The 115,776-nt window shown below is 38.9% G+C and overlaps 6 protein-coding genes across 7 annotated transcripts; 3 read left to right on the top strand and 3 right to left on the bottom strand.

Annotated features, from left to right (window-relative positions):
- Positions 1-868: 868 nt before the first annotated feature.
- On the bottom strand, positions 869-1,442 carry LOC311088110 (ubiquitin carboxyl-terminal hydrolase 37-like). The gene is made up of 2 exons (XM_084121768.1): positions 1,330-1,442; positions 869-1,240 (listed from the first exon to the last, which is right to left on the bottom strand). The coding sequence occupies exons 1-2, from the start codon at positions 1,418-1,420 to the stop codon at positions 969-971; spliced, it is 363 nt and encodes a 120-aa protein (XP_083977894.1). The 5' UTR covers positions 1,421-1,442; the 3' UTR covers positions 869-968.
- A 31,267-nt stretch (positions 1,443-32,709) lies between these two features.
- On the bottom strand, positions 32,710-36,833 carry LOC311088741 (uncharacterized protein). Its single transcript, XM_084123023.1, has 6 exons — positions 36,708-36,833; positions 36,008-36,298; positions 35,621-35,869; positions 35,455-35,535; positions 34,917-35,066; positions 32,710-33,980 (listed from the first exon to the last, which is right to left on the bottom strand). Exons 1-6 carry the CDS (start codon positions 36,763-36,765, stop codon positions 33,808-33,810), a joined length of 1,002 nt encoding a protein of 333 aa, XP_083979149.1. The 5' UTR covers positions 36,766-36,833; the 3' UTR covers positions 32,710-33,807.
- Positions 36,834-49,472: 12,639 nt separating this feature from the next.
- LOC311088296 (uncharacterized protein) lies at positions 49,473-61,498 on the top strand. 2 transcript variants are annotated; one of them, XM_084122195.1, is made up of 14 exons: positions 49,473-49,770; positions 50,966-51,256; positions 52,864-53,112; positions 53,205-53,315; positions 53,441-53,479; positions 54,261-54,302; positions 54,473-54,742; positions 55,513-55,671; positions 55,777-55,842; positions 55,997-56,605; positions 57,398-57,643; positions 57,749-57,814; positions 57,969-58,053; positions 59,624-61,498. In XM_084122195.1, exons 1-14 carry the CDS (start codon positions 49,719-49,721, stop codon positions 59,991-59,993), a joined length of 2,655 nt encoding a protein of 884 aa, XP_083978321.1. In that variant the 5' UTR covers positions 49,473-49,718; the 3' UTR covers positions 59,994-61,498. The 2 variants fall into 2 exon arrangements, with proteins under 2 accessions (XP_083978321.1, XP_083978322.1); XM_084122196.1 differs by lacking the exon at positions 59,624-61,498 and having other exon boundaries at positions 57,752-57,814; positions 57,969-58,201.
- A 1,069-nt stretch (positions 61,499-62,567) lies between these two features.
- igsf3l (immunoglobulin superfamily, member 3-like) lies at positions 62,568-80,678 on the top strand. Its single transcript, XM_084122100.1, has 9 exons — positions 62,568-62,865; positions 70,906-71,271; positions 71,559-71,975; positions 72,226-72,624; positions 72,868-73,251; positions 73,396-73,770; positions 76,875-77,258; positions 77,649-78,032; positions 78,458-80,678. The coding sequence occupies exons 1-9, from the start codon at positions 62,796-62,798 to the stop codon at positions 78,655-78,657; spliced, it is 2,979 nt and encodes a 992-aa protein (XP_083978226.1). The 5' UTR covers positions 62,568-62,795; the 3' UTR covers positions 78,658-80,678.
- Positions 80,679-85,031: 4,353 nt separating this feature from the next.
- cd58 (CD58 molecule) lies at positions 85,032-107,694 on the top strand. The gene is made up of 7 exons (XM_084122102.1): positions 85,032-85,099; positions 85,215-85,390; positions 85,763-86,053; positions 104,904-105,143; positions 105,226-105,327; positions 105,497-105,613; positions 105,996-107,694. Exons 2-7 carry the CDS (start codon positions 85,327-85,329, stop codon positions 106,037-106,039), a joined length of 858 nt encoding a protein of 285 aa, XP_083978228.1. The 5' UTR covers positions 85,032-85,099; positions 85,215-85,326; the 3' UTR covers positions 106,040-107,694.
- Positions 107,695-108,151: 457 nt separating this feature from the next.
- On the bottom strand, positions 108,152-114,426 carry bzw1b (basic leucine zipper and W2 domains 1b). The gene is made up of 12 exons (XM_084122101.1): positions 114,290-114,426; positions 112,888-112,960; positions 111,989-112,165; positions 111,806-111,900; positions 111,175-111,240; positions 110,951-111,086; positions 110,768-110,877; positions 110,118-110,288; positions 109,883-110,029; positions 108,742-108,880; positions 108,540-108,662; positions 108,152-108,438 (listed from the first exon to the last, which is right to left on the bottom strand). Exons 2-12 carry the CDS (start codon positions 112,949-112,951, stop codon positions 108,404-108,406), a joined length of 1,263 nt encoding a protein of 420 aa, XP_083978227.1. The 5' UTR covers positions 112,952-112,960; positions 114,290-114,426; the 3' UTR covers positions 108,152-108,403.
- Positions 114,427-115,776: the final 1,350 nt, after the last annotated feature.

Raw genomic sequence — 115,776 nt, 5'->3', positions numbered from 1 at the left:
GCAGTGGAACAAGATGTTTTTGTTAAAGGACAACTCCGGTGAAAAATGAACCTAGGGGTAATTAACACATGGTTACTGAGTCGATTGTTCCCTGGAATGTGTTTTCATGATTATAGAATGTAAAGAGTTTTATCTTTAAAAACAGATGATCTTATAACGCTAGTATATGGGGCACAGAGTAAGTAAAAGTAAATCGCTAGTTAATACCACTAACAAGGCTCAAAATAGCCTCACACTAACACGGTAGCATAATGAGGGTCCCTACATGCAAACCGAAGCATTGAGAACTTTGTAAGTGTACAGACAGTTTAATAAGAAGATACTTTATAAAGACAGAACATTACGCGTTTACAGACAGGATCCATCTTGGAAAACAGTCTCGACTAATCGAGCCACGAACGCCGTGCTACGTTATATTTCACAAACGTAATTCCTATCGACCAGCTCACTTAGCACGGCGTTCGTGACTCGATTAGTCGAGACTGTTTTCCAAGATGGATCCTGTCTGTAAACGCGTAATGTACTGTCTTTATAAAGGATCTTCTTATTAAACTGTCTGTACACTTACAAAGTTCTCAATGCTTCGGTTTGTATGTAAGGACCCTCATTATGCTACCGTGTTAGTGTGAGGCTATTTTGAGCCTTGTTAGTGGTATTAACTAGCGATTTACTTTTACTTACTCTGTGCCCCATATACTAGCGTTATGAGCTAATCTGTTTTTAGAGATAAAACTCTTTGCATCCGATTTTCATGAAAACGCATCCCAAGGAACAATCGACTCGGTAACCATGTGTTAATTACCCCTAGGTTCATTTTTCACCGGAGTTGTCCTTTAAAGCTGTACTTAAATATAAAGTGTGCAGAAAAGACATCTGGCTCGACCAAAGAGGAAGCAAAAGCAGTTTCTCCATGTTCTGTATTTGTTTTAACATGAACAATTTCAAATTCTTTGACGAATCAATGCTGATCAAAACTTGATGACCCAATCACGTTCACTACGGAGCCTCTGAATGTCCAACGGAGACAACCGACACCACTGAAAAGCGGGAATCTCCTCTTTACAAGACTTTTTAAAGCATGCCGACTGTATTACGGGTTCAGAAGCGATTAAGCACAGACGCACCTCAGCGTTCTTCTTGAGCTCTTCCGCTTCAGCCTCACTGTACTCCATATCCAGGCCGTCTTCATTGCCCGAGTCGTCATCGGAGCACAGCAGCTCGGGCAGGGAGTTATTGAACTCTACAACAGCACAAACACACATGTTCACACACACAAACACTCACAGTAAAACAGAAGTCATGTGAGGAAGAACATCACGTCATACTGACCTTGCAAGCTGAGCTCAGTGGCTCTCTTCAGATCATCATCTTCTCGCATCTCTCTCGCCTCCTGCGCAATTAACAGATAATATCCCCTCATTATACAGCAACTGTCCTCATGATCAGTTACAGCTGTGCTGACGTCAAACACCAGCAACATGGACAGTTACAGCTGGTAAGAAGATTGTGCTGAAAAACAAACTAAATATGTCTGTGCTATTTAACCTGAAATGGAAAAAAAAACAAAAAAAAAACATCTCAGCCATGTTTTATTGAAGTGCCCCTTACGCTTTTTCAGATATTCCCTTTCCTGTGTAATAAAGCTGTGTGTGTATGTAAAAGGTCCGCATAGTTTCAAACATCAAAATGGAGGAAAATATACAGTTTTACATTTATATAAAATGTAATATATAACATTTATATAAAAATAAATAAATGTCTCCTAAAAGGAAGTGATTCTGAACTGAAAACAAGTCGTCGGTAATTCCAGTCTCACTTCCAGCTAAATATGTTTGTAAAAAAATAAGTCTAAAAGTCCCTCTAGAGTCTAGACAGACCACAGTGGAACAAGATGTTTTTGTTAAAGCTATACTTAAATATAAAGTCTGCAGAAAAGACATCTGGCTCGACCAAAGAGGAAGCAAATCAGTTTCTCCATGTTTTGTATTTGTATTAATGAATAAAATGAATAAAACTTGTGCATTCTGTGGCCTCAACCTCAACCCTCAAGCCTCAAAGAGATGCACCGAAGAGATAATGGAACTTTCTACGTGACATTACACACACATACCTACACACACACACACACACACACACACACACACACACACACACACACACACACACACACACACACACACACACACACACACGCAAACATCCCTTTGTATTTAGTTCAAAATACAAGTGATTCAGAATCTGTATTGTTTTATTCTATAGGTGTAATTTGAGACTGGTGTGTAACTTCGAATTTTAAGTATATTCCTAAAGAATGATTCCCCTAACAGGATCACATTCTGTAACCCTACCTCTTGCTAGGTCATAAAAGTTACGACCCCCAACAGGAATTTCAAGGGAACCACAACTCTCACTTGAATTCTTGTAAAGAAAGAGAACTAGACCCTACAATCTTATATTTTCTATATGTATAACCACTTAAGAAATGTATAAACATGGATTTGATTTTCCCGTATCATAGTAGCCGATATCATGGCTTGATAGTCGTGTGAGTGAACTTTAAATGTGTGTAATTCTGCATATGAATGTAACTTTATATCCCTGCTACCTTTACCTGTGTTGTGTATTGAGTTACGGCTTAACCTGTAGAGGGCACTGTATTGCATATTCACTGTGGATGCTGAAAAAAGAACGAAGAAGAGAGAATAAAGTAAACAAGTGAAGTTGATGCTAGCGTGTGGCTCCCGTCTGTTCTGCTGTCATTATTATAAGATAAAAATACAACAAATTGGCAACGAGGATGGCGACTGCCGGTGTGCCTCTTCCTGCATTGTTCCTGCCATGCAGTGGACAACCCACTATCCCGTTCGATATGTGGATGAAAATGTTCGGGAATTACCTGCTCGCTATTCATGAGGAGGGGGATGACTGGCCCGACACGAGGAAGCGTGCAATTCTCCTACACTGCCTGGGTACCGAAGGCCAACTTGTATTTTATACACTCACGAACGTAGGTACAACCTATGATTCAGCAGTAGATGCACTGCGTGCACATTTCAGTCCAGCAATAAATGTCGTGGTGGAACGACACAAGTTTAGACAAAGAGTACAGAGACCGCATGAGACTGTAGCTGAGTATGTTGGCGCGCTACGTGAGTTAGCTACAACGTGCGGGTTTGCTGGTAATACAGATGAAATGATACGGGACCAACTTATTGAGCACGCTAGCTCTGTAAGAATACGTGAAAGACTTTTAGTACAAACGGAGGCAGATCTCACTCTGGATAAAGCAGTAAAGTTGGTGTGTCAAGTGGAAGCAGCTATCGGACATGCTCAGACTCCAGCTTCGGAGCCGCATGCTCCAGTGCACGTGTTGAAGGCAAGACCGAAACGTAGATTCAGAACCAGAGCAAAAAGCAGTTACTTCGCAGAGCCTTCAGCAGCACTGAAACAGGATCAAAGCTGTTTTAGATGTGGATCAGCAGCTCACATGGCAAATGCTCAGGACTGCCCTGCATGGAAAGTGACATGTCGAAACTGCAATAAGGTCGGACACTTTGCTCGTGTATGTAAGTCCAAACAAAACACGGCCAAAGTAGGAGAAGTGGTTATTCTGGAAATGAATACGGTGCGAATGATAGAAAATGGACAACGAGATGTAAAAAATTACATGCACAGTAGCCATAAATGCAAAGTCAACTTCCCGTACTGTGGAGTTAGTGGTGGATACGGGATCGGCGGTGTCAATCATCCCTGAGCATCTCTACACAGCGCATTTCAGTGGTGTGCCGCTTGCTGAGCCAGGAAAAAGGTTAGTGACTTACACCAAAGCTGATGTTCCAGTGCTGGGTTGCCTGCCAGCTACAGTGCAGTATGCCACCATTACAGTACCAGCTACACTGTACGTCATGAAGACAGGCACAGCTCTGCTGGGAATGGACTTATTCAGGGCACTGAGACTTTCTATTGATAACAACATCGTGTTCTCACCTGCGGGCTCAGTGACCGAGATCAGAGAGATCAAAGCCGGATCAGTGACTGCGGAGAAGCTAGGTCTTGCTAAAGGTTTCCTTCACCGTGTAAAAGTCAGGGAAGACGTCCAGCCTGTCCAACAAAAGCTGCAGAGACTTCCTCTCTCTGTTAAACAAGCTGTCTCTGCTGAAGTGGAGAGATTGTTAGAAATGGAGGTGATAGAGAGGATTGATGCATCTCCATGGGTTTCACCCATCGTGGTCACACGACGAAAAAATGGTGCCATGAGAATGTGCGTGGACTTACGTGAACCAAACAAGGCGGTAGTGATGGACAGTCACCACTTCCCCATATGGATGGATTCTTCTCTGAAATGCGTGGAGCTACTGTGTTCTCCACCATTGATTTAGAAAATGCTTATCATCAGGTGTTACTGGCAGAGGAAAGCAGAGATTTGACGGCATTTATAACGCACGAAGGGCTGTTCAGGTTTCGTCGGGTTCCATATGGACTGTGTTCAGCTCCAAGTGCGTTCTCTAAGATGATGTCTCTGGTGCTGAAAGATCTCAAGGGGGTCCAGAACTATCTGGATGATATAATAGTCTATGGCACAGGAAAGGAGGAGCATGATCGTAACCTGCAGATGGTGCTTGCTGCACTAAAGGAAGCTGGCCTCCAGCTCAATAATGAAAAATGCCACTTCAACCAGACCAGCTTACGGTTCCTTGGACACACCATCTCAGCCCAGGGTTTGCTGCCAGACAAAGATCACCTCAAGGCTATAACAGCTGCTCCAGCGCCTAGCGACGCCACTACACTGCGCTCATTTCTGGGGCTCACAGCATGGTATGCAAAATTTGTGCAAAACTATGCCTCTCTGGTGGAGCCCATGCAAGACTGCCTGTGTGATGACACATTTCAGTGGACAGCAGCAGCACAGTCAAGCTTTGACACGGTCAAGACTCGCATTGTAACCAGTTCAGCGCTAGCCGTCTTTGACCCCAGCTTGTCTACAATAGTGTCTACAGACGCTTCGGATTACCGTTTGGGGGCTATACTGACACAAATGCACCCTGATAACACGGAGCGTACAGTTGCTTTTGCCTCACGTTCACTTACCCCTGCCGAACATAAATATTCAATTGTAGAAAAGGAGGCATTAGCCTGTGTGTGGGCTGCGGAAAAGTGGAGGACGTTCTTATGGGGGACAAGATTTACACTGCGTACAGATCATCAGGCTCTGACCACACTGCTACATACAAAAGGACTTGGGCGCGCAGGAATGCGTATTGCCCGGTGGTCAGCCAGACTTCTTTGCTTCACCTATGATGTGGTGTATCGTGCAGGAGCACAAAACTATGCTGCTGACTGTCTCTCCCGTTTACCTCTACCCTCAGAAGAGAACGCAGAGCCAGTGACTGAGCCTGAACTTGTAGCCTTGCTGGACACAGAACTGAAAGCTCTCTCAGTGAAGGATTTTGCGGTGGCATGTGAGGCATGCCCAGAGCTTACTGCCATCAGGGCACAGATGAAAAAGGGGTGGCCTAAAACAGCAAAGTCGCTACCTGCAGTGCTCAAACCCTACTTTAATACCAGAGATGAACTCTCAGTTCAAGATGTGACAAAATACAGGGGCCCTCACTGACGGCTAGTGCCTGTAGCCCTGAGAAAACAGCTGGTGGACCTGGCACATGAAACTCACCAGGGTATTGTGCGCACCAAGCAGAGGCTGCGCGACTTATACTGGTGGCCTGGCATGGACATGTGGGTGCAGGACAGTATTAGTGCATGTGTGACCTGCCAGATGAATGATAAAAGCGCTAAGACGCACGCTGCTCCACTTCAGCCAGTCTCACTGCCAGACGGTCCATGGCAGAAAGTAGGAATTGACATCGTCGGACCGTTTGAGTCAGCGAACTGGGACTGCCGCTATGCAGTGACTCTGATTGATTATTATACAAAGTGGCCGGAAGTAGCTTTCACACACTCAATTACAACCACGGCTGTCACCACCTTCTTGTCGACTGTGTTTGCCCGCTTCGGTAATCCCACAGAACTCATTAGTGATAATGGGACACAGTTTACCTCGAGCGAGTTCGCAGAATTTCTGACAGTGAGGGACATTACACACAGTAAAGTGTCTTTGTATTATCCGCAAGCTAACGATGTTTCAGTACCTGAGTCAGGACCTGCACAACCCTCCGGTGATGTGCGGAGGTCTGCCAGGGTCAGAAAAAAGCCGGCATGGCTTAGTGATTACGTACAGTAATCCTTCTCATGGCCTTTGGGGGGGAAACTAAGAGGGAATGACAATGAAAAAAAAAAAAAAAAAAAAAAAAAGAGATTGAAAATGTGACTGAAAGAAATCTATAATTGAAATGCTGTTTTGCTGGTGAAATTTGTTTACTTAATTTCGCTTAAGGTTAACGCTTCTGTTAGAAGGGTGATCAACATAAGGTTGCATGTTATAACTTATAGTGTTAGTATTTCTGGAAGGAAAATGATGCTAATGTTAAGTATGTGTAAGGAAACTTTTAAGTTTGCATTATATCAGTTAAGTTTGCATTATATTACAGCCTAAGTGATTTAAGAGATGGCATATTCATTTTTATTTTACCTGGTAAGCTTCCTAAACAAGAGGGGAAATATGTTGTGTATTGAGTTACGGCTTAACCTGTAGAGGGCGCTGTATTGCATATTCACTGTGGATGCTGAAAAAAGAACGAAGAAGAGAGAATAAAGTAAACAAGTGAAGTTGATGCTAGCGTGTGGCTCCCGTCTGTTCTGCTGTCATTATTATAAGATAAAAATACAACAACCTGCCATTCTTGGTATCTGCCGAACCCAAGGCAGTATGCGTCATGCCCGCTGCCCCTGAGACTGAGAGCGTCATGCCCGCCGCGCCTGAGACAGCAAGCGACATGCCCGCCAAGCTAGAGCCTCCACCGCTGGTCTCGTCCAGCACAGAGCCCTCTTCACCGCTGGTCCCGTCCAGCACAGAGCCCTCTTCACCGCTGGTCCCGTCCAGCACAGAGCCCTCTTCACCGCTGGTCTCGTCCAGCACAGAGCCTTCTTCACCGCTGGTCCCGTCCAGCACAGAGCCTTCACTGCTGGTCCCGTCCAGCACAGAGCCCTCTTCACCGTTGGTCCCGTCCAGCACAGAGCCCTCTTCACCGCTGGTCTCGTCCAGCACAGAGCCTTCTTCACCGCTGGTCCCGTCCAGCACAGAGCCTTCACTGCTGGTCCCGTCCAGCACAGAGCCCTCTTCATCGCTGGTCCTGTCCAGCTCAAAGCCCTCTTCATCGCTGGTCCTACCCAGCTCAAAGCCCTCGCCGCCGCTGGTCCCGTCAAGCTCAGAGACGCTTCACTTCCTGCATGCCGATCCAGAGACTGTTCACGTCAGTCCTGCCGAGCCAGAGCCAGAGCTTCACGTCAGTCCTGCCGAGCCAGAGCCAGAGCCAGAGCTTCACGTCAGTCCTGCCGAGCCAGAGCCAGAGCTTCACGTCACTTCTGCCGATCCAGAGACTGAGCTTCACGTCACTTCTGCCGATCCAGAGACTGAGCTTCACGTCACGTCAGCCGATCCAGAGACTGAGCTTCACGTCACTTCTGCCCGTCAAGAGTCTCGTCCCGCCGAGCCTGAATCCGATCCTGATACTGAGCCTGAATCTGTTCCTCTTCCTCTTCCCGCGCCTGTGTCTTCGGACAAGATGGCCGACTCCACGCCTGTGTCTTCGGACAAGATGGCCGACTCCACGCCTGTGTCTTCGGACAAGATGGTCGACTCCACGCCTGTGTCTTCGGACAAGATGGCCGACTCCACGCCTGTGTCTCTTGACAAGATGGCCACCGCCGAGCCAGTGTCTCCGGACAAGATGGCCGCCTCCGAGCCAGTGTCTCCGTACAAGATGGCCGCCTCCGAGCCAGTGTCTCCGTACAAGATGGCCGCCGCCGAGCCAGTGTCTCCGTACAAGATGGCCGCCGCCGAGCCAGTGTCTCCGTACAAGATGGCCGCCGCCAAGCCAATGTCTCCGTACAAGATGGCCGCCGCCGAACCAGTGTCTCAGGACAAGATGGTCTCCACCGAACCAGTGTCCCAGGACAAGATGGTCTCCACCGAACCAGTGTCTCCAGACGAGATGACCACCGCCACGTCGCTTGAGCCCTCAGCAGAGATGGCCGCCGACACGGTGTCTGTTCCTGAGCCGGTGTCTGTTCCTGTTCCTGAGCCGGTGTCTGTTCCTGTTCCTGAGCCGGTGTCTGTTCCTGTGCCATGGTCGCCTCCTCCCTGGCCGCCTGAAGGGTCGTCTCCTCCCTGGCCGCCTGAAGGGTCGTCACCGCCCTGGTCGCCTGCACTGCCTGCTCCGCCCTGGTCGCCTGCACAGCCTGCTCCGCCCTGGTCGCCTGCACAGCCTGCTCCGCCCTGGCCTCCCGTCTTGCCGCAGTCTCCAGGTCGTCTTCCGCTCCTACCTGGACTGCCTACCTGTGTTTTGACCCACTGCCTGTTTATTGGATTATGTGTCTGGATTGCCTCTTAATAAAAGCTGCATTTGGATCTACCTTCGAGTCTCGGAGCAGTTCATGACAGATATATTAATGACGAACCATAACCCGTTGTGGTAATCATTCATATATACAATTGATCTATTTTCAGCTTCGATAGTTTAATGTAACTGTAATATGCGATATATATTAATCATATTCCTGATTGGTTATTAAAATTCCCTATATATAATTTGAGCTAATGTTAATGTAATACCCAGAATGCGGTTACAACTCAATGGAACTAAGACGATTGAGATGATTTTTGATCCTAGACGTGTAGTAGGGGATCATAATCCAGTAATGATACATGGTAATATCATTGCACAGGTTCCTTCATATAAGTACTTGGGAGTCTATATAGATAATTCACTATGCTGGTCTTTTCATGTCAACAGTCTTTGTTCCAGGCTATAGCAGAGACTATACTTTCTACGCAGGTTAAAAGCGTTCCCAGACAGCAAGGTAACATTGATTCAATGTTGAGTTTTGATCCAAACCATCATTTTGGTTGACATCAAAATTTCAATGTTTAAAGTGTGTTGGATCAGCATTGAAATTTTGATGAAAGGGAACAGCACACATGGGTGAAGAGAGTGACATTGAACTAACAGTGAGGCTGCGTTCGAAACCACATACTCAATGAGTAGGTACTTAATTTCACTAAGTTCTTCCTTAACGAGCACTAAAAGAGTAGGTACTTTATAGCCAGATCTCGTTGAGTATGAATGCGAACCGGACATCTGCCATGTTGACGTTATCATGTGACCTTACGACGAGTTATCACAAGCGCAACAACTTAAAATATTTGAACGACACATTTAATTCATCTATTTGTAAATATCTTGAAACTTGCTCATTTTGTGGTCTTGTTGAAGAAACTGGTGTCCATTTATTTTGTGATTACATTTAGGGTTGATTTAAGTTCTTATAAATATTTAACCCTACTAATGTGACCCACCGTTTTATCCTTAACGATATTTATTTTATTACGAGATCCCAAAATTGTCATCTCTTGAATATGTTTCTAATTTCTTTATTTTATATCCAATCATTTTTATATCCAAACATTTTCATCCACAAGCAAAAGTGGCTAACTGCTTTATGTTTTCCTCTTTTTCTTGTTGAATTTAACTCTCGTTTTATCCCTCAGGCCTATAAATAACAATAAATGCATTGTATTATAATGAATTATTTAAGAAAATATATATTAAGATATTCAACCTTGTAGGTTCTTTTTTCCTGTGTATAAAATCTCATATTATATGCAAACCCATGATTGATATATATATATATATATATATATATATATATATATATATATATATATATATATATATATATATATATACATACATACACTTCATAACATCAGTAACTTGACAGCCCTACCTGGAACGGGTTTCCTCAGCGTTTGTAATGTCTCCACAAAGGGCTGCTGTGCGAAGATTCGCCTTTGGAGAAAACTGTTGATTTTATACTCGAAAAATGTAAGTATCATTAATATTAAAAATTAATATTACCCCAGAATGAATTGCATTGCTATCCCACCCCAAAACATACAATAACAACGATAAATGCTGACCAATACTTAATTATATTACTTTTTACTGAAAATGATATAATTCAATAAAACAAACAAAATGTAATACATGTGACATAGCTATGCATGAATACACTCTAGATGTGTATATAGTGAACATATCTACATTTCCATTCAGACAATTAAATAAAGAATAAGGGTTAGGGTTAGAGTTAGGGTTAGGGTTAGGGTTAGGGTTAGGGTTAGGGTAGGGTTAGGGTTAGCTCTAACCCTAATTAAATAATTATATTTTATTTACTGACAACAATGAGAAATATTGATAAATTAGTAAAATAATGAATCAAAGTCACCATCACACAATAAACAAATGCATACAAGTCAACACATGAAACATAGCTTTATTCAAACTACAATCATGTATGTAGGCTACAGAAGCTGAACCCCACATCCTTCTGCCATCTCAACACAGCGGTTCACATTCTGTAGCTTTATTCTGATGAATCAGCTGACCGCCAGAGGTGAGCCGTTCTCTCGTGCCTGAGGTTGTTGCGTGATGTGTTGTGCTTCACAATCTGAGGCAATAAGGGCAGGTGGAGTGATGGAGGGTCTCGTAAGGGCAGGTGGAGTGATGGAGGGTCTCGTGAGGGCAGGTGGAGTGATGGAGGAGTGATGGAGGGTCTCGTAAGGGCGGGTGGAGTGATGGAGGGTCTCGTAAGGGCAGGTGGAGTGATGGAGGGTCTCGTAAGGGCAGGTGGAGTGATGGAGGGTCTCGTGAGGGCAGGTGGAGTGATGGAGGAGTGATGGAGGGTCTCGTAAGGGCAGGTGGAGTGATGGAGGGTCTCGTAAGGGCAGGTGGAGTGATGGAGGGTCTCGTAAGGGCAGGATCTCGTAAGGGCAGGTGGAGTGATGGAGGAGTGATGGAGGGTCTCGTAAGGGCAGGTGGAGTGATGGAGGAGTGATGGAGGGTCTCGTAAGGGCAGGTGGAGTGATGGAGGGTCTCGTAAGGGCAGGAGGAGTGATGGAGGGTCTCGTAAGGGCAGGAGGAGTGATGGAGGGTCTCGTAAGGGCAGGTGGAGTGATGGAGGGTCTCGTAAGGGCAGGTGGAGTGATGGAGGGTCTCGTAAGGGCAGGATCTCGTAAGGGCAGGTGGAGTGATGGAGGGTCTCGTAAGGGCAGGAGGAGTGATGGAGGGTCTCGTAAGGGCAGGAGGAGTGATGGTGGAGTGATGGTGGGAGTGATGGTGGGTGGAGTGACAGACAAGATTCACATTACCTCTGTGATTTATGAGCTCAACACTACATTTACATGTTGAGGTTGTTTTAACTTTTTATGCAACATAAATGTTCCTCAATTTATCAACTACTAATGGACAAATACAATAGATAACTTATGTTTAGTTACTTTATAGATTTGTTCTACATAATAGCACACATACATCACTCAGATGTCTATTTCATGTTGTGATGTGTTCTTCTGCAATACTTAATGAAGATTTTCCTGTCAGATGTAAATAGACATTTAAAATAAGCGTCTTTAAGATGTATATGGTTTATGTAAATCCACGTTAGAGACGTAACTTACGTGTCCTTACTGGAGCTCCCCGTTAGCTAACGTTATACATAATAAAACGTGTTTTTACAGCAAAATCACAACTATACTTTACTGTATAACATCTTTACACCTTCAACAATTCAACAGTTTACTCTACAGTAGTTCAACACATTTTAACACAAGGAACCGTGTTTATGTAACAGGTATTAATTATAACTTGTATTTTATTTTAAATTCACACAAAATCCTAATTTGTCTGCTACATATGTATGTTAGAAAAGAAAATACTTTATTTTTTTTATGTTTTTCTGAGTTTTGTGTTCGTCGCAGTTGTGACGTCATTTGCGCGTTGCGCGCGCTCTCGCTTCAGTCCGCGGGAGGTCTGAGCAGAGCGAGGTATGTATTGTGTGCACTCCCGTTCAAAAGAGTGTTCATAAGTGAAAATAATCACTAATTAAGTGATTGGTTTTGTTAAAATGTAAATGAGTGTGTGATCTTCCCTCTTGAAGATGTTTTTCCTGCATAAGTGAAAGTTTAACCGAGTGAATGCAGTCTCACGTTGTGTTGTATGTTAAAGGAGAACTCCGGTCAATTTGAACATTGAGCTCATTTTTTGGTAAATTTGGAGTGCTGTCAATACAGAGAACAACAACAAAAATCGGTGTTGCCTACACCGTGTTATCCTCTTTTTAAAATTTGCACCCTGTTGGCGCTGTGTTGCTCTAGGCGCTGTGTTGGCTCTAGGCGCTGTGTTGCTCTCTCTCCCTAGCACATATTAATCAAAATAAATCGACACGGTGGTAAAAGGTTGGAAGACCAAAGTTTCATGTGGAGCATTCTGAGTTTTTTTTTTTTTTTTTCTGAATTACTGCTGGATGTGAATTGTGCTAAATAAGTTGCCTTATCTTCTCTGAAAAGCGTTCCGGACATTCAGCTGACATAAAACAACACTTTAATTAAACGAAAAATGTTTTCTATGTTGACACAAATCTTGGATGTCCATGTCCTAACTGCTGGGATAATCACAACGCGCACGACACGTCCAATTCGCGAACTAATGACTCATTTGAACCGATTCATTTTAATGAATGATTAAAACAACTGATCTTTCCAGCAGTGGACTCAGGAGACGTCTGAATCGGTGTATAACTAATCAGTAACACTTTACAATAAGGTTCTATTTATTACATAAATTATTAAAAAGTACAGTTTGCTAACTCAAGCTTAAACTTTAAAATAAATAAAACCACTTGTTTTTTTTGAAAAGCATAGACTACATTTTTCCACACAGTGCTATCAAGAATCGATAAGAGAATCGTTAAAGAATCGGATCGATAATCAGACTCGTCAGTGGCATTATTATTATTGATAAAATCTTATCAATTCCCATCCCTATGTGAAGACAGTAAAATTATAATCAAACATTAAAGAACATACAAGTTATTTTAATAGTTTTTTTTTTTTTTTTTTGAGTTAAAAGATTAAAACATTTTGCTAACATGAGGTCTTATTGTGTCACTGTCAGTCTTTTTACATTAGTGCAAAACTAGGGTATGCAGATTAAGACCACTATTCATCAGCATGCATTGATTAATCCCATGGCATGTAGCAAAAAAAAAAAAGAAGCATTTTATTTATTGTTACTAAATCTACTAGCATACATTAATTTTCAAAGTAAGTAAAGTGTTGAAATAAATCGCAGATGGGGACATTGATACAATGTTGAGTTTTGATCCAAACCATAATTTTGGTTGAAATTGACATTTCAGTGTTTAAAGTGTGTTGAATCAGCATTGAAATGTTGATGAAAGCCAACAGCACACATGGGTGGAGACAGTGACATTGAACTAACAGTGATTTGTAGTTTATGAGCACAAGATCATTCAGGCATGTATCTCTGCAGAACACTAGTGGTGTTTCTCTATCAGTGGGGCGTTTTCAAACCACAATGGGCATTTTCAACCGCTTTACCTGATTTGCTCTAATCCACTGAGGGCTTGGTTTAGGGGTGGGGTGGTTTAGCAAGTCTGTTGAAAATGGGTTGAAAAACATTAGGCTTGTTTGAGATGCGCCTTGCCTCGCCTGAAATGTATGCGAGAGTAGGCGGCTGCAGTGAGAGGAGGAGTGAAAAAAGTGCAGGCAAGCCGGACAAATCTCTGGATCTGACACCTGTGAGATCAAAGATGGATATTGCGGGATTCACGCTCGTGCACAGTGTTGCTAATAAACTGGATGTAATTCAAGTTCTGTTGCTTTTATATGAAAATAAATAAAATGAACAAGACACCCAAAGTACTTGTTATTTAATTCCATTCCAAATACATGTTTATCAATATTTTTTTCTTTAATACAGGCATATGTGTTTTTATTTTTTATTTTATTTTTTGTAAAAATTAAATTGCATAACCCAAAGAGATCGCACTGTCTGATAGTTTGGGAATATTCACACATAACATATACACATAAAAAATGATATTAGAGTTTTAAAATCAAACATTTTAAAAGAGAACAATCACAGTTGTTTAAACCAATGAGCATTAAGCTGTGCTGTCAGCAAGTCGTTTCCCATCGTGCTTTTGATCAGCGCAGTCGGTGGAGAGCAACTGCGCTCGACTGCAGAATCCGACACGTGCGCCTTGCGCTCGCGAGAGATTTTTGACATACGTCAGCATGACATCAGAGCAAGGCGGACCGCACTCGGACACATTTCTAACCGGCATGCATCTCGCGCTGATCACCGGTGATCGGTTCTGGCAGATTTTGCTCATCTCAAACAAGCCTATTTATTGTAGTTTGAAATTGGCCACTGATTGGTAAACGCCCATTTTGGTTTTGCATGCGCACTTCTCAGTAGTCTAATGCTTCCTCATTAGAGAGAAAACATAGGTGCATCCTATACAGAAGTTTTGTTTGTTGAAGCACCTGACATACTTACATCACTTCTCTAGCACAGTTTCAAACAATGGTGCATCTACATTCTTAAAAAATGCACATTGCTTTAGTAAAGTTTATTACGAATTTCCTGAATAAAGTTCTAACGTCATTTAACACATTTCTTGAAGTGCAGCAGACATGAACATAAGCAAGAAAGTTACACTGCAAACATAGCCCATGTCTTGCATCCGTCAGTGCTTGCATGCAGAGCACATTGCTCCTTTAGTAGGAATGAAGGCAGACGAAGATGGACAATAAAAAATAAAATAAAAAGAAGCACCCTCCTGATAATGCTGACATGATTATACACCGAGTTGTAATCAACTGACCTGGGACTTAATGATATCCTGTGCCTTATCACTACTTAATCAGGTAATCATTCATATTCCTGAATCTGTATTAAATTAATGTAACTGATTTCCATTCAGTTTAGCTTGTTTCCACTGAAACACAATAACAAAAAACATCTTGTTTATTAAGAAAGTGACTGACATTATACATTATATATGACATGATATTTAAAGAGATTAAGGTCTACATAAGGTGAATCTGCAGCTTCAAAGGGATGGTTCAGCCCGAAATGAAAATACTGTCATCATTTACTCACTCTCAAGTTGTTCCAAACCTGTATGAATTTCTTTCTTCTGCTGCACACAAAAGAAGATAGAGTGAAGAATGTTGGCATCCAGACAGTTGATGGTAGCCATTGACTTCCAATGGCTACCGTCAACTTTCTGGTTACCAACATTCTTTAAAATATCTTCTTTTGTGTTCAACAGAATACAATGCACGTTGCATGTTGTCCAAGACAAATTTCCCAGTGATGGGACTAATAAAGTATAAAGTAAAGTAAAGTAATGTAGACGGGTGGTATTTGAACGTATGAGAAGAAAGAGAGTACTTCCCCTTTTAGCAAAGCGAGCCCTAACAATAGAAGCAAGACTTCAAGTTACGCCCCTTCAAGTTACACCCACTTCCTGTTACGCCCCTCTCTTGCAGTCCGCAGACAGACCCATCTTATGGGATTATTTTTGTGCCTTAAATTTTGAATGTAACTTTTCAAGAAACGAACAAAAATAATAATGGACACTGGATAAAATGTCTGAAACCGGGAAAAAAAGAAACGCAGAAACTGTGTTTTTAATACATTGCATGTTTTGCTAACTGTTCTCCTCTTTCTTTTGATCTGTACTTACAATTGCACTTCCAGAGTTTTCTTTTACACTCCCTAAGCTTTCGTTCACCATATCATGGGGGCGGGGCTAACCACGGTGTGTTCTTATTGGCTACTGAGTTTTTGATTGACAGATTCTTTACCTGGAAGTGAATACATCAGTGTTGTGTTTACATGTGTGGATGTGAGTCTGTAAGCAGCTTCTTATTTAATTTTAGTGAAATAAAGTTATGAGTTCAGTATCTGCTGCTACATTACATTGTTGAGAGGAGTTCCTAGAAATAGCACAGACGAATAAATAATAAATCATCATTATCATCACCCGTCATTATCAGGATAATGGAGATGCTGGAGACTCACGGTAAGTCAGTATTTTTTTAGTAAAAAAGGTGGAGAGATATTTTAGAGCTCATTGAGAGCCCACAACATTATACAGCACTGTTGTCTTTATTTAGCCCAATCATTACACAACCTTATCTACTTACAATTACAGTCTTCTTTTTTCTTTTTTCGATTACATCATGTTTGCTTTTTCATAGGTGCAAAACCTAAGAACATACGGAGGTTCAATAATAAATAATAGAATTCTTATCATGTGTGACATTTTTAACAACTTGTATTTAGTTTTATTTAGTAGCCTGAAAATCTCTTTCAAACAGTCTGATTGATAAATTCATTAATTTGTTTGAAATTAATAGTGTAAGTCTTCAATTTGTTATGTGCAGTTTGTATTGTTAGACTAGTATAATACTTCTCCTTTCTCATTTTGCAGGGAGTTGAGCAGCTTCTCCATGAATTATGATGCTGACCCAGAGGATAGAGTGGTGTATTGCCAGAGATCCAATGTCCCCATTAGACAGGAATCTTACTTTCTTCAGACACATGACACATCACTTTTGAAAGTCTGGGATCTTGATCTTCAGACACCTGATATTATGCAAATATTTAAAAAATTTTGGAGTGTTAGATTAAGACAAACACAGGTCACAAGTATACAAGAGGTTACACTTTATTCTTATAAATCTACACTGATCTCGGACAAGATTACCCACCCTCATGCCATCCCAGATGCATATGACTTTCTTTCTTCAGATAAACACGAAGAGAATCCAGCTGTGAGTCCATACATTAATGCAAATGAATGGGTCTTTAAAAGTTGATACTTTAAAAACCACACACAGTGAATGTAATGGGTTATTCATACAACCCCAGTGGATGAATCAATGTCTTCTGAAATAAAACAACAGATAATAAAAGGGGGCGCCAGTGCCCTCGTGTCAACAAGCCTGGCCCCCCCTCTGGCCCCCCTAATTTTGGAATCGTATAATCACACCAAACAACTTTGGGTGCAATGCGCAATTTGTCCTGTGGAAGGCAGTAAAGGGAAAATAATTGTTGTGCCGTAACTTCTATGTCAAGAGGAAATTACTCAAAGCGAGACCGCGCACTTTAGTTGAGAAGGAGCTTCACATGTTCATCAGAGGCGAGCTACACCAAAAAAAAAAAGATACAGGTAACGAAAATTTTCGTTAAATTGCGTAATTCATTAATATTCGTAATGGTGCTCAAAGAGGACACAATGAGTCGGCAGAGTCAGACAACAGGGGTAACTTCATAGCAATCTTGGAAACAACTGCCAAACATGACAAAACTGTGAAAAAAAGTTTGCATTCTATCCATAATGCCAAGTACACCAGCAAAACAATTCAGAATGAGGTTCTCAGTTGTTTGACAGACATGGTTAGAACAAAAATAACAGAAGTCTTCAGTATTATGGCTGATGAAACAAGACATTTAAATAAAGAAGCAGATATCCTTGGTACTCAGGTACTATTATAGTGGAGCCATCCATGAGAGTTTTCTCCATTTTGAATCGGCTGATCGGGTAGACGCAGCTGGGCTTACTGAAAAGATTATCCACGTTAGAAAGCCATGGTTTCTCTAGAATACAGAGAAAATTTAGTAGGCCAAGCCTATGATGGTGAATATGTTATGAGTGGCAAGCATGCAGGTGTACAGGCACAAATTAAAGATGTGGCAAAGCATGCTTTTTACATTCACTGTAGTGCACACTGTCTACATTTGGTCCTAGTCAACACAAAGCAATCCCTGAGGCTAACAGATGTGTTCATGTCTGGGTCACATGTGCATAAAAAATGACTTGCTGTACAAAGAGAAATGTTTGAAGGTGCTCCTAGAGAACTTCAGAGACTAAGCGATACTCGGTGGGCATGTCGTTACATTTCATTGCGTAATACCTTAGATAGATTGCCTGCCATTAAGAGATTTCTGCAGGAGTTGAGGAACACAATGGTGACAGGCCTGTTGAAGCGCAAGGTCTGCTTGCACAGTTAGACTTAATTCATTGTGCATCTTGTTACACTATGTAAAATCTTTGGAGAAGCAAGACTGCTTTCAGATATGTTGCAGTCAGCATCACTTGATCTTTCAAAGGCTGTTGATTTAGTTCAAGCCTTGACTCAGACCTTGCTTGAGTACAGAAATTAGTCATTTTTTGATGGCCTTTGGACTGAGATGATAGATATAGCTGGAAAGTGCAATATTTCAGTACAACCAAATGAAAAAAGGCAGACACAGCTAAGTTCACAATTTAGTGGACATTGTATTCTCTCTACAACTGGTGGGAGAAGGACAGATGCAAGTAAAGGTGATTTCTGTTCTTCTTTTTTTTTTTACCAATAGACCAAATGTATTCTGAGATGGTTCTCTACCCAGAACTATAACATTATGAACGGCATTCAAGCTCTACATCCCAAAAGTGATCTCTTTCTCAAAGAGGATGTCCTCTTTTCTTTGGGTAGAATGTAAAGCTCAAATATTGAGGATTTGCGGAGTGAAATACATCAGTTCAGAAGGATTCAGGAAAATAAAACAAGGTATGCAGAGACCCTCAAGTACAGTGGAGCTGGCATCATTTATGGAACTTTATAGGAATTTTTTGTTTGTTTGTTTTTGAGCTCTTTAAACTTTGCAAAATCTGTGTTGCAATTCCAATTAGTAGCTTCTTGTGAAAGGAGCTCCTCCACTCTAAAACTGGTCAAGACGCATCTGAGATCTACTACGGCAACTCTCACTAACCAAGTAAACTATTTAATCCAAGCGTGCAAATAATTTGAATCTTGAAGAATTTGTTGATGTGTTTTTAAGGAACCACAATAACCGCAGAATACAGCTTTTATGAATACATGATGATGTTACAGATGATCATAAACACATTTTCAGATGACTGCCTAAGTTGATTTGTGGGTATGTTTGGTTTGTGTTATATAAGGATATGTGTCATAGTTTACAGATGTAAAAAAAAAGTGCCTAGATGTGCTTAGATGCTAAAAATGTGTTATCATTATTGATCATTATATCACACTACAATATAAAATTACTTGTCAAATAAATGAAACATTATGAAACATTCATTTGAGTTGAAATTGTTTTATTAGCTTTTTTATTAGATTGCAGGAATGCATGAAATGGTGAAAAATGACTTGAAATAATACTGAAAATAGGTTAAGATGAATGTTAAAGGTGTGCCCCCTAAAAGCACAAGTGGCCCCTGCCTGGCCCCCCCAGCTACTTTGGTCTAGAACCGCCACTGATATGACACTAGTATTCTCTTTAAATTGTTACATCACAATCTAATCAAAGCCTACAAAGCAGAAACATAACATTTAACATTATCAGGAACAAACAAATATTCTCCGAAAGCATTGGACATTATTCATTATAATACAGTGTTTTAATGTACTACAACTATACCTCTAGACATTAATTTTCTCTTGTGCAGACAAATACTACTCCTAAAAGCTTATGCTGACAAAGTAGTAGTAGAAGATAAATACAGATAAAATAAAAAAACAAATCTTCTAACTTTATATCACTAAAATGAAATAGGAAGCCGCTTACAGATGCTCACATCCACACATGTAAACACAACACTGACCTCTTCACTTCTAGGTCAAGAATCTGTCAATCAAAAACTCAGTAGCCAATGAGAACACACCGCGGTTCGTCCCACCCCCATGAGAGAAATGTGTCAGAATGGTGAACGAAAACTCAGGGAGCGTAAACAAAAACTTCAGAAGCGTAAATGAAAACTCTGGAAGCGCATTTGTAAGTACAGATCAGCGAAAGAAAGAGGAGAAAACATTTAGCAAAACATGCAGTGTATTAAAAACAGTCCAAAAATTTGCCTGCTATTTATTTTTTTCCGGTTTCAAAGACATTTTATTCAGTGTCCATTTATATTTTCATTCGTTTCTTGACAAGTTACGTTCAATATTAAAGGCACAAAAATAATCCCATACCCATCTCAGCCCTGACGATGACGTGTTAACAGTGTGATACAGGGAAAGATGGCTAAAGCAGTGCATGAGAGAGAATCCAGTCATGTGTCAAAGTTCAAGATGATCGAAGATGTTTGATTGATGCACGTGACAGGCATCACAAAGTCTCTAAAAGAGTTTGGGTGCCACTGCCGTGGTTGTGTTTGCTTGTAAAGTGTATTGTTTCCCCCCGAAAGTGTGCCCTAACATTCGTAATAATTGGAAATCTGAGAAATTGACACTTTTAAGTTTTTACTGAATTTTCTGTGAAGATTTTTTTGTGAACTTCATTTTGAGTTTATACATTTAGTTATAAATATAGTTATTTAATTTAACTAAATTATAGTTTAGTAAAATATAATTATAGTGACCTCGTGTGGGGAATTTGAGTAGTGTTACCTGTGATGGAGGTTGAGTGATACAAAATTATCACCTGTTAATTGTTGAACTATTCAGTTCAAAGCATTGAAGATCTTAACAAAGAAAAAAAAAACAGTTGATTTAATTAATTTAGAAAAAAATAAAGCAAATCTAAACCGTGGTTCAGTGTCAATTGATTTATTTGGTTAATTGCCAACATTAAGATGAACAAATTCACACCTAGGTCTGGAACGATATGAGTCTGTACTTTCATTCAAAGGAGTGAAACCATCAGAATGTGGCAGATATGTATGTTTTTTTTTTTTTTTTTTCTGCCTCTGGCGAGGCTGCTTTCCTCCGCAAACAATGAAAAGAGGAACTTGGCCTTGTTCCTTTAAGTTAACTTCACAAAAGGAAGATAGATTTACATTTACTTTTAGCAGACGCTTTTGTCCAAAGCGACTTACAAATTAGGACTAAATTTGTCACGGGGCGAGTGAGCGAGAGACGAGGATTCAAGTGCAGAGGAGATTTAATTAACAAACACGAACAAAAATACAGAAAACTCAGAACTCAGATAATCAATAGACAGGAACATCAAAGACAGGTAACTCGGACAACGAACCAGCACAAGACTACAAACACAAGGAGGCTAAATAGGGGAACAACAAGGAGGGTAACGAGACAAACAGGTGGGACAAATTAACCAATAATCAGATAACAAGATGGGAGGGGCTAGACAATAGACAGGAGAGCACATGGCACAAAACAACAAACACCCATGTGCAGCACAAGACAGAACAGACACGTGACAAAATTAAGCGAGTCATCGTGAAGAGGCAAAAAAAAAACGCAAGAAGTGCTCAAAATACGAAGTTCAATCATTGTTCAGAGTAGCATAAGCGAGGACATAAAGGAAAAGAAAAGGTAGGATATGTTTTTTTATTTATTATTTTTTTATGAGGTGCTCACGGAAGAGATGGGTTTTCAGTTGTCTTTTGAATGTTGTCAGGGATTCTGCATTCCGGATGAGGGTGGGGAGAGCGTTCCACCAGCATGGAACTGTGAATGAGAATGTTCTGGAAAGTGATTTTGTGGCTCTCTGTGATGGAACCACAAGACGTCGCTCGTTGACCGATCGTAGGCTTCTGGTAGGGATGTAGACTCGTAGGAGTGAGTGAAAGTAGGAGGGAGCTGAGCCTGTGATAGATCTGTAAGCAAGCGTCAATGCCTTGAACTTGATGCGAGCAGCGAGAGGTAGCCAGTGCAGTGAGATGAACAGAGGAGTGACGTGGGCCCTTTTGGGCTCGTTGAAGATGAGACGAGCTGCAGCATTCTGGATCATCTGTAGGGGTTTAGCACATGATGGAAGTCCGGCCAGAAGAGCATTGCAGTAATCAAGCCTAGAGATGACCAGGGCCTGGATGAGAAGTTGTGTTGCATGCTCAGTTAGGAAAGGCCTGATCTTCCTGATGTTGTGCAGTGCAAACCTGCATGATCGAGCTGTCTTTGAAATGTGGTCTGTGAAGGTCAGCTGGTCATCCAATATCACTCCAAGATTTCTGACCGACCTTGATGGGGTGATTGATGATGAATCTAGCTGGATAGTGAAGTCGTGCTGTAGAGATGGATTGGCAGGGAGGACGAGAAGCTCAGTCTTTTGAGCTGCAGGTGATGTTCCTTCATCCATGCCGAGATGTCCGCCAGACAGCTTGAGATCCGTGCAGCTACTGTGGGATCATCTGGATGAAATGAGAGGAAGAGCTGTGTGTCATCAGCTGTGTGTCATCACCTGTGAGATAGATTTCGCCACAAGTCAGTCTATACCTTGGACTCAGACCTTTTGGCTCCTTGCACTCTATCTTACAGAAAGAGCGTGCTCTTGACAACTTTACTTTTCCTATAGGCAAGAATATTGTACTCAGAGTATTTAGACTGACATTACTGACATTTTTATTTAGAAATACTCAAAGTGATTTTACTAGAAGTGATTTTTAACTGTTCATGTTATATTTATTATATATTTATATTCTTTATTGATTATTAATTAAATATTAATATTTCTAATTTATTATTTGATCATCTGCTTCTAAGAAAAAAATAATTGATTTTGTCATCTGACTGGATCAACACTGCAAGACATTCCAGTACCTGCATTTTAACCCAAAATGAAGTGGTGTTAGTTATTTAAAAAAATATATATAATTACCAACACTGCGAGACATTCCAGCACCAGAGAAAAAAATGTACGGGTGAAATAGTATTGTTGTTAAGGGAAGAAAGAGGCGGGAACCGGCAAACGTTAAAACACTTAAATCCAAAAATAAACACAAAACAAACGTAAAAACGGCAGCCCCTCATGGACGACTGTCACACACACATAAACAAAACACAATGTAAAGTTCAGGCCTGGTCCTCTCTTATCCTTCACTGTCGTCGCTCCTCCTTTTATACTCCCGTATCTCCTCCATTCTCTCACAGCTCTTGGCCCTGCCCTGCTGGCCACATACCCCCATCGCCCCTAGCAGGCTGGGGGGGCTCCCACGAGACTGCACTCTACCCCCCTCCCCCACACCCTCGAGGGGGCCAGTCACAGCGGACCGACAAGGCGAGAGGAAAGGAGACGAAAGCATGAGGAGCGATAGAGACGAGAGAGGAAAAGAAGAAAAAAAATTCTTGGTCCGGTTCCAAAAACGCACTGCCATCCAGTCCTCCACCAACTGGATGAACTCCTCCCCATCATGAACTCAGGCAACTTCTGTCAACAGTGTAATCTCCAGCATTTAGAAAGCTTGTCAGCAAAATTCCTGTCAACACCAGCAATGACTAGGTAAGCTAATGTTGCTATGGTTCATATACAGTATAGAGTACTAGGCCATCCCTTTGCTATCTACCGTCTTATTACAAACAGCAACCTAAACTACAAAAATATTTAAGACCCATCGAATCTGAATTTAAAGTCCGCGTGAACCGGAAGTTGCAAACGACTTTTCTCCAGTGTTGTGACGTATTTCCCAGTGAAACGGAATATTGAACAGAGGGCAGGGTTTTACTCTAGCGCTCCTCCTCTCCATCTCTCGCTCATTACAGACTAACGGTTTGAGGGGAGTGGTTAAGCGTTTCCCAACCCAAGTCCTCAAACCTACATCATCAGAGAAGGGACGCCACTCCAGACCGAAAGTAACTTTTCAGACTTTGATTAAAGATTACGACGGCAAACAATTTTTTTCTGTGTTTTAACTTGCACGGATTAATTGTTCACCATAAGACTAGTAATATGCGCTAACAAAGTAAATAGGGTCAATTTTGATTTCAGTTGGACTTTAAGACAATTTAATACTTTTTAAGGCCTTTTATTAGGAAAACATTATTTAAGACATTTCAAGACTACTTAAGGACCCACCTGTCATCATAACATCGTAATATACATCATATTCATAACTCACCTGCTGTATTGCTAAAAGTACCCAATTTTTCATATCAACATAAAAATAGTTTTGACTGCAAATGCCACGTCCATAACGCTGGAATTGTCCACCAACACCATTTGTGTCTGTTTGACATTAGTGTATGTTGGAAGTTTTACTTACTAGTCATTAGGGTTCATAGCGCCTTTGAGATGGCAGACCTGATCCGCTCTAACTCTGCTGCGGTGCAGGGCATCAGCATGGAAGGATCTAGGAACATAAACAATTTGTCACAGAGCCAACAATATTATTAGACAATGCCAGGTTTATTAAAAGGAAAGAAGCTACAGCAGAGGTGAAATGCAGAAAAGAGAAAGAAGAATATACAGAAAATTATTTCTTAATTAGGACAGAAAGAAATTATTTATTACTGGGCCAGAGCTGGTTCACTTCTGGTGAGCCGCTGCCACAGCCGAGTGAGCCAACACTCAGCCGCAATTGGCCCGATTCTGCTGGCAACCTGGGTAGCAGGTAAACATGTTATTTTTCATGGGCAGACTTATCCTCAGATGCAAACAAGGCTAAGTAAGAAAAATAGACCATAGGATTAAAATGTGCCATTATGTTTGTTATAATTTGTACTGAGTAATTCCTAAAATAATAATAATAATGCAAAAATATTAAATGCAACATTCTCAATGCAAAAAAAAAAAAAAAAAAAAAAGTTTTAAAATGCAACCGAACAATGTAAAACTCATATTGAAAAATGTAGCAGAATAATGTAATACATAAATAAAGCAGTATAGCCTAAAGAACTTTGTAGTTGGGTAAAGAATCTTAGGGTTATATATATAGAACCCCAATTAAACTTTTTTTCTAAGATTGTAGATAAACTGTCATCACTGTAAACAAACTGAGGTCCCCGGTCACAATATATAACTTTTTTTTTTGTTTTTTGTTTTTGAAAGTCTCTTCTGCTTACCCATGCTGCATTTATTTGATAAGAAATACAGTAAAAAAGTAATGCAGTGAAATATCGCAACATTTTAAAATAACTTTTTTTTTTCTATAATTTACAATGCAATTTATTCCTGTGATCAAAGCTGAGTTTTATGTTATTTGTTGTAATAACTGACTTTTTTTTTTTTCATTTTCCAAATGTGATTCGATTATTGTTTAATTGACAGAAATCATGAGATTAATTATGATTATTCTATTGACAGCCCATAGTTTTTAAGAGTAAGAAATAACTGAATCCATAGTTAATCTATAGATACTGTAGTAAAACCATGGTTCATTTTATAGTTACTATGGTTCTACTGAAAATTATGGTAAAGCCATGGTTCATTTTGCAGTTTTCTACAAAAACTATGAGTAGCGGAGTGGCAAACGGGAGATTCTGGACTTTTCCCGGTGGGCCGGTGGTGTTTCGAGGCCGCAAGGGCCAGTCTGATAATAGTTATACATTGCAAGTTCTTAGCAACACCATCCGGCGGCCGGGTGTGCGGCCGCTGCCCGCTGGTCAAACTGTGCAGCCTCTGCTCAACCCGTACGGCGGGCCGCAGCAGCCTCTTATTTCAATAGAGACACAGGCTAATCAGAAAGCACTAAAGAAGTGCAGGTCCAACCATGTCTAGGATTTTCAAAAATACAGGGGGATCAGTGAGCGGCCCCTCCCCAAATGGCATAGCCTTTCGGCCTATGACGTCGTAAAGCCATCGAACACCTCTTTTTTTCCTCGTCACATTTTGGAAGTCTAACGTTAACAGTGAGTGAGTCTAAATGATGGAAAGACAAAAAAGAAAAGGGAAAGGTGGCGCTGAGAAGGTCAGACTTAAAAGGAAAAAAATTATGGAGGAGGAGGCAGCAAAATGCTCCAAAATAACAGACATGTTCCGGGCATCAACGAGCAAAGATACTATGGTGAAATAAGCTAAAGCACCTAATGTCACAGCTAGGCACAGATGGGTTAGCACCAGCTACCAGACAGCCAAAAGCTTGTGAAATTTGAAAGTAGCTCGGTGGTAATTGTAAATATGAGACAAATGAATGGTTTACTATTGAGTGGCTCTTGAATTTGTCCTTCAGTGGTTGGCAGATGTTCCTAGTTTTAAAATGAGTAACTTCCCTTGGCTGCTGCAAGGGTTAAGTGTATAAGGATTATGATTTTTTTTTACCAAAAAAATATGTTTAAATATTAAAAGTCCAACATCCAACATAGATTGATCAAAAGCTCCCTCTAGTGGTGATAATCTGTACGTTCAGAGCATGAAGGATGTGGGAGATTCTGTCCAGCTGCTCATAATTTAAATAGTCAAACTACAGTAAATCGACCCTATAGCAAAAATAGTAAGCTGTATTACAAGTTACTAATAAAAAGTAGCTAACTAAAACTAAGCTATTTGCAATATATGTGTCATGATTCTGATGTGTGTTCTAGTCACAGCACACAAGGAAGTGCTGATACAAAGTCTTTAATAAAAATGCAGGAGAGAACAGGAGAATCAAAATGAGCATGAACACACTCTACCACATAAAGACTATACCAGACAAAGAACTAACTCAAACTGAGCTATATACACGAACTAAGAAGCTAATTAACAAGGAACTAAGGAAGCTGAGGAGCCTAACCTAATCAAATCAGTGGCTATGGAGACAAACAGGAGGGAAACGAGGATTACTGAGCTAATAAACAGATTAGAACAACAAAGAAACTCAAACATGAACAGAACCGAGAAACAGATCGAAAGACAAACTAAAAACGTGACTATATGATTATCAGGTGTGTGTGTGTGTGTGTGTGTATATATATATATATATATATATATATATATATATATATATATATATATATATATATATATATATATTTTATTTTATTTTATTTTTTTTTTTATTTTTTTTTATGGCATGCCGTTCAATTACTGTTTTTATAATATGAAGTAGTGCTTAATGAATAATGTGTAGCTATTTATATATGTTTTTGGAGCAATAGCCTTCTGAAATCCATGACTTTAAAAATGGTTGAGGATCATATTTTGCAGTATCATCTTGATGATCATATTTATTGCATTATTGCAACATTCTTAATGCTTATGTGTAAACATGTGTTTTCAGAGCAATTTCAGAGCAATAGCTTTCTGAATATATTTGTAACCCTTTATAATAAAAATTGTCCCTTAAAAATGGGTAAAGTGAATAAGTTCGATAAATAAACATGGATAACCAGCGGGTTACAGAAGGCCTGTAAAAAGAAAAACAAACTATATCGAGATTTTATTAAATACAAGTCTAGTAATCATGAAATTAAATACAAAAGATATAAGAATAAGTTAATAACTATAATGCGACAGGCCAAAAAAGACTATTATAAAAAACAAATGATATGAATACAAGACTAATATTAAAGAAACTTGGAAAATTTTAAATAAGGTTATGAAGCCAAATTCTCAGAGTAAAAATGTACCTGAGTATTTTGAGCACAAAGGAAAGGTTATTAATAATGGAACAGATATTGCAAATGAGTTTAATTCCTTTCCTAATATTGCAAAAAGACTTGAAAATCCAATCATGTAGCATGGTGTAAGAGTGCGACAGGAGGTAGTAGAATCTTACAGTCAATGTTTCTCAATGATTGCACCGGAACTGAAATCTTAGACATTGTGAGAAAGTGCAAAACTAAAACTTCTTGTGATGGTGATGGAATAGATATGAGCATTGTAAAAAAAACTGTAGATTGCATACTTCAACCTCTAACTTACATTTTCAATCTTTCTTTTAGTTCATGTGTTTTCCCTCAAAAGATGAAGACTGCGAAGATAATACCTATTTTTTTTTTTAATTATCGACCTGTTTCAATACTTTCACAGTTTTCTAAAATAATAGAAAAATGGTTTACTCATAAATTAGATCTATTTTCAATACGGATTCCGATCCAATAGATCAACCGCCGTTGCACTAATTCATTTAACTGAAGAAATTCTTGCTGCAATGGACAAAAAACAGTATCTTGTAAGTATATTCCTGAACTTACAGAAAGTATTTGATACTGTCAACCATAACCTATTGTTGACAAAATTACAACACTACGGATTAAGGGGTCAGACATATAAATGGCTTGAAAGCTACTTAAGTAATAAAAGCCAATATGTTCGATTTAAAAACCATAACTCAGACTAAAACTGTTGTATGCATGCGGAATTCCCCAGGGTTCTGTAATTGGCACTAAACTTTTTATATTATTTATTAATTATATATTTGAGGCTTCCAAAGACATGAATTTTTTGTTGTTTGCTGATGACACAACTGTGTTCAAGACTGGGACAGATTTAAATGAATTAATGGCCATTATTGAAAGGGAAATGACAGAATTAAAGAAATGGTTTGATTGTAACAAATTGTTTTTAAATTGGGATAAGACAAATTATATGGTTTTTGGAAATAAGGGAAAACATGAATGTACAAAATTAGTTATTGAGGATGTGAATATTGAATGTGTTTCAGAAATCAAATTTTTGGGGGTTATCCAGACAGCAACTTAGCTGGAAGCCTCATATTGAGCATATCAAAGGTAAAGTTAGTAAAAATATTGGTATTCTTTATAACGTTAAACACACATTGGATGAAGCTTCATTACAGCTTCTATACGTAACCTTAATTGTTCCATATTTAACATACTGTACCGAAGTGTGGGGTAATGCATGCACCAGTTATACAGAAAGGCTGTTTTTACTTCAGAAGAAAGCGACAAGAATTGTGACTTGCAAAGGTTTACGAGACCACGCAAACAAACTGTTTATAAAATTGTAGACCTTGAAATTTAAAGAGTTGGTCAAATTCAAAATACTACAAATTATGTGGAGAGTGAAAAATAATTTGGTGCCAATACATATCCAAAACAAATTCATGCTAATCACAGACAGTGACAACAGAAGAAAAGGCCATTTTTGTGTACCATATTCACGCACCTCACAAAAACAAAAGGGGTTTCTTGTAATTGGGATCAGTTTATGGAACTCTTTGGACATTGTTCAAAAATCATGTAACACGATTGTTCAATTCAATTCAATTCGAAGGCAGTAAAGCATAAGAACCAATGTTTGACAAATTTGAAACTGTCAATTATTTAGATGTGAAGTAATATTGTACCTCGACATAGGGAAAAACGAAAAGAAAAAAAAACAGCGAGCCATCTGTTCTGTGCCAGCTCAGATTATTGAAAAAAGGGGCACGAAATTATAAGACTATGTCTTCCTCATGCTCCTATTCAACATTGAATGTTATTATTTTGTTGTTGATGTGATTATTATTGTGTCTGTAATAACATCATGACTGAATAAAGAACTTGAACTTGAACATGTTCATCAAAATGTTGCTGAAAACATTATGCATCATCAAAGTAATTTATTAATCTCTTAGGGAGATGTTGGATGAAATAGCACTCGAGGTAGAAGCGGATATACAAGTGCATGGTATGCACATTTGGAGTGCACATACTGCATCACTAGTATATAGGGGCTTCTGTGCGTGCTCCCTGTGAGGTGGAAGGCATGTTTCTTTCTGTATTTATGTATGCCTGATAAACAGGAACTTCCAGGCCTGTGAGGTTCACGGCATTCAGTCTTCCACGATAAAATAGTCAATGAATTTTTTTTCATTAATAGAACTGTACTGAATATGGTTATCTGTATTTTGCCCCGTACATGCATTGCTGTAGCTCATCATTACTTAAGATTGCTGCTAGTTTCATTCCATATATTCAGAGTCTCATTCCATAAATTCAGACTTTCATTTCATATATTCAGACTTTCATTCGAACTATTCAGACTTTCATTCCATATATTCAAGTTTCAATCCATATATTCAGAGTTTCTCTCATTCTATAGGCCCTAACATATCATACACCCGGCGCAATGCAGAGCCAGGCGACGCAAGTGATTTTTGCTAGTTTCATCCCGACGCAGTTTTCATTTTTACGTCCTGCGCCACGTTGTGAAATGCATTTGTGCGCCCATGGGCTGCTGGTCTGAAAACCAGGTGTGTTCAGGCGCATTGTGGCGCGTTGCTATTTTGAAGCATCTGAAATATACTGCGCCATTGACCAACTGAAACCTGGTCTGAAGTCAATGCCGCAGTATTTTTTTGTTATTTAAAGAGCGCATTAGTAATATGTGCCTATAGGCAGGTCCACAATGCGCATACACTCTGGGCTTGGGCTATATGGCGACTTGAGGAGAGTTCTAGGGTGAAGGAGGGACCAACCCCGCTCTCCTATTCGCCTTGGGGAACCAGGGGCCTAGGCAAGGAGACTTCCAATGGGTCTTCGCCCTTGGGTTTAGGATACACTCTTTCCAATTACAGGGAATTACAAATCTGCTCCTGGAGGGCCACTGTCCAGCTAAATTTAGCTCCAACCCTAATTAAACACATCTGAACCAGCTAATCGAGGCGAAAAGACAATAGAAGTATGCCCGAATTCACAGTATTCATAAAAGAGTAGGCAAATAGTACCCAGATGACCTACTACTTCCGGCGAGATTCTGAAGTGTTTGAACCAATGGTGATGAAGGAGATTTGGAGCTTGGCAGAACCAATGGTGACGAAGGAGAATTGGAGCCGGGCAAAACCAATGGTGACGAAGGAGAATTGGAGCCGGGCAGAACCAATGGTGACGAAGGAGAATTGGAGCCGGGCAAAACCAATAGTGACGAAGGAGAATTGGAGCCGGGCAGAACCAATGGTGACGAAGGAGAATTGGAGCCGGGAAGACCAATAGTGACGAAGGAGAATTGGAGCCGGGCAGAACCAATGGTGACGAAGGAGAATTGGAGCCGGGAAGACCAATGGTGACGAAGGAGAATTGGAGCCAGGCAGAACCAATGGCGATAATGAGATTTGGAGCCGGGCAGAACCAATGGTGACGAAGGAGACGAAAATGGGGCCCCTGATACCATGTGTAAATTGAACCTCTGTAGCATGATTTCTTTCTTTCTTTCTTTCTTTCTTTCTTTCTTTCTTTCTTTCTTTCTTTCTTTCTTTCTTTCTTTCCTCTAGATCAGGGGTTGGCAACAGGCGGCCCACGGGCCAAAACTGGCCCGCCAGCAATAATATCTGGCCCGCACACGCAGCCAGATTAATTTGATAGCGGCTGGTTCTGACTGAAATAGATCTGTCATGATAACAACAGTTACTCACAAAAACTTTGTCTTTAGTGATTTTGCCTTCAAAATAAAAGTACGAGAAAGTTTTTGCAGCAATGTTTAAATTTTGAGATCAATTGAGAGCTTTTAATTTTAAAAGTACGGTGGCCGAGAGAGCTCATCGCGCTGCAACTGAAGAAAACATATGTAAATAGAAAAACACCCGTAAATTACTAAACATCTTCATCAGTTTCACAACACATGTGTGCTCCAAATACTCACAACCAAATACAGAAACGCACTGCAAATAGCACAGACCACAACGGAAATGTTTCCAGGTGACCCCAATAAGTGACAAACCCGGCTGGGACATCAGGATTTAGAAAAGTTCTGAAAGACATTCAAAAGAGTCTGTGGATCGCTTCGTTGCAGATAAGACTTTGCATTCACAAAACTAGGTAGGATGAATGCATAGTTGTCTTTCCATTCTTCTTTGTCTGCCCTTTTCACTGTCAACTTTCCTCTTTAGACTCTTTGATAGTGCCATTTTCTCTCACCAGCTAGCTTACATGTTAACATCACTCTGCACTCGATTAGCGTACCTCCAGCACGAAAAAAAAAAAAAAAATGCAGTTTGATGAGAATGCCAAGGAATAATTCTGTGTGTAAAATTAGTCTACGTCAAATAATTATTACAATAAGTTAGGCTCCATTGTTTAACAAGCAAATTAAAATGATACACATTTATTATTCACAATATGGAAAGAGGAAATAAAACATAGTTTGTTAAGAGCATGACTCAAACATGCCATTAATGGGCTAAATCATGTCCTCTTTTATTTTATAAGTTATTTTTATCCATTTCGCATCTCCCACATATGTGTGTTTTAGCAAGGCGGTCTGTGTTGCAAGTTGGTGAATGAAGATACTTGCCAGGTTACATGTCACGACTGCTTTATTAATTTATCCAGTGTGAAACCCGGACACCGCCACACAAATGTGGCTTGTTGTTAATGACTGTCCTACTACAGGATTTAACACAGAGTAACAGCTCACTACCAGTTACAAATCACACTGTAACAGTCTGACAAAGGCAATTCTCGTTGCATTTTCATCAATTCATTTCTTAAGTTATCCTTTGACTATGTTCTAGCCCGCCATCTAGTGGCAACATTTTTTTTTGTCCCGATGCCAAACTTACTTGCCAACTCCTCTAGATTGCTCACAAACTGTCATCTATATGATTTAGATTTCTAGGGTGCTCATTGTTCTACTTTCTGTTGAAAATACAGGCCATTCTTGACAGCTTATCTTCTGTCATCTCTTTACATTATCTCTTTGTCAAACAGGAACACAGAAACCTTCCACAAACTGCAACAAGAACATCTTAACCGGCATACTGTGATCTCTAGAGCAGAGTGCAGAACTGTTTATCACTTAATTTGCCTGGTTAATTAGTTCACTCTTTATTAGTTTGTGTCCAGAAATGAAAACACATAACTGATGTTTGTGTTTCTGAACACTGCGTACTAGTGTGAGAGAGTTTCACTTCAGACATCAAGAGCGAGGAAACCCAGATGAAAACAGGCCAATGCGCCGTTGCATCAAGCAATATTTTCACTGTTTAGATCGTTTGAAACGCATGCAAGTCGTTATTATTAAGCAAGTTATTCTTATTAGCTATACTATTAGCTACATAGATTAGAAAACAATAACGTTTTAAAGAATAAAGAAACGTGCAAAAACACTTAGAAATGTGCATATTCATGAGGTTGATTTTATTCATTTAGAAAAGATGTGGAAATGTGATACCAGCATGTCTCATTTACCTCTCACATATAACCAGGTTAACCTTCTGACTGCTTGAAAAACCACATCCCACTCATTGTTCAGTTGGATGCAAGACTTACGCAATAATGTGTTTATTCATTTGATGTTTCAGAAGTCATGTGGAGGCACAATGGAAAATTCAAATACATTTTAACGGGAGATCAAGAAGGCAGACAGATGAAAAGCACATACCCACATCTTCACACATTCAAACCAAGTGTCAGAATCACATTTACACTTACCACATGTGAAAAACCTCAATGTAACTTATGCCTTGGTTCAACGTTAAACTTTAACTTGTTATTTAAATGATGAGATAAAAGACTTAAGGGCACAATTTTCATAAAGTGGATCCATTTCTGTTTCATGGATAAAAAATCTACCTTTTACGTAACTTTGCTAACTTGTAATTTGTTGCTTGAAGCCATTTAACAGTAAGTGTGCAGTACATTTTAAAGGTGTTTTGAGTCTACTGAACTGAATGCATGTGAGAGATCTGTGTTACGCTGTTTCTGAACTCAACCACAATTCAGTGACATCAGTTAAAACAGGAAAAGTGCAAAAAGTCTGTTGTGCTTGCATGTACGAAGGTGGTCTCGCTGAGCCCAATCACATAACTTCACATAGATCCTCATATAATCGACGGAAATGACCTAGATTCAGTGAGATACATACAGTATACTTACAGAGTATTTATGAAGCTAGAAATGCTGTTTGTTCAGAATAAAAGTTGACATATAAAACAAAGTTATATTAACTCAAACATACCCAAACAAACTGAGAGACTAAACTAAAATCACACACACACACACACACACAAAGAAACATCACGTCTTGACAAATAAGCTTTTTTTAGGCTTCCATTTGTGCTACTTCATTGTTTCGATGACTTTACAGTTACTCTGAATTGTTTAAAGTTGTAATAATGAAGAATGAGTAGATGTGTGTTTTGACTGGTGTATTTTCCATTCAGCTTTGGTGTTGTTGGTCTCAGAGTCTCTGGAAGGCCAGGTTGTTCTCACTGGGGTTGAAGAGCAGGAGGACCTCGAGAGCTGGGCAGGGGGGGAAGAGGACGCAGGCTTTTGGACGGTCTCTGAGAGTCAGTTTTCTGCATGTACTGAACATCAGGCTGATCGGTGTAGTCGTACTGTGTACCCGGCATTAGAGAGGCGAGTCGAAACTCAGCCTCCTCTGTGGAACAGCAGAGACAGCAGAACATGAAACGACCGGTCGGTTTGAGAATTTTCAGAATATTCAGATATTTTATATTAGTTTTCCCTGCTTCATCTATACTTGTTTGCGTGGTTGTGAAACACACCCCATTATTACCTCAACCAGAGCTACAAATGGCTGTTTTCAGCTGTTCGTCTGTTCTAAGAGTGAAGACAAACACAGTATGTGACAGATGTGTCATGGATATGGTGGCTGTAATCAAGCGCACGATGAAGGAGATACTATAGGACACTGTAATCCAATACTTGAACAAGAAAACGTACAACCACATATCACAGAGAACTGAAATAATGCTAGACAAGAGACTGACAGAAACATAGCATTACAAGACACCGTTTTCAACTAAAAAAGTGAAACTTTTTATGGTTTTGGCCATTCGTTTACACGACAATGGCGTTTTGGGCGCCTGAAGACACAAACCTTTGAAAACGGGTTTCAAAGTGCAAGTTTTGAAAATGGTGTCTGTGTAAACAACAACAACAAAAAAAGACGATGATGTCATATACATGCATATTACGTGTTCAGTCTATCTTGTTTAGACTATATTGTTATCGCCATCTAATGGCCTGGCAGCAGAATAGAGCGCTTTTAGTCATTTTCGCGGATCCGTGTGAATGGGGATCGCTTTGACAATGGTGTCGTCTCTACACGGAAAACTCAAAGGAAAAACGTCTCCGTTTCAAGCATATCGTTGTCATGTAAACGTACCCTTAAATGAATGGGCAAACAAGATAATAGACAAGACACACCTGAACTCAAATCAATAGTTAGTAACCATATAGTGACAAATGGGGAGAGAATGGAGAACTGACCTTATTAACAGACAAGAGGATGAACAAAGAAACTCACACATGAACTGAACAGAAAACAAACTGAAAACATGACAACTCTTACCCTTGGCCTTCCTCTTGTTTCGTCTGCAGCAGCGACAGACACACACGAGGCAGATGATGAACAGAACCAGGAGGAAACTTGCTCCTCCGGTCAGGATCACCAGCATCCACCAGAAATCCAAGCCAAATAGCAACTTCTTCTCCGACACATCTAATGAAGGATCAAATACAAAGAAAACATTTTCATCACCACCATTTATAATTTGATATTGATTTAATATGTGAGAATGAGACTATAGAGTGATTTGAGACACATAAAACTAGCGACATGTGAAGTCAATTTTCTTTTACAACATTCAATTATACAGTTTAGCATCATTATACAAAAATTATTTATTCACAGAATTTTGTGATTGACCAATTAGAATCAAATTTGTGCAAAAGAACATTTTAACAATAATGATATAATTTGATGTAATACGTGTTCATAATTTAACTTAAGAAACAATCAAGGCTGATAAAAGGAGCTTCATAACAGAAATCCCTCAATGGCAGAAAACATGATCATGAGGAACTTTGTGACAAAAATAGACAATTACCATCTTTTTTATTTTTGCTGTTGTTGTTGTTCTCTTCTTTTTTGCTTTTCTTGTCTTCATTGGCGTTTGTTTCATAGAGACCTTTAAAGGGGTTATAAAATATATAATTAACCCAATGTTGTCCTACATGAGAATAAACATGAGATGATTTGTTCTGCTATATAACCTGTGTCAGAGCACTTTGGCTGAACGTCTTTTGCTGATGTATTGCTGATCATGTTTCTGAGTGTGCATGAGAACGTATCTCCAGGTGTGAGCTCAGACGAGCTGACGAGTAAAACGGCACGCGTCGTGTCGGACTTCTCTCCGTTCTTCGTCCAGGACACAGAAACCTCACTGCTGTTCAGTGGACTACAACTCAGATTGACTCCGTTTTCTACACACTCGAACATGACTGTAGGTTCAGGCACTGGCTCTGAAACACACACACAACAACAGCAAGGCTCAATGCTGACACACACTTGGTCTTGCTTTGAACGGGCAAAAAGAGGGGAGAGGAATAACACATGCATTCAATGCCTTAAATCACAGCAGAACACAAGCTAGTTTGTACCTTGTACACAGAGCTGGTGTGTGGTTTTCTTTATGAGTGTCCCACGTTTATTGTGGACTTCACCTTCATACTTCCCAGATTGGTTTTTCTGTAAGTTCTCCAGTATCAAGGATCCATAGCGGTCGACATCGAAATCGCGTGTCTTAACATTTGAGCGCCTTTTTGAATATACCCTCCTGTCATTATATGTCCAAACCAGGTCGTTTTCCTCTTGCAATTCTCCAATATCCAGTGGAATCACAACTCTTTCACCCACTGCTTTGTAGATACATGAGGAGGATACAAATTTACCTAAAAAAATAAAGTGGTGCAAACAGTTTGAGAATATTCTGTTGTGTTGCGTATCAAGCACACATGACCTTTCATGACTTGATTTGACACATTCACAAGAGAAAAGACTGATATCTTAAAACACTTTTACTCAAATAAATGGGTCTTACATGGGAAACACATGAATGGGTGAATTAATTATTCATATGAAACCAAATGGAATTTTATGAAATGTGATTGTAAGTAATATAATTTGTTTAAAAACTATCAAAAACCACTCAATTGATTTCTTATTTGTTGAAAAAATAATTCACTAAGAAGAACATTTTGTCTATAATCAGACAAGTGGCATTACAGATATATATATATATAGATAGATACATAGATATTTTTTAATTATACACTTATATATAATTGATCAACAACTTACCAGAAGAGAAGATGAAGATTAAATTGAGGAGGAGAATTAATGTGAAGTTTATCATCATTTTCGAGCGGTCCGTGCGTGAGCAGTTTTGTTGTAAGATGTCAAGATCTCAGTGGTTTAGTTTCCTGTAAGTGTGTGTCTGGGAGTGTGTGCGAGTCACGCTGTAATTCAGTGATTACAGTATAATGAGATCATACTTATTGTGTATGTTGAGAATAAAACTATAGAAAATGCATTGTTTATATATTGTAGTCTCTGCATTGTTAATATACAGTATTGATAGTTTATATATAAATAGTGACTTTCACTGACTCATTTTCACTGTAATACACAAATCATTATTTTTAATCAGCTCATATGTAAAGAATGAGTTCAATGGTATATGAAGAGTTCAGATGCAAAATCCTCTAAGTGCCGTATGAAATTTTCTTCTAGAATGATCATTTTTATCAAGCTCGTATATTTAAGTTCAGTAAATTCACTTAAATGGCAATGAAAATAACCTATTAATTGTCATTTAAGTGAAATTACTGAACTTAAATATACAAGCTTGATAAAAATGATCATTCTAGAAGAAAATTTCAGATGGCACTTAGAGGATTTTGCATCTGAACTCTTCATATATATATATATATATATATATATATATAATGTATGTGTGCGTGTGTGTACCTGATATAGGTTACGGGTATATATAGGTTACCAAATGTCACAGAGATATTTTTGACTTTGTGGGGACATTTTTTATTTTTTGTCCCATGTGAGGAAAACAGCTTATAAATCATACTAAGTGATGTTTTTTTAATGTAAAAATGCAGACAGTTTTGTGTGATCGGTAGGTTTAGGGGTCGGGTTAGTGTGTGTGTGAGTGTGTGTGTGTGTGTGTGTGATGGGTAGGTTTAGGGGAGATAATAAACAGTTTGTACAGTATAAAAACCATTACGTCTATGCAGAGCCCTCATAAAACATGAAAACACAACATTGTGTGTGTGTGTGTGTGTGTGTGTGTGTGTGTGTAAGATATAGAGAGAGAGAGAGAGAGAGAGAGAGAGAGAGAGAGAGAGAGAGTGAATTTAATGTATTTGTAAAAACAATTAATATGAATGCAATTAATGTGCAATAAAGGTTGGTTTAAAGCACTTAATTTATTCATGATTCATGTATTTGTTTTGCACTTGATCACAATCATTTCAATCTCTTTATTTAAAAAGTCTTTGAAAATGACTTTTACTTTGCAATTTCTGTCCAGGTTATTTCTCTCAAATGAATTTGTCATCTGAGCATGTCGTGCAGTGCAATGCTGCCGTCTGGAGGAGATGTGAAGGAGAGACAGTTCCCCTGCTGTACCAGAGTCAGTTTCAGTTTTAAATTCAGTTTCTTGGAAAGATACGATTTTCTGTGTACCGACTGTATGTGCAAGACTTCAATGTGTGACACACTTAAAGTGCAGTAATATGATAAAACAATTGCCCAAAAAAATAGTGTGTTGATTAGTACCTTAATAAATTAAAATACTTGGAAAACAAATACCCGTTTACAACATCCAGCAGCACAACAAACTGTTTTTGCACAGATAAATTATAACTAGAGACGGCTGACACCGAAAGCCACGCACATCAAGTTTAAAATGACCAGGCTCAGTTGGAGACCCCAGGCTCAGTCGGAGAACCCAGGCTCAGTGGGAGACCCCAGGCTCAGTCGGAGAACCCAGGCTCAGTCGGAGACCCCAGGCTCAGTCGGAGAACCCAGGCTCAGTCGGAGACCCCAGGCTCAGTCGGAGAACCCAGGCTCAGTTGGAGACCCCAGGCTCAGTCGGAGACCCCAGGCTCAGTTGGAGACACCAGGCTCAGTCGGAGAACCCAGGAGACCCCAGGCTCAGTCGGAGAACCCAGGCTCAGTCGCAGACCCCAGGCTCAGCCAGAGACCACAGGCTCAGTCGGAGACCTCAGGCTCAGTTGGAGACACCAGGCTCAGTCTGAGAACCCAGGCTCAGTCGGAGAACCCAGGCTCAGTCGCAGACCCCAGGCTCAGCCGGAGACCACAGGCTCAGTCGGAGACCCCAGGCTCAGTCGGAGACCCCAGGCTCAGTCGGAGAGACCAGGCTCAGTCAGAGAGACCAGGTTCAGTCGGAGACCCCAGGCTCAGTCGGAGAGCCCAGGCTCAGTCGGAGACTCCAGGTAGAGGTCTGCACTCCCGTGGGACCCGACGCAAAACAGTGCGGCGCGGGACAAATTTTGAAAAGTCATTGCGGGAGCGGGCGGGATGATGAAGGTGCACTTGTGGGTGCGGGCGGGGGGGATGATACGCTGCACTCCCGCAAATTAAATATGAGTGTAAAGTAAAATATATAACTGATTAAAGTAGCGTACATAATTTGTAGTTGTGAGGGAGATTCTGTTTGGCAGCAATAAAAACGTTTTAAGCAGCCTAAACTTGTGGATGTTGTCGTTTGGGGTAGGCTGGGGCCTAATCTCATGCACACTTGTTTAGAGACAATTCCTTCCCGCTGCTCCGTGTTCGAATTCGAAAGCTTCAAGTTCAAAATAGACAGCATGGACGAGGAAAAGAGCACCTCTAGTGCTTCAGATGTAAGCACTTCTCTAAAGAAAGGCACATTTACTACAAAAAAAATCACGAAACCTCAAATCAGACATTTGGCAGTCTTTTTCGGTTGTGCATGATGGAGAAGGGAATCAACTACCTTTTGCCTGCTGCGATAAATGCCAAAAGGTGTTAACATACAACGGACACAAATCGCATTTTTTTTTCCAAGACCTTTCATGAGAGAGAAAGTGAACATACATCCTGCCTGCCGTCTTGCGGGCATTTGCGGGCGGGAGCGGGACATAATATCACAGATGCGGGCGGGAGCGGGACTAAAAATGACAAATCTTTGCGGGAGCGGGACTGAAAATTGTGTCCCGCGCAGGTCTCTAACTCCAGGCTCAGTTGGAGAACCCAGGCTCAGTCGGAGAACCCAGGCTCAGTCGGAGACCCCAGGCTCAGTCGGAGAGCCCAGGCTCAGTCGCAGACCCCAGGCTCAGTAGGAGGGCCCAGGCTCAGTCGCAGACCCCAGGCTCAGTCGCAGACCCCAGGCTCAGTCGGAGACCCCAGGCTCAGTCGGAGAGCCCAGGCTCAGTCGGAGGGCCCAGGCTCAGTCGGAGGGCCCAGGCTCAGTCGGAGAGCTCAGGCTCAGTTGGGGCAATACACATCATTTCAAAGCAGCTTTACAGAAAGTGCATGAGTCCACATTACAATCTAGAGTGTTCTGTTATCAGAAGTGACTGTCTTATGGCTCGTTTCCACTGAGCAGTACGGTACGGGACAGTACGGTACGGTTCGGGTCTGTTAACCATGATCTGGCTAGCGTTCCCACTGCCAACAGTACCCTTACTTGATAGGCGTGGTGTTTCGATCGACGTCATTTTCGCGCGAAGAAGAACATAGTAAACTACAATGGATGACATACAGCAGATCTTGTTCTTGCTCCTCGACATGTTTGTCACAAGAATACAAGCGCCGACATTAGGCTTTTCTCAATATCAAGTACGCAAAGTTTGTACTTGCCATGTGCGACTCCTACATGCAAATGGTACAGCGCGTTCTTAAAAGCGTCACTCAGCTCGCTCTGCTACTCCGGTTATCTCTGTTACTCTGTATGTACATTTTAAGCAACAATAAAACGAAATATGTTATAAAACACCACTCTGCCTCTTTTCGTTTTCATTTAAATAAATTAAACATTATAGGGACACAAATGTGGTTCATGCGCAACGCATATAGATTATTCACTGCACGTTATACGTTATTCTATTTATAACAAAACGAAATTTAAAACAACCCTAACCTTACCTCTTTTCGTTTAAATAAAAAAAATGTAAACATATTCCAGGCAATATATGGATTTGTACAAATGTTGCAATAAACATCAGTGATAATCTTGTAATAAAAAATTACAAGAAACCATATTTCTTTTTGTAAAATTTCAGTTTTATCAATAATAGCCAATATAAAAGTTTAAGTAAAAGGTACAAGAAGCTATACAATAAGAATAAAGCAAACAATTCAGTCAAATATCCAAATGCAGCGCTCTAGTCTAACATTACAACAGTAAAGTTAAATACAAATAGCCTATAATATGAAACTAAACTTAGCCCTCAGCCAAAACGATTGACAGGGAACGAATTATATATTCAAGAGACCAAAGATCGCCCGTTAGGTCTACACAAGACGAATTATATCTCATGTTTAACCACTACCGTCAGCGGCGAACGTCAGAAGAAATAGCCGAGGAAAGGCTCATCCAGCCGGGAAACATGAGCGCCGAGCGCCCGCTGATCGCATGGATCACAACCGGGGGAAAAAAATATCATCTTTATAAATAAACCACAGATTTGAGCTTTAAACAACTACATTCTCGCCTGAAGAACTCTTAAAATTACATTTCGTGACACAGTAAAAGTAGTATTATATTAAACTGTATATTAAAAAATGGCGCTTCTTATGTTGTCATTCCCGTGCAGAGACGACTCGGCGCCTGTGAAGAGACGACTCGACGCTGGCGATATGTTTATGCCCTAAATCAATACATGATTAACTAACTGTATTTCTCTATGTACATTTCTGAAATGCACTTTCTGTAAAGCTGCTTTGAAACAATATGTATTGTGAAAAGCGCTATACAAATAAATTTGAATTGAATTGAATTGAATTCCCCTTGTAGCACGCGCAAGTGACGATTCTCTGTCAACCAATCAACGTCCTGCAGTGAGTCTAGCTCCACCTTTTAGTACCGTACCACTGTGCTAGGTACCCCAATAGGCCTTTTTCACGGAAGTTAGAATGCACATCCGGTTCAGCGGATTATTTGTGCAATGAGGGATGCTACAGCGACACCACGATGTTGCTTCAGCCATTGTTGTTTCGACCGGAAGTCGTTTTACACAACAAACGCTGAACCGGATGTGCGTTCTAACTTCCGTGAAAAAGGCCTATAGAGACAGAGCGCAACGCGTCATAATCTGAAGACCACGCCCACCAAGGGGGAAAACAAACCAACCGTCTCCATTGACTTTGCACTGCGAGAGGCTGCCTCCTTGTCATTTCTTGCTTCTAACAAAAGAGAGAAAAATGCCTAAAAGCTGCTATGTGACAAGGTGTACAGCAAACAAGCTAAAAAACCCAGAAATAAGTTTTCATAAGCTGTCGACCCCAAAAAACGAGCGTTTGAGGACATAAAACCCAGATAGCAATTACGTTTGGGCCACATGTGGGTATTATCTGGCACATATGGCCTAGATGTGGCATGGCTGAACAGATATGGGCCAAATTGTAGCCATATTTGTTTTGCCATAACTTTAAAATCTGCGGGAAATGCTCTCTTGGTTCACAACTGATTTTGAGGTATATGGCCCAGATAACAACGAACCATATGTGGCTGAGCTATGGCACACAGTGAGAAACACCGACTTGTGGTAAACATTTGGGTTATACGTGGAAAAACACAGGAATCCTGAAATCACCTCAGGTTGCTCTGCATCTCCCCTCCTATTGGTGGAGAGACTACGGCGCAAATTTGACTGCGACGCTGGCCAGCTGACACCATTTACTCTGCTTTCCTCACGACTGTGTACATTCAGGTAAGTGATGTTTTGGCATTTTAAAGTCATATAAATGAAATATGCAGCATTATGTGTCAATATTGCATCTTATTATGCGTTTAGTTATTCGTTTCATCGAGGAAGGGGTTGAACTAGCTAATATTTTCCTCAGTTTACTGCTATAACTTACAATAAAGTTTAATGTAACTTAACTGTTAACTTAGGCTATAGCAGTTCGCTGGTTTGCCGTTTTAAATTAAGATGTTTTTGTTTATAAATCAACAGCTCACTGTCGTACACATATAAAATAAAATAGTATAGTTTGTCATTGTGTAGTAGCCTATTTGTGAATTAAGGCGACGTGGTCCAATGTCGGTGTTACTGTTTGTCAAGAAACCTAAATCCTAATTTGTGTTGACAATCATTCAACTAATCATAATAATATAAAAATGCCAAGAGTAAACACATTAATACGTGTGCATTATTGTTTGTATCTTTTTATCTTTGTATGTATCTAACTCTGAAATGATATTATTCAACCAAGACTTTTTCTCATGACTTTTCCCTCTTTAAAATTAAAGGTATAGCGGAGGATTTTTTACTTCCGGGTGGATCACCTATACTATTGGTCCTCCTAATTGTCAATCATTCTGGTGAATCAATCAAACTTATTCAAAAAGTGGAGAGGGCGGGTCTTATCTAAAATTCGGAAAGATCCTCCACTATACCTTTAAAGTTGTAACGTCTTTCGATACAATATCTGATTAAAATAACTTGTTAACATGAACTAATAATGAACTGTACTTCTACAGCATATATTAATATGTGTTAATGTTACTTTCAACATTTACTAACACATTCAAATAAAAAATTGTACTTGTTAACTTTAGTAGGCCTATGCACTGTGAACTTACATGAACAAACAATGAATTGCTGTATTTCTGTTAACTATCAATTAATTGAACGGCCATTCACTGCCATTATAAAGCTTGGAAGAGGCAGGAAATTTTTATAATTACTCTAATTTCTAACGATAGAGATTATATATACCATGCTATGGTATACTGTCATACCGCCCAGCCCTAATGTGTGGTATGAGTGGGGCAATGACAATAATTTCCATATTAAAAACCTAGAAAATATGGTTTCAGATGGAGTAAGTAATAGTTTATAGGGTGGTCTATTTAAATGCATATTTCAACCACTTACCCAATTTTTTTTTTCCTATCAGATTACCTATCTAGGTCTGGTTGGTGGCTTTGACCTGGATAACACAGTGTGGAGAGTGCTGAAAGGCACTTTTACAACTGCTGCGGCACGTTATGAATTGGAGAGAAGTCAATGGGAAGATTGTCAGTCGTAAAGGAAGTTGCCATTGGTGAGACCTTTTTTAGAAGTCCCTTTTATTTCTATAGCACTTTGCACAATACACAACTTTTCAAAACTGCTTTACAGAACATTGTATTTTTATTTCTGTTATCTCAGTAATAGTAATAGTCACAAATTCTTGCCGTATTACTTAGTGCAGGCGCTAACGGCTCCAGGTTTATCTCATAAATTACCCCACTAATAATGCCCAGAATGGTACCAAACTTCTACAGTAGTACAAATAGGTTCTGTACTCAAAAAACGAGGCACAAGTACATCAGGAGTTTATTTAAATAACACTTGCCTGACGGCGAATGCTACTGCTAACTCGGACGTTGACGTCACTTCAGTTATTTGGGAAAAGCATGTAAAAGTCCTCACAGAAAGCGATGCGTAAGGATGAAGTGTATTATTGTTTATCAGAAGCAATCGAAATATTATTGTAATGTTGTTGTTATTATGAATGCATTATAAATAAATAAAAATTATTTACAGTATTTATAATTATTATTTAATAATAATTACAGGGGATGGGGTTAGCTATTCTGGTTTTCCCTCTTTTTTTGTCATTACCTGATCACATCCGTGGCTCACTTAAGTGACTATTATTATTATTGAAATTATTATTGAAACTTGCCAGCCCAGAAAGTTAGTAAAGACATTGTTCAAATAGTCCAAGAATACAGTGGCTCAATCTTAAGTTTATCAAGTGTCGAGAATACTTTTTGTGCGCAAAACAAGCAAAAATAACGACTTTTTTCAACTCTTCATTTTCCTCTAAGTGAGTTCACGTAGTGTAACAGCGCAGCGCTTCTGTGTTGTACGTCAGAACGTAGGCTCACGATTGGCCAGCATCCCACACATGACCAGCGTCGGCCAATAGTGAGTCTACGCTCTGACATACAACACAGAAGTTGGAAAAACTTGAGGGTAATTACAGACAGAATTTTCATTTTTGGGTGAACTAACCCTTTATGATCCTCCTTGCATTCAGTACTTGGCCCATTATTGTTTGTGTGTTTCTGCTTCCAAATTGTCTCGCATCATTGCGGATTATCTTGAGTTTATTTTGTGTTAGTAAAAACACTTCTTTTTGTAGACTCTGTCTTTGGACTAAAACATGACATTAATGCTATCTGTGTTGGTGTGTTTTTACATTAGAGTGTGCATGTCTTTAAAAAAAAAAAGAGCAGAATACATGCAGTGCTGTAAATTTTAACCGGTTGGTGCAAAAGTATTCTAAAAATCTTAATAATTTGTCATAAGGAATTATGGTATAATTCTGGCCGACATATTGAAAAATACAATTTGCAATTCCTTTTGAAAATTTACTGGAAAAAAACTTTCATACAGTGGTAATTCAGAGGTGTTTAATTTGTTAATAATTGCAATTAATATATTAAAGGATATTTACATTAATGATTTTTTTCTTCATTCTCCTGCAGCTCTAGCTTCCGGGTTGTATTGCTGCTAACATTATTTAAATTCTTCTTTATTGCAGGTGCAGTCAGGCAGAATCCCCTTACTGGAAAAGGTCAACACATCGCCGACCCTCATTGGAGACTTCTCTGCACATCAACACACTTCTCAACTCTTTACCTTTCAAGTTTGCTTTAACTTTCTCAATTTCTCAAAGTTCTCTTTACCAAGTTACTGTGATTTATTTGTATTACTCTCATTAGACTAAATGAACATAACATTAATACACGCTTTGATCGAGTGTTTTGAACTTTGGTGTAAAAAATTAACTTTGAATGCTATTTATATTATTAATTTGTATTCTTCAATGTTTTCAACTGAATTCTACTTCAAATAAGTACAACTGAATAGCTGTAATTCTATGTATTCTTAAATGTTTTCAACTGAATACTACTGTAATTATTATTCAACTCTTGCTGTAATTATTTAATTATTTAATATTTTTGTAATTAATTAATTATTTTTTATGAAATGTTTTCAACTGAATACTACTGTAATTAAGTACAACACTTTAGCTGTAATTATTTAAATGCTTGTCAAAATAAATAGTTTTGAGTGCATTTGTTGTTGAGTGTTTAATTTACCTGTGAGTTAATAAGACTTTAAATACTGTCAGCTGCATGTGGGCCACATAAGGGCCGTTAGAGTTTAACAGAACTCAAACATACTAAAGTTGCACACCAGGCTCACATATGGGCCACATGAAATTGTAGTATTTGGCTCATGCTTGGTGGAGTTATGGCAGTCCTTTGGTTCAGTTCTGGCAAAGGAGATGTGGGCCATATCTGGGCCGGCAAACACAAACTAATCTGGGCCACAGCTCAGCTGTTTATCTGGCCCACATCTTTGCCAAAGGTAATTTGCTGACTGGGAAGTGGATACAGGCTGGAATGAATGGGTAAATTGTGGGATCCTGACACTCAGTAGGCACTAAAAATACACTACGTGTGCAGTAAGTTAAACATTTGGTCACTGGTGAGTCAAATATCCAAATGTCAGTTTTATATATTATATTTCTGTAAGATAAACTATCCTGTGTAGCCGATTACGGTTTCCTCCAGTGGACGTACGTTAGTTCTCAGTGTAATGAGACACGTGACGCTCTGTCTCAACTGCCTGTATCCACTTTTATGTCCTAAACACTCGTTTTTTGGGGTTGAGAGCTAATAAAAACTTATTTCTGGGTTTTTTAGCTTGTTTTCTGTACACCTTGTCACACAGCAGCTTTTAGGCATTTTTCTGTCTTTTGTTAGAAGCAAGAAATGACAAGGAGGCAGCCTCTCGCAATGCAAAGTCAATGGGGACGGTTGGATTGTTTTCCCCCTGGGTGTGGGCGTGGCCTAAATGCGCTCTGTCTCTATGGAAGGGTACCTAAAAAGTGGTACGGTACGGTTCGGCATTTTGGTACCATTCACAACTTTTGATAGTGGAAACGCAAATAAATGCGTAGCCTACCGTTCTGTACCGTACCGTACCGCTCAGTGGAAACGAGCCATTAGTTATGCATTTCAGAAATGTATATCAAGGTTATTTTCATAAACGAAAACTGAAACTAAGACTAAAACTATTGGTCAAAAAACATTTTCGTAAACTGAAATAAAATAGAAATTTCAACATTTATGAAAAATTAAAACTAAATGAAACTAACAACAGTTACTGAAAAACTAACTGAAACAAAATAATAATTAGCAGAAATAAATCATCTTTTTCGTAATTAATAAGCTGTCATCCTGTAGCCTAACCGGAAATTCACTTTTTTCCATTCCACTGCGCTACTTTATTTTTCAGTGTATGACTGTTGCGCTCGAGTCTCGCGTCTTCTGCAGCATCACGTGCATGACACGACGCTCTAAAAATGCGGCACTCAAGTTAAAATAAGTTCAACTTTTAAAAGACGCGTATCGAGACCCACTGTTTTTCCCCACTGTTCCCGTGTCTTTCTGTGTGAACCAGCCCTAAGAAGCAGAAAGGCCCAAATAAGTATTTCCACCTCATGCAAATACAGCTGTACCTTAATTCCAGGTATAAGATCACCATCTCATGTGAAACTAGCCTAAACAAGATAGGCCTATGCCACACATGATACCACACTGAGCAGAAAACGGAAACAACAAATAGCATGTCTAGAGCCCAGAAACAGACGTATATTTGTCAGAGTAGAAGTAGGCTAAATGTCTGGTCTGAAGAGAACATTTGAATATGTGTATAACTATGAGTATATGGTTTTAAACGATGCAATACACAAAAAGCATAAATGCATCAATACAAGAATAATGTTTGAAAGGATTAATCATTGAAATAACCTTAAAGAATAATCATACGCATATCATTTTCTTTTTCTTATAGGCTACACCACGTTTAACAAGATTTCATTTTTAATATTATTATATAATTTTTACTTTTTAGTTGCATTTGTTTGGTTCTTTGTTCATCCTCAAACAATTATTTTATTTTTATTATCAAGAGGTTTTCACAAGAGTTAGGGTGAATTGCCCTAATGTGGGACACTGCCTAATGTGGGACACCTAAGGTCTGTTTGTAGGTCCCCCATAAATACATGAATGACAGTGAAACTATGGGTTAGACAAAGCTGTGGTGTCATGTGATCAAAATCACATGACCTATCAAATGTCCAATCATATTTGAGAGTGGAGCAATCATCAAACAGGAGGCACCTTGTGTGAAGACCATCCGAAGGCCATTGACATAGAGTTTTAACAAATTTGATATTAAGGAGTTAAATACATTTTAAACAATGCAATCCTGCTACTTTTTAGCCTAATATGCTTATGAAATGTTTGTCCATCAAAAAATAGTCTAACTTTGTGTGTATAAACTATATATTTTATATTTTTATCAAATTTCTTAGTGTCCCACATTAGGAAATGTGGTTTCCAAATCTGGGACAGCATGATTAGCCTAATGTGGGACAGTACTTCAGTGAGTCAAAAAATGTGTGGTGGGTCATGGTTTGTGGGACAAACATGGTTATTTACATGGTTTTAGTCTTGTAATGCAATATTACAATACTGTTAATGCAGATTTTTACAGTAATGTGATTTTTTTATTCTTGAAGGGCGGTTTGAAGGCTCTTTTTTTGTGTGTATGTGTGCGTGTGCATGCCTACATATGTGTGTGTGTGTGTGTGTGTCTCTCTCTCTCTCTCTGTGTGTGTGTGTGTGTGTCATGTATGTGCCATGTATGTGTAAAAGGTATAGTTGACTTAAAATGAAAAATAGCTCTGAATTTAAAAATGCAGTACAAAACCAATAAAGCAATTCCACTTTATTTTATGCATCTGATTAATTCAATGAAATGTATTTCAGATCACAATGGCAAAGGTGAGAAAGACAGGGTCAGATGCAGAAAGAGGGACAGAAACAGGGAAAGGATAAGAGAAAGAAACTTAATCAGTGGAGGCAGGACAGGATGAAAAGAGCCATAGAGGAGTATTGTTGAGGATGGTGGGGTCCCTCAGCTGAGACTGTTGGCCAGGGCATGGAATGTCCCTATCTACTCACCAGTGAATCTAAAATAAAAGAGATTTTATCATAGATTTTTCAGTGTCCCACATTGGGGACACGTTCTGTCCCACATTAGGAAGCTGCAGATTTTCTCAGACGACTTGCAATAAGAGCACTAATATGTCTATAATTTATCTTATGAATGGGTTATCTGAATTTTCTCTTTTGATTTGATTAGGACACATCCTGGGTTTTTTAAAATGGTATTGGGTGTGGATGTAATGTTTTGGTTACACATCGCAATATGTCACAGAAGTCTGAAGTGCAAAAAATGTCCAACATTAGGGCAATTCACCCTAAATGTAAACTGCAAACATTAAACTTTGCTGAAATTAAATGTCTTTAACTGGAAGTGTTCTGTTAACTCTGCTAAACTATAATTACTAAAACTAAAACTGAAACTAAATATATAAAAACTAAAAAAAAATGTGTTCACAAAATAAAAACTAAACTAAAACTAACAAAACCATTAATGAAACGACCTAAAACTAAACTGAAATTTATAGGAAATTTGAAAATGATATTAAAATAAAAACAAATTTAAACATGCAAAACTATAATAACCTTGATGTATATACAAAATCACAGTTAGCTAAAAATGTATTAATTTAAACAATGTAATAATTTAATGCAGAAACAATGAGCTCATTGAAGTAATGAATATGTGTTTGTTAACAAATAATTACATTAAGAAAATATAGCATTGGTGCTATGTTTTGTGATCGCTTTTAGTGAGAAAATCATCATGAAAGAGACCATTAGCTGTTATATAACCGGTTGTGTTTGCTTCTTGCGTCACTTATAAAGGTGCGTTTACACCTTCAGTCTCCGCCCTCAGTTTCAGGAGGACACTCGATACTTTAAAGCGGAGTTTCCTTTTCATTCTTCCTTTACTCGCTGCTTCAAAACGGTGTGGCGACTTTTTAATGGTTTATTTGTTTTGTTTTTTTAGCGTTAGCTGTCGAGATTTATGCAGTCTCCATTAATTATCCCCGCACAGGCGCGCGCGGGGTTAAAAAGAAACTCTCGAGACCTGAGGGAAGATGGCAGTATCTAAGAGTTTGGTCTTCATTACATGTCTCTGTTTTGCTCGAGGTAAGTCCACAGCTTTTTAAACATGGAGATGAAGTAAAACAGACTATTCCCCTGTGATCCAGGTGCAGTGACCTGTGCGGGAAACCGAAACCTCTGGGCAGGTCGAAACATTCGCGGAAATAAATGCTTCTTTAATAAGTCACTGTTTAAAGAGTTCTGGAACGGGTTATGAAGTGTTTTATAGCATTTAAGGAATAGTTGAAGCCAGACTAAAAAGATTAAAAGTCGTGTTGCCTAAACTTTGGTGAATCTCTCTTTGAATGCAGGACTTTCACTGAACTTTGGACTGAAGCTGTTCTGTGATCTTGAACTGAAACACAAAACCTTTATTTGATAAGATTAGGCTAGAGATTTGTACCAAAATGGGATTTGTTGTTTGTCAACAATAGTATGTTTTTTTTTTTGGCCAACAACTTGCAGGCTGGTAACTTGATTTAATGAAACACCCAGAACAAGGTCATATTTCATATCAAAATCAAAGGAATAAAGTCATTGTATTTTGCATAAATGAAATCTCGGGCTCTAGACTTTCATATAGTTTATGTGCATAATTGTATTATTTATTATTTAAGTATCTATTGTTTTAATTGTTTATTTAACATATACAAATGTATTACAGTATATTTACTGTTATATAGTAAAGATTACTGTATTGCAGTAATGACAATCTGTCATTAAATATCGAAACACGTAGACACATTATGGCAATGAGAATGTTGGGGGAATATGAAGTGATAGTTCCCACCAACTTTCACTTTCATCTATATATTTATGGCTATTGAAGGCCACTCTTGCAGGGCAGGGCCCCCATCATATTAATTAAGTATCTATTTATGTTTTTACTGGTGCTTCTATGTATTTAGCTTTTTTAGGTTGTTGTGTTGTAATTGTTGGAGCTTGTAATTGTTGGAGCTTGCAAGACAAATTTCTGTGTACACTCTATCTATCTATCTATCTATCTATCTATCTATCTATCTATCTATCTAAAACTGTTGGTGCATTTAAACATTTATTACATTTTTTAAATATGGTACAGTGCAAATAATAAAATATGCTTAATTGTCTGATAGCAGAATATTATGTCCTGTATTTGTCTTTTGATTTTAGTGTCAAATATGACCCAGGCTTATTTTTGTGAGATTCACCCATTGAAACAAAGAACCTTCACTAATAGTGTCTCTTTCATCTCCTATAGATTTTGTTTCCTGTGATGACTATGAAGAAACTGGAAAAGACATCACACTTACTCCAAGCATCCGTGGAAAGCCTACAGAAATAGTGTGGAAACACAATGAGAACATGGTTCTGTTTTATGACGGGAGTGAGGTGGTGGAGTACGGCTCGTTTATTCGACGTTTAGTGCTTGATTTCGAAACAGGACAGCTCACAATAAGAAAACTAACCAGCCAAGACAGTGGACAATATAAGTCTGAAATTGTGATCAATGGGAAAGTTCAGACCTCCAGTCATACCGTGACAGTTCTGGGTAATCTATCTATCTATCTATCTATCTATCTATCTATCTATCTATCTATCTATCTATCTATCTATCTATCTATCTATCTATCTATCTATCTATCTCTCTCTTACCTTACCGTCTGTAGTGTCAAACTACAAGGCTCTTCTGCTTGGTGAAATTCAATATTTTAGACTAATGTATATCAGTTGTAGCAAATTTTGTTAAAAGGGAAATATGTATATTTAATCATAACTCCTTATAATTAATTATTAATATTGAATTAATTAAAATTACAATCAATTCATCTGTTCGTCCAGCGAACACTCAGTATTGTTCGTCTATCAACTCTCAGAAAGGATATTTTTCATGGCCACAGAAAAATAACGCTGTATAGCATGTAGCTGTGATTGCATTGTTAAATGTTGATTTAAAAGCAGAGACTAGAATCAAAACTCACATGAATGTGCACAAAAGTTTTATTTACCTAAATCAAAAACATATTACTAATCTAAACAAACACATACACACAATCACACATACATGGGAAATGAAAAACGTAAGATTGAATGAAACCGGGTACAGAACCCGGGGGAATGAAGCGATCAAAAGAGTCATTTAACCATCTGAAGGAACCATCAGCTTCTTACTTCAAAGCACCGTGTCAACAAGAGGTCTACCGCTCATACTAAACCTCTGTGTCGTTAGATAAATGTAGGATACATGCAATGGCTTCGCTGTTGAATGAGCGTCCGGTTGCAGCCTCAGGAGAAAGTCTTGATGGCTCAGTAAGTCAATGGAGTTGAAGTTACAATCAGTTTCTTCTTTGTTGAACGAAGAAATGAACACTTGCGGTGTTAGTTTGACTCTGTTATGGTCATTGTAGCTCAAACAGTAGAGCATTGGCGCTTGTAACGCCAAGGTCATGGGTTTGATTCCCAGGAAAAGCAAGAACTGATAAGAATGTAAATGTGTACCTTGAAATGCAATGTAAGTCGCTTTGGATAAAAGCGTCTGCCAAATGTATACAAAAATATTTAAAACAGAGAAAGTGACATTAACAATATTATTGATTATTATACCATGGTCTGGGTGAATACTCGATTCTGATTGGCTGCAGGGTGTCCGTTAAAAAGTGATAATGGACACCTAGGAAAGGCGTCCCGTCAATTTGCCTGATGACAGTTCTAAATGATTGCGCTGGCTCAAACTCACTGATCAACTGCTGCGGTCGGGTCGCTGTGGCCACGTTGCTTGGCAACGCCTGTATACGGGAGATATTAAATAGTGCGCTCGACTTAATATATAAAAACCCTCACGATTTTTACTCTAAAACACATTAAAGTATTATTAATTGATTAAATATTTCTTTCTTTCGTAAGTAACCATGGTATAAGCGGGTTAATGCCCGACGAGGTGTCCATTATCAGGTTTTAATGGACCTCCGCTGCGCGTCGGACGGTTCACGCCTCGCCGTCGTCCATTAAAACCTGATAATGGACACCTCGTCGGGCATTAACCCTTACATAATCAATAACCTTGATTATTAACTAAAACAGTTTTAGTTATTGATTAGAAATCTCAAAATGAGCAAATATCCACTGATTATCACTAATGCCTCTGCTTTTGGGTCTTAGATGTTCTGCCAGAGCCTCAGGTGACCTGTGAACTGGATGAGACTTTGAATGTTAAAAAACTGTTGTGTTCGGTGGAATCCCGAACTCAGCTGAGCTATGAATGGAGAGGACCGAATATAAAGGCTCAATCGGGACCAGAGCTTCTCGTTGAAGAACAGGAGGAAAACCGTGACTCGGTCTATACCTGCACTGTGAAGAATCAAGTTAACAGCAAGAGCACAGAGTTTACTCTGAGAGACTGCCACACAGGTTCAACAGCCAATCACTCAACACTACTGTTGTAGATGCCTTGAGACTCTGATGCAGATGCTTTACGTTTACACTGTGTCTTTTGTGTGCAGGCAGAGCAGGGGCTGCTGTACTTGTTCCAGTCTTAATAATAGTACCAATACTTCTCATCATCATTCTGCTTATTCTACTGGGAATATTCTTATACAGACGTAGAGAAAAGTGTAAGTGCCATGAAAAAGTATAACAATTTACTCTCAAAATACATCTTAATTTGACACCCATGTCTCACAAAGATTATATTACAAAGATTAACACATTTGTTTTTGTCTTGTACATGGATGAGCAGCAAGGCAGTCTGGCAAGAAAACACCAGACCCAGAACATGGTAAGATCAGGGTTTGCACAGAGCTTGGGAAATGTTTGATTTTTAACTCTTATGCTTTCAAGGTTTGAGATGTGCTTCAATTTTGAATATTTGACATGACATGATTTGACATCTAGTGTGACTTGTAAGAAAAACAATACAAATGTTGCTCTTCTACAAAACAAAAGTTTGCAAGTTATATAATTTTGCATAATATGCTTTAGCCAAACATCCATGTTAAAATAACATCATTTATCTCAAATAGTCTTATATAAATATAAATATTAGTTCTTTTATTAAGATTTTTACTCTAGTTAGCAATTTCTTGATGACGGTCTGTCCAGGAAGCCTGGCTTCCCTCAAAATCTCATCAGAAATGTATTTTGTCTATGTATAATTAATCTCTCTATTTGTTAAATATTCGTATGCATTTAATATGTATGTGAACGTAAGTTAAATCATATGGTGATTTCTGTGTGCAGAATCACAGCCTATAGGGCTTCAGTTGAAGTTTGTGGGAGATAGTTAAGCCATTGATTTCAAAGGGGCAAAGTCAAAGATATAAAGCTTCAAGCTTGGGATTCACTAAATGATATTTGCCTATAATTTGCACACAATGTCCTGCCTTATCTATTTGAGGATTGGATGAGCTCCTAAATATGCAGGACTTTGCGAACTTGATAGTTCTTGTAATTTATAAGCACTGCCATAAATTCACTTGTATAGACATTTAATAGAGCATAAGCATTTTATATAATAAAAGATCATTTTATGTAATCAATAATGTTTTCTATTAATTTAGGTAGCCTGTTGAGAAACGACCCAACGACGGATGTCATTCCAGGTAACAATTACTATTTAGTATTATTATCATCAGTAGACATGCCGACATGATATTTACAGTGGTAGCTGTTGCTCGTGTTGCTGGATAACACTATAAACTCACTCTCAGCTCTCACTGAGAATGAATGAGGCTTGAATCTGCTGTTAATGTCTTTGAATGCTTTGTTTCAGGTTCGTCTGAAGCCACACTCCCTAGTCACACCAGACTTCCCCTTCAAAATCAGGATCAGGACAATGGAGCAGAGAGTTCAGGTGAAACTGATGAAGGACAAACACTTTTGAAGGAAACAAAAAAAGAGAAAAGTCTGAAACAGGAGAGCGGAGATGAAGAGGAGTTTGCTGAGCATCAGAACGAGAGAGAAGAGCAGAAAACTGAAGATCACAGTGAGGATAATCAGACACCAGGAGAGAAAGAAGAGACGAAAGACAGACGAGACACAGGTAAAACACTGATTATATGTTTGTCTGGAGAAACAGAACATGATTCTGAAATAAACATCTCATCTGGATATAAAATACCATTTTTATTACTTTTGTAATGTATTTAAATTGATATAGAAGGAGATTTAAGGGTTTGTTCACCCGATTTATTGAGTCATTTCCTGTTAAAAAGATAGATCATCCTCATGTCAGCAATATGATGGATATCAGTGGAACACAAAATGTGAATTTCAAGCATTTTCACGCAGATTTTTCAAGCTCCACAAACTACATTAGAAAGCATAATAAAAGTTTCATTCATGTAGCTTGTGCACTATGTTCCTATCCATAAGTATTCATGTAATAGCTTATAACATACAGACCTAAATGTTATTCACTGAAAGTTTTCCCACCACAACTCTCAAATTACACCAGATGTCAGGTTGTCTGACGTCTTGCATCAAGAGCTGTCGTATTTAATGGAACAATTTAATCTTCAGTCTGTTTGTCACACAAGGCTTAAGGAGATTGGGAATATAACACATGAGATGTATGGACTACTTTTATGGTACTTTCATGGTGATTTGATTGTGTTTTTGTCTGTTTTGATAATGGTCACTATGAACTGTTGAATAAATAAGAGTTGTGTGAAGATTTCAAAAATACTCCTTTTATATTCCACTTAAAAACTAAAGGTTTAAAGCAGACCTCAATATCAGAAGCATTAACCTATCGTTAGGTGGAAGACACACAATTACTAATTACATTTTTGTTCAATTTTGAAATCATAGAGACTGTGAGTCCACAATCTGCTGGGACAGAAAGAATGGAGAGCATGAGAAATCAGAAGACCAAAGATACGGCTAATAGTGAGGATTACGTGAGACCAGGAGAGAAAGAAGAGAGAAGTGAAGAGAAAAACCAGGACGGGACAGACAGAGCAGACACAGGTAAAATGCAGATGATGTGTTTGTCTGGAGAAACAAAACCTTGCAGACAAATCACTGGACTCTGAAATAAACATCTGATCTGATCTGTTTTTCTGCTTATTTCAGTGGAAGCTCGCGATCATCCCGCCGTGGATCAGCTGTTGGACGATGAAGCTCTCAGTTCTCCGGCGGGTTAGTTTCTGCCTTTTCTTCTGATCTGACTTTAACTGTGCACTTATTGTCTACACATCCAGTTCAGATTCAGAAGATTGATATTGTCATTTATTAGTCATTTGAACAAAGTGTTTGAATGAGTGGATGACGTTTCTTGTCTTGTTCAATTTAGTAATAGATTCACCAGCTAACCTGGAGAAGAAACCTATAAACAGCAGTGACTCGTCTTCAAATCAAACTGACCGAAGTAATTATTACACAGAACAAAACAAAGAAGAAGAAAGTAAACGTCCTGGACAGGAACAGGAATGTGGACAGGAACAAATGACAGAAGAAAAAAATCCTGACCCAGAGACACAAAGCTGCAAACAAACTGATTCAGACACTATAATAAACAGTGTGTCTCAGCGGCTGGGACACGACGATGAGTTGAGTAGACGAGATGAAGAAGTGCAAACACAAAATCTAAAACAGAGTCCACAATCTGCAGTGTCAGAACCAAACCAAGAGGACACCGGAAATGGAAATGAAGGAGATCTAGACAAAAATGAGAAGAACAGCGAAAATGCAGTTAAAGCAGAAGAAAACACTTACAGCAAACCTGATGAAACAGAACAGAGAGAAGAAGAGGAGAAAGAGAAATGTCTGAAACAGGAGAGCGGAGATGTAGAGAAGTTTCCTGAGCATCAGAACGAGAGAGAAGAGCAGAAAACTGAAGATCACAGTGAGGATAATCACACACCAGGAGAGAAAGAAGAGACGGAAGACAGACGAGACACAGGTAAAACACTGATTATATGTTTGTCTGGAGAAACAGAACATGATTCTGAAATAAACATCTCATCTGGATATAAAATACCATTTTTATTACTTTTGTAATGTATTTAAATTGATATAGAAGGAGTTTTAAGAGTTTGTTCACCCGATTTATTGAGTCATTTCCTGTTAAAAAGATAGATCACTCAAAAAAGAAATTTATCTTTTTCTCATCCTCATGTCTGCAATATGATGGATATCAGTGGAACACAAAATGTGAATTTCAAGCATTTTCACGCAGATTTTTTCAAGCTCCACAAACTACATTAGAAAGCATAATAAAAGTTTCATTCATGTAGCTTGTGCACTATGTTCCTATCCATAAGTATTTATGTAATAGCTTATAACATACAGACCTAAATGTTATTCACTGAAAGTTTTCCCACCACAACTCTCAAATTACACCAGATGTCAGGTTGTCTGACGTCTTGCATCAAGAGCTGTCATATTTAATGGAGCAATTTAATCTTCAGTCTGTTTGTCACACAAGGCTTAAGGAGATTGGGAATATAACACATGGGATGTAAGGACTAATTTTATGGTACTTTCATGGTGATTTGATTGTGTTTTTGTCTGTTTTGATAATGGTCACTATGAACTGTTGAATAAATAAGAGTTGTGTGAAGATTTCAAAAATACTCCTTTTGTATTCCACTGAAGGGTTTAAAGCAGACCTCAATATCAGAAGCATTAACCTATCGTTAAGTGGAGGACACACAATTACTAATTACATTTTTGTTCAATTTTGAAATCATAGAGACTGTGAGTCCACAATCTGCTGGGACAGAAAGAATGGATACAGAAAGTGAAGCAGAACAACAACACAAAAACGAGAAGAAGAGCCAAAGTGACAAAGGTGAACAATCAGTTGAGCAGCAGAACGAGAGCATGAGAAATCAGAAGACCAAAGATACGGCTAATAGTGAGGATTACGTGAGACCAGGAGAGAAAGAAGAGAGAAGTGAAGAGAAAAACCAGGACGGGACAGACAGAGCAGACACAGGTAAAATGCAGATGATGTGTTTGTCTGGAGAAACAAAACCTTGCAGACAAATCACTGGATTCTGAAATAAACATCTGATCTGATCTGTTTTTCTGCTTATTTCAGCAGAAGCTCGCGATCATCCCGCCGTGGATCAGCTGTTGGACGATGAAGCTCTCAGTTCTCCGGCGGGTTAGTTTCTGCCTTTTCTTCTGATCTGACTTTAACTGTGCACTTATTCTCTACACATCCAGTTCAGATTCAGAAGATTGATATTGTCATTTATTAGTCATTTGAACAAAGTGTTTGAATGAGTGGATGACGTTTCTTGTCTTGTTCAATTTAGTAATAGATTCATCAGCTAACCTGGAGGAGAAACCTATAAACAGCAGCGACTCGTCTTCAAATCAAACTGACCGAAGTAATTACTAGTGGTCGACCGATATATCGGCCGATATTTGGCATTTTTGAAATATCGGCATCGGCCGATAAGTTTTTCTGATTAGCCGATGTGTTGGAAGTGGGACTTTTATTTTGACGCGCTCCGGACTTTTATTTTGACGGGCGGCGCTGAGAACACCAGCGCCAGAAGAGAACGGCAGCTCCTCAGATGATGTCAGATCAAACAGCGCTCACTCACATTCTCCGTCTTCATTAATTTACGATCTCTGTCAGTCATATCTAATACTTTGTTAGACAGAACTGGTAAACAAAGTAAGTAAATGGTATGTGAAGTAAGTAAAGTAAAGCGTTTGCTTTTATATTATTTGTAACCGAAAAGGCAAACAATCAGGCTAAAATACTTTCTCATTTGCCCTCAACATTCAGCAAATGTGCATCTACGTCATTTAAACAAATCTCGGAATATCTAATAAGCATTTAATTTCACAAACCTTGCAGATTTAATCGAATCCAGCTGTGATATCTTGTGAAGTGTGCATTACTGTCTGCGAGTGATGGTCGGTCCGTGCGAAGTGAGTGAATGCGAACAGAAGATCAGCTTCACAGGAGACGCGATCAAAAAACTTTAAATCATTTTACACATTTTAAAATATGCTGATATATAACCAGTTGCCAACTGTGTCATATTCATATCTGTGATATATCCAGTTGCCAACTGTGTCACATTCATATCGTTTTCACTGTGTGCTGTATGTAATGCTGCGTTCCAGGCAGGTTTTTGAGCACGTAAATCACGACTTCAAACCACGACTCACGACTTTGTAGCGTTCCAGGCCAGTCACGCCAAACTACCTGTCAAGTTCAGGTTTACGTCACCTTAACATTTCCATGCGGCAATACACTTTCACGACATACTTATTGTTTCAGACACATAACATTGTAATACATAATCGTGTGTGTATTATTATCATTATTATTATATTATTATTAATTTGACTGCAACGTTATATTGTCCTAAAGTGTATTCTCATCGTGTACCGCATGCAGAAACACTGCATCCATAGGGGCTGCCATTGTTGTTTTATATGGTTTCGCGGGCTATGTGACGTCAGAGCTCGTAACTGGGAGTACATCGATCTAGTACGAGTTCACGGGTGGGAAGTCACGGGTTCGACTGCCGTTCCAGTGCACTTTCACGGGTTTAAGGTTGGAAAAACACGGGTTACAGGTTGCCTGGAACGCAGCATAAAATTAGCGTTACCTTGTCTTTATTTGAAAAAATATGATTACCAGTGCACACAATATTACCAGATTACTGAGTGCCCTGTTACAGTGTTTACCTTCTTTTTATTCACATATTCATATATTTCTAAACAATTACTTTGTGAAAAATACTGTAATAGAAGTAAAAGAAGTTGCCATCTAAAGTATAAAAGCATGTTTATTTTAAAGATTTGTTTTATAATTTATTTATAATTTATTAAATATTGATTAAAATAAATATATATAAAAATATCGGCTTTATATCGGCCATCGGCCACCCTGCTCTCTAAGATATCGGCATCGGCCATCAAAAAAACAATAACGGTCGACCACTAGTAATTACACAGAACAAGACAAAGAAGAAGAAAGAAAACGTCCTGGACAGGAACAAATGACAGAAGCAAAAAATCCTGACCCAGAGATACATGAGGAACAAAGCTGCATTAACGCAGACAAACAAGGCAAGCAAACTGATTCAGACAGTGTGTCTCAGCAGCAGCTCGACGATGGGTTGAGCAGACAAGATGAAGAAGTGCCAAATAAATCAAAGATGACTGATAAAGGCCAAAGCTTTAAACTGACTGATAATAATACAAAGGTTGTGCAAAATGAAGGAGAAACTGAAGTGCAAACTCAACCAGAAGATAGAGGTAATAGTGGACATGAAGGAGGAAATGATCCACCGGAAATGAGTCAACACGAATGAACAAGATGAAGATTGAACAAGACTGTGGCGTAGATAACTCTGATTCAGACTAAATAACCAGTGACATGCCTGTGCCAGAGGACAAGAAACAACATGCAGTGAAGGACAGTCATCACTCAGAGCTGGATCTGAGCACACAGACAGTTTCTGGTGGAAGAACAGATGTTGAGATCAGCGATGAGGGAGGTGCGGTTTTGAAAGATGAACAGACACTGGTGACCTAGAGCTGTGTGGAGGGAGTAGTGAGAGATGTGAGAAGGAAAACACTGGAGGAACATCAGAAATAACACAAGATAATGAAGGAAATGATGGACACAGCAGAGGAAGCCTGTGTGTGAACAAGATGTAGAGAAGGAACAGTCCAGATACTCCGGCATCAAAGTGTCCCATCTGAATAAAAACTGCGGCTGTCAATATTTTACATTAGTTTAATCCAGTGGCAAGAATACATTAGTGAACCCTTTAAAACTATATATCTGTGTTTCCAGTGACTTTATCCAGCCTGCCGTGTCCATGCTCACTCAATATCATACATTTTTGAAAAGTACCGTTCAACTGTTTGTGTGTTAGTTTAGTCAATATTGTTTATGTTATATAGATTATATTTGCCAATAATTGTAGCCACATTTTATGAGTAATCAATGCAGAAGACTGTAGTTTTTGCCATGCAAACATGTGTTTAGCACCAGTATGTGCACTGCAAGCCTGTGGTTACCTGAAGCATATGAGAAAAGTGGAAAGGTATTTTAAAGAAATGTAATTGATGTATATGCCAGTTAAATACAAAATATTTATTTAAAAAAAACTTGGCAAAGACAAAATATATTTAATGTCAGTGAATTGCCTGAGAATATGATCACATATATTATTTAAGGAAATATTGTTATAGTTGTTATTGTCCGGCGGTTCCTTCAGAAACATGCGTTTTTCTTTTGAATTTTGCTGTGTTTAGTAATTCTGAATGGATCCGTAGAGTAGCTGTATGCAGTCGGGTCAAAGCGGCGGGTTAGGGGTCTTTTGGCGTCTCCCTGTGGAGTTTGGCAGGTTGACTTGAGTACTTTTAAGTTGTAAAGTGTCTGCTTTTAATCTGTCTTATATATTGTTTTAAAAAGATATAATTGATAGCTATAGCTGTATTATAATAGCTTCAATTTACAAAAATATTGTTATATTGTTTGCAAAAAGAATTCTGAAGGTTTAAATCTGTCTTGAATTTATTTTGTTTAAAAAATAACATGCAGTAGAAGAGTAATAACACTAGGAAACAAATGTTTATATATATATATATAAAAGGTTTAAAAACAACACTTCTCTTTACTGCAGAAGTACAGTATAGGAAATGTCATCTTAGGGGATCTTGCAGGATCGATTTGGAGAAAAAAGGTTGAGAGCCACTGGTTTGTTGGTTGGAATGTGAATAATAAGGCCCAATTTTATTATTTTTCTTACACACATTTAACAAACCAAAATGTCTGTGATTGTTTCATTTAACTAAAAACATTCTAAATATTAAATATTTTCTTGGCTGGTTTCTAGAGATCTGATAAACGTTTCCCTTAAAATAGGACTTGCAGGACTGGTACTTTTTAAAATTGTGTTTGTATATGTATATGTCCAGATGCTTATTTGTTCACGTTTCCCAGTGATTCAAAGAAAGAAAGTCATACATGCATGACATGAGGGTGAGTAAATGATGACAGAATCTTCTTTTTTGGGGCAAACTCCCTTAAAAAGTGTGAATGATTGTTGTTTAAATTATTAAGTTACATTTAAAACAAATTGTGAACATCTTGAAATTACTGGTTGGCCTGTAAACATTATAGTAATCAATATGCACACACACACACACACACACACACACACACACACACACACACAGTAAAGTAAAAAGGGCAACCCGTGGTTAAGAGTTTTATAATTTTTGATAATGAGACCAACAAAATCGGTGGAGTAGCTTTTAAATGCAACTCTGAGATGATTAGTAAGATTTCAGTTGTTGTTCACACATGTTGGTTTTGTGTGAACTGTCACAGTCTCTTGCGTCAGAGAACATCATGTTCATGCGCTTGTTGAAACCTGTATCAGTTCCAGAATCAAATCACTGAGGCTGTATAAACACAGATGTTCAGTCATAAAAATAAAAATCTGAAGAACCCTTTTGCTATAAAGAACCTTCTTCTGTACAATGAAACGATTCCATGTTAGGTTCTTTAACCATTGATGCCAATAAAGAACCTTTATTTTTAATAAGCAACGATTTCACCATAGCAGTGTACAGTGAGACATTTAAGATTGTTTAAATTACAAGTCATCACTTTTAACAAAGTTTTATTTTCTATTAATGTATAAGTCTGCCTTTACATTGCTTTAATGCGTTACTATTTCAACATGTCATATTTCTGTGGCGCGCAGAGTGAATCCAGCATGTGGATGTCACTTCCGAAACTTTATATCCTGTAAAACAAGTTTTATTCAACAGATTAGAATCGAACGCGAGCCAAGACCGCTCCCTTACAGCCACTGAAACACCTCTGATTGGCCATTGCGTTCAAAAGATCTATAGTGATTGGCTGCATTGCTCAGCTCAGCATAAACACGTTGTACATACATTTGAGAATCCAGTCCAGAGCGCAAACACAAATACGCACGGACGCGTTTCCCAAACCTGTTTCGCCAATATATTATTACAGTATCAACTAGCTGAGGGTCTGAGTTATGCTGTTCTCGTAGAACCGGGCCGGACCTGTGTTAACCTGTTCTGAGGAGAGGAGGGAGAACGCGAAAGGATCGATCAGATTAAGGATGTTGGACTTTGGGTGCCGACTGTGTCACCTGTCTCTGTTGCTGTGTCTCACAGGACTCCTGCAGGGGGGTAAGACTGAACACAATTTCATTTTATATTAAAGATTACAAATATATAGACTGAATTGGTCCTTTTATGTTTAAAACGTCTAGACACGCCTTTGCCCAGGTGTAGGGTAAGTGTCAGGGTACAACTAAAGGCACACCTTAAGATGCATGTTCTTTTCGCTACTCTCATAGTATATAAATGCGGGGAAAAGTATATGTTTGAATTGAACATTGGTGGAGCAACATATTTTGTATGGAAATAAATCATAAAAGTGTTTTGTTTGGTTTAAAAGTCTTTTAAATGTATGAGGTTTCAGGGAGGATCTTTTACCCCACAGACACACGGGCTAAAAGACACACAGTATTGATGCAAATACTTTATCTAAAGTTACATGTTTTTAATAATGTCTAAGTTATTACTTGTTCAAAACAATCACTTTTGCAAAGTTTGTACTATCTTCTGTTTATTTTGATAAATATAATAATATTTTTTTGTTCAGTAAACATACTGTCATTAAAATGTTATATAAACTATATATATATATATATATATATATATATATATATATATATATATATATATATATAATAGTAAAGTAAAGTAAAGTATATAGTAAAGATTCTGAAAGCACTGAAGGAGATCCTGTTATAATTTTATATAGATTTACAGTAGTAACAAATACATGTGATATTTTATTATATGATTAATATTTAATCATTAATAGATATGACATATTTTTAAATATGATGGTTTCATTATAAATATGGTGATTATCTCTAAGGTGGACACCCAACTTAATATATGATATTTATCACCTGAATGTCATGTCAACAAATGGAAAAGTCAGTCAGCTGTTTATTATCATTTTAATTATTGTGTCTTTCGCATTTTACCCCAAATACCATACTTTTACATATTCTTCTGTTACTGAAAAACGGTTGCAAAGAAAAATTCCTAGCAAGCAGCTTTGAGCATAGGTTGAAAGATTAACATTTAAGGGGCAATGTACAGTCATACCGCATACTAAGCTTTTCACTAAATAAATAATTATGTGGACATGAAATATTGATTTGATTTGAAACGGTTTTAAAATCTGCATTCCATACAACCATCCCTGCATTACATTGTAAAACAATCATTCTGGCAACAAGGCGAACATGCGTACTTATGCCTGAAAGTACTCTTTTTGTACAGATTATGCATTCTAAAAAACATTGGGTGGAAAGTAACCCGGTTTGGGTACTGAGGTCAAATATAGACAAACCCAAATACAGACAAACCCAACCGTGGGTTATTCTAGCTTAGCATGTTGGGTTGTTCTTTAAACTCACCGCAAAGGTTAATGTATGCTAGTTCATTTTACAGTTACAGTAGCTTGTTTGTACCTCATACATGGGATAATATTACCAGATATTCCCAGATTACAATTTTGTAAAATACACAGCAGAGCAACCATTGTGTTTACATGATGCAACCTTTATTTTGGATGAAAACAGTTCAGTTTTTATTAATGTATACCTACATTTAAACTTGTTTAACAAACATTTTAGAAATAAACATTTAAAATTTAAGAGTAACATTTCAAGTGTAATCAACCGTTCTCTATTATCTATGGAAGCTTGTTTCCGCCACTGAATAAAAAATAAAAAGGATAATTGCAACTTTTTTCTTGCAATTGCGTTTACATCTCTCAATTCTGACAAATGCGTGATTTAAACTCGCATCTGCGAGTTATAAAGTCATAATTGTGATATATAAACTCACAATTGTAAGAAAATGTCAGAATTGTGAGCTGACTTTTTCTCCTCAGAATTAAACTTTATAACTCAGTATTTAAGCGAGTTTAAAAAAGCCAAAATTGTGAGATAAAAAGTCGCAAGTATCTTTAAAAAATAAATTCTTTCATGGTGGAAACAAGCTTCCGTAGTTATCTCTTTTCTACCGAAATAGGCCTATTTCACAAAATGGCGACCGAGACTGGAAGTAGGGTAGCGATACTTCCGGTCGTGCCGCCGCCCGCTACGATCGCCATTCATTCTCAAAATGGACTGTGAACAGCTTGTTTTCTCTGTCATTAATATATCTGACAAAAGTAAGAATAGCAGATGTTGTCCGTTTTGTTGATAGTTTTCAGGGAGCTGTGACAAGATCGAAATTGGACAAAGTTACAAATTATTCTTGACGTTTGCTTACATAAAAAAAGTTCCATTCATTTAAATGGCATGACACTTGATGACTAAGCTCACACTTACTATAGCTAAACAAAATAAATAAATAAATTGAAATGATGTCTGATTGTAGGCTATGTTTGAAATCTAGTGGCTTTTGTTAAAATTTCATGTTATTAAGTGTTAGTTTGTCCCGGAGATTGCAGCAATCTTCCACTAGTGACTAGATTATGGCTCATTTTTCATGTTACCACCATGAATGAAACTAAGAATTGTACATCTTTACAGTGAATTTGACCTAACGTTGCTAGTAGGTTTAATAATGAAATTAAGGCATTTAATTAAATTAAAAAATGGTTAGACTAAAAACATGAATGAAGTGAGTGATATTACATGTTTTAAAAAAATCATGATGTTACAAAATCACATTTTACTGTCGGGTCCCGTTATGAAAAGAAAATATATTTCCCTATATATGAATGATCAATATATTAAATGGTTTAACAGTATATTTTATATATATATATTGTGTTAATATTACAATATATTGAATAATACATAAAGAATTTTCATATATTTAAAAATGTGAGACAATATATTTACTAATATATCATAATGTATGTAATTTTATATTCAGTAATACACTTCATAATATATACAGGGATTAAAGTTCTCAGTCGCTACGAGAGTATACACGGATTTCCGTCAATATCAGGGTTCCCCCCTGTCCTTATGTCTTAAATTCACTTTTCATAATTTTAAGGCCGTAAATATGCTTACATTTCTGTTATCACTCCGCTCCTGATCCACTCCGGGTTTTCCAGTCCCGCTCACAGAAAAACTGCTCTGTGTTCACTCATTTTTAAAAGTTATTCTAATATGTTTATTGTTTTATATCATGAACGTCTAAATTTATAATACTATATGTAGCGGTTTGGAAAGTATTCTACACGTTTAATAAATGCTCCAGCAGCCCTTGCTTGCACAAGTAAACAGCAGGCCTGGCAAAGGCCCCGCACCCAGGTAACGTTAAAAAGAAAACAGGGAAAGAAAGTTACAGAAAACAACTTCTACAAACAATTTTAATTTGCCAACAGTTAATAATAATAAATAAAAGTGCATGACGTGCAAATCAGATAACAATCAAGTGCAATATAAACATGTTTTGTCAGGGCATCACTCCCGAACCGGCATCAACACTCCATTTTCAACATCTGCTTCCTCCTTCACACCACAGACACGTCTTTTGCCGTCTGTGTCTGGCGTGATTTAACTTCTCCCCAGTTGTTCCATGAAAACCTGCAAAGCCCGGCCTGCGGTGTAAGATATCTACGACCGCTCTTCTCTCGGTATAGTCCAAATCCAACGCTTTTTCAACATTTTGTCACAAGGAAAGCTGTGCAATTATAAATAGGGTTGTTTCTTCTATGAGTGCAAACAAAAAAAGGTACGCAACAGGACTGGCCGCTTTTAGTCTCCGCATTTGTCCTCCGACTGCTACTGCTAGCGCTTTCACCGGAAAAGAGTTTACCCTACTTCCGGTCTCGGCGGCCATTTTTGTAAAATATGCCTGGGCGTTTCTTCAACTAGGGGCACTTTTAAGCTTGTGAAGTTGAATAAAAAAAACTTGTTCAAAAGACACGTAACACAGTCTCATAAGTTTAAATAATTTGTCTAGTTTTAAGGTCTGTAAGAGGACAAACTTAGATTACAAGTGAAATTGTTAATATTTTACATTTTTTCCAACCTGCAATGAACAAATGTCATTTCCACCACATCTCTATATACAGCTGTTATTTAAAAACAGAATAACTTATGTCACTCAAGAATTGTCTAAGATCATTTTTGTAACTAGTTTTATCAGTTTTCCCACAATGTACAATAATTATACATTTGTCAATGAGATAAATTAACTGCCCTAAGGACCAAATGGTGAACTGTACACCTGTCACACTCTGAAATTTAATATTGGTTTGGGCAAGAGCTTATTAGAAAATAAATAACTTGAATTTTTATATTAAGTAGAGCATGATCTCTTAAATTGTGGATACATTTTTAATGTGTGATGAGAACTTTTTTAATGTTTTTAAAAAATGTGTGTGGTGATGGAAATGACGGTGGTGGTGGAAATGACAATGAATTAACGTGAATGTAGAGAAACAGTAATTTTTAGAGAAATATTTATTTGAAAAACTCTTAAACTCATCACACTCAGTAAACTCAATTCACAAAGTCAATCTACTCTTGCAATCTATATCAATTGTACTTTGTAATCATAAATGTCATTTCCACCACATGCTGTCATTTCCAGCACAGAGGGCAGTGTGGTGGAAATGACATTTCTGTAGTTTTTTGTGAAAATAAGGAAGATAGCTTCACTGATCAGCTTTGAATTAATACTCAGCATTTCATGTATGCAAAATACTCTTATTTAACTTAATTTTTTTTACTTTTTAAAAACACCCTTGAAGGTACAGCATGTTTCCACTACATGCTGTCATTTCCACCACAGAGGGCAGTGTGGTGGAAATGACTGTGGTGGAAATGACATTTCTGTAGTTTTTTTGTGAAAAAATGGAAGATAGCTTCACTGATTAGCTTTGAATTAATACTTAGCATTTCATGTATGCAAAATACTCTTATTTAACTTAAAATTTTTAACTTTTTAAAAACACCCTTGAAGGTACAGCATGTTTGGAAATGACGTAGAATAAATATATGAACTGATCAAGCAATATTTACCTTGATTTTTCTTATTTTGTTCTTGATGAAAATTTAAAATTGCCTCCATGTCCAACATGTGCTCTGATGTCTCTGAACATTTCCATAGAAACCACCTAAACAATCTTTCACACAAACTTTTTAAAGGGACATTACAGTGTTGTGGTGGAAATGACACCAATACTGTGCGACAGCTATATTTTGTATAAAAAGTAATATTGATGGTGGTCTCATATTAAATACTATAATGTATTTTAATTATTTTACTAGTGCTTAATTTTAGGTATATTAATAGTTACCAGATAAGTCATACTTTTAAACTGTATTTTCATTGTTGAAGTTAAAAAGTCTGGGTGTGCGACAAGGAGAAAACAGTGATTTTGACACCTATAAGGAGGTTGAAAAGTATGAAAAAATCATAATAGAAAGGTAGTAAAAAGTTTTTAAGGAGGTTTTATTGTTAGTTTGAAAAAGAAAGAGGATTTTGTCCAAAATTATATGTATTTTTAAAAATATGACCAAAGTACATAAAAGTGCCCATAGTCTAAGAATCACCCGCCTATGGTGCAAGTTTTCGGGCCAATGAGTTGTCGGATTCTGAGCCTGTGCTGGGATGATGTTCGGCGGAGCAACTGCAAACCTCAGACTGCCGTTTCTGATAGCCGAAAGATGGAACGTCCAAAGTAATTCGATTTAGTATAATCATTTTAAAAAATCATCATGCAAAATGACCGATGCTGACTGACATTTTTTGCTGACTGATATCTCATCCCTGTATGTTGCATTTCATAAAATAAAATAATTTGTAACACAGTAAAAAGTAAACTTGTATAAACTACAAAAATGTATTTCTCCAAAGAAGTGCATCGATTCGTCAGTGCTGAGCACTGCTCTCTCTGAAGCGGATGCAGAAAGCCCACACTCTAACTCAACGGCTGGGTTGTTGGGGCAGTTCAGTAAGCAGACAGACTGGCTAAACCACCATCTGCTAGCCGGCCTCAGATAAATGCAAACACAGAGACTCTTTCACCTAGATATCATCAGTAGGGGCTTTTGCACCAGGTAGTTATAGGAACTCAGTTATAGGAACTAGCCACCAGGGTTGTTCCCCGAGAACTAGTGGTTCCTCTAGGGCCGTTTTCCTGGTTGCATTCGCACCGCCAGTAGGAACTCTGAAGTGACGCAAGCCGCGCTTGATGGTGTGAGAACATTCTCTGTCTTCATTCGTTTACGATCTGTTGCACAGTCCTGTCTAATACGTTATTAGATAGAACTGTTATACAATGAAAGTAAACATTATATGAAAAAAGTATTAGCGTTTTGTGTGGTTGATGCTCAAATTATGTTTTGCTTTGTCTCCTCAAAGTTGCGTTAAATTTTCTCCTTTGCAAAAGTAGTGTTGTCAAAAGAACCAACTTGGATACCAAGTCGGTACTGATATTAAAAAAATGTGATGCAATGCTTTTAGCGCTGTTGTGCATAATCGTAAACACCTCTGATTGCTCATTGTTCTCACAAGCTCATCAAATATGTCTTTGGTTGATTACAATGATCAGTGCTCAAAAACATGTTGTAATATACTTTAATTACCAAGCGCTTACACAGATACACATGGGAGCGTTTGAAAGCAGGGATCTAGTAGCGGACCGGTCCATTGATAGATGCCTGCTTGTGCTTTCAAAAGCTCCCGCTTTCGAAACACTTTCAAACACTTCTGTGTGCTCTCAATCGCTCACGTACGTTGATCATTGTAGCCAGTAACAGACATATCCAATGAGCCGTGAACACAGTGGGCAGTCAGAGGTGTTTACGATTCCGCTCAACAGCGCTCAAAGTGTCACATTTTTCATATTTCAGCACCGACTTGGTACCAAAGTCTTTACTTTTGACAACACATGTAACAAGGTTAGTTTTTCAGGGAAAGAGGCAGGAACTTAGCCTGGTTAAAACCAGACCATTCTCAGTAGTAACTGAGTTATGGTCTGGCAAAGCTTCATTAATAACTCATTTCCAAAGGGGCGTCACCAACGGACGTCGCTCAAATGCCTCTGGGCGCAATTGGATAGACCTAAAACCAATCAGAGCGATCGTCATCGTGTAAAGCCCGCCCCAACGTTTCTGATTGGTGCCGCGATTTCGACGGATTAGAAATGGGCTTGAATGAGCTCTTTGCTAGACTACTTGCAGAGCAAATCTAAATTTGCCGGAAGTTGTCTGGGTTTTCCCAGGCTAGCAGGAACTGGCAAACATTCAATAACTTTAATATCCAAAATAAACAAACACAAAACAAAAGTAAAGGCTCCAAGCCTGGTCCTCTATCGTCCTTCACTGTCATCGCTCCTCCTTTTATGCTGCTGAAACTGCTCCGTGAGAACTCGAGACTGGTGCGCCGTGCAGGTGACACTCATTAACACTCGGGCCACGGGGAGAGTGGGCAAAAAGATTTTTGGTCCATTTCCCAAAACATACTGCCATCCAGTCCTCCACCAGCTGGGGGAACTCCTCCACTATGCTGGCGGTGGACCTGGATAGCCCTCGGTGGACGGCCCATGACTCCTCCGCTGCCTGGTGGACGGCAACGGCTCCTCCGGGTTCGGGCAGTCGGCAGGAGTCCTCCCCATCATGGCGGACAGCAGCAGGCCTTAGCAAACGGCCACGACTCTCGGATGGTCTCCTCCAGAACCCAGGCGGACGGCAGCGAGATAGTCCAAACCCCCCGGCAACTCACTCCAGCCCACCACTTTGAGTGTCAGTGGTGGCAGAAATGAACTCTGTTTGCATCATTGAATCATTTTGCTGTTATCTCTGCAAAGCTGCTTTTGAAACAATCTGTATTGTTTAAAGCATTAAATAAATAAAGGTGACTTGACTTGACTTATGTCAGAAGGTGGAGCAGGGCTGCATTGTTACTTTCAACTGTGAGTGAGATTGACAACGGCTGGTTTAAAAAAGAAGAAAGAAAACAAAACAAAAACACCTACAGGCATAATCCAGCATTTGGGGAGTTTTTGGACATACTACCAAGTAAAAAAGAGAATGTGTTGATGCAGTTACGTGCATCCTGTTCATCACGTCACATTTAATGTCACTCCACACATTTCAGTTTATTTAATGTATGCTACTTAACAAGTCTTCCTAACAATTTGCCTGTCTGATGCATCTCTCCACACAGATCTGTGCTACGGCCAGCGTCTGGTCCAGATCCAGGAAGGTCCTCTGTATAGAGTGAAAGGATACCCCATCTCCATATCCTGTAATGTTAGTGGGTTTAAAGGCTCATCTCAGCAGGATTTTGAATTTAAGGTCAAGAAATCAAACATGGAAAATATCATCAGTACTAAAGAGACAGACTTTGCCTGGGCAATGTACTCCAAGAGAGTAAGGGAAAAAGATATTGAGATTGAGAGGTTGTCAGGATCTTCAGTTCTCTTGAGGATCAAAAATTTGCTGGAAGGGGATGCTGGTGATATCTTCTGTCAAACCCCAAACACAGACGGCAGATATTTCGGAAGTTATGAAGCAGAAACAAAACTTAATGGTAAGATATTTCTTTATCTTGAGTGTTTTGGTGATTAATCAGACGATTTGGCTATTTTGAGATTACTGACATTTCATTGGCAGATCTATATCTAGAGAGATCCATCTGTTACATTTCCATTCATCCCAAAAGAAGATGATCAGTTATAAGCTGAAGTTGTACATATATTTATTTAAATGACTATTATATCAGCCATCAGTTACTCTATAGATATTGGTATTGGCATTGAAAACACATAATGGTCGACCATTCGTTGTTACTAATGTTTTCGATGCAAAAATCCACAGTGATTGAGGACACCCTGAAGGCATCGTACTCTGGCTCTTCCTCTCAGAGCTTGTCTGAAGGCGATCCTCTTCAGCTTGAGTGCCAGGTCTCCAGTGAAACTTATCAGCACACCCATCTGTCGGTCAGCTGGTTTCTCCACAGTGAAGCGGATGAGAACCCCCGACCAATCATCACTCTGGACAAAGATCTGACTGTAAAGCCAGGAGCTGGATTTGAGGATCGCTACCACAGAGGTATTATCAGCATGGATAAGGTGGAGGACACAACCTTCAGACTGAAGATGTTGCAAGTGCAGCAGTCAGACCAGGGGAAAATCTACTGCAAAGCCATTGAGTGGATCCAAGACCCAGACCGTTCCTGGACACAGATTGCCCACAAAACCAGCACACCATGTAACGTGGAGGTCAAACAAATTGGTAAGATTTATATGTTGTAATTTAAACCAGAGTTTCTCAAATGGTTTTGCTTCAGGACCCAGACTTTACACCTAGTGACCCAACAGAATTTAGAGTACAAAAGTAACAAAAAATGCCCTTAAAATGTTGATATTTATTCACATTTATCTACACATTTTTCTAAATGTCTCTTAAATTTCAGTAATTTTATGCTCTCTGCTGTCAATAGTTTACAGTACAATTACTCCTGCTTTTTCCTGTGTTTCATAAGTGGCTGAGGCAGGTTCGTTCAGTGTCAATATGAAGGCCTCAAAGGAGGCCCTACAGGTGGGAGATGCCCTGGACATCCACTGCAGTGTGAAGGCACAGAGTCTTCCTGGTCATTTATTTTCGGTGACCTGGCTGAAGGACCAGAAGAACGTGGCTCAGATTGGATCTTCTGGGATGCTCACCGTGTTTGACAGCTATAAAGAGAGAGAGAATGCAGCGGAGATGAGAGCAGTGAAAAGCAGTCGCACGGACTACTTGCTGACCATCCGTTCGGCTAGGGCTGAAGACCAGGGCCAATACCAGTGTGAAGTATGGCAGGAAGACATGAATGATGATGGCACCTTCAGAAAAATACAAAAACAACTGTCCAGTCCAGAGACTGTGAACATCACCGCCAAAGGTAAATAATGCTACAGTGTTTCTCCTCTACAGTCAAGTGGACTTTACTGTGTTGCAATTCAGTTGCTTAGGTGTTCTGGTCATTTCCACTGTCAAGAACATCCTAGACATCTACCGTGTAATGAGACTTATAATTATTATTTATAACAAATATATAAATTCACAGATAAAAGTAAATAATTCAATTATATGTTATTGCATCACAAGACACTGACATTGCCTGTTTATTTGCCTGTCTGGTCAGAGAGTGATCTGACACTGGTCATGGTGATGGAGGATGCTGTGACGGAGGGAGATACTCTACAGGTCACCTGCTCGGTGTCCAGATCCAAAGGTCCTTTATCAGTGTCATGGCAACACAAGAAAGACTCAGGGGATTCCTTCAGTGATGTCATCAGTCTGACCCATGAGGGAGTGATGAAAGATATTGGGACAAAGTATCAGAGCAGACACGTTCAAACACTCCATTCTCCAGCTGGAAACTTTACCCTGGAGATTGGTGCATCTGCAACATCTGACAGTGGTGAATACAGGTGCAGTGTGTCTGAGTGGACCGTACAGAGCAGTGGAGAGATGACGAAAGCCAACACTCAGTCTCAGCAAAAAGCCATTTTGGTTAATTCTGTTGGTAAGGTTATATAATCACACATTATTCTCAGGATCAGAGAAACTGTCTAGATGTGCTGACATAAATTCTTTGTCATTACTTATATTTCTACTGCATGTTACTGATACCAGAGTATGAATAATCACTGCAGACTTTTTTTTTCAGAATCTTTAATGCTTGTGACCTTGAAAAGTCGTACAACAAATGTGCATATAAATTCTTCAGTAGAATTACTATGTATAGTCAAAGGGCCTAAAGTGTCTCTGGCTGTGCACTGGATGTTTCGGCCCCCCAATTCAACTGTACAAACGAATATTTTATCCATACGCCACACTGGAGAAATCACCTGGGGAGCAGATCAGAGAAACTATCAGCTGTCCATTCAGACACAGCCGTCAGCCACACATTTTTTGCTCATTGTGCCACGAGCCAGCAAGCAACACGAAGGACAGTACCAGTGCCAAGTTGATGCCTATCAAAAGTATGTACAGAAAGCCATGAAGAACTCCAACCCATTGGCGGTGACTGTACAAAAACCTGGTAAATACAGCCGTTTATTAAAAAATAATGTATTAAAGTGATGTTTGCTGATTATAATGCCACTTTGTATTGTTACAATGTCAGTAGTATATGCAAATTAACAATGACTTTCTGAGTACTCTTTCTTAAAAATGTTACGTGGGCCAACAAATTCCTGTTTATTTGACAGCAAATGTCCACCCGATGAAGCAAAATGCAGTTTATTTCATTTTTTTCCCCGTCCATTTGGTCTAAAACACTGTGTCATCCAGTTTGAAATGTTGACTACGCTGGATCATTCACTGAACACAGAAAATAACTCACTCCCTCTAAAAATTTACTCTTTCAGTTCTTGCACTCGGAAACAATGCATTTCAAAACCATTTTGACTAAGAAGTATTTCCTACTAAAGTCTTGGACTGCAACATGCTCTGTGCATTATGGGTGTTTTCCTACCTATTTGACAAAAGAGTAAAGAACAGCTCTTTTTCTCTAGACAACAGGTTTTCTCTAGTCAGGTAGCACAGATTTCAACTTTTTTCGCCTTTCTACAGCCTTTCAGGGCAGCCAAGTTTCACAAGAAGCCCACTTTGCCAGCAGTGAATTACCCCTTTAAGAAGATATACTCTATGACAAATGTTTGAACATACTCTTTTCTTTATACTCCTTATACTCTTTACCCCAACCCTTCCCCTGACCCAACCTGGTCCTATTTTATTTGAACGTGCTCTTGTCATAGTGTAATTACACAAATAAGTACTAAGTAATATTAATTAACAACATGTAGCCTACTTACTATGATTTAGGGCAAATAAAGCTCAATAGCAGCAAATGCAAATCTAACAAAAATGTATGTGTCAGATGTGGGTGTTGAGAATGCGCACAACAAAGGAGTAAGAGAAAAAAACATAATACACAATATAATACACAAACTAAAACTTAGTCTTATGAGATACACTCACCTAAAGGATTATGAGGAACACCTGTTAAATTTCTCATTAATGCAATTATCTAATCAACCAATCACATGGCAGTTGCTTCAATGCATTTAGGGGTGTGGTCCTGGTCAAGATAATCTCCTGAACTCCAAACTGAATGTCAGAATGGGAAAGAAAGGTGATTTAAGCAATTTTGAGCGTGGCATGGTTGTTGGTGCCAGACGGGCCGGTCTGAGTATTTCACAATCTGCTCAGTTACTGGGATTTTCACGCACAACCATTTCTAGGGTTTTCAAAGAATGGTGTGAAAAGGGAAAAACATCCAGTATGCGGCAGTCCTGTGGGCGAAAATGCCTTGTTGATGCTAGAGGTCAGAGGAGAATGGGCCGACTGATTCAAGCTGATAGAAGAGCAACTTTGACTGAAATAACCACTCGTTACAACCGAGGTATGCAGCAAAGCATTTGTGAAGCCACAACACGCACAACCTTGAGGCGGATGGGCTACAACAGTAGAAGACCCCACCGGGTACTACTCATCTCCACTACAAATAGGAAAAAGAGGCTACAATTTGCACGAGCTCACCAAAATTGGACAGTTGAAGACTGGAAAAATGTTGCCTGGTCTGATGAGTCTCGATTTCTGTTGAGACATTCAGATGGTAGAGTCAGAATTTGGCGTAAACAGAATGAGAACATGGATCCATCATGCCTTGTTACCACTGTGCAGGCTGGTGGTGGTGGTGTAATGGTGTGGGGGATGTTTTCTTGGCACACTTTAGGCCCCTTAGTGCCACTTGGGCATCATTTAAATGCCACGGCCTACCTGAGCATTGTTTCTGACCATGTCCATCCCTTTATGACCACCATGTACCCATCCTCTGATGGCTACTTCCAGCAGTATAATGCACCATGTCACAAAGCTCGAATCATTTCAAATTGGTTTCTTGAACATGACAATGAGTTCACTGTACTAAAATGGCCCCCACAGTCACCAGATCTCAACCCAATAGAGCATCTTTGGGATATGGTGGAACGGGAGCTTCATGCCCTGGATGTGCATCCCACAAATCTCCATCAACTGCAAGATGCTATCCTATCAATATGGGCCAACATTTCTAAAGAATGCTTTCAGCACCTTGTTGAATCAATGCCACGTAGAATTAAGGCAGTTTTGAAGGCGAAAGGGGGTCAAACACAGTATTAGTATGGTGTTCCTAATAATCCTTTAGGTGAGTGTAGCTGTAGAATAGCAAACACAACTACGTTATCTTAGGCTACGTTTACACGGAAACGATCTGAAGAGAAAACGCAAAAGTGATCACTTTTTATTCTGCGTTTAGACGAGCGTTATGGGGGGGGAAATCTGCGTGCATATGGTGATGCAAAAGTGTGTGAAATTCGATGTAGTATGCACTCCAGGCGGTGGCAATGTGAAGCACTGATTGGTGCCTTCATTGTCTAGCAAACTTTTGCGTTTTTACCGTTTAGACGGAAACGCGACAGTAGAGCGTTTTTAAGATTTCCACTCTGGAGGATGGTTTCACTTTTTTGCGTTTTTAAGCCCCAAAAACGCCATCGCCGTCTAAACGAAAGGCACATCTGATAAAATATTTTTACGTTTTCACCCACGAGCGTTCTCGTGTAAACAGGGCCTTAGATGAGACCAAACAACGAACTAAGGAACTAGGTGCTTGAATACACAGGGAGAGTAAACAAGGTAAAAACGGAACAGGTGTTAAATTATTAAGAACTTACAAGACTAAGTAGGGAACTAAGGCAAACAGGAACACAGAAACTAAACAAAACAAAGCATACATGTGACAGTGTACACAATAACCGCATTATACCAAATGTTAAATTTTGCAAATAGTTACAGACACCTAGGGCCAGATTTACTAAGCAGGGCAAATTCCTGCGTGAGAGCGAGTGCAATTCCTTAAAAGTGCAGATGGGAGTGGAAAGTTCTGCGTGTCGCGCAAATTAAAGAACACAGACGCAGTCAAATGCAATCTACCAGTCTGGTTTAAGACGTGCTTTTTTTTGGGTGGAAAATAATGGCGCATTGCATAATTCATATAATTCCATTTGTATTGTCCTAAAGCATTGAGACGACTGTAGATTCAGCAGTTGGTTGAATATCTTGTTTTTTTCTCTACTCTCCTCATTTTGAAATGTTTACCAACAGTCAGCAAGATGAGCCTGTCCAGACTCAAGTCTCGCCTGGAAACCACTGTCAACACTGATGCTAAGATTGAATGCTCAGTCCTGACGACAACCACAGATACTTCTCGTTTCACGATTACATGGATGATTGGGTCCCAGATGCTCTTAACAATGGACCTAGATGCTGTTGTCAAGTTTGGCCCTGCAGCTGGACTAGAGATGGACCAGAGAATCCGCATGGAAGTAAGACAGAAACAGATCTTCCAGCTGACTCTCCATCAGGTCAGAACATCTGACAGTGGACAGTATCGCTGTGAGGTGGAAGAGTGGCTTCAGGATCCTCTTGGAGACTGGTATTCCCTAAAGAAAATGTCTGGTTCCACAGAGCTTGTTGTCAAAGAGAAAGGTAAAAAAACAACACGTTTACTTTATTGCAATTGCCTTTTCACTGAATTTGTATGGAACTGTCTGTGGGACATAAGCATATTGTACAAAAATGTATGAATGAGATCATACAAATTCATATGAATTAGCCACCAATTCACCAAAACATAAAATAGTTAGGAATTGCCATGAAAGTTAGTTGGATTCAGGACAGTCGTTACCACATAGGCATTTTTAACTTCATGTCACCAAAAATATCAAAAATTGCAGAAATAAAATCATCATAAAAGAGATTTATTCAAATCATTATATTTATGGATTTATGTAAATTATGTATTTTTGAATAAATTAAGAAATTCAGACAAAAAATAATTTAGTTTTTTTTAAACTTTGATGTGTTTGATTTAAACAGAAAGTAAACTGCATGTTAAGAAGGAGAACCGAATGCTCAACATCACCAATCATCAGGCTGGGTTCACCGTTGACTGTGACATTGAGTCACAGTCCAGTGATAAGTCTACTTTTGAGGTCACCTGGTTCAAGGTTCAGGAGGAAGAACCAGTCGCTATATACACTGCCAGGCGTGATGGTACCTTACACAGTCCAATCGGTGATAAACATCTGGTGTTTGAACGACCACTTGCCACACACTACAAACTGACTGTGCTGCAGATCCACCCCACTGATGTGGGGCAATACTACTGTCAGGTCGAGGAGTATCTTCCAACTGCTGACAACTGGAGGAAATTGGTTTCAGATAAATCTGGAGAGCTCTCTGTCCATGTCCACACTGAAGGTAACTATTTACAAACTAACATGTCTATATACTAAAAAAATTGAGTCATTTTGATAATTTCCACTAGGATTGAGTCACTAAATTAGCCTGCTCACATCCCTTCAACCACATGGTGACCATGTTTTCACCAAGTTGGACATGTTCCTGGAACAACATCCCAATCAGCCAATATGATTTTAGGGTTAGGGGTGATGTTAGGATCAGGCTTGTACACCATTTACATCAACATTTAATCTCCCTTTAATTTTAGGGGTAGGTTATAGTTAAATTCAATTGGTCCATATTGTGAAATATTTGATGGTGTTCTGATTGTCTAAAGGGATGGGCTTAAAACACTTAAAGCACATTCAACCATAAATGCAGAAAACCGCAAACATTTGTCTTTTCCAAAAAACAACAATCTAATATTTGATTTGTTTTTTTAGGTGCTGAAAAATCGATTGACTGGTTATTAATAACACTGGGAATCACTATTCCTCTGATTTTTTTTCTTGTATTGGTTATAATATTGTTGTTGACAAGGAAGCACAACAGGAATTCTGAAAGAATTCAGAAGAAAAAGAAAGCCGGTCTGTGGGCTGAAAACCACCCCCTTAATGCTGTGCCAAAGACTTCTGCCAGGTGACCTGTCTGCCACAGCTACAGTTTTAATCATACAGCCCTGAGACACACAAAGTACTGTTACTGTCACAATCTGTTTCTTCTTTTAATTTGTAGATCATTGTTTCCTGTTTCCTTTGTTCCCGTTACGTAACGATAACTCATTGGTTCATTGATTACACACATATTTTCCTCATTAGTTCTCAGTGTGTTTAATGCCTTGAACTCTGTCACTCTTTGTCTGATATTGTCTGTGCTTGTGCACACTGTTGCGTTGCCTTCCTGTTATGTATTAGTCATTTTTTAATTACTCTTTTGTTTTGTTAAATAAAGTACGCTGCACTTTAGATCCACTTCACCTCGTGACAGAAAACCCAGACAGAAGAAAGGATTTATTATTATATTTATTATTTATTATAAAATGGATCTAGCAGCAGTACAAATCCTCCTCCTCTCATAGGGCTATCGCTTCCTCTAGGATCACACAGAGAGAATTTTAGGCCTGGTCCATCTTGTTAGCTCCGATGGCAGCAGCCTCGCCGTGTTTTTCGGGCAGGACTTAACAGCCAAACAAAGGCTTGCCTGCTCGTAGATGATCCCTGAGCAGTTTATTGAGACATTTATTGAGTATGTGGACTGGGTACTTAGTCAATGTGGATGTGGCCAATGTGGCCTTGGTCCTCACTCCCACCGGCTCCACCTCAGTCCTCACTCCCACCGGCTCTGCCTCGGTCCTCACACCCACCGGCACTGCCTCAGTCCTCACTCCCACCGGCACTGCCTCAGTCCTCACTCCCACCGGCACTGCCTCAGTCCTCACTCCCACCGGCTCTGCCTCAGACCTCACTCCACCTCAGTCCTCACTCCCACCGGCTCTGTCTCAGTCCTCACTCCCACCGGCTCTGCCTCAGTCCTCACTCCACCTCAGTCCTCACTTCCACCGGCTCTGCCTCAGAACTCACTCCACCTCAGTCCTCACTCCCACCGGCTCTGCCTCAGACCTCACTCCACCTCAGTCCTCACTCCCACCGGCTCTGTCTCAGTCCTCACTCCCACCGGCTCTGCCTCAGTCCTCACTCTGCCTCAGTCCTCACTCTGTCTCAGTCCTCACTCCCACCGGCTCTGCCCAGTCCTCAGTCCTCACTCCCACCGGCTCTGCCTCAGTCCTCACTCTGCCTCAGTCCTCACTCTGTCTCAGTCCTCACTCCCACCGGCTCTCCCTCAGTCCTCAGTCCTCACTCCCACCGGCTCTGCCTCAGTCCTCACTCCCACCAGCTCCGCCTCAGTCCTTTGGCACCCTGGCTCCACCTTGGCCTCGTTCCAGACTCACTTTTAAATAACACATTTCAAATCAGCAATACAATTACCTGTCTCATAAATGTTATTTATTATGTTCAAATCGTGTTAAAACTGACTGACTGTTTCTGTAGCATATAGATAAAAGGATAAAAACAAGGCGGTCAGAGAGAGACTTACAGTCTTTAGAATGGGATGCACTCTATGAATGTATCGAGTACATGTAATTTTCAAAACTCACTAAAACATTTATAGGGTTTTTGTCAACTGAAAGTATTTTGTAAAGATGTTTTGTCAACATTTATTAAACATCCAACAGTCAAAAGTTAAATATGGTGCTACCCTGACTAAGGTCTATTACAATAGGCCATGATGACCTTGAAAGACTTTTGTCTAAACACATTAAAATCAAGCCATACACACATTCGGCATGTATATGTGGATTATAATAAAATATTAGTTTTAGGTTTGTGAATTATTTTTATTTTTTACTCTGCTTCAAAATGTACACAAATTAATTTGTACATTTTTAACTGAGACTTTGGTTTAGAAATATAACTTGTCTGAATCTGCAACCACAAATGGACGCCCTTTGAAATCATAATTGCCTGTTCATAATTCAAGAAATTCTCCTTTAATGCAAATATATTTGAGACTGTGACTGATTTAGGTCTAGGCCAACCTTTATCAGTATCACTATGGAAACTTTCCTTTTTATTTGCACACCATGTAAATAAATTTGCAATCCACCTTTGGCTGTGTAGTGTTCTTGCTGTTTTCCTGTTTATGAATGTTTGCTTATGTAATGTAACGTAACAAAAGAAGCAACAGATCTTTTCTTCCATATTGTGATGCACATTTAAGTGAAGCGAATTATCAAAATGGAAATTAAAATGTAGGGTGTGGACTTGTTTCTATCCATCAGCTGTTGATTGACAAATTTGCATTTGATTGTAAGACAAGAGGGCGGGTTTAAACAGACTAAATGTTTGGGAAAAATCCGACATACATCACCAGAGTGTCTGGTGTAAATCTGTCATTTTTACTGGAAGATCCAGTTGTCCATTTATCTAAATGGTACAAGATTATCCTACTCAAATCTATGTGATAAAAGAGTTAGGTCAAAAGTAATCAAAAAGTAGGCAGAATATGTTACCTAAAATATGTCATCGAATTTTCATGTAATTTGGAATCAGTAACCAGTTATAATTGTCAAGTAATCTGCCCAGTCCATGGCACTGCATGTGTCTGTACTCAATAGCTGTTAATATTACTATGTCATAATGTTATATATTATTAAAACATGCATTCATACAGAGAAATATGTAATTGTATTTAGCTGTTTTATTCAAATCATTTATGACTGATTTTTTCAAATCTTCTTAATGGTAGATTATTTTCCTGGTTTTGGGAAGCATGTTTTGTGCCTTGGTTTGTGTACTAGAGTATACTATACACACTATACACTATACGCACTCAGTGTATAGCTGAACACCACCTGTCTGTCATGAGGAAAGTTCAAACTAGACAGGGGAAAGATCTTTGTCAAGATTATCTACAAAACCAAGCTTTTGCTTTGAAGAACATAATGGATAAATAATACATTCGGTAACACTTTAGGGTCCAATTCTCACTATTAACTGGTTGCTTATTAACATGCATATTAGAATATTGGCTGTTTTTTAGTTCTTATAAAGCACATATGTCTTATTCTGCATGACCGTATTCTACATCCCTTAATCCACCCAATAGCTAAACTTGACAACTGCCTTACTGTTACACTTACCTATTAATAAGCAGTAATTAGGAGTTTATTGAGACAAAATCGGTAGTTCAATCAATATTTAGTTAATAGTGAGAATTGGACCCTAATCAAAAGTGTGACCATACATTCTAATACTAATATCTTCATTTAACTGAAAATAACCGGAGATTACAAATGAGGTAGGCATAACAGTCAAATTTTCTGTAAAGTTGCCAAATTAATTGTTGTGTTGATAGTAATTAAAAGTTCAAGTTTCGTGGGAACGTTGACAACAGAGCTTATGTGGTCTCTAACTCATCTCATGCACTGGAAAAAAGGCCTCTCCAAAAATAAGCAAAAAAAAATTAATACAAGATATTTTTGCTTGTAATAAGCAAAAAAATCTGCCAATGGAACAAGTGAAAATTCTCTTGGTAAGATTTCTTGAAATAAGACATTATATTTAAGCCTTACAAGATATGAGTGATCTTGAAATTAGCTGGGAAAACTCATTTTTAGCTATATTTTACTAGTATTTGTCATGTTTTGTGTCTCATAATAAGCTTGTCATGCTCAAAAATAGTATTTTCCCCTCAAAAGTAGCATTTTTTTTTTTCGGTCATCCTGTTTGTTTCAAGTGTATTTAACTAATTTTTAGTTCTATAATTGTTACGCTGTTCTAGATTTAAGTCACCACCAACTTGAAATAAGATTGGAAACTGGCATTTTGAGACAAAATGTCTTGAAGTTAGCATTCCTGACTCGTATTAGGCAGTGCTCTTTTGCCATAATAAGCCATAATTTACCATCCTGTCATTATCTCAAGTGTATTTACCTTATTGTAAGCTCAACAAAAATAATACTGTTCTATATTCAAGACATTTTACCTACTAGATTCAAGACATTAACTACTGTTTACTAGACAGAAAAAGTGAAAAATAGACTTGCATTTAACCATTGTTTTTATTTAAACAGCAAAAAGTCCCAGAGGACTGCATAAAAGGGAAACAGCTTCATTTTTCTCAACATTTTGGCTCACAGTATGGAACTGCAATATGAAAACATAGTAGAACATTTTATAGATTATAAATGTAAGATCCCTTAACCCTACTCCACCTAAACATAGCCATTTTCATAGACAATATTAAAAGGATAAAAAGTAATGGACATGTGTAACGTTAGGGAAATGGCAGTTTTATTAACAATATAGCATTAAATGATAGTTTGAGCCACTAATCCTACCCCTAAACCTAACCATTTCTTAAAACTACTGTACGTAAGGTTAGGCTACAATTATAAAGAAAGACAACAGACATAACGTTACAAGTTTAATCACAATAATTTATTTAGTGAGAAAATGTCAAAACCGGTACCAAAAGTCGTTCACATGACGATGTGTCGCAGTCCTCTCTGGCAGTGCAGTATAATAGTTTTGTAACGTTATAGAGCAGAATTTAAATTCTTAATCCATGAAAATGTTAATCCGGTTTCGGTTCGCTGTTCGCTCTGTAAAGGCGCGCGCGCTTCTCTGTTTCAAATGTAGAACACAAACTTAAACACGGCATGTTGCAATCTGTGACGAAGCATGCGAGAGCCAATGAGCGTTTGATATCGCTGCCGTAAAACATGTCGTAACGCTTCAGGCGCAATTTTTGAATTTGAATTCAATCGAGCGCGGGATGCTGGGATTTGACGTTAACGGTCTCTGCTGAGAGAAATGATGAAGATCGCTGGATAAAGGGCTGAATTTGGATCTGTTTCTTGCAAACAACACATGGATTCTAAAGATTTGGATTACACCAATCTAATAAAATGGATGTCTTTTGTGAATTTATGTTGTGTTTTTTTGTGTCTCACGCGGTAAATAAACCAAATATTACAAAATGGTTAAATGATAAAAAAGGTATTTTTAAGGTTTTAAAGTGTATTCTTGTTTAACACCATGTAGGCTATTAATCCTCCTAAACGAGATTGCAGCAGAAGCACGAACAGAGCTGTTATTATTTATGAGTAACGTTAAACTATTAATAAATGTGACTGAAAATTTAATTAATAAGACAATTGAATGCAATAGAGTAAAAACATTAATGCCACGATTTTAAGTTAAATAGGAATATGTACAAATTTGTACGTCGGTAAAGCTGTTTATACGTAAATAAATTAAGTTTTTTTGCTGTCTATATGTAAATATTATACATACTCACTGTACTGCATTGTGAGTTGTGAGTTTGGCATGTTGACCTACAGTTTTCAATAAAGCAGATTTGTTGTCTCAATTCAAGTCAAGTCTATTTCTTGAAATAAGACGATTCATCTTTTACAATTAACACAGCAGCTTAAAAACCTTATGACATGTCAAAAAAGCTTGTTTCATCTGAGATATGGCTCAAAACAAGATATTTTCAAGACAGATTCACTTAACAAGATATTCAAGATGCACTGTCTAAAAACAAGCTCCTTTATCTCACTTAAATCTTGGTCTTTAGGCAATTTTGTCTTATATTAAGTGTGATGAGATATTTTGACTAGTAATTAGAAAAATATACTTGGCAAGATTTTGAGTTTTTGCAGTGTGTGATCACTTTGTTTCAAGTGAAGCTTCTCACTTTTCAGTTTGCCTCCATAATTTACTGTAGCCCATGTTGAATAAATATATCATTTATAAAATATAATTTCATGTGTCGATTGGGTGACTCGAGAAACACAATCATAATGGTCTTAAATGATCCTATAGGCCTATTAAAGGAGTAGTTCACTTTAAAATGAAAATTCTGTCATCATATACTCACCCTCATGTTGTTTCAAACCTGTATGAATTTCTTTCTTCTGCTGAACAGAAAGAAAGATATTTAGAAGAATGTCAGTAACCAGACAGTTTTTGGGTCCCATTGACTTCCATAGTATATTTTTTTCCTACTATGGAAGTCAATGGGACCCAAAAACTGTCTGGTTACTGACATTCTTCTAAATATCTTCCTTTCTGTTCAGCAGAAGAAATAAATTCATACAGGTTTGAAACAACATGAGGGTGAGTATATGATGACAGAATTTTCATTTTAAAGTGAACTACTCCTTTAAGTGACACAAGGTATTCTTCCTGGTTCTGGATGCACTGAAACTCAAGTTTGTGTGTTCTTAAATAATGTTGGTATATGTAAATCTGTTTACTATGTTATATATATATATATATATATATATTTTTTTTAATTTATTTATTTTATTTTTTATTCTTTTACTTTGTGATATGGACCTAAGGGTCTGGAATTTTCACCACTTTATGAGCATATTTTGCTAAAACGCACATTGTTCACGGACATCTCTTGATGTATATTTTCGGACCTCTCCAATTGATACAGGAAGTGTTGGTTGTCTGAGTTCGCTCTTGTAGGAGGTGGAGTTTAATGTACAAACAGAGAGCCATGTAAAGGTGAGTGAGATACCTTTTTATTTGAGGGTGTTCCGGTATGGCAGCTTACAATACAGTAACCGGTTAAATTGCCACAATTATACATATACCCTACTCGTTCATATTTTAATTACAGCTTCAGTCTCGAACAACTGCACTGTAAAGCCACACACTGCGAGAATCGCGCTCGGTCCGCGAGCGCTCGACGGACCGGTTCACCTGAACAGCTGACCGAAAGTAAAACTACAATGAGACCGCTTTGGGAAGTATCGAGTCTTTTCATCTGTTTAATACTATCAAGTAATTATTCCAGTAAGTGATGTTCTTTATTAGGCTACTTGTCATGGTTATTTGCTTCATATGCTGAACATATTATTGAAAGTTGTTCATTATGAGGTGTTTTGTAGCTGTTTTAGTCGTAATGGTTACATAACAAGTTCTTCTTCAAGCAAATCTGACATATCCGGATAAAGCAAACAATGAAATACTGTATCCATAAAGAATAGAGCTTTTCTTTGTTGAGACAGAAGAACCGTAATGTTAAAGACAATGTTCAGCAGCCAAGAATTTATTTAGGATCTCTTGGCTAATTCACTACTACATTTAGATTTTTTTGATGTTTAAACTTGCACCATTATCTTTACCTTTGCTGATTTATTTAAACCTTTTCTAAATATTAATCAGATGCTGTAACGTCTATCGTCTATGTCGAGAATGGGACGAGTCTGACTTTAAATCCAAATATTCAAGAAAAGCCTGAAGACATTTTGTGGACACACAATGGAAATAAGGTGGCTGAACATGATCTGGATGATTTTCAAGATTACGGTCAGTTCAAGGAAAGATCCGAGATTGAAGTCTCTACTGGACAGCTCACGGTTCATCACATGACCAGCCGGGACAGTGGCATTTATAGGTCTGTAATACAGATCAATGGAAAGCTGCAAAATTCTGAAAGAGAAGTTCAAGTTATCGGTAAGTGAGAATGAAATAAGACGGCAGTATTGTTGGTTACACTGATTTAATGTTGGCTTGGCTGGAGTATCATCATACCTGTGCTAGTGAAGCTGGATGACCGAGAAAATCTTGTTGGTTAAGCTAAGACATCTGACTACACCAGCACACGAAACTCAACATACTGTAGGCTACAAACTATAGTGGTTTTTCAAGACAGACGCTGGCATAATTTCTGTTGATGAATGAAATGGATGATTCACTCTGTGATGTAAGAAAACAAAGTATTTATGACAAAGACTTTTCAGGAAGTAATTGTTTCATGTCATTTATTTTTATTTCATAGAAAAAGTCCTGGAAACTGTTAAAAATTTACTGTAGAATTTACAGCAACTTACTGGCAATTTTGGTTGCCAGTAAGCCTGTAAATTTTACAAGAGTACTGTAAATCATAAACTACATTATACTGTAAAATTATACAGAACACCTGTAAAAGCATCAAAACAAGAGCAGCTGTGAATTTACAGTTCTTTACTGTAATATTTACAGTATGTTACTGTTATTAATAATGTACTGAATTAAAACCTGAGATAACTCACTTCATTTGAGGAAATTGATTGGTCAATTGCCATTAAATATTTACTAGAAACATCAATTTAACTAAATCCTACTAGTGATCATCATCACACATGAATGAGTTGAAGAACTTAAAAACATCATCAATGCATCAGCAACTACACAGTCAATGCCTTTAAATAAAGCAACATTCAGCATAACATCTGTGTTTTCTTGCTCATCCTGGACTGAAGCTCAGGCTCTACTCTTCAGCACAATGGTGACACACAAAACTCAACAGAAACCCTTTAAATCCCAACAGATCATTAAAATCCACTATAGCATACTAACCAGACTGACTTTATTTCTGTCATAATCAGAAGGTCTTTTTGAGAATTAACAGAGGTTTAGATGTTGATGTTTTATTATTGTTACCATGATGGTGATCAGTGTTGGCTTTAGCTGGGCTCTTGCCCTTGACATTTGAACATTAGTTTTTCTCTGGCTGCTTTATCTGTGTGTTAATGGCTCTGTATTGATGATGTCATCAATAGAGCTTACAAGGCAGGACCTCATTTCATTCACACTTAAATCTATTCTCAAGCAATCATGTGGGTCATTTCATATGATTGATTATTAAGCATGTGTTGTAGCAAATTCTAAGTCCTCAAATCGAGTCTCGAAGAAATCTCTCAAGAGTCGAAGTTCCAGGTCTCAGAAGTAACTTTATTGACAAGCAACAAAGTGAGATGCCAGCTGGCCATCTGATCTGCACTGGTCAGAACCTCAGGTCTTATACCTTTTCTTATCACTAGGTAGCCAATCAGCTATCAAGATCTTGCTACCGTTAGCATCATCTTTCCCGGAGACATTATTCTATTGGTGGAAAAATCTTTGGTCATGCCCATTTTTAAAGAATATCTTTGGTCACATGATTCTCTGCACCTGCAGTGTTGTAATGCCATCCATCATTTTTAATTAACGTTTTTAGTACCATCTTATCAGCTACCTATACACATCTTCTCTCTGAGCTTGTTAGGTACTCTTTCATCCTCACAGACCACTTGACCTAATTTAACCTGATGTATCCTGATTTAACCTGGGTTTTGACTGAGACACAGCAATACAGACTTTTACATGAGGCAAAGGAAAATCTCCAACACATCCCCCCTTTGGGACTTATTCTAGTCCCACCTTCGTGTTTGTCCCAGAATGTATCTTCATGCGCAAGCCTCCTTCCGTTATCTATCAATCATGGTCAAAAATAGACCATCCGTCTTTCTTATCAATAGGCTGTTGTCACAAAGGTACACTCTGGAGGAATAGTGAGACCAAACATCTCCGCCCCCCTTTGACTAGAGCGGAGTAAAAGATCTCACCTTCCTTTTCTATTATCATTCTTGAGGGAGAGATGAACATCTGTTATCCAGTTTTAATCAACATTTCTTAGTGTACAGACTTGAGGGTAGAGTTGTCCCACAGTGCCAGAGGAACTGCACAGGCGCTTCCGGTGGCCTGGAGTGCTATCTGGGTTGCTCCATCGTTGCCAGAGGTGCCCTGGTCCTGCCTAGGGCGCTATCTGGTGTTGGAGCAGGCAGCGGGTTTTTAAACCACCAGTTGAGTCTGCCCTTGCTGGTCCGGCAATCGGTGACCGCGCTTGTAATTAATTCCTCTTTTGCCCCGTAAAAACATTTTCCAGTTGCCTAAGGCATTCACTTCACATTTATTTCATAAAGAAAACTTTAAAATATTAAAAATAACTCTTTTATAAAGTGATTAAAAAGTGATAAAAAGTAATAAAAACATTCTTATCTTTTCCCTTTATATCTGGTCGCATTACCTCATACCACGGGCAATGACCTGCTTCAAACCTTGTATCGTCCCCTCTCATTCACATATTCATATTTTGTGAACAATTAGTGTGATTATATAAAATATACTCAGTAGGATTATATGTAGGAATATATGTAAGAATATACTCTGGAAGGAGCCCTTGTTTCAAAACAAAACAAAAAATAACCCCTCTAACTAACTCCCTACTCTACCCATTTTCTAATGATCTACCTAATTTTACCCCAAAAATAAAATACACAGTGGGGCTACCTCCCTCTCTATCAAAAACAGTGTCAAATTGTGAAAATCAATAATCAGAAAATAAAAGTAACAAGGCACCCTCTTCTTTACTCCTTCATCAGCACTGCTCACAGGAAGTCATCCAACTCGTCCAGACCTGGCTCAATAGGGCACACTCCTGAGTTTGTGCACCCGATGTCAATTCCCGAACGTTTGACTGACACATTAATCATCTGTTTGGCAGCTGCGTTGCTAACATAGATCTGAGGAAAGGCACACAACAGAACAGCAAAAGAAAAAACAACAACAGCAAAATAACAACTACTGTGGCTGTTATTATACCTATTTTAGGAAGTCATTTATGCTATGATCCAAATATATAACTAGTTCCCAATATGCTTATCTCCTCTTTTCCGTGACTTCAGTGACCCTTATTATTCAGGTTCTTCCATGCCTCGGTGAATGGTTCATCAGGAACTGTATTATTTGGAATTGTATTAATTCTGTATTAAGTAAAACAGTTAGCTTCAAATATTATACAACGCATTCTTTCTCCGCGAATAACCAATTTAATGCTGGTCTGTTTTGCCATATCATGTCGCTTCCCAACTGTTCTCCCAAGGCTCTCAATGTGCCTTCAGTGTGTTAATGAACTTCTGTTGATTGCAATAAATGTAATTCATCCATTCTTCATTTTATCAAGTTATGCATACAAATATACTCAAAGCCTGATTTACTTCATGCTTAAAGCTATGCTTAAACTCAATTGGTATTCCCCATGGTTGACCAATCTATACACACCTCTTCTGACATTGTTTTGAACACAAATATTGCATTTGGCAATCTATCAATCTTCTATCAAAATCATCTATCATCAACTGCTTTTTTTTTTTTTTTTTTTCTGAACTCACTTTCCCCCTTTGTCCGATGGTCAAAACCACGCACATCTGAAATTAAAATAGTAAAAAGGTTTGCTAGTGTAATTATTTGTTCTTTAATACCTCATTTGTCCAATAGTCTGAAGTTGAGGGTTTTGCTTTTCAAAGTGCGAATACAATCAATTCTAAATTGGTAACACAACTCTCATGACAAAAGCTACTGCATGTAGGCAATGTGGCATTCCCCATGTGACAGTGTCTAAATGTTTTGAATAACACAGCTGGCCGATATCAGTTGCCATTTGATTGTGTTAAACACAGCTGTCATAAACCCCAAATTTTTCAATATCTAATAGATAAAATTTTCTGGTAGGTCTGGACATGCTGTCGTTTGAAAGAACCATTATCAGTTTCTCTTATCTGATTTGTCATTCATCTGTTAATTTAATTTCTCTTCATAATATTTTCTTCTGTTGCTTATGAGATGCTCTTTTAAATGACTGGAGATTTCAGCATAATCTCGAATTCATGACCAACAATATTAACATCGTGCAATCCCTGGTAATGACAGCATTTGTGATATCATGTGTTTGTAATTTGTGTAGCTACTATTTTAATTTCTAAACCTAAAAAAAATAACTATTGACCAAGATGGAGTGACCAGCACCACAGCTCTATCATCCATATTTTTTGTTGTTGAACATATTATGTCCTTTTTTTTCTTTTTTTTTCTGATAGAGAGCTCAGTATCACTCAAGCTTATATCAGCTCTGTCTTGAAAGCAGAGCCCAAAAACTCTCTGGTCAATGGACAACATCATCAATTATCTAATTATTTACCCCTAGTTGGTTAATGCAGTAGTCCCTCACTATGCTAAGTCCAGCATCAGTTGTAGTTAATTATTGAGTCATGCAAACACTTCCCCTTCCCTTTTTTTTTTTTTTTTTAATGCTTACAGCTGGACTAATGTCTATTGAAAGAAAGCAAATAGAGAGTGTCAGCTTCACAGAATATAGAGAACCAGTGAATAATCAAAATACAATTAATATGGCCAATCAATGAAATTTGAAGCAGTCTCTGTAGTGATCATTGAAAACGCATCACCTGTGCACACTTAACAAAGGATGCAGTCCTTCTGCTTGGACCAGCGATCAGTTGAACTGGTTGGGCTGCTGTCTGAGTGTTTCCCTCCTCATCCGATGCATTTGATCTGTCAGTCTTTGTTGGCATTCAAGGGTCTGGTGTCATGTTGGGACATAGTGGTTTGACTCTGGATGCTGTTGTCTCTCTGCCTCTCCTCAGTCTGGATTTTGGCCAAGCCACGGAGGAGGCAATTTTGCATAATAGCAGGATGTTTTTCTTGGTTGTTTCTGCATCAGCACAGTCTTTGTCCATACCAGCCCCTCAGAAGTTTCAGCTTCCTCTTTCAGGGGGGATGAAGGTCCACCAACCAAACGCCTCTTCTTTTCTCTGCAGCCGTGTCCTTATGTTTCTCGCTCTCACTTGTTGCACAGTCCAGTTGCTGTTGTTTATGTTGAGGCAGCCGTCCCAAGAGCTGTCTAGTGTCATCTGGAAATTGAACACTCAGAGATCCGCATGAATCAAATTCATCCTTTATAAATTCTGCAACCATCTCTTTCAATTGTCCCTTAATTTCAGAAGTCTCATCTGGTTGATAACAGCAGTTTCCCCGTGCAATTTTAATAAAGCAAGTTCTTCTTTGCAGAATGCAGAAAATAGCAGCCATTCAGTCTGTCTAAGCTGCCTTATTTTCAGTCACATATAGTATTTTTTTATCAATCGTTAAGTCGATCCCTACTATCTCAAGCATTTTAGGATTAAATCAATGAGTCTCATTACTGTGAAATGTGTATAATATAGTATGGTTGTTAAAAATGTCTGTTTAGCTTGGCCACCCAATCCTGCTCATTCAACACAATGCACAAGTTATTTTAAGTAACACAATCCAAAGATCTCAATTTCTGCAATGGCTCAAATCTAAAACTGTCTCAGGGACAACAAGATGCAAACATCATAGGCTACGTCTTTATATAACAGGTCAGTCATACCCACAGCTAGCATGTCTCTCTATATATACATATTTTATCTCTAAATGTCAGATATTTCTATAAACCTTTTTGTAAATTATTTGATTTTCCTCTGGGAACGACACAAACCACTTATACTAAGGAGAAAACTCCAGTGTTTTTGATGGTCACCAGTTTGCGCAATCCTCCATATCAATCCCTGTTAGGCTTGCTTATTAATTTAACTCCCCCATAGACCGGTCAACTAACATTTAAGCAATTTTTATATTTTCTTTCAGGTTAATTTCTTATCAATTATTTTTATTGGTGTTTTCTTGGTATTTGTGAAATTAGTCTACTTTTAATTCTGACTGGATTAGCAGATTTCACCAATCTTACTTGATCTCTTAGTAAACTGGTTTTGAATACCTTTTTATTTATTTATTTGTTTTTGTTTACGAATGATTCAGTGTCTCTGCACATAACCACATCTAATGTTCCCTCAGCTGGTCATTTTGTTTTTAGGCTTCTTTCCCCATTTTTGGAGGGTTGTCCTATAGTATCTCTGCAAAATTAATATTTTGATCTTGGTATCTCTACAGGTGTTGATGCCATTATAATCTTAAATATTATCAGTGTGTTTCATACCTTTTTAGTATACCTTACTAACCCCAGCTTGCATCTATTCTTAACTAGTTTTCAGCAAGATGGTCAGACATTTATTAAGATATCTGATTAGTATTTCTCAGGTATTCCAAAAATGCAGTTCCTCTATTACAGGTTCACTGGTGGGGATGACAGTTACAAATAAAATCTCTCAAAGTGTTGTTCAAAGTGTATGTTGGAAATGGTTGCTCACTTTCTGGTTCATAAGCTAGTCAGAACCAGGAAAGGTGAACTCTTTCTCTCTGTCTCCCTCCTTTCCTTCCTCACACACACACATACACACATGCAGTCTCACTTTCTTCTTGCAGCCCTTCCTCTCTCTATCAGAGGCAGCCCCTCCTTTCTGCCTCTCTTTCTCATATCAGTCACCGTTTGCTTTTGCTATATGAGAGAGAAACAAGTGTTCTTTCATAATTCTAGTTTCTTTTTATAAATGAATATCGTTCTTTTTCAAACAGTCCTAATCTGTGCATTTTACGCGCACACAAACACACTTTTACTCGTTATTTTTTCTTGTAACAATGAAGAGACAAAGCTGAATTATTGTTCAGGATAGGCTGTTTTTCTCCGGCTGGATCACAGCTCTTGCAATCAGAAGAATGGCCAAATTGACAACAAAGCCAATTTTTTGGAATCTTTGTGCAGTTACACTTCCTGCCCTAAATATAGATAAGTGATAGATGGGGTCAATTTCACTTCATGGCCTCCCCACATGGTGATTGAAATGTTTAATTCCTCTCTAGTGCATGTTTCTAATTTTAATGGCGCAAATAAATCAATCACATTTTTTTCTTTCTTTTTTCTTTAAGATCTTTCTTTTTTCTCTTCTTTGACAGCTGACTGCTCTTCTGTCTCTTCTCCGTTTTCATAAATTTCTACCCACATATGACTGGTATGGTTGGGGTTGCTCCTCAAAACTACCACTACCTCCAGCCTTTCCAGTGTCCAATTATCTACCAGTGCTGGTCTGATTTCCCCCCCATGTCTGACTTCAACGACTGTCACTTTCCCACTGTACTGGTCTTAGACATGAGCTCACTACCATATACATGTTCCTCAAAATTGTGGCTCTTCCCAAACCCCGAGGCCAAGTGTACCATGCATCTCTTTTCAGGTATGGATATACAATGGATTCAGATTTATTTTTGATTTAATCAACAATGATTCCAAAAGGGTAGTTTTGGGAAGGTCAAATCTGTTCAAGTGTGGTCTTAAGGCTTCAAGGTGATCTGTCTTTTGATCGCTTTAACCCAATCCACTAAGGGCCACTCATCCTCAAGGTGATTCAGATTTGTGATTTTTGTAAATTTTTGTAAGAATTCATTTTTCTTTTGAGTCGTCAATTCTTGTCTCCGTCCTTCATCTATGAATTCTTTTTCAAACCAAAAATGATTTTTGATGCCTTTGGTTTGTCTTAATGCCTGTTTAAAGTCATTTTCTTCTTTTCTTTCTCTTCTTTCTCATAATGATCTTGTGCCCTGGTAAACATGTGTTTTCTTCTTCAAGCTTCAAAAAATATAATCAGTTCTTTTATTACTTTCACCTTTCACCTTTCTCCCTTCCTACTTCTTTATCTCAATCCAAATATACTTAGTTTGTTAGTATATTCATTCATACACCCGGGATTTCATTCACACACACATACATACATACACACACACACAGTTATTTTTCCTTATAACAAATGGAGAGACAAAGTTCGTTTATTCAATTTCTGTTCAGTGTGGGCTGTGTTTCCCTATATCTGGATCACAGAATCTGCAATCTGGAACGTGAAACAGTCTACAAACCCAGCATCTGGGAGTGTTTTTATGAATTCTATATTTTCTTATATTCTTTATATTAATTTGCTTTTCATTGTTCATAGAATTTCGTCAGTCTCGTCTCTCCATCTTTATAGATCTCACATAATATTCTCGTACACTTTCACTGTCTCAGCTTCTCTCAGTCACTTATCTCAGTCTTATCTCAGGAGTGACTTCTCTCTCTTAATTAAGGCAGTTCAAAGCAGCGAGGTCAGTGCCAACACAAAACAGCTCAAAGCAACACGGTTAATTATCAGGCAGAGCAGTTTAAAGTAGCACAGTTAGTGACAAAGCAAAACAGTTTAACACAGCGCGATTAGTGATCACAGCACAACCAAAATAAACTTTATCTCTGGATCCTGGCCTTTTATACATTTTTCTTAAAGCCAATTTTATGCTCCGGAATTTATTAAGCGCTTTATCTTATCTAACTGACGCACTTCTTGCGTTTTAAGCACTTCTTGCTTTATTTCGCACTTCTTGCGTTTCGCACTTCTTGCCTTTAAGCACTTCTTGCTTTATTTCGCACTTCTTGCGTTTAGGCACTTCTTGCCTTTTAAGCACTTCTTGCTTTATTTCGCACTTCTTGCGTTTCACACTTCTTGCGTTTAAGCACTTCTTGCTTTAGGCCTACTTACGCATGCGCTCCTTCTTGAGACCTGGAAATTACCCTCCTTTTGATTACTTATCAATTTTAGGTTCTTTTTGGTGGGGTCTTTTATTTAAGGCCGTTACCAACCAGGCGCTAGCTTACCAGGAGCCACACAAAACAAATATAAGCAAAAAGTTGCTTACCTGATTTTATGGCGCGCCTTTGTTTTGTGAGGCTTCTGCCAGCGAGCTCCCCCGGTCACTCCTCGACCCCTTCGACACTCCTGGCTTCGCTCGCCAATTATGTTGTAGCAAATTCTAAGTCCTCAAATTGAGTCTCGAAGAAATCTCTCAAGAGTCGAAGTTCCAGGTCTCAGAAGTAACTTTATTGACAAGCAACAAAGTGAGATGCCAGCTGGCCATCTGATCTGCACTGGTCAGAACCTCAGGTCTTATACCTTTTCTTATCACTAGGTAGCCAATCAGCTATCAAGATCTCGCTACCGTTAGCATCATCTTTCCCGGAGACATTATTCTATTGGTGGAAAAATCTTTGGTCATACCCATTTTTAAAGAATATCTTTGGTCACATGATTCAATGCACCTGCAGTGTTGTAATGCCATCCATCATTTTTAATTAACGTTTTTAGTACCATCTTATCAGCTACCTATACACATCTTCTCTCTGAGCTTGTTAGGTACTCTTTCATCCTCACAGACCACTTGACCTAATTTAACCTGATGTATCCTGATTTAACCTGGGTTTTGACTGAGACACAGCAATACAGACTTTTACATGAGGCAAAGGAAAATCTCCAACACATGCACATATGATATTCCACGGCATTGTTATAATTTGAACAGTTTAAAAAATATATAATGCATAGAAATTTTTAAAATGCCATGTTATTTTCTCACACACAGACATCAACAATCGGCGTATGAATCTCAACAATGGTGACATTCAAATGAAAAGCTTCATGTTGCAATGTATGCTGGGTACCACCATAGTACATAATTCCCAGAATGCATTGCTGCATGCATAAATTATGTAGCTGAATTGTATTATTTTCTTTTATTTTTACTATGTGCTTTTATTTTTGTTGTTGTTTTTGTTGTTGACTTTTTAGTAGCTTGATTTGTGATGTTCAGAGTTTATCTGTTTATCTGAATATTTTGTTTGTCACCATTGTTGAGGTTCATATGCTGATTCTTGATATATGTGTGTGTTCCTGTAAATTGAGAAGTTTTGTGATTCGTAAATATGTAAAACACAAATTATCTGATCTCTGATCTCATGACATAATGTTGTAGTATCATATGACTATTACAACCAATTTTTCATAATTAGAGAATAGACTCTGGTCAACATCAGCATATCATCCACTATACATTGATACCCCATCATCAATACACAACCATCAACACCACAGTATATTTTTCCTTGGCTTTTATTGCCATAACAAGTTTGTCTTATAAAGACATGGTTATAGCAGCTAAAGAAAAAGTAATGTTAAATAAATAAAGAGTCAAGAGCCCAACTAAAGAAAGCACTAATCACGATCATGGTAACTTCAAATTAAATATTGTCAATACATCATCAACATCTAAACCTCAGTTATTTCTCATTAAGTCTGATTATGATTATCACTCTTCAGGTGATTTCATCTAAAGCTGTGGCTTAAGTCAGTTGTTTACAGTAAAATCTCACTGTCAAATTTACTAAACAACAAAGTACAATTCTGTGATTTGCTTTGTGTGATTTTATGTGTTTTTGCACATAATGCTATAGTGGATTTTAATGATCTGTTGGGATTTAAAGGGTTTCTGTTGAGTTTTGTGTGTCACCATTGTGCTGAAGAGTAGAGCCTGAGCTTCAGTCCAGGATGAGCAGGAAAACACAGATGTTATGCTGAATGTTGCTTTATTTAAAGGCATTGACTGTGTAGTTGCTGATGCATTGATGATGTTTTTAAGTTCTTCAACTCATTCATGTGTGATGATGATCACTAGTAGGATTTAGTTAAATTGATGTTTCTAGTAAATATTTAATGGCAATTGACCAATCAATTTCCTCAAATGAAGTGAGTTATCTCAGGTTTTTAATTCAGTACATTATTAATAACAGTAACATACTGTAAAGATTACAGTAAAGAACTGTAAATTCACAGCGGCTCTTGTTTCGATGCTTTTACAGGTGTTCTGTATAATTTTACAGTATAATTGTAGTTTATGATTTACAGAACTCTTGTAAAATTTACAGGCTTACTGGCAACCAAAATTGCCAGTAAGTTGCTGTAAATTCTACAGTACATTTTTTACGGAAAATCACTGTAATTTAGGTTAAATTAAGCTACAAAATAATGATGCATTTTAAATTTTAATCTTTTTTAATGCATTTTTAATCATTCAAAATGCATTTTTTGTGAATTTTAAGCTATAATCATAATTTAAAATCATATATTAAACTAGGCAAGTAAGAATATGTTTCCAAAATGTCAATGTCTTGTAGCCATAAGCTTGTTTTCACCATGGAATAATACAGTAATAATAAAAAAGGTACTTGTGACTTTTTATCTCAGATTTCTGACTTGTTTTTCTCGCAATTACGAGTTTACACCTCGCAATATTGAAATTGCATGATATAAAGTCAGAATTGTGAGATAAAAAGTGTAGCGTCTGGACCAATCAGACACTCACAAATTATTCATTTATTTAATGAATAATCCAGCAAACTCACTCTCCCAACAAAGGCCTGTGAAAATTCAGCCAGAACAATGAAGCCAACACACTGGCAGAACCCGGTTTCCTGTTACAGGACACACAGAGACCGATAAGAGTTTTACGACCCCAAAAGGAAATCCAGAGAGCTGTGACTCTCACTTAAAGGTGCCATTGCATGGATTATTTTATTATTTTAGAATGTTTCCTGGGGTGCCCTTATAATGTTAGTATATTTTTTAGATCAAAAGTTTATAATTTAGAAATAAAAGGAATAAAATAGAATAGAATAGAAATAAAACATTTTTCCTAGCCTGATTTTAGCCTCTGATTTGAACGCTCTGTTTGAAGGGGCGTGTCTGTGTGAGACTTAAGTGTAAACGCCCACTGCTGTGATTGGCTGCTGTGAGACTTCAGTGTAAACGCCCACTGCTGTGATTGGCTGCTGTGAGACTTCAGTATAAACGCCCACTGCTGTGATTGGCTGCTGTGAGACTTCAGTGTAAACGCCCACTGCTGTGATTGGCTGCTGTGAGACTTCAGTGTAAACGCCCACTGCTGTGATTGGCTGCTGTGAGACTTCAGTGTAAACGCCCACTGCTGTGATTGGCTGCTGTGAGACTTCAGTGTAAACGCCCACTGCTGTGATTGGCTGACATGCTGACATGCTTGCATATGAAATATTTAGCATTACATGTGGAACTCTCTCGAAAACGTTTACTATTACAGCTATCATACGTTTTTACTATTACAGCTATTGGGATTAACGAATTGTGAGAAGTTTTTTAAGTATTTAGATCTATTCCCATCACATAAAAGGTTGCAGTGATGAGCATTGAGCAGATGACAGTCGGTTGATCGTGTGAATGAAGATCTTATCATTGCAACCCAGTTTCTGCACTCTCACTAATGATTTCACCAATGCAAGCATGAGGTAAGTACAGTAAGAGCTTCGTTGTGCAGCGTAACAGCGTCATTGATTTCATAACGAGTTTTGGCAAGTGTCCAGGCGCTGTGTGATTGACAGCTTGGGCGATTGGAAAGGGATTGTTCTTTGATCGTTTTCTGTATATTAATCACAGTTTAAGTAAGATTATTCTCATCCTACTAAGAGAAACGACGTGACTTGATTTTCTGATGCATAAACAGTATTGAACGACTTTGAGAGAGAAAGATTATCTGTCTGAACTTGAACAATTACACATCAGACATTCACATAACCCACTGGTTCTTTAGAGGCTCGGATGAAGGAACAAAAAAAATACTTTTATGTTCATTTGTACATCCAAACACTGAACAACTGCCATGCTTCGCTCGTTTGCATGTCTCTCGAGGAAAAACCAATATCGCGCTCGCCGCTCACGCAGCTCATTTTCTCATGGGCGGGCCAAATTATTTTTGCTGGCAAAGTAGAGAAAGGGGAGGTGACCTTTCCCCTTATGACGACATAAAGGGAAGATTAGCCCGTCTGAGCTTTCATTTTCTCAAAAATACCCAGGGCTTGGTTTACACCCATCAAAACATCTAGCCACTGGGGGACCATAGGCAGGCTAGGGGAACTCATATTAAAGGTTAAAAAACCGCATAAAAAAACCGCATAAAGTGAAATTTCCATGCAATGGGACCTTTAATTCTCGATGAGAAGGAGAAATAAACCCTGTTAATCCTATATATTCTATATATAACCACTTGAGAAATGTGTAAACATGTATCTAATTTTCCAACCTCATGATTTTCCTTTTATGTGGTTTGGCTTTTGTATTCTTGTAAACTCTATTGGGTTAATATTTCAGACTTTGCATATTATGGTCAACTAAAATCATATGTGTGGCATGTTTGGTCTCTATAAACTCCATTCTTTTTCCCCGATTTGTTAATTTACATTACGTTTTGCTAACTTTGTGACACATTGGTATTGTGGGCATCTTAAAGATTCTTGTGTTAAACATCCAATCAAATTACATGTTCAAAGGCCTGCTTGAACAATGGGTCATAAAGAAATTTCCCTCCAAAGGAAATCTTGTCATTGGCTCTTACACCTCCAGAGGGTGTGACATCTTCACGCCTTAAAAACACAAGATCAGCTCTCTTAGCTCTTCTCTCTTACTCTTTTCTGGAATCCTGATGTGAAGATGATGCTGAACTAGAAGTTTCTAAGTACCCCCAAGCTTGTGCCAGGCTGTGGCCTTGTCTTTCCATTCACCAAAGATACTCTGACTACCACTGGTTCTCTCTCATCAAGACCACATCAGCAAAGGTCAACTTGAGCCTCAACAAATTGCATCAGGACAGTTTAATTCAAATGGGCGAGACATGCAAATATCAAACTTAGTCTCATTATTTGATACATTAAAGGAACACTCCACCGTTTTTTCATATTAAACTATGTTATTCCCTTAAATAATACAAGTTGATACATACCTCTCTCGTCTCAGTGTGTGCACTCAATCGCTCTGGCGCGCGCGACACTTTGATAGCACTTAGCTTAGCCCAGTTCATTCATTAGGGAACAAACAGAGATGAAGTTAGAAGCGACCAAACACCTCCACGTTTTCCCTAATAAAAAGTAAAAAGTCACGTTGGTTCTAATGACAGAAGTGAGAGGGTGAGGATTTTTCAGGAGTGATGATATTACTGCGCCAAGTCGAAGTGCTCCCAAGTGCTATTCCGCCATACATTATAGTTATCCTTTTTACCCGCTTAGAAAAGCGCTTTATTTAAACTTTATTTAAATAAGGAAAAAGTGGAGGTGTTTGGTCGCTTCTAACTTCATCTCTGTTTGGATCCTAATGAATGAACTGGGCTAAGCTTATCAAAGTGTCACCGCGCGCCAGAGCGATTAAGTGCATGCACTGAGACGAGAGAGGTATGTATCAACTCGTCTTAGTTAAGGGAATAACATAGTTTAATATGAAAAAAAAAAAAAAACAGTGGAGTGTTCCTTTAATTATCCTTACCCCTTTTAAAGAAGGGTGTGTTAGAACTAAACTGATGGTTTGCTCAAGGCAGTTCATCTGCTGAATTTCAAACAATGCTATAACTTCTTGCTTTCCTGTATTCTGCTTCAGCTCTCTTTCCATTGGTAAACTGTATGCATGTACAGTATAGTATGTGTGTGTATGTTAGAGTAGTTTAAGTGTTTAGACTAGTTAATAAAATCTTGTTCATGTCACATGTAAAGTTGTCCGTGTCTCAAGCTCATAACTGGAGTCTCTAATCATATAGATTTTGGCTACTGCTCTTAGTAGTACTGTAAAGTAAGAAAGACATTTCCCATGCCCCGGAAATGTACATTTCTTAGAATTAATAAACAATTAATCCTGTTCACGGGACAAACAGGTTAATTGATTGTAATATTAATTTACGACATTAAGTTAATTATATTAACTGATCCAAATATTCATAATCAATTGTAACAAGTTATTATTGATTATTAATATTTCATAGAGCTAATTTGCTACAAAAGTCAGAATTGTGAGATAAAAAGTCAGAATTGTGATATAAAGTCAGAATTGCGTGATATAAAGTCAGAATTGCAAGATATAAAGTCAGAATTGCGAGATAAAAAGTCAGAATTGTGAGATAAAAAGTCAGAATTGTGAGATATAAAGTCAGAATTGTGAGATATAAAGTCAGAATTGTGAGATATAAGTTGCACTTATCTTTAAAATATCTTTATTCTGTAGTGGAAACAAGCTTCCATAGCCATGAGATGAGTTCTCTTACGAGAGGTTCTCTCGTATTGCGTAAGTAGCTTACGCTTCGTAAGTAGCTTACGCTTCGGGAAAGTTCTCTTTCTTCGAGATCTGAAGCCAAAAAATTATCCTTAATTTTGCATTTATTGTCAACGCAGTGCAGCAGCAGGCAGACCAAAGCAAGCTGTATAAGCGTGCTCATTGGCTGCCAGGCGGCAACTGCTTAAGCCTATCAGTGAGCCCGGTGTGACGTCACACCCAATGAGGGCGCTTCGCGCCCTCCACACCCTTCTAACCGTCAAGAAGGGTGTGGCCAGTGTGTATATATTGCGGGCTCACAGGCTGAGTTTTGATTTTCTTGTCTTCAGCGAAGCTCTTCGCATCGCTGGATCTTGAGAAGCCGCCGCCGTTGAAACCAGCGACCAGCAAGCCTAGGACAGCGCCTGAGGAAGCCGGCCACCTTCGCCGCCTTCAGCCATCCGTGCCTGCTACGCTATCCGGCGACATATCCTTTTTCTCTGCTTTCTCTGTGTTGTGTGTGTGCTCGCCCTGCGACACGCACTTTTTCTAAAAGAGCGCGAGGCGTTTTTGTCAAAATGCCTCGTTTTTCCTGCGGTTCGTGCCGCGCCCCGCTCAGCAACGGAGACCGCCATCTCATCTACGCTCTCTGCCTGGGCCGCGATCACGCCGCCGCCGCACTCTCTACGGGCGGCTGCCCCGAGTGCGAGGAACTCTCAATGTCGACCCTGCGGGCTCGACTTGAGGTTTTCGACCAGGCTGTCGCTCCGCATGTCCCTGTTGGGCCGCGCAAGAAAAAGCGCCGCTCGCAGCGACCACCGGAGACAGATGCGGCGTTCAGAAGCTCGCCGGAACCTCTCCCTCGAGCTTCTCTCTCGCCCTCTCCGCCCCCCCTCCCGGCCGCTCAACCGCCGGCTCTCGCCCGCGCCGCCGCCGTTTCAGGGGATGAGGCGGATGAGTCTGATGGACGCGCCGCTGACAGCTGCTCTATCCTGGCGTCTGACAGTGAGGACTGGTCCACCGCCTCCTCTACAGTCCAGGATTCTGGCCGTTCTCGAGCGGGCGAGGACGCGGAGCTTTTGCGGCCGCGCTTTCTCCGCCGCCGGTCAAGCTGCTTCTGTTCTCCACTCCATGGCCGTGCTGCGTTTCAGCACTGAAGCCCTGGTTAGTGGCCGACTGGTACCAGCGGGGAGTGACAATGGGAGCCGTCTCGCACCGCAAAGTTATCTCGACGGATGCTTACACCTCAGGCTGGGGCGCTCTTTTCGAGGGCAAACCGGCATTTGGCCTGTGGTCGGACCAGGAGAAATGCCTCCACATAAATTGTTTGGAGATGATAGCGGTCAAGAACGCTCTCAAGCGCTTCCTCCCATTCATACGGGATCACCATGTGTTAGTCCGCTCGGACAACATGTCAGTGGTATCCTATGTGAACCGACAGGGCGGTGTCAGATCCAAGAGCCTGTGCAAACTGACAGAACGCCTTCTCGTGTGGGCTCACCGCTCGTTGCGCTCGCTGAGAGCCGCGCACGTGCCGGGCCACTTGAATGTGGGACCAGACAGACTGTCCAGGGACATCATTCCCCCGGGAGATTGGTCCCTGCATCCTCAGACAGTCCAGCTCCTCTGGCGCCTATTCGGCAGGGCGGAGGTCGACCTTTTTGCGTCGAAAGACAACGCTCACTGCCCGATATTTTTCTCGAAAAGCGAGGACGCGCTGTCCCAGACTTGGCCCAGCCTCCCGCTGTACGCTTTTCCCCCGATCTCCCTGTTACCTCAGGTTTTAACAAGGATCAGGGAAACACAGCACCCAGTGCTCCAACCAGATTTGAGGCTGTCGCACTCACCCCCATGGCCGATCCCGGTGAGGAAGGATCTCCTCTCTCAAGCCGGCGGGTCAATTTGGCATCCCCACCCGGAGCGGTGGTCTCTGCATGCATGGGTAATCAACGGATATCCGTTGACCTGCCAGAAGGGGTTGTGAACACGATCACGCAGTCTAGAGCTCCCTCCACGAGGCGGCTCTATGCGTCTAAGTGGTCTGTGTTCTCTAAATGGTGCGCTGCTAAGAGCTTTGATCCACGCACATGTGGGGTTTCGCAAGTGCTCTCCTTCCTACAGGAGCTGTTGGAAAAGGGTAGGTCCCCTTCCACGCTCAAAGTGTATGTGGCGGCTATTGCAGCGTTCGCTGAGTCGACGCGCAGCCGGGCAATCGGTAAGAATGAGCTTATTATCCGTTTCCTCAGAGGAGCCAGGCGGATGAATCCCCCGCGGCCCCCCTCGGTTCCTATTTGGGATCTGTCCTTGGTCCTGGAGGCCCTGAAGGCTTTTCCTTTTGAACCGCTTGAATCTGTGGATCTTAAGTACCTTTCGCTCAAAACCGTTTTTCTGATAGCTCTGTCTTCAGTAAAACGCGTGGGGGACCTGCACACGCTATCTACTAGCCCTGCATGTCTCGAGTTCGGACCGAATGACTCGAAAGTCATTCTCAGACCGAGACACGGTTATGTTCCCAAAGCGATTGGTACCCCTTTTAAGGCACAAATCATCTCCCTCTCGGCTCTGCCATTATCCGATAACGGGGACAGTGATAACCTCCTATGCCCTGTTAGGGCGCTGAGAGTTTACATCACGCGCTCCGCCGCTTTCAGGCGGTCCGAGCAGCTCTTTGTTTCTTTTGGCGGACGCACCAAGGGTCTCGCCGCCTCGAAACAGAGCCTGTCCAGGTGGATAGTGGACGCGATTGCAGCAGCTTACGCCTCCAAACACCTGCAGTGTCCTTTGGGTGTCAGAGCCCACTCCACTAGAGGCATGGCCTCTTCGTGGGCCTGGTCCAGCGGAATTTCGATTCACGATATTTGTATGGCGGCGGGCTGGGCCTCCCCATCTACATTCGTGAGGTTTTATAACCTGGAAGTTCCCGCCCTGCAGGCGACACTGTTATCAGTATAAGTGCAGACTATGTCCACTTACTGGCTTATTTTTCTGGTTGGCACCAGGGGAAGGATTCTTTCCATAAATAGACCAGTGTTTCTGCTCTATTTTCTTTCCCTATGCGTGTTTATGCACTGTGTGGGCCCGCGCTGCCGGCCACACCATTTACAATGATGTATACAGACCGGCTATGCTGCTCTGTCATTTGTGTGAAGTGAAGTGCTTGGTACAGGTGTTGGCCACCGGCCACCTGTTTCAACGCTATGTTTTTCCCCGGTCTCCCTGGGATTCATGTGTTGGATGCTCGGCGCGCACGGCGTTGACAATGGGTTCCCGAAGCGTAAGCTACTTACGCAATACGAGAGAACCTCTCGTAAGAGAACGTACTCGGTTACCTAATGTAACCTCGGTTCTCTCTAGAAGAGGGAACGAGTATTGCGTAACCTGCCGTGACGCGCCACGAGCTTTTGCGCTTCAGACTATGAAAACCAGAACTCAGCCTGTGAGCCCGCAATATATACACACTGGCCACACCCTTCTTGACGGTTAGAAGGGTGTGGAGGGCGCGAAGCGCCCTCATTGGGTGTGACGTCACACCGGGCTCACTGATAGGCTTAAGCAGTTGCCGCCTGGCAGCCAATGAGCACGCTTATACAGCTTGCTTTGGTCTGCCTGCTGCTGCACTGCGTTGACAATAAATGCAAAATTAAGGATAATTTTTTGGCTTCAGATCTCGAAGAAAGAGAACTTTCCCGAAGCGTAAGCTACTTACGAAGCGTAAGCTACTTACGCAATACTCGTTCCCTCTTCTAGAGAGAACCGAGGTTACATTAGGTAACCGAGTACGTTTTGTTATAAAGTATTTATGTTTACGTAGCATCTAAATCCACCATTCGCTGTTTCCTCAGATACTGTACAGGAGCCGATCGTGACCTGTAATCTGAACAATATTTCACGAGCACTGTTCTGTTCAGTGTCGTCTCAGTCTCATGTTTCTTATGAATGGACTGGACCAGGTTCAGCTCAACAGGTCGGGCAAGAGCTTCACATCAGCAGAGAGGAGGAGCCTGAGTCAGTCTACACGTGCACTGTGAAGAATGAAGTGAGCCAGAAGAGCAGTAACTTCACTCTGAAACACTGCGACACAGGTTTACTTCAGGTTCACTACAGTAATGCTCAAGTACAGTTCATGATGAAGATAATGAGTATTGTTCTGTTCTCCACAATCAGATCAGGATATCATTCTACCAGTTATATTATCCATCATCGCTGCTGTTGTGGGGATCATAGCTGTGGCTGTTGTCATTTATTTCATTCAGAAAAAAAAGAACGGTAAGATGCTCAAACCCATAAAGATATGAATGTGATATGGTTTTCAGTTTCCCATTTACATACTAATCTAGTTATAATTATTATTGTATTTAGTTTAAAAGTTCAACATGCACTGATATATTTTAAGCTCATAATCCCACATAATTGAGTCATTATTACTTTTTTCCAGCAAAGCAGAGCAGAAAAGGCTGTGGGGATGGACAGGGAAATGGGCTAGAAATGACTGGTAAGAATGAAGGTGAAACGGATCCTTTAAAACAGGATGAGCAGGAGAGCAGTGAACCAGGTGAGCATGTTTAGAGAGTTTGACTGGACGTCAGTCTGACTGTATTCCTGTAAAGACAACTTGCTCTGTTTAGATAAATACATGATCGCAACAGCACATCTTCCTGTTTCTACAATATATAGCACTTTAAAAAAAATTGGAGTAAAAACAATTTAAATATGAAGTCTTCACTGTACTTGAATAGGTGTTTTTTCATAAGTTATAAGATTAGTTTTGTTTTATAGAAATTAAAACACAAATTATTATAGCTTTGTCATTTTTTTTTTTTTAGCAAATTTAGAACAGATTTAAATTTTACCCTTTTCTGGCTTGTCAATTTGTCATTAAATTGCTTTATCATTTTATTGGTCAGGGAATAATTTCTGGAAACATTGTATTTTAGAAAAAGACGGTGACAATAAAGAGGAGGATGAAGCTGGTGAATAGCAAAACCTCACTGGACCAGAACAAGATAGACATGAAGAGACGAACATCAGGGACACAGAAATGACTTAAACACCTCAGGACCCAAATATCTTTTACATGGTGCTTCATATGGGTAACACTTTAGAATAATGCTCAGTTGTAGGTCATTTATAAGTGGTTAGTTAATGATGAACTAATCATTTACAAAACATTCATAAATGATTAGCAAGTGATATACTAACATTTTATGTATGTTTTGTAAATTCCGTTATATCACTTGCTAATCATTTATGAATGTTTTGTAAATGATTTGTTCATCATTAACTAACCACTTATAAATGACCTACAACTGAGCGTTATTCTAAAGTGTTACCCAACTTTTTTTCTTAAGCAGAGTACATTAGTAAACCAGGGATGATAATTTTAAATAACTTAAAACAAATGTGTTGTCCATCATAAGACAGCCAGTTTTACTCTGAGAGATTTATCAGTTTACCTAATAATTATATTGGAGTCTTACTGATGTAGTTAGTCTGAGACATGCATTAATTTGAACAGCTGTTATTGGAGTGGCTTGATGCAGAAAACCTTTAAAAAAACTATGCTGTCATATAACAAATCTGGGCCCGTATTCATAAAGATTCTAAGAATCCTCTCAGAAAACTCTTAATTTAGCTTAAAAACTTTTACGTAGGAGTCTTAGCTTAAGAGCGATTCGGGACCGATCTGAGAGCAACTCTGAGTAAGGAAAAGACAAAAACTTTCATCTTAGTGAGGAGGCGGAGTTGACCCCGTTGCTATGTATGGCACTATCTTTTGAAGACTGTGATTGGTTGGTTGTCCAAGAAGGAAAAAAAGAGTGATTTTAAGTATAGGGTCTATTCTAAGCCTTCACTTTGAAATTACATGCGTAATTTTTCCTATTTGACCGTTCTCTCAGAGTCACACACACACACACACACATTATAGGCCTATATGTGTATATAAATCCTTTTTTTATTTTCCATGCTGTTAATTTCCTATAAGGTGTTTGATTGCTTAGAATGATAAAAATTGTTCCACTCTTTCCAATTACACTGATTACTGGCATGTCTATTTAAGTGGTGGTTTGAATGTTGGTTTTAATGTATCAAACACTGGCGCTATGGCATTTCTGCGCTGTGTCGGAGATGTTAGCGTGTCTCTAAAAAGATCTGTCACAAACATGATCCCTGCACGATCTAATCTATAGCTTCTTATTAACTCACTGTCATCCATTGTCTGCAACACATTTCTTCTCTTTTGTCTTTCTGCCATTTTCTCCTCTGCTAAAGAAACTCTTAAAAGTCCTTGTCCATGCTCCTAACAATTTTAACCTTAAAACCTCTTTTAAGGGTTAAAATGCTTTCTGAATTACTTTCTTTACTAGGATTTCTTCAATTTTAAGAGTAAACGCCCACATTTCTAAGAATTTTCTTAGAATTTTGTCACTAGGAGCTACTCTTTGCATTAAGATTCTTTATGAATACGGGCCCTGATGCACAGGTCAAATGTAATGAATTGCTAACTGCAGTGAAATAATGTCAAGCCTGTACAAATACTAGAAATCATGAAATTGGGAATCATGTAACATTCATGTACATTTCACTTAATTGTAAATAAAGTAATTTAATCGCTTGATGAGAATCTCTAGAGCTAAGAAAACCGTGTCAGATCTGTGACGCTTCATTACGTTGCTGTCTTGCCATCAGCCAATCACTGCATTACCCAAAACCATGATCAGCGTTGATATATCTGCTAATCTCAGACAATTTACCCTGAGATTTAATCAAATCTGGTTAATTTTGAACATTTCTTTAAAAAGACAGTTACCGGCCTCACAGCAGAATACAGCGATTTAAGTTCACAGATCCGTGTGAATGGGGATCGTTTGATATGTCAGCTGTATGCAAATGAAAAAACTTGTTTTTAGTACATCATGTAAACAAACCCTGAGGTGTTCAAACTGGACTGCAAGTCACTGAACTTAACTTCTCATTTACTATGAACTACATAAACCCGACCAGTCCAGTCACATGACCAGTGACCAAAGGTGGTGCCATTTTGTCTTCCTAAACGAGTTGGAAACTTGGAACAGAACTACTGAAGCAGGACTTGGACTATATTCTTTATTTTTCTAGAATCAAGTCAAAAATGAAGATTAAAAAAAAAAGGTCACACTGCAAGTACATATCCAGAACAAATCCAACATCTTAAAAAGATCTTATAAAAACTGAGCAGTACAGAACAAATCAAGACTTTAAAAACAGTTCTGCAAGATAAGCCCTTGAATGATCTGGACCCGTCAGCTTCAAAACACAAGACATCATTCTGGCAGTAGATCATTCCAGAAGAAGCGATCAGGCTTCAGTCTCCGTCCGTTTCCTCCTCAGACTCAGATTCTGAAACACAGGAGAGACTCGCATCAAATATGAGCAACACAGGAGGAGATTTGTCCTTGAAACTGTAGAAACCATCAGGTTTAGCTGGGACGTCTACTCACCCTCCTCTGCACTCTTCAGCCACTCCACAAACTTCTTCATCTGCTCCAGGAAGAAGCCCTTTCCTTTGGCTAGATGGGCTTCGGTGTACCACTTCAGAATCGCCTCTTCACTCACGACATTCACTGAAGGAGAAGCAGAGGTTTAGGAGCGGTGTAATGAAGCTCTTCAGGAGCACTAGGGTCAGCATTAGAGGAGCGCTACCTTTATAGAGCAGCAGAACGATCTTCTGGAAGGCGTTCATGAAGTGGATGTTGTCGTAACAGTACTCCTGAACCCTCAGCAGAAGCGTGAGCTCCGACAGGCCCTGAGTGGTGAAGGCCTTCAGGAGAGGGCTGTGTTGCTGAGGGGAGAGTCAAGAGTATGCTCAATATTAACAGGTTCATTGGTATTGACCCAGCATAGAGAATCATGTAACACTTGTTCTCAGATTACCAAAATTTTGCAAATAAGAGGCAGCATTTGTGTCCTGGAAAAACTGAGCTTTTTGAAACGCTGTTTAGCCTGTGAATTTGAAACCATAAAGAGACTATTCAAATATGAATCTGTGTGAATTAGTGGTTTCATGTACCAAACTCATGTGATGCTCATATAAAGGCTGAAAACACTGAGTGTCAGACAAGAAACTATTCATTCACACAGATTCATATTTGAAGTCTTTGACTTAATCTTCACTTTGAGCATGTTACGGTTTCATTTGAGAAGATCGTCATATGAAACAAAAACTCAAAGGTCAAGAAATTGTGACAAATATTACTGTTGTACAGTAGAATTCAGCTAGATCTTAATGCAAGAACACTAATATTAGTTATTACATTTCTTCCATGTTTTAATGTCTAACAGTAAAGCTCATTTGTGCAGCTCTTTGACAAGTGGTTTGATTTAATTTGATTAAAAGAAATTAAATTGTTTTATGCATTAACCAAAATTATTAATTCAATTTGACATTCTTTATTAAATTCTTCATTTAATTAAACCATTACAATGGAACTCAGAAGACTAAAACAGAACTGGGTAAAAATGAAATTTGAGGGGGGAAATCCATATGACGTTAAGCATGTAATTTATTAAACTAATAAATTTGTAAAAGTTTCATGATTAATTAGACAAGCTTTTTGATTGCTTAATTTAACCATTTAAAAAAAAAAAAAAACTTTGAATATAAAGCTGATTTCATAGGGCTCTACAAAAGAAAAACACGTCTGACATCTTGGTATCATCTCAGTAATCTTATTGGGTTTTATTAAATATTCAACGTGGACTAGAAGCGTTCGTAAAGTGTGGAGAGACAGACGAGCTCAAGCGCATCCAGAATAATGTAGATGTAGCTCGATAACCCTCTAACCTTCAAGTGTTTGATGGACTGCTCAGCGACCAGCTCCTCTTTCTTATTCCACTCCATCAAGCTCATGATGCTGGTCCACATGATCCCGATCATCTTCTGCTCAGAGATGCTGCTCCGCTTCATCTCCTCCTTGCAGCTGGAGATAATCTGGAGGAAACAGATCAGATCAGAGATCATGATTCTCTCAGCACAGATTCTGAGGCAGAACACCAGCGGCTCGAGCGTCTTCACGGACCTCAGTAAAGGAGACGCCCAGAGCCATCTGCTCCTGCAGCTCTTTCTGAAGCTCCTTGCGAGCTCCTATCGACTGCCGGTTACGGGAGAAGTCAGAGAGCTCCTTCAGCCCCGCGTCAGAGAAGTACTTGGAGAAATACTCATAGCTGCGCTTGTTCACCGGGAACAGCTCCTGCAACACAAGACACATCAACAGGTTGAGATGATTGCCATAAAACGGGTTCACTTACATTAATCACACTCACTCTGATATGCTGCACCTTCAAAGTCCAAACTGACTTTGTCCGTTTTTTAATAAAATAGAAAGACTTGCCTTTTTGCACACATTACACAAATGTACAATTTAAAATAGAAGTCTATTTTTAATAATGTTTATTCCTTACTATTTTTATGCACTAGGGACAATTCCTTACACAAGTTTAGTGTACAAATTCCTTGTTTTAAGTCTTGTTTGAAGTAATCTTTTTAAGCATGGCTCTTAGAACTGATTGAGTACACAGGTTAATTGTTTGTGACTACATTATTGCTTTTGATGCATCATCTATGTTGGCAAGCACTGTCAACGGCAGTTTTAAATGTGCTATAGACATATTTTGTACTCTTGTTATTGTACTTGCTAATAAAGGCAGTTTCTGCTGCACTCAGACTCACCATCAGCCGGTCGTCCATGCCGACCTTACGCAGAGCGCAGGCCACAGAGTTGATGTCCTTCTCAGTGATCCACGCTTTGAACAGCTTCACAGCGAAGGCCGGAGACACTCCTATTTAGAGCAACACCACGTTCAGTATAAAAATAGCAAATCAGAGAAAGCCCTGAGTGTGTGTCAGACGTACCTTCTTTGACCAAGTTGTCATTGAAGAGGCTGCCCAGGATTGAGGCGGATATGCTCCCGTTAGCCAGTAAAATGCCAGTAAGCATGGCGAGCTTGTTGCGCTCGGACTCACTGAACCCTTTCAGGAACAGGAGCAACTGGGGAAGAAAGAAAAATAAGGCACAAACTTTAGTCTTTGGTCTTTAAAAGTCCAAATGTTATAGGATGATATTGGATTCAAGTTACCTTTTTGATCTCCTCTTCGAAACCCTTTTCCAGGTACTTGTAACGCCGGATTAACTTGTTAAAAACCTAAACAAATACAGGAATTCAATTTGAGAACATATTAAGAATTGGTATTAAGATGCGCTTTGGTCAACTGGATCATAAGTAGAGGAGGGAGACACATTCCTGTTTACACCTGGTGTTTTAATCCCTCTCTTTTGTCCACTTTCAACCACTTCTGTCCTGATTTCTTCAGGTGGAGGGTCTATGGATGGGCAAGTTTAGTTTTTTACAGATCTTTTGATCTAATGGACGAGATCCTAAGTTTAAATCCCGTCTGGGTCAGATTTAAGTCCGGGTCCGAGTTCTTCCCGTAATGATCACGCATTAGGTCAGTAGATGAGTAGACGGTTTTGTAGCTGTTCAAAGACGTTCGATCACATGCGTTTACACTATGAAAGCAATCCGGTCTAATGAGTTAAACTGCCTCTGGAAGTGGTGAAAGTGGACGAGCTTGAGACGTTTTAGACCATTTACAGCTGTGTTTAGTGTTGTCCACTTGTGATCCGATCGACTAAAACACTTAATACCAGCTGTAAACAGGCCTCAGACACCATTATACATCTTGACCCACAATCCTGACTTTACATACTTGAGCGTACGCTCTCATGGTCTTCACATCTTCTTGTGCGGTGAAGAGACAGAAGTTAGTCCGAGTCATGTCGTCAGATATGGCACCTCCCGGAGCTGAGCACCACAGAAGGAAACACTCTGGTTAAAGACTATAATTCACTGCTGAAACAAAGCGGCTCAAAAGAGTCAAACGTCCTCTTACCCAGCATTCCACCAGCCACCAGGATATCAAACAGGGTTTCTGCATAGCGCCGATAGTCAAGCTTGGCACCAGAGGAATCTAGGAACTTGGCAACAGCCTCCAAATCAGGGCCAGTTTGATTTAGTCCTTGTACAATGTGTTCCTGAAACTGGGTAGGGTCAAATCTCTCCTTTTCATCTGTTCAAACGGAAGAGAAAGCAGAAGAAAGTGAGGCGGAGCGTCCAATGACATGCTAGATCTCAGCAACCATGAGGTTCAGAGTAAAGTCCAACGACACTAAAGCAGCGCGATTAATCATTAATACATTTTAAAAAAAATCCTGAATGACAATGAGTCACTAGTGTTTAGTAACTTTGACAAATCACACCAGAATATTTAAATCTATGGAAGCTTGTTTCTACCACACAAAATAAAAAATTGCAACGTTTCTCGCAATTGACTTAAAACACGCACTTGCGACTTTCTTACAATTCTGACTCTCGCAATTGCGAGATGCAATTACCTTGTATTTTTTATTCAGTGACGGAAACAAGCTTGAAGCTTTCAAAACAAACCTGTGTTGATCTAGAGACAGCAGTTAGGCCATCTAGGTATGAAACAGTCTTTTCAACCACACACAGTATCGTTTTTTCTGCGTTACAAATATTCATATCAGAAGTACTGCAATAAAAGTTTATAGTTTAGTTAACTCTACGGAAGCGATCGAAAGAACAAATCACCTTTTGAAAGTAACTGATATCATCGTTACTGAAGCATCAATAACATTACACCAGTAGGTGGCGACAAGTGACTTTAATTAGGCATCAACATTAACACAAAACTACAATTGTTTTTAAAATCCAATTCACTAAAATACAAAAGTGACAACTTCTAAATAAGTTGATTAGATAAAGACAAACCTCTCTTGCGTGTCTTGAAACGCTGGCCTGTTAGCGTTGGCTTCTGCTGCTTTTGAGTACTCATAAAAGATACCTTAAAAGAAAGAACAAACGTTTAAAGTTCCCAAATATCATGCAAGCTTTAGCTTCAGTCTTTTCTACCTCACTGTAGGCTATATTTCTATAGTATTCTTTTGGTATATTTATAGTAAAATACTTTAAATAAGCAACACTTGATCCATTGATACAAACACCGCTTCTATTGTTCTCATTTGTAAGTCACTTTGGATAAAAGCATCTGCTAAATAAATAAATGTAGTATATTTCGATAAAAACAAAAGTATCGGTATAAAATTTATAGTCAGGATTTAGACTGATGTTGTGGCAGCTGCAATCAAAATTTGCAATTGACCTTTGAAAGTAATGTAACGCTTCAAATAAGCTGGTATGTGCTATATTATGCCAGTAGGTGGCGACAAGTGTCTTAACGTGTAAACTAATACATTCCTTTAAAATACACTTATCAATAACATTTTAGACAGTTATAAATACTCATAACATTACATAAAACATTTCATCAGAACCTCAGGTAAACTACATATTGTTTGATTGTCTGCTTTGTTTTCAGTGGGAGATTGTGATCTCTATTCTAAAAAAAAAAAAAGCTATTGAGTCCGAAATTAATCTTAATTAATATATTATATCTGGCATTTATCTACTATCAATACTTCTCATATTACCATGTACAATCTTAGACTATGATGAAGTTTTAATGTACATTAACAAGGATTTGGTAAAATTATAATGCATAATGTGGGATCCTGAAATGTTTTCTTTTAAAGACGCACTCCTCATCCAGTGAGCGAACTGCGAAATAAGCCCCGCCCCTCTCTAGCTCCGCCCTCTCTCCGCGAGACTGCGGTCCTGCCGGTTTGATGCACGACGATCACCATTCACTAACGTTAAACTGTAAAGTACAACCAGATGATCGCTTGCAGCTCATTTACCTGCAGCTGGTTTGAGTGGCACACGCACATTCGTTCAAAAGAGACTCGCTTATAGTAAATACACAGTTTCGCATAATTAAAATGTGCTCCTTTAACGTTAATTCAGTTGTGTTCGACAATCACTAGTTTTGTGTCATGAAAACACTGCTCGTACGATACATTTATTTTTAGAAACTTCTTAATTTTATATTTTAGAAAACACTAAATTAGGGACAATAGTCTAGAAACGCAACTATTTATCCATTCTCATACAAACCTGGACAAAACTCAAAACAAATTCCATACTTTTCCAAACTGCGTAGGTACCTTGAAAACTCAAAATGTCTTAAAAATGGCTCCCTGGGTCAATCTCACGAGAATAAAAATGAAATACGAACAAGGCTTACCATAAAAGACCAATTTAAAGCAAAACTTACCGAAATACTTGAGGAAAGACAACTGTTTCCGAAGAGTAACCCAAACAAATGTAAAATGGCGAGCACACTTCCTCACACGCGCTGAGCACCAGCTTAATAAAGGCTGGACTAGTCCATTTGCAGAGGGGGGATCAGTGACGGGGAATACGGAAGAACTGGATAAAAGCAACTAAATGGCTATCTTTTATCCGATTTAATTTAGTTAACATTAAAATAAATTTGTAAGCTCACTAAGTAAATAAGGTAATCTTAATATTTTGAACAAATATTACGTAACGTCTAATTTGGTTCCCCCTCTAAACATAATTCGCTCCGTTTCCGGGTTTTGTAATAGTTCATGATTCATTTGTTCCTTCCGACATAAGAAAGAAAGAAAGAAAGAAAGAAAGAAAGAAAGAAAGAAAGAAAGAAAGAAAGAAAGAAAACGAAAAGGCTTAGGTTAATGTTTTCCACACATTTGGATCAAAAAATAACAAAATCATATTTTTTCAAAAATGTTGTGTGTTGTTGTTGTTGTTTTTTGTTGTTGTTGTTTTTGTTGAAGAAAATGGAGCTCAGATAAAAGTAAAATCAAATTATAATGTGATCAGATAAACACCAAAAAGTGTCTTTAGTGTTTAAATTTAGACTTCTTAGTCCATCTTTTTGTATGTGGCCAATTTAAACAAACAATCCTGTTCATAAAATAATATTTTACTTATAATATAAAGTAAGTGTTTTCAATTTTGCATTTAAAATCCAAGCGAGGCAGATGATGAACACAGAAGAAAAGTATAGGGCCTATGATCATACATACATTCTGTTGTATAAAGTACATTCAGTTATCAGATATCGTCTCAGAGTGTACTTTACTGTCTCAGATTCAGAGTTACGGCACATAATGCGTCACATCTGGCAAAAGTTTTAATCTCACGCTGTTGCGCAACTGTTCCTGGACCAGAATGTCCTTCCCAACACTGTGCTGGGTCACGTGACCAAGACACATACAACTTGATTCCAGTAACTGTGTCTGAAGTCCTGAAGTCTGAATCCTTCAGCTTATGCAGGACACAGCTGGTTTAACATAGCTCATCATGGCATTTTGTATGTTTTGTGTGTACATGTGCGTAAAAAGACCTGCACTGTCTCCTTTAGTGTTTGGTGTCCTTTCTGTATTTAAGACTAAGTTCATGATACATGTGACGAACATCATCGACCACAAAAGAAGAGCAAATAACATGAACATATAGCCAAACCGTGTCAGGGCATATTGGACAATTTATCGCTTGAGTTTTTATTTATAATGTTTGTGTTGATATTTCATGTTTCTATTTTTGTATTAAATCATGATTAGATCATTTATATAATAGTATTATAACATTAGTACATTAATAACAATAATGTAGTCTGTTTGTAATAGTTGTGATTTGCTGTTTTCTTCAGTACCAGCATTTACGGGGTTAAAGCTGGTAGTTCAGGAAGTGCCATATGAGTAAATATTAGTGCTG

The sequence above is a fragment of the Abramis brama genome (assembly GCF_963993115.1).
Source record: "Abramis brama genome assembly, chromosome: 8".
In the NCBI taxonomy this organism is placed as follows: Eukaryota; Metazoa; Chordata; class Actinopteri; order Cypriniformes; family Leuciscidae; genus Abramis; species Abramis brama.
The sequence above is the reverse complement of the archived record's forward strand: the minus strand, read 5'-3'. Positions and strand labels throughout refer to the sequence as shown.

Bases quoted from the DNA above. Each gene is read 5' to 3' on its own strand.
- cd58 (XM_084122102.1), top strand. From the start codon at position 85,327: ATGAGACCGCTTTGGGAAGTATCGAGTCTTTTCATCTGTTTAATACTA. The intron at 86,054-104,903 runs GTAAGTGAGAAT...CTGTTTCCTCAG, and splicing joins AAGAGAAGTTCAAGTTATCG to ATACTGTACAGGAGCCGATC. The intron at 105,328-105,496 runs GTAAGATGCTCA...ACTTTTTTCCAG, and splicing joins CATTCAGAAAAAAAAGAACG to CAAAGCAGAGCAGAAAAGGC.
- igsf3l (XM_084122100.1), top strand. From the start codon at position 62,796: ATGTTGGACTTTGGGTGCCGACTGTGTCACCTGTCTCTGTTGCTGTGT. The intron at 62,866-70,905 runs GTAAGACTGAAC...CTCTCCACACAG, and splicing joins CACAGGACTCCTGCAGGGGG to ATCTGTGCTACGGCCAGCGT. The intron at 71,976-72,225 runs GTAAGATTTATA...GTGTTTCATAAG, and splicing joins CGTGGAGGTCAAACAAATTG to TGGCTGAGGCAGGTTCGTTC.
- LOC311088296 (XM_084122195.1), top strand. From the start codon at position 49,719: ATGGCAGTATCTAAGAGTTTGGTCTTCATTACATGTCTCTGTTTTGCT. The intron at 53,113-53,204 runs GTTCAACAGCCA...TTTTGTGTGCAG, and splicing joins TCTGAGAGACTGCCACACAG to GCAGAGCAGGGGCTGCTGTA. The intron at 55,843-55,996 runs GTTAGTTTCTGC...TGTTCAATTTAG, and splicing joins AGCTCTCAGTTCTCCGGCGG to TAATAGATTCACCAGCTAAC.
- LOC311088110 (XM_084121768.1), bottom strand. From the start codon at position 1,420: ATGAGGGGATATTATCTGTTAATTGCGCAGGAGGCGAGAGAGATGCGA. The intron at 1,241-1,329 runs GTCAGTATGACG...GTGCTGTTGTAG, and splicing joins CACTGAGCTCAGCTTGCAAG to AGTTCAATAACTCCCTGCCC.
- LOC311088741 (XM_084123023.1), bottom strand. From the start codon at position 36,765: ATGATGATAAACTTCACATTAATTCTCCTCCTCAATTTAATCTTCATC. The intron at 36,299-36,707 runs GTAAGTTGTTGA...TTATTTTTTTAG, and splicing joins AATCTTCATCTTCTCTTCTG to GTAAATTTGTATCCTCCTCA. The intron at 35,067-35,454 runs GTAATTGTCTAT...ATCCTTCATTAG, and splicing joins CAGCAAAAATAAAAAAGATG to ATGTGTCGGAGAAGAAGTTG.
- bzw1b (XM_084122101.1), bottom strand. From the start codon at position 112,951: ATGAGTACTCAAAAGCAGCAGAAGCCAACGCTAACAGGCCAGCGTTTC. The intron at 111,087-111,174 runs GTAACTTGAATC...TTTCTTCCCCAG, and splicing joins TCGAAGAGGAGATCAAAAAG to TTGCTCCTGTTCCTGAAAGG. The intron at 110,878-110,950 runs GTACGTCTGACA...TGCTCTAAATAG, and splicing joins TGACAACTTGGTCAAAGAAG to GAGTGTCTCCGGCCTTCGCT.